The sequence below is a fragment of the Sturnira hondurensis genome, unplaced genomic scaffold (assembly GCF_014824575.4).
Source record: "Sturnira hondurensis isolate 20B ecotype Veracruz unplaced genomic scaffold, ASM1482457v3 Scaffold0021971, whole genome shotgun sequence".
NCBI lineage: Eukaryota > Metazoa > Chordata > Mammalia > Chiroptera > Phyllostomidae > Sturnira > Sturnira hondurensis.
In genome coordinates this window covers 501,986-646,164 of record NW_028094602.1, presented here as the reverse complement: position 1 = coordinate 646,164, position 144,179 = coordinate 501,986, and the positions used below count along the sequence as shown (strand labels likewise).

Sequence of the window (144,179 nt, the reverse complement as noted above, 5' to 3'; positions counted from 1 at the left end):
TCTTTCACTTTCCCACTTCTTTCCAAATTCAAAGGTAATATATGATTGTCATTATTTAAGGAATGATGAACTTGGTTTCAACACTTTTCTTTTGCCAGGCAAACTGCCAAGTAAGTAGAAAAAAATTAAAGTTGTTGTGGCTTTCCCAGGAAGAGATTTCTACTTCAGGGGTAAATACAGAATGGCATTTTTGTATTTATTTGCTCAGTGACATAGATCTTCTGGTGGAACCACTGCTGGGTGTTGGTGATGCTGTGCAGTTCAAGTGGGCTGTTTAAAGGAAACACACTCTGTGTACCACTCATGGCAAATATTCTGTGGTTCTGTTGTTCCCAATTGCCTTCTTAAACACAACAGTTTCCTCAGTCTTTTCCTTTGTGTGGTATTAATGACGACAGACTTCCCAGTATAATGACACAGGCAGTCTGATTATATTGAAAGTTTTCTGCACTAATTTGCCTTCATCCCCTTCTAAAGGGATGAACCCTGTGATGATTTTGTAAGGGAGTGTGCATATGATTCCCTCAATTTAAACTAAAAGCCAATTTCTTCACCATCATTGACAACCATTAGCTAGTCCTGTGGACTTGCAAAGCTAAGTGATCAGTGTTAACTGCTACAGTGTTGTTAAATCACCATTGTTTATTCAGACTTTGATGGGACACACTGTGGCTTCAGACCCTGTGGTGTATGGGAGTCTGCCCTTGGAGAGTTTACAATCAAGTGGGAATACCAGACAGTCAACTATAAAGTTATTTTTGTTCTCTATAGGGAAGGAAATAAATATCGAATTCTGTAATAAACCAGAGTTGTGCTTGGTTCAAACATCTATCTTGTTGTGGACTGCTCTGCCTGGTTTCAGGAATTGTAACTCGATCCCCTGTGGCTAAGGGCCAGTGAAGACCTCTGGAATGAGAGCCACAGGAGACAAAGCTTGCCTCTGGTAGAAAATGCTGCCTCAGTTTCCTCTCCTTGCCCCCAAAGCATGGTCAGAAGTCCTTGATGAGTAAAACCCCTTAGAGGAGGGGCAACCTAGGCCAGACACGACCACTTGGGAGGCCATCATGGAAGGACTTGGGGGGCTGCAACAAAGAGGGAGGAATGGACTCTCACTGCCCACCCCCACCCTCACCCCCCACCCCCGTTTTGACAAAGCCTGAGTCCCCATGTCCCCTGGGAGAAGCGCTTTCTGGCTCTAATTCCCTTAAGCCTGAATACCTGATGGGGAGGGGTGCAGCTCCTTGCCTTGCTAGAGCATGTCCTGGGGAAAAATCTGGTATCACAAAGACTTCCTGATAAACCTGAGAAATCTGCTCTGCTAAGAGTGCTTTCATTCATATGTTAAGGGTTTGAGCAGGAAACCCTAAAACTCTGTTCCTGACAGACTCTGATTCAGACTAAGCCCTCGGATTTCTTTGATCCTTGCTGCCCTGTATTCCTGTGTATTACAACCCAATAAAGCTCCTGGAGGAGGGGGCTCAACACCTTTTTCCCCTGAGAAACTGGCCTCTACTCAAGGCCTTTTCCCTCTGGGAAACTGACTACCTCTCCTCCCCAAGCAGATCACATCATGTCTCAGTTATGTTTACTCTCATCCATGGCACACAGGGAGACTTGTGAGGAAAGTCACCCCCACACTGTCTAATCTAATAAGCTCAATAACACTTTAAAGCACAAGTGAGGTAACTACATCCACAGGGAGCCAGGTTCCACCCTGAAACCTGCTGACTCCAAATGCTGCTTTTTTCCACTTCATCAAAGCAGCAGAAAAGAATGTTAATAAGTCTGTAGATTAGGACTCTGTTTATATTTAGTATAATCAGGATGTTTTACCTTTTGGGGGGAAGGTAGCATAATTTCTCTGATTTCTTCATTCATTAAAATAGCCATAAATATAAACACTTAAGTTTAAAAGATGTACACATTTAAAGGCAGGGACCCACCTTCACTTAGAATTTCCCTGTGATAGGTGATCAGAGACCATGCTCGAGTTTTTCAAGCAGTTCAGGCAACGCTCTCAGCTGTAGTCCTGGTATGACCATCAATATAAAGATCTGGGGCTCAGGCTGCTCTCCAGCTAATCCTAATATGGTTTATTTGGGAACATAAGGCCTTGCCTCATCTGCTTTGAGATAGTTTATACTGCAGGTAGTTGATGGACTCCATCTACCTCACTTGGGAGCATCTGGGCCTCAGATTGCTCCTCTACTGTTTTCTGCCTGGCACTACGGACCACCTCTTCAACCTCCTGCTAGGGGAAGCTTACGTGCCTTCTAACTAGGCTCTAGGACCCACGTTTACATATTTTGATTTCTAAGAAGTTAAACCATTTCCATTTGTGTTGCAAATGACAAAAAAATATCCAAGTCAGTTTTATCTGTCTTAAGAATGTTTGTAGCATTTCCTCAGGTCTACTAGAAACTAATTTCCTCAGTTTTGTCTACCCATAAATGCCTTTATTTCCATTTCATGGAAATGGAAATACCCCCCTTTTTGAAGGGTATTTTTGCTAGATGAGAAATCTAGTTTGATACTGTTTTTTTTTTCCTTTTAGCACTTTAAGGAATTTCCACCAACTTCTTGTTTCCATTGTTACTGATGAGACCTCAACTGTCACTCTCATTGGTTCCTCCTGTACAGAATGAACTCTTTTTTCCTTTCTTTGATTGCTTTCAAGATTTTTACTTTCTCTTGAATTTTCAGCAGTTTGGCTTTTATTTGCCTATATGTTTTTCTTTGTACTTATCCTGCTTCAGCTTCATTCAACTTTTTATATTTGTGGGCTGATATCTTACACCAGTTTTGGAAAAATTCTCAGCCATTGCCTTCTCAAATATTTCTTCTATCCATTCTCTTTCCTCTCCTTCTAGAATTCCAATTACATGTGCATTAGACTTTTTGTTGTCCTACAGGTCTCAGACTTGTAGTATTTTTCCATCTCTTCTGTTCAAATCACTGTAATCCAGTTTGGATAGACTTGTCTTTAGCTTCACTGATTCTTTATTCTGCTTCGTCCAACCTACTGTTAAACCCACTAAATGGATTCTTAGTTTATGTTTTTTTTATATGTTCACACATAACATCTGCTTTTTTACTTCAGACTATTTAACATATTTACCATAGTTCTAGGCTCTTTCAGCACCCAAGCCATCATTTTGTCTAAAGTAGCTTAGTCTAGCATACCTTAAATGTGCCCAAATGTAAGCTAATGTAAGTGGTCCAAACATGTTTTAAGGTACAGTAGACTAAGCTATGATTTTTGATAGGTTAGGTGCATTTAATGCATTTTTGAATTACAATATTTTCAACTTATGATGGGAAAACTGAGTCCTTTCCCACAATAGACACCAATAAATGGTAAGTGAAATAGAATTGATGGATAGCACTATTCCCAAATGGCTTAGCAACATGCTGATACAGAAATGCTGAAAGAAACAGCTAAAGCAAACAGAGTTGCTGCTCTGGGACGCATCCTTGGGAGAAAGGGCAAAGCTCTGCAGAAAACTGTGGTATTTTGTATAAATCTCTTTAGGCTGCATGTTTATATTACTAGTCCAAAACAATGCACCAAATGCCAACAGTGAAATACAAGTACTGTGTCTAAGATTCACAAACATGGTTAGTTGAAAATACTTTTCTCACTAAGAAGGATGAAATTGTCTCTATTAACTAGTGGACAAGGGACATTTGACAGGATATTAACTGAGGTGGTCAATGAAGACCCGCTATGAGAAGCCTGGACTTGAGTTTGAAGTTGACCATTAGGGAGAACTAGCCTCACATATCTAATGGATCCATGGGTGGAACATACCTACCTGTCTGCTGAGGTCAAGTCCAGCAAAGTAAGTCCTAGAGCAAAATAACGGTGTGTGTCTGTTCACTCCACAGACACCCCCACACCTTTACCTGCCCTAGCTCCCACCACTAGGAGCCTAGGCACGGCTTCCTGCTGGGTCCAACTGGTGGGAGGTGCCAGCTGGACGTCAGAGGGAATGGGCATCCTTTGGGGTTCCCCAGGACCAGCAGAGTCCACACCCCTCAGGCAGCCCCTCTTCCACAGTTGTAGTTACCTCCTGCCCTCTGACAGCAGGTGCTAAGAAAGGCCCATTGTACTCTCTGTCCCTTCATGCTGCCTCACCTTTGTGAGTTGTCCCCTCCTGAAATTCTCCTGGCCCCTGGAGCAGTTCCTGGTGATTCCTGCAAGAGCCTGACTAATAGGAGGTGAGTGCCCTTGGCCCCATGGTGCTCCCCGTCAGAAAGCCCCCTAGAGTTGTTACAGAAAAATGAAGTGACCAGACACTGAGGGTTCAGGAGCACGATCTTTATTACGTACACAGGCCCAGAGGAGAGTGATCTCCAAATTCTGAGCCCTGAATAAAGGGTTCTTGGGGTTTATATAGCCTGCAGGACCTTCCTGTCTACATGGCAAAGCGGATTACAGAAGGGGAAAGCGGAAGTTAGACTCTCCTACTGGGCGTTCTTAGGCTAGCGGAAAAGGGGCTTTTCTCTATCACTGTGAGCTATGACCTCTGCTCTGTCACATAAGTCAAGTTGTTCAGCAATATTCACAACATGATGGAGAGTGATTTCTTATTCCCTTGTAGCAGTGGTGCAGTTTGGGAGGAGATGGAGGGAGCCGGTCAGCCAGCCTCACAGTGCTTCTGCCACTGTTTGGCCCTGAGCAAGGGTCCCTGATCACGTCCCTAGACAATGGGGAAGTCTTTGTGTTTGAATCGCAATGTGTTTGGTCTTTAGACCACACGTGTGTTACTTGCATAAAATAATGCAATAGCAAACACTAAAATGCAAATCGTGAGTCTCAGAGACTATCTTTGCAAGCATGGATGTGCGCACACTATTCCTATCTTTGCAAGCATGGATGGGTGTGGGGACGACTTCCTCGAAAGTCCCCCCGGGTGCCACAGATGAAAGTGAATATGGCCAAGATATGGTGGTGTTTCTGCTTAGGGAGGAAGGGTGGCCATTTCCTCTGCTGGGAAAAGGCTGTGGGCTGGTGGCCAGTTTCTCAGGGGAAAAAGACCAGCAGCGGCCATTTTCTCCAAGGAGAGAAAGGCCTCAAGCCTCCTCTTCCAGGGCCTTTTATTGGATTGTAATACACAGGAATACAGGGTGGCAAGGACCAAATAGTAGATAACATTTCAAAGAAATCTGAGGGCTTAGTATGAGTTAGAGTCTGTCAGGAACAGAGTTTTAGGGTTTCCTGCTCAAACCCTTAACATATGAATGAAAGCACTCTTAGCAGAGCAGATTTCACAGATTTATCAGGAAATCTTTGTGATGCCAGATTTTTCCCCAGGACATGCTCTAGCAAGGCAAGGAGCTGAACCCCTCCCCAACAGGTATTCAGGCTTAAGGGGATTAGAGCCAGGAAGTACTTCTCCCAGGGAACATGGGGACTCAGGCTTTGTCAAAGCCAGGGGTGGGGTGGGGTGAGAGTCCATCGCTCTTTGTTGCAGCCCCCTGAGTCCTTCCATGATGGCCTCCCAAGTGATCGAGTCTGGCTTAGGTTGCCCCCCCCAGCCCCCGTGAGGGGTCTTACCCCTTATTGACTTCCGACCAAGCTTTGGGGGCAGGGAGAGGAAACTGAAGCAGCATTNTGCTCAAACCCTTAACATATGAATGAAAGCACTCTTAGCAGAGCAGATTTCACAGATTTATCAGGAAATCTTTGTGATGCCAGATTTTTCCCCAGGACATGCTCTAGCAAGGCAAGGAGCTGAACCCCTCCCCAACAGGTATTCAGGCTTAAGGGGATTAGAGCCAGGAAGTACTTCTCCCAGGGAACATGGGGACTCAGGCTTTGTCAAAGCCAAGGGTGGGGTGGGGTGAGAGTCCATCGCTCTTTGTTGCAGCCCCCTGAGTCCTTCCATGATGGCCTCCCAAGTGATCGAGTCTGGCTTAGGTTGCCCCCCCCCCCCAGCCCCCGTGAGGGGTTTTACCCCTTATTGACTTCCGACCAAGCTTTGGGGGCAGGGAGAGGAAACTGAAGCAGCATTTTCTACCAGAGACAAGCTTTGTCTCCTGCAGCTCACATTCCAAAGGTTGTCCCTCACCCTTAGCCACAAAGGGTCGAGATACAATTCCTAAAACCAGGCACAGCAGTCTGCAACAGATGGGATAGAGGAAGAGGACTGCTGCCAGACACTCTGCAGTGTCCTGTACCCCCTAATCTCACCTAATCCTCAGATAACCCTAGCAAGCAGGTACTGCTAATGTCTCCAATTTACAGCTAGAAATATGAGGACCCCTCAGAGAGGGCCAGGAGCTGCCTATGGGGTAGAAGTGTGTTGGGAACACTCCAATACTCAGTGGTTGAGCCCCATGCCTTTGTGAACCATGTCAGAACTGGTGGTCGCAGCTCTACCTCCATCACCCCAGACTGCTTTCACTACTCTGGCCTTGGCAACCATGGTTGTTGAGCCATATGTGGCTCCTCCCTGCACCTGCTCCTGCTGGTCTAGTGTCTTGGACTACCGCCATGCAAGGACAGAGAAGCCAAGTACAAAGATTACCCACCTATTCATGCTACACTCCAAAAACAAGCTCAGCATATTCCAACCCTTTCAAGTGCCATTCAGCTCTGGTGGGTTGGGGTAAGAAGTGAAAGTCCTATCTTCTCACATTGCTGGCTATCGGCAACTGGGGACTTGGTGTCATCACCTCTTTTGTGAGGAGGCAGGTTCTCTGGTCACCATAGTCCCCAGAGGGCACACTCTTTGGCGCAGGGCCTCACCGAGCACTGTGAATGAAGACCCAGGTTTGGAGGCAAAAAGAGGATTTCACACAAGGAAAATGTCAGTAATATCAAGTGCCCCTGCACCTGCACTCACAAGCCAGACTCCAGTTTGAGAAGGGTTCTGTCACTGGCCTCAGCCAGTACTGCCTCTGCAAACACAAGAGTTCTACCTCCAAAGTTGAACTTGGGTTTCTATGTTTAATTACACGCAGTTTACATTTTTTCTTTAATGGACTCTCAGGCCTAAGATTATAATTTTGGGGAGGATTAAAGCTCCCAAGATCTAGGTGCGACTGCCTTTCTGGCAGCCTTTTAGGTGGGGGTGAAAGGGAGCATTGAATTATCTCTCACTCTTCTCAAAACAAACCTCATTATCCAGGCAAAATCTTACTCACAACCATAATTTCAGAAAAAAATTTGAAAGGAAAAAATGTTAACAAGACAAAGAGGGTTTTGTCCACACTGATGTGAACACCTCTTTGCACCTATGCTGGGTATGGAGCTTCAGAAACTCTAGGGCACAACTGGTTTAAGCTCCTGTGTACCTACTTCATCATCACTCCAACCCAAACATGCCTTTACCAGAATGCATGGGCTTCCTCAACTACAGGGATGCCCATCTCTGGATGTTGGAAATCTCAAAGGGCTAAGTCCCAAAAGGAGGCTTGCTGGAAGCCCACTGCTGCTCTTCCCTATAGTCATCACACGATGGCACTACACACTCAACTCCACCGCTTCAGGGGATGACTAGGCAAGGCTTGCGCTGCCACAGGGGTTTCAGGCAAGGGCTGTCTGTGGTCTTCTTGCAGACTTAGAACAGGCAGCTGGCGGGCTATGGCATTGGGAAAGGACACAGCTCTTATTCTAGCACCACTTCACTTTTTTTCTGCTCTGTAGTCCACTTAGGAGTCAGGCAAAATTCCTTATAGATCAAGGGTCTTTAACTTGGATGCCTTTGGGGCCAGTCGCTAACATTGTCAGGAAAGCAGAGGCCCATGCAAAGGGTGCCCAGGCAAAAAGGGAGGCTCCACTCACCTCTTCCCTCTCCACTTCCCTCTATTGCCACCTGGCAATGTGAGTCCCTGGGGTACAAGACCTCCCAAACGAGGAATTCATGTTTCTATGTAAATCTCTTTCAACTACAGGCAATATATTATTATTTTCATTAATTTTATTGAGGTAGTCACCAGACTAATCATTATACTGATACAGAACAATTCCATAATTCTACAAATGTTACTTCTTGCCCATTTGAAGCCAATTAATTCCCACTAAATACTGACCCCTGGCAATAACTGCTCTGTTTCTGTCAACATAACTTTGCAAATGCAATAATGACTTACCTAGTCTTTAATGACTCATTTGTTCATTTATCATGATGCATTTGAGACTTCTTATTGTGGGTACCAGTAGTTTGTTCCTTTCAATGGCTGAGTAATATTTCATTGGACTAACAAAACACAAATTGTCCCNTGCCCATTTGAAGCCAATTAATTCCCACTAAATACTGACCCCTGGCAATAACTGCTCTGTTTCTGTCAACATAACTTTGCAAATGCAGTCATGACTTACCTAGTCTTTAATGACTCATTTGTTCATTTATCATGATGCATTTGAGACTTCTTATTGTGGGTACCAGTAGTTCGTTCCTTTCAATGGCTGAGTAATATTTCATTGGACTAACAAAACACAAATTGTCCCCAATTTGACCACTTCGAGCTATTTTTTATGGTGTTTTGATATGTCCTCATCATTCTTTGATCACTTCCTTGTTTTCTGGCAACCAAGGTGTTCTAGTTTCACACACGTGTGTGTGTCAGTAAATTCATATAACAATAAGTAACCATTTTAAAACATATGGGTTAGTGTCACTTAGTACATTCATAAGGTTGTGCAACCACCACTCCAACCAGTTCCAAAATATTCATCACCCCACATAGAAACCTGGGACCCATTAAATAATAACCCCCAACTTCCCCCCCCCAACAGTGCCTGGTAGCCTCTATTTTTATCTGTAAATTTGTCTAATTTAGAAATTTCATATAAGTGGAATCACACAATATTTATCTTTTTGCATCTGGCTTATTTTATTTATCCTAAAGTTTATAAAGTTTATCCATGTTGCAGCATACATCAGAACTTTATTTATTTATGAATAATTGGTGAATTCATCAACTTTATTGATGAATAATATTCCATTGTATGGATATTACCACACTGTTTTTATGCATTCATCTGTGTTTATCTGTGGATGGACATGTGAGTTGTTTCCATCTGTCAGCCTTTGTAAATAATGCTTCAATGAACACTGATGCATAAGTTTCTTTTTGAGTTTCCAATTTCATTTTTCAATTCTTCGGAGTATATACTTGGAAGTAGAATTACTGGATCATATGGTAATTTTATGTTTAACTTTTTGAGGAACCACCAAACTTTTCCAGAGCAACTACACCATATTACATTTCCACCAGCAGTACAAGGGTTCTGACTTTTCCATATCCTCACCAGCTCTTATTTTCTTTTATTGACGATAGCCATCCTAATGGGTATGAAATGGTACCTCATGGGTTTTGCTTTTATCCTCATATGAGGATATTCTTATTAAAAGATTTTATTTATTTATCTTCAGAGAGGAAGGAGAGAGGTAGAGAAATATCAATGTATGGTTGCCTTTCATGTGTCCCCTGCTGGGAGTTGGCCTGCAGGGAACCAGCCTGCAACCCAGGCATGTGCCCTGGCTGGGAATCGAACCGCGATCCTCTGGTTCGCAGGCCCACGCTCAATCCACTGAGCTACACCAGCCAGGGCATGAGGATATTTTTTCATTGCTTTGAGAAAGAGAAGAAGGGAGAGAAGAAAGGAGAAAGAGAAACATCAGTGTAAGAGAGAAACATTGCTTGGTTGCCTCCCATATGCACCCAGACTAAGGATTGAACACATAACCTAGATATGTACCCTGATCAGAACTCAAACCCACAACCTTTCAGTTATGGGATGACACTCCACACCAGGCAGGGCTTATTGTGGTCTTGATTTTTATTTCCAGAATGTCTAGTGACTCAAGTATTTTTTATTTGCTTATTGACCATTGTATATCTGCTTTGGTAAAACATCTATTCAAGTTCTTGTCCATTTTTAAATTGATGTTTTGTTTTTTTTATTGTTGACTTATTAAAGTTCTTTGTGGATATTAAGCCGTTATTATACATATGTTCCAAAATATTTTCTCCCATTCTTTGGGTTATATTTTAACTCTCTTGATAGTTTATTTGAAGCACAAAAGGTTTTAATTTTGATGAGGCCCAATTTATCCACTTATTCTTTGGTTTCTTTGGCTATTTATGTCACATTTTAAAAAACCTTTGCCTAATCTAAGGTCACAAAGATTTAAATCTATGTTTCCATTAAAAAATTCATAGTTTAGAAGTCTGTTTATAAGAGTTTTATATTTAGGCTTGAGATCCATTCTGAGTTAATTATTGTGTATCATGTGAAGTAATGGTCTAATTTCATTCTTTCACATATAGTTATCCACTTGTGCTAGCACTATTTGCTCAAGAAACTTCTTTTCCATTTATAAACTTATTTTATAAATGGTCTTGGCACCCTGTTAAAAATTAATTAGCTATAAATCACAGATTTATTTCTAGACTCTCAATTCTATTCCATTGGTCTCTGTCCTTATTCTGTCACCAAACTTTTTACTACTGTAATATGGAACACGTTTTAAAATTGAGAAGTATGAATCCTTCAACTATGTTTTACTATTTCAAGATTATTTTAACTACCAGGGGTCTCTGGTAGAACTCACACGTTCTGTGTGAGTTCTAGAATCAGCTTTTCCATTTCTGCACAAAACCAATGGGATTTCTATAGAGATTGTATTGAATCTGTAGAACATTTTAGGTAGTATTGCCATTTTAACTATATTAAATCTTCCAATCCTTAAAAATGATTGTTCCCTCTGCCACTTATTTAGGTATTATTATTTCTTTCAGGATAACAGAGGAAACAAACATCAGTAAAATTTTGGAAAGAAGAGCAGAAATTACCCAGCAGATCAAAAAAAAATTCTAAGATACAGGAAATGTCAAGAAACCAATCCAGCTTTACATCAGAATCATCAAAGCCTCAAAAATTACCCATATTTTGCTCTGTATAATATGTACTTTTTTGCCCAAATTTTTTAAGGAAAAATGAGGAAACACATTATACATGGGTAGCACTAATTCCATATTTATTTTAATATAAAATAATTCCATATTTATTATAAATATTTAATATAAATAATTCCATATTTATTTTAATATATTCCATATTTATTTAAATGTTTTTAATTCTTTTATTTATGCTTATGCATTAAAAGTGTAACACTAGAAAGCAATAACTGTATTCATATGCAAAATAATACCCTGGAATACAATAATCAGTTTTGTTGAACTTATGATGAGCTTGTAATGAAAGCAGTTTCGGACAATGATTCAACAAAATGAAACAAAGAGTGACATATTGTTATCCGCAGAGTAAGACAGATGATGCCAATTTTTATCCACTTGATAACGTAGGTGGCACAGACTTTATTATCATAGGATGAACAGTGCAGCATTTCTCTTTGTACACTTTAGGCAGGAGAAATTATTGGAAAATCCCTTGGAAAGTGCCAAAAGTGGTTTTTGTACACAGTAAATTTTAATGTGAAAGCTATTAAATATGCTAAAAAGTATGGCAACAGAACTGCTGAGAGAAAATTCAGACCTCTTCCCACAGGGAATGTCATCAGATTGTGGAGCAACAGGAAGAAAAGCTTCTTCAGATGCCAGGACAGAAGAAGGCAATGCCAGGGAAACCTCCATAAGAGACCAGAGGTGGAGCAGGAGGTGGTTTCTGGAGCAGCATCAAACTGGAATCTCTGTTCTGACCAAGATGATACAAGGTAAAAGGATTGCATAAGAAAATAACACCGATGATTTCTCAAGGACATCTAAATGGTGCTTTAACTTTATGAAGAGAGAAGTCTTGAGATGAGGACACAAATGAAACTTGCCCCAAAGCTTCCAGCAGCCTATGAGAATCAAGATTTGGAATTTCATACTCACGTTATCAATCTTCAAAAGACTTACAATTTTGAGCTGTCCCAAATTGCCAATATGGACAGGTCCCACTTACATCTGATGTGCCATCCAACAGAACTGTGGACATCAAAGGAGAAAGGACTATGGCTATTAAAACTAGTGGTCATGAGGAAACATATTTCACTATTGTTCTAGCCTGTTGTACAGATGGGACAAAACTGCCACTTAACGATCATCTTTAAAAGAAAAATATTTCCAAAAGAAAAGATTCCAAGTGGAGTTACTGTCCATATACATGAAAAAGGATGAATGATTGAATAAGGCATGAAAATCTGGTTTAACAAAGTCTGGTCACAAAGGCCTGGAGGATTGCTTAAAAACCAGTTTTGCTTGTTTTTGATCACTTCAAAGCCCATGTTACACAAAGTGCAAAAGCAATCTCAGCAGGCTTGAAAACCCAACTTGCTGTGGAACCTGGTGGGCTAATCAGCCAAATGCAACCTCTTGATGTGTCAGTAAACAAGCTCTTTAAGGCTCTAATAAAGAAAGAGTGGATGTTGTGGCTTCAGTAAGCTGGTAATGATGTAACACCTTATCATTACCAGGGTCCTACCAGGTAGGATCAAGAAAGCATCCATCACATAGGTTTGTAATAGGATCCTAATATCCTGGAGCAGTGTTAAGAAGAAAGTGGTTGTGAAATCATTTAAAAATGCTGCATCAGAAATTCTATGGATGGAAGTGAGGATGGTGAAATTTACCAGGATGAGAAAAGTGACTCTTCAGAAAACACTGGTAATGCAGATATTGAAGAAGGTGGTACTTCTGATGTTGACAGTGATAAAGAGTTCTTGGCCTTTCATGATTGCATAAATATCATAAATTTCTTACCAGTATATAAAAATTCTTGTACCTTGCCCTGGGTGGTGTAGCTCAGTGAATTGAGTGCGGGCCTGCAAACCAGAGGATCGCGGTTTGATTCTCAGGGCACATGCCTGGGTTGCAGGCCAGTTCCCAGCAGGGGACCCATGAGAGGCAACATACATTGATATTTCTCTCCCTCTCTCCTTCCCTTCCACTCTAAAGATAAATAAAATCTTTCAAAAAATTCTTATACCTTGTATCTGTTCTTGTGTATTGTAATTATTTGTAACATAAAATTTCTTGTATTGTAATGTATACAATGCTAAAATTCCTTAATAATAAAAAAGTATCTAAACATAAATAAGTGAAAAGTGAATTAATTAAAATGAAATATTTTTAATGTTTTCAAATTTAATTATTGTTCAAGTATAGTTTTCCGTCCCTCACTCCTATCTCAGCCCACCCCTCCATGCTCCCCACCTCCCTCCCATTTCCACCCCCCTTAGTTCTTCTCTTTGTGTCCTTTATACTAGTTTCTGTGAATCCTTTGTTTTCCCCCTGAAACCGTCTCCCCTCTCCCCTCTGGTCCCTGTCAGCCTGTTCTGAATTTCAGTGTATTTTGTCATATTTTGCTTGCTTGTTTGTTTTGTTGTTTAAGTTCCTGTTAAAGGTGAGATCATATGCTATTTGTCTTTCAAGTCCTGCCTTATTTCACTCAGCATAATGCTTTCCAGTTCCATCCATGATGTTGCAAAGGGTAGGAGCTCCTTTCGTTCTGCTGCGTAGAAATCCACTGTGTAAATCTGCCATAGCTTTTTGATCCAGTCATTTACTCATGGGCATTTAGGTTGCTTCCAACTCTTGGCTATTGTAAATTGTGCTGTTATAAACATTGGGGTGCATAGGTTATTTTGGATTGGTGTTTTAGGGTTCTTAGGATATAATCCCAGCAGTGAAATTGCTGGGCCAAAAGACAGTTCCATTTTTACTTTTCTGAGAAAATTCCATACTGTTTTCCATAGGGGTTGTACCAGTCTACAATCCCACCAACAGTGAATTAGGGTCCTTTTACCCTCACAACCTCTCCAGCACTTGTTGTTTGTTGCTTTGTTTATGATGGCCATTCTGACCAGTGTAAAGTGGTATCTGATTGTGGTTTTAATTTGCATCTCCCTGATAGCTAGCAATATTGAGCATCTTTTTGTGTGTCTCTGGATCCTCTGTATGTCCTCCCTGGAGAAGTGTCTGTTCAAGTCCTTTGCCCATTTTTTTAATTGGGTTGCTTGTTTTCTTAGAGTGGAGTCATGTAAGTTCTTTGTATATTTTGGAAATTAAACCTTTGTCTGAGGTATCATTGGCAAATATTTTTCCCAAAAAGTTGCTTCTCTTTTTATCTTAATACTGTTTTCATTAGCTGTGCAGAAGCTTTTAATGTTGATGAGATCCCATTTGTTTATTCTTTCCTTTATATTCCTTGCTCTAGAGGACATATCGGTAAAAATGTTGCTATGTGAAATATCTGAGATTTTCTTGCCAATGTTGTCCTCTAGGACTTTAATGGTGTCACAGCTTATATTTAAGTCTTTTATCCACCTTGAATTTATTTTGGTGTATGGTGTAAGTTGGTGCTCAGGTTTCATTTTTTTGCATGTAGCTGTCCAGTTCTCCGAGAACCATTTTTCGAAGAGGCTATTTTTACTCCATTTTATGTCACTGCCCCCTTTGTCAAATATTAGTTGACTTTAGAGAGTTGGGTTTAACTCTGGGTTATCTGTTCTGTTCCATTGGTCTATGTGCCTGTTTTTATGCCAGTACCAGGCTGTTTTCATTACAGTGGCCTTGTAATACAGTTTGATATCAGGTATTGTGATCCCTCTTACTTTGTTCTTCTTTCTCAAAATTGCAGCTGCTATTCGGGGTTGTTTATGGTCCCATATAAATTTTTGCACTGTTTGTTTTAAGTCTGTGAAATATGCCATTGGTACTTTGATAGGTATTGCATTGAATCTGTAAATTGCTTTGGGTAGTATGGACATTTTGATGATGTTAATTCTTCCAATCCATGAACATGGTCTATGTTTCCATTTGTTTGTGTCTTCCTTGATTTCTTTCTTCAGTGTTGTGTAGCTTTCAGCATACAGGTCTTTTACCTCCTTGGTTAGGTTTATTCCCAGATATTTTATTTTTGTTTTTCCTATATTGAATGGGATTTTTTCTTGATTTCTGCTTCTGCTGATTCATTGTTAGTATACAAAAATGCCTTTGATTTCTGGATATTGACTTTGTATCCCTCTGATTTGCCAAATTTATTTATTAGGTGAAGCAGTTTTTTGGTAGAGGCTATAGGATTTTCCATGTACACTATCATGTCATCTGCAAACAATGACAGTTTTGTTTTCTCCTTTCCAATTTGGACGCCTTTTATTTTCTTTTCTTGTCTGATCGCTCTGGCTAAAACTTCCAATACTATATTGAATAGAAGTGGTGAAAGTGGACAATCTTGTTTTGTTCCTGATCTTAGTGGAAAAGATTTTAGTTTTTGCCCATTGAGTATGATGTTGGCTGTAGGTCTCTGATATATGGCCTTTATTATATTGAGAAATGCTCTCTCTATTTCCATTTTGCTGAGTGTTTTTGTCATAAATAGGTGTTGTATCATATCAAAAGTTTTTTCCACATCTATTGATATGATCATGTGTTTTTTGTCTTTGGTTTTGTTTATGTGGTGTATTAGATTTACTGATTTGCAAATATTGAACCATCCTTGCATCCCTGGGATGAATCCCACTTGGTTGTGGTGTATGATCTTTATAACGGGTTGTTGGATGTGATTTGCCAATATTTTGTTGAGGATTTTAGCGTCTATGTTCATCAGAGATATTGGCCTGAAGTTTTCTTTCTTTGTTGTGTCTCTATCTGGTTTTGGAATTAGGATGATGCTGGCTTCATAAAAAGAGTTTGGGAGTCTTCCATCCTTTTGGATTTTGGGGAATAGTCTGTGAAGAATAGGGGTTAGCTCTTCCTTAAATGCTTTGTAGAATTTTCCTGTGAAACCATCTGGTCCAGGGCTTTTGTGTGATGGGAGTTTTTCATTATGGCTTCAATTTCATCTGCTGTTATTGGTCTGTTCAGGATTTCTACTTCTTCTTCATTGAGTTTTGGAAGATTATATTTTTCTAGAAATTTGTCCATTTCACCTAGATTTTCAAATTTCTTGGCATACAGCTCGGCATAGTAATTCCTTACAATCCCTTCTATTTCTGTGGTATCAGTTGTAATCTCTCCTCTTTCATTTCTCATTGTGTTTATTTGGGTCCTCTCTCTTCGTTTCTTTATGAGCCTACTTAAAGGTTTGTCTATTTTGTTATCTTTTCAAAAAACCAACTCCTGGATTCACTGATCCTTAGAATTGTGCTTTTATTCTCTAGGTCATTTAATTCTGTTCTGATCTTGGTTAATTCTTTCCTTCTACTTGCTCTGGGCTGTCTTTGTTGTTCCTCAAGTTCTTGCAGGCATAGGGTTAGTTTATTTGTTTGAAATGTTTCTATCCTCTTTAGGTGAGCCTGTATTGCTATGAACTTCCCTCTCAGGACTGCCTTCACTGTGTCCCATAAGTTTTGGGTTGTTGTGAGTTCATTTTCATTTGTTTCCAGAAGATTTTTATTTCTTCCCTAATTTCTGTCTTGACCCATTTGTTGTTTAATAGCATGCCATCCAGTCTCCATGATTTTGAGTGTTTGGGGTTTTTTTCCTTTGGGGTTGATCTCCAGTTTTAGTCTCTGGTGTTCAGAGAAAATGCTTGGTATGATTTCTATTTTCCTGAAGTTGTTGAGACTGGTTTTGTGTCCTATCATGTGGTCTATCTTTGAAAATGTTCCATGTGCATTTGAAAAGAATGTGTATTTAGCTTCTTTGGAATAAAGGGCTCTATATATATCAGTTAAGTCCATTTCATCTAGGGTGTTGTGTAATGCCACAATATCTTTGTTAATATTTTGTTTGGAAGATCTGTCCATTTTTGACAGTGGGATATTAAAATACCCTGCTATAACTGTATTACTGTCAATAGCTTTCTTGAAATCCTCTAAGATTTTCTGTATATATTTGGGTGCTCCTATGTTGGGTGCATATATAGTTATGATGTTATTGTCTTGTTGGAGGATTCTTCCCTTGAGTATTATGAAATGACCTTCTGGGTCTCTCTTTATGGCCCTTTTTTTTTTTGAAGTCTATTTTGTCTGATATGAGTATTGCTACCCTGGCTCTTTTTTCTTGTCCTTTTGCTTGGAAAATTTGTTTCCAGCCTTTCACTTTGAGTCTATGATGGTCTTTTGTCCTGAGGTGGCTCTCTTGTGGGCAGCATATATGTGGGTCATTCTTTCTTATCCATTCAGCTATTCTGTATCTTTTGATTGGAGCATTTAATCCATTTACGTTTAATGCTGTTATTGATAGGTACTTATTCATTGCCATTTTTTAAAATAAACTATCGAATTTTATTTTTATTTTTTAAGATTATTTATATATTTATTTACCTTTAGAGGGGAAGGAGAGAAGGAGAGAAACATCAATGTATGGTTGCCTTTTGTGTGTCCCCTGCTGGGAATTGGCCTGCATGAAACTGGCCTGCAACCCAGGCATGTGCCCTGACTGGGAATTGAACCTTGATCCTCAGGTTCACAGGCCCATGCTCAATCCACTGAGCTATGCCAGCCAGGGCTTCATTGCTATTTTTTACCTTTGTTCCTCTCAGTCTCTCTCTTTTCCTTTCTTTCCTTAAAGTAGTCCTTTTAGCATATCTTGCAGAGCTGGTTTGGTGGAGGTGTATTCTTTTAGACTTCTTTTGTCTTGGAAGCTCTATATTTGGCCTTCTATCTTGATTCAGAGCCTTGCTGGGTAAAGTAGCCTTGGTTGCAGGCCTCTGGTTCTCATTACTTGGAAAATTTCTTGCCATTCTCTTCTTGCTTGGAGCATTTCCCTTGAGAAGTCAGTAGCTAACCTTATTGGGGCTCCCTTGTAAGTTACTTCCTGTTTCTCCCTTGCTGCCTTTAAGATTCTCTCTTTATCTTAGAATTTTGCCACTTTAATGATGATGTGGTTTGAAGTGGGCCTCTTTGGGTTCCTCTTGATTGGGACTCTGTGATTCCTGGATTTGTGTGACTTTTTCTCTAATCAAATTAGGGAAAATTTTCCTCATTAGTTTTTCAAATAGGTTTTCTATCCTTTGTTCTTCTTCTCCTTCTGGTATCCCTATTATTTGGATATCATTACGTTTCATATTGTCTTGCATTTCTCTTAATCCCTCTTCATTCTTTCAGAGCCTTGTTTCCTTTTCTTCTTCTTTCTGTGAGTTTCCTTCTACTTTGTCCTCCAACTCACTGATCCGATCTTCTGCTTCATCAATTATACATTTGATACCTTCTACTGTGTTCTTCAATTTGGCAGTTGTATTCTTCATTTCCTCTTGGTCCTTGCTGATAGTTTCTATTTCCTTTTTCATGTTGATATAGTTTGAAGTGAGTTCATTGTAGCTCCCCTGTAGTTTCTGGTAGCTCATTGTGAGCTCTTTGAGCTTCCTGATAACCAGTGCTTTGAATTCAATAACTGATAGTTGACTTGCCTCCATTTCATCTAACATTCTTTCTGTGGCTTCTTCCTTTCCTTTCATTTTGGGGTTGTTTTTTGTCTTCCCATTGTTTGTGAGCCTATTCTTGTTAACCTCAGCTTCTTAAATTGATGTGTTCTGACTCCTTTGGTTTATGGTGTGAACTTATGTGGTGGAATGCCTGTGAAATTCAGTGATGCAGACTCCTTCATTCATCCTGGTGTTCTCCGCTTTCACCTACTCCTTTTTTTTTGTGATCAGTTGGAGTGGGAGGCAAAGTGGTTTATGACAGCAGGAGAGTATTCTGTGATATTTACAGTAACAGCCAGTAGAAAAAAGATAGGTGATCCTCTGGCTATGCACAGAGATAACCGTGATCTTCAACCCAACTAGCCACTTTTTAGGAAGGATGGAAGGAAGACAAGGCTCTTGTTGGGGAGGGAGGGTTTGTGATTTGAATCTAGAAAGGAGTGAGGTTGAGGGGGGCCAGATTCTGAGGTAAGGTGAGAATAAAGGATTGTGAATAGGTGTAGTATGAGAGAGAATAGAGTTAATCAGTACGGTATTATAGTTCAGGCAACAATGAAATGGGCTAAATGGGGGGGGTGCTGTGTAGTATTTACAATAGTGTGTAATAGCTATTATTTACAGTAATATTAGGGCAACAATCATATGACAGAATCTATGATATACCAAGATTAGGGAGTATTGGACCTTCAATAGTGTGCTAGATGGGCAAGGGGAAGTAAAGGACAGTATATTAGCAATACACTATGATTAAGGGGACAGGGAAAACCTGTCAAGTGATACAATATATCCAGCCAAGGAAAAGAAGACTATACAGAGACAGGGGGAATACAGAGATACTATTAAAATAAAAGATGTAAGAATAATGACAGAATAATGAAAAAAACCAAATTTGCCATAACTTGTAGTTTTTCTGTTATAGCAAAGTGAATTTTGTCTCTCTGTTTCTGCTATTGGGATGACCCCTCTTTGAGTTCAACTCTGGTCTTTTTACCTTTCTAAGTCTTTTCTCTCACTTGGCGGGGAGAGGGGTGAAAAGAAAGAAAAAGAGGAAAAAAAGAAAGAAAAAAAAGGCAGCAGATGGGAGGAAAGAGCGGTAGGTTTGGAAAGAATGGAAGAAGGAATAAAACAAGAAAGAAGAAGAGAGAGGGTAAAAGTATTGATAGATAAAAGAATAATAAAGTTAAAGAAATAAAAGATTATTTAAAAACAAACAAACAAAACCCCCCAAAAAAAAACAAACAAAAAACCCCACCTCTTGTTGGTTTCCAGCTGGTCGAACCTTTTCTTCTGGCCACACTAGCTGCAGCAGCCTGAGGGGCTATTAGTATGGCCTTCCTCCTTTCTTGGTGAACCCTCACCAGTGCCCTCCCAAGGTTCAGACTGGCGCCACTCTCCAGTGCCGTAATGAGAGCAGATTTTCTCCAGGAATCACAGTCCTGGCCTGGGGTGTGGGTGTGTGCTCCTGGCCAGGCTTTCCTGGTCTTGCAGGCTTGGGCACGAACCTTTCCCAGTGCTATGGCAGAACGCCCAGGGTGACTCTCAATTCTCCCAAGCCGGTGACCACAGACTGACTCCATGGGTTATCAGAGCTCTCTGGTTTGCTTCCTAATGCCCACTCCTCTCTCTGACACTACAGGCATACCGATCTCTCCTGGCATTTTTCAATCCGAGCCCTGCCGGGTAGGGAGGGAGCTGATGACTGGCTCTCTCCCAGGGTCCTTGCTGCCAGCCCTCTGCTCCCAGAGATCAAGGGAGACCAGCAGGGGCCCTGGCATAGCCTGGCAGAGGGCCTGCAGCCTCTGCGCTGTTCCCTCAGACCTTATTGATCTATAGTCATCTCTCCTCCTCACTGTCTGGTCATTCAGTGTCTGCTACAATTTCTGGAGTCCTACCTTCCTATATGCTGGGTCCCTGTTGGCTATCCACTGTGCTCCTCTGCAGATCAGCCCGGTTTTTCTCCTGCTTGTGTGTGGGGGGAAGCGAAATCCTTTGTCCTACTCCACTGCCATCTTTCCTCCCTCTCTAAAATGAAATATTTTTTTCCTGAAAGTTTGGGCCAAAAACGTGGGTGCACATTATACATGGCAAATACAGTATGTGATTTTTATCACTCATTCTATTACAGTGGTGCATCATTTACCAATTTGCATATATTGAACCATTCTTGCATCACAGGGGTGAATCCTGCTTGGCCATGGTACATGATCCTTTTAATGTGCTCTTGAATTTGGTTTGCCAGTATTTTTTAAAATAATTTTTGCTTCTATATGCATCACATACATTGGCCTGTAGTTTTCTTTTCTTGTAATATCCTTATTTGACTTAAGTGTTAGGGTAATACTGAGCTCATAAAATGAGTTTGGGAGTGTTCCCTCCTTTTCAATTTTTTTGGAAGCATTTGAGAAGAATTGGCATTAATTCTTTTTAAAATATTTGGTAAATTCATTAGTAAAATCATCTGGTCATGAGCTTTTTTGTGTTGGAAAGTTTTTCATTACTGATTTAATATATTTACTAGTAATTGGTTGCACAGATTTTTTATTTTGCAGTGTATCAGTTTTTTAATTAAATATTATATTATTGTTCTATTATGGTTGTCCCAATTTTTTACCCCCTTCCCCACCTCCACCCATTGCAACCCTGCTCCCCCAGTCAGTACTCGCACTGTTGTCCATGTCTGTGGGTCTTTCATTCATGTTCTTTGATTATTTGCTTCTCCTTCTATCCAGCATTATCCCCCTCCACCTTCCATTCTGGTCACTGTCAGTATGTTCCATGTTTCCACACCTGTGGCTCTATGTATGTTGTTCTTTAGATTCCTCTTATAGGTGAGATCATATGGTATCTCTCTTAAACTGACTGGCTTATATCAATTAGCATAATATTCTCCAGTTCCATCCACACTATTGCAAAAGTTAGGAGTTCCTTCTTTCTGCTGTATAGAAAGAAACAGAATTTACACCACGGAAGCATGGTGTAAATGCACCACAGTTTTTTGATCCACTCATTTACTGATGAACATTTATGCTATTCCCAGTACTAGGCTACTGTAAATAATGCTGTTATGAACATATGGGTGCATAGGTTCTTTTAAATTCATGTTTCAGGATTCTGAGGGTCTAATCCCAGCAGTGGAATCACCGTGTCAAAACAGAGTTCCATCTTTAGTTGTTTGAGGAAATTCCACAGAGCTTCCCACTGTGGCTGCACCAGTCTGCATTCCCACCAACAGTGCACTAGGGTTACCTTTTCTCCACATCCTCTCCAACACTCATTTTTTGTTGATTTGTTTATGATGGCCATTCTCATCAGTGTGAAGTGATATCTCACTGTGGTTTTAATTTGCACCTCTATGATAGCTAGTCATGCTGAGCATCTTTCCATATGTCTCTGGGACATTTGTATGTTTTCATTGGAGAAGTGTCTGTTCAAGTCTTTTGCTTATTTTTTAATTGTTTTTTTCGGGTTCCTGGAGTAGATTCATGGGAGTTCTTTATATATTTTGGAGATCAAACCCTTGTCCAAGGTATCATTGGCAAATGTTTTCCCCATACAGTTGGTTCCCTTTTCATTTTAATGCTGTTTTCTTTAGCTATGAAGGAGCTTTTTATTTTGATGAGATCCCATTTGTTTATTCTCTCCTTTGTGTCCCTTGCTGTAGGGGACATATCAGTGAACATATTGCTGCATGAAATATTTGAGATTTTCCTGCCTATGTTCTCCTCTAGGACTTTTATGGTGTCACAACTTATATTTAAGTCTTTTATCCACCTTAAATTTATTTTTGTGTATGGTATAATTTGGTGATCAAGGCTCATTTTTCTGCATGTACCTATCCAACTCTCCCAACATCATTTGTTGAGGAGGCTACTTTTACTGCATTTTATGCTTCTGCCCCTTTTCTGAATGTTAATTGACCACAGAGACTTGGGTTTACTTCTGGGCTCTCTATTCTCTTCCATTGGTCTATGTGTCTGTTCTTATACCAGGTGTACAAGGAATTCTTAGTAAGATTAACAGCTGATTTGTCATCAGAAACCATGGAGTCCAGAAAGAAGTGAGATGACATATTTAAAGTTCTGAAAGAAAAAACTCTAAACAAAGATGTCTATATCTGGCAAAATTATTGTTTAAGAATGAAGAGGGGCCATGGCTGGATAACTCAATTGGTTAGAGCATCATTCTAATACACCAAGGCTGCAGGTTCAATCCCCAGTGGGCACATGCAAAAATCAACCAATGAATGCTTAAATAAGTGGAACAAGAAATCAGTGTTTCTCTCTCTCTCTCCCCTTCTCCTTCCCCCTTTCTTTCTTTTCCCCTTGTTCTCTCTCTCTAAAATCAGTGATAAAGAGTAAAGGGAAAAATAATACATTTACAAATTAACAAAAGCTGAGGGAGTTTCTTATCAGTAGATGTACCCTACAAAATATGCTAAAGGGAGTTTTTTAGACAGAAATGAAAGGATACTAGATAATAACTCAAAGCTATAAGATGAAATAAGAACACTGGCAATGGTGACTACATAGATAAATATTAAAGTCAGTATGATTGTATTCTTGTTTATAACTCTTCTGTTTTCATATATAAGATCTAAGTCAATGGGATCACAATATATAAAGATGTAGAGTGTGACAACAATAAGAAGAAAGATGGACAAAGATATATAAAATCAGAGTGTTTGTACACAATTTTAGCTAAATTGGTATTATTCATACAAGGTTTCTATATATTTAAGGTTTTAATTGTAACCCCCCAAATAATCACTAAGGTAGTAACTAAAAAGTATACAAAAAATGACAAAAGAAGGGAATTAAAATTGTATAATACAAGAAATCAACTAAATACAAAACAAGGAATAGAAGAGTTGAGGAACAAATAACATGTAGACACAAAGAAAGCAAAGATTAAATGACAGAAGTCATTCCTTACAGTAATCACTTTAAATGTAAATGGATTAAACTCTCCAGTTAGTAAGCAGAGATTAACATAATGTACTAAAAATGATCCATCTATATACTGTCTACAAGAGAAACACATAGGATTTGAAAGGAAAAGGATGAAAGAAGATATTTCATAAAAATAGTACCATAAGGAATCTGGATAGCTATATTAGTGTTAGACAAAATAGACTCTAAGTAAAAGAGTTACAAGAAACAGTAAAGAACATTGTTAAATATTGATAAAACAATCAACCCATCAAGAAGATATAATATAAAAATACACTTAACAACAGAGACCCAAATTAACAAAATTAAAAGAAAAAAATAGATAATTCTATAATAATAGTTGGAGACTTCAATACCCTACTATGAATAATAGATAGAACCAGAAAGAGACAAGATCATTACAGAAATGAAGCATTTGAATATCACTATACACCAATTAGAGTTAACAGATATACAGAAAATTTCACCCCAAAATAGTAGAATACAAATTTTTCTCAAGTGTACATGGAATGTTTTACAGGATATATTAGGCCACAAAACTAATACATTTTAAAAGATCCAAGTCATACACAATATATTTTCTGACCACAATGGAATTAAATTAGAAATCAATGAAAGAAGGCAAGCCATACAGAGAGACCCAGAAGGTCACTTCATAATACTCAAGGGAAGAATCCACCAAGAAGACATTAACATCGTAAATATATCTGCACTCAACACAGGAGCACCCAAATATATAAAGAAAATCCTAGAGGACCTCAAGAAAGATATTGACAGCAACACAATTATAGTAGGGGATTTTAACACCCCACTGTCAAAAATGGACAGATCTTCCAAACAAAATATCAACAAAGATATAGCAGCATTAAACGACACTCTAGAAGAAATGGACCTAATTGATATATATGGAGCCATCCATCCCAAAGAAGCTAAATACACATTCTTTTCAAATGCACATGGAACATTTTCAAAGATAGATTACATGATAGGACACAAAACGAGTCTCAAAAACTTTAGGAAAATAGAAATCATACCAAGCATTTTCTCTGACCACAAGGAACTGAAACTGGAAACCAACCCCACAGGAAAAAACCCAAAACACCCAAAAGCATGGAGACTGAATGGTATGCTATTAAACAACAAATGGGTCAAGACAGAAATTAGGGAAGAAATCAAAAAGCAACTGGAAACAAATGAAAATGAACTCACAACAACTCAAAACTTATGGGACACAGTGAAGGCAGTCCTGAGAGGGAAGTTCATAGCAATACAGGCTTACCTAAAGAAGATAGAAACATTTCAAACAAACAAACTAACCCGACGCCTGCAAGAACTCAAGGAACAACAACAAAGACATCCCAGAGTAAGTAGAAGGAAGGAAATAACCAAGATCAGAACAGAATTAAATGACATAGAGACTAAAAGCACAATTCTAAGGATCAATGAATCCAGGTTTTTTGAAAAGATAAACAAAATAGACAAACCTTTAAGTAGGCTCATAAAGAAACAAAGAGAGAGGACCCAAATAAACACAATGAGAAATGAAAGAGGAGAGATTACAACTGATACCACAGAAATAGAAAGGATTGTAAGAAATTACTATGCAGAGCTGTATGCCAAGAAATTTGAAAACCTAGGTGAAATGGACACATTTCTAGAAAAATATAATCTTCCAAAACTCAATGAAGAAGAAGTAGAAATCCTGAACAGACCAATAACAGCAGATGAAATTGAAGCCATAATGAAAAACTCCCATCACACAAAAGCACTGGACCAAATGGTTTCACAGGAGAATTCTACAAAGCTTTTAAGGAAGAGCTAACCCCTATTCTTCACAGACCATTCCAAAAAATCCAAAAGGAGGGAAAACTCCCCAACTCTTTTTAAAATTTTTTTTTAAATTTATTTATCTTTAGGGGAAAGGGAAGGAGAGAAGGAGAGAAACGTAAATGTATGGTTGCCTCTCATGAGTCCCCTGCTGGGAACTGGCCTGCAACCCAGGCATGTGCCCTGACTGGGAATCAAACCGCGATCGTGTGTTTCACAGGCTTGTGCTAAATCCACTGAGCTATGTAAGAGCCAGCTTCAATAGGGACCAGCTGCAAGTAGAAATTTCAACAGGATATAGCTAGGCCCCCACCCCAGAATGTATTCAGTGTACCAGGAGAGTCAGGCATGAAGCCAGATAAGGAGAATGTGGAAGGCCAGTAGGAAAAAAAAAAAGGAAAAATATATATTCTGCCTTCCAACAAGGGGTCCCACCAATGAGTAAGGAGGCTATTGTTCAATGGCACCAATCGCTAACAGCCACATCTGCTTCTGTATATTGCTTGCTTGCTCGCAGTATTCTATAAATACCCTTTAGTCTGTAAGGCAGGCGAGACTTCCACTTTGGGCTCCCTGGAGCTACGTGACCTCGGTCACATTGGGAAGTTCGCCCCTGCGCAGGTTAAGAGTTTGGCCAATAAATAACATCTAAATGCTCTAAGTGCCTGGACATTTGGTTACTCGCTCTTCGAATGTAACATTTGGAGGCCCCAGCGAGATTCGCTTCCGAAGGGGAAGCGTCGTCCGGGAACTGAAAGGGCAGCCGGGCCCGGTAAGTGTTGGGAGGATCCTCATTTGGTTTCGGTGGTCTAGACCTTTTGAGCCTCGAGGTGAATAGGCGAGACGTTGCCGGCAGGTCACCCGAGGGATTCCCAAGGAGAGGACGCTCTCGGGAATCGGAGCTAGGCTCCCGCGACTAGGTCGCATTTGGTTTTGCGCTGCGCCGCGCTGCGAGACGTATGCCTGANACACAACACTGAAGAAAGAGATCAAGGAAGACACAAACAAATGGAAACATAGACCGTGTTCATGGATTGGAAGAATTAACATCATCAAAATGTCCATACTACCCAAAGCAATTTGCAGATTCAATGCAATACCTATTAAAGTACCAATGGCATATTTCACAGACATAGAACAAACACTTCAAAAATTTATATGGAACCATAAATGACCCGGAATAGCAGCTGCAATTTTGAGAAAGAAGAACAAAGTAGGAGGGATCACAATACCTGATATCAAACTGTATTACAAGGCCACTGTAATCAAAACAGCCTGGTACTGACTTAAAAACCGGCATGTAGACCAATGGAATAGAGCAGAGAGCCCAGAAATAAACCCAACTCTCTATAGTCAATTAATATTCAACAAAGGAGGCAATAATATAAAATGGAGTAAAGACAGCCTTTTCAACAAATGGTGTTGGGAGAACTGGACAGCTACATGCAAAGAAATGAAACTTGAGCACCAACTTACACCATACACCAAAATAAATTCAAGGTGGATAAAAGACTTAAATATAAGCCATGACACCATCAAAGTCCTAGAGGAGAACATTGGCAGGAAAATCTCAGATATTCCACGCAGCAATATTTTTAATGATATGTCCCCTAGAGCAAGGGACATAAAGGAAAGAATAAACAAATGAGATCTCATCAAACTTAAAAGCTTCTGCATGGCTAAGGAAAACAATATCAAGATAAAAAGAGAAGCAACAGCTTGGGAAAACATATTTGCCAATGATACCTCAGACAAAGGTTTAATCTCCAAAATATACAAAGAACTCACTCAACTCCACTCAAAGAAGACAAGCAACCCGATTAAAAAATGGGCAGAGGACTTGAACAGACATTTCTCCAAGGAGGACATACAGAGGATCCAGAGACACGTGAAAAGATGCTCGATATTGCTAGCTATCAGAGAGATGCAAATTAAAACCACAATCAGATACCACTTAACACCAGTCAGAATGGCCATCATAAACAAAGAAACAAACAACAAGTACTGGAGAGGTTGTGGGGAGAAGGGGACCCTAGTTCACTGTTGGTGGGATTGCAGACTGGTACAACCACTATGGAAAACAGTATGGAATTTTGTAAGAAAACTAAAAATGGACGTGCCTTTTGACCCAGCAATTCCACTATTAGGAATATATCCTAAGAACCCTGAAACACCAATCCAAAACAACCTATGCACCCCAATGTTCACAGCAGCACAATTCACGATAGCTAAGAGTTGGAAGCAACCTAGATGCCCATCAGTAAATGGCTGGATCAAAAAGCTATGGTACATTTACACAATGGAATTCTATGCTGCAGAAAGGAAGAAGGAACTCCTACCCTTTGCAACATCATGGATGGAACTGGAAAGCATTATGCTGAGTGAAACAAGCCAGCTGGTGAAAGACAAATACCATGTGATATCACCATTAACAGGAATCTAAACAACAAAACAAACAAGCAAGCAAATATGAGAAATGGCACTCAAATATGGAACAGGCTGACAGGAACCAGAGGGGAGAGGGGAGAGAATCATAGAGGAAAAGGGAATTGACTCACATCAACATCTATAAAGGACACATGGACAATAACTAAGGGTGGGGGGCGGTAATGGGAGGGAGGTGGGGATCACTGGGCGGGGTGCGGGCAGGGCTGGGAATATAAGACAGAAAACTGTACTTGAACAAGAGTTAAATAAAAAATACCATAAATAATAATGAACTCAAATGAATTAAAGACCTAACTGTAAGAGCTAAAACTATAAAACTGTTTGAAGAAACAGAAAAAGCAAAAGCATCACAATATTGGATTTGGCACTGACTTCTTGGATATCACCAAAAGCACAGGTAACAAAAAAGAAAAGTTGGACCTCATGAAAATTTAAAACTTTTGTATGTCAAAAAACACTACCTACAAAGTAAAAAGGAAACCACAGAATGGGAAAAAATATTGGCAAATCACCTATCTGATAAGAGGTTAATATCCAGAATATATAAAGAACTCCTAAAACATAGCAACATATATGAGCAAATAGACATTTATACAATTGTCTATATATTAATATATATTTGTTCAAAGAAGATACACAAATCACCAGTAGACATAGGGAAAGATGCCTGGCATCATTAATCATCTAGGAAATGCAAATCAAAACCACTATAAGGTATGCCTTTATAGTCACTAAAGTGGTTATTATAAAAACAACCCAGAAAACAAGTGTTGGTGAGGATGTGAAGAAACTGGAACCCTTGTGCACAGTTGTAAGGGATGTGAAATGCTGCAGTACTGTGGAAGAGAGTATGGTGGTTGCTTTCAAAATTAAAGACAGAATCATCATATGACCCAATTCCACTTCTGGGTATATACCCAGAATAACTGATAGCAGGGTCTCAAGGAGACATTTGTGCACCTATGCTCATGGCAGTATTATTCACCATAACTCAGTGGTGGTAGCAAAGTGTCCATGTTGAACGCACTGATAAACAAACTGTGGTCTATACACACAATGAAATATTATTCAGCATTGAAAAGGAATGGAATTCTGACACATGCCACAGCATGGATGAACCTTGAGGACATTATGTTCAGTGAAATAAGGCAGCCACAAAAAGGCAAATACTCTGATTCCACTTATATGAGGTCCCTAAAATAATTAAATTCATAGAGACAGAACATAGAAGAATGGTTATCAGAGGCTTGGGTAAGGGTGAATGGAGAGTTAGTGTTTAATGGGTAGAGAGTTTCAGTTTTGCACAATGAAGAGTTCTGGAGAGGGATGGTAGTGATATTTTCACAAAGATATCAATGTACTGAGTTGTACACTTAAAGTAGTTAAGATAATATTGTCTATGTTATGAGGATTTTGCCACACTTTTAAATTTTAAGAGAATGTTTATTGAGTTCTTTTCCATTGCTATTTATTCCCCTTATACATATACCCCTACCCCAAGCAATCCCCACACTGTTGTCTATGTCCATGAATCCTTTTTAGTTTTTCCTCAATCCCTCCACCCCCTGATCTCCCACCTCCAGCTGTCATCTGCTCTCCATTAATTAGTCCGTGTCCCCATTTTACTTGTTAGTTCAATTTGTTCATTAGATTACACACATGAGTGAAATTGTATGGTACTTGTTTCTCTCTGACTGGCTTATCTCACTTAGCACAGGTCCATCCATACTGTCTCAAAGGGTAAAATTTTCTTCCTTTTTATGGCAGAATAGTATTCCGTTGTGTATATGTTCCACAGTTCATCACTATACTCACTGAAGTGTCTATCAACTGATATACACTTTGCCTATCTGATGGACACTTGGACTGCACACATATCTTAGCAATCATAAGTAATGCTATGGTGAGCATAGGGATATTTATGTTTTTTTGAATTAGTGTTTTGGGTTCCTTTAGATATATTCCCAGAAGTGTCATCACTGGGTGGAAAGGCAGATCCATTTTTAAGTTTTTGAGGTATCTCCATACTGCTTTCCACAGTGGCTGCACCAGTCTACATTCCCACCAGCAGTGCAAAAGTGTTCCCCTGTCTCCACATATTGGCAGCACTGGTTGTTTGTTGATTTATTGATGATAGCCATTCTGACAGGTGGAGATGATATATAATTACAGTTTTAATTTGCATTTCTCTGATGATTAATGACATTGAGCATCTTTTCATATGTCTTCTGGCCATCTGTATGACCTCTTTGGAGAAGTGTCTATTCAAGCCCTATGCCCATTTTTTAGTTAGGTTGTTTGTTTTTTTGGTGTTGAGTTTTGTAAGTTCCTTATAATCTTTGGATATTAACTCCTTATTATATGTATTGGAGAATATGTTATCCCATTCTGTGGGCTTTTTATTTTATTGATGATTTCCTTTACTGTGCAAAGTCATTGTAGTTTGATGGTCTCCCATTTGTTTATTTTTTCTTTTGTTTCCCTTGCTTGGGGAGGTATATTTGATAAAATATTGCTATGAGCAATGACTGAGGCTTTGCTGCCTATGTTTTCTACTATAATTTTTATGGTTTTGGGTCTACCATTTAAGTCTTTCATCTATTTTTAATTTATTCTTGCGTGTGGCTAATAAACATATTATTTAGCTTCTATGTCTTTATGTGTTTTTCAGTGTTCCTGTGATTGATTTCTAGTTTCATAGCACAGTGGTCAGTGAAGATACTTGACATAATTTCAATCTTTTAAAATTTATTCAGACTTGTTTTGTGTGCTAACATGTGGTCTATCCTAGAAAATGGTCCATGTGCCCTTGAAAAGTATGTATATTCTGCTGCTTTGGGATGGAATGCTCTGAAGAAATCCACTAAATGAAGCAATCCATTTGATCTGGTGTGTTGTTTAAGGCTGCTGTCTCCTGGTTGATTTTTTACCTCAAGGATCTACCCATTGAAGTCAATGGGGTGTTAAAATCCTTGACTATGACTGCCTTTCTGTCCGTCTTTCCCTTTATGTCCCTTAAGAACTGCCTCACATATTTAGGTGCTCCTGTCTTGGGTGTGTAAATGTTTGCTAGGGTTATATTCTTTTGTTGGATTGTTCCCTTTATCATTATGTAGTGACCTTCTTGATCTCTTACTATAACTTTGGTTTTAAAGTCCAATTTGTTGAATATAAGTACTGCTACCCCAGCTTTTTTTCCCTTTCCATTTGCATGAAATACCTTTTTCATTCTGTTTACTTTTAGTCTGTGTGTATCTTTTGATCTGAGATGGATCTCTTGGAGGCAGCGTTTATATTGGGCTTCATTTCTTATTCAACTCCCCTATGTCTTCTGGTTGGAGCATTTAAGCCACTTACACTCAAGGTGATTATTAATAGATACATATTTTGTGCCATTTTATTCTTAGACTATTTTCCTCTGTGTTTCATCTTTCTTTTTCTTCTTAAAGTAAGCTCTTTAATATTCATTGCAGTACTGGTTTGGTGTTAACAAACTCCTTTAGCTTTTTATTGTTTGGGAAGCTCCTTATTTCTCCTTTAATTATAAATGATAGTCTTGCTGGGTAAAGTAGCCTTGGTTGTAGGTCCCCGCTTTTCATTACCTTGAATACTTCACGACCCTCCCTATCACCTGGAAATATTTCTGTTAAGAAATCAAATGACAGTCTCATTGGTGCTCCCTTGTAGGTAACTATCTGCATTTCTCTGCACTTCTAGGTTTTCCTCCTTGTCTTTAAGCCTCACGATTTTGATTACGATGTGGCTTGTTGTAGGCCTCTTTGGGTTCAACTCGTCTGGGACTCTTTGAACTTCCTGGACTTGTATGTCTTTTTTCTTTACCAGATTAGGAAAGTTTTTAGTCATTATTTCTTCAAATAGATTCTTGGTCCCATGCTTGCTCTCTTCTTCTGGTATTCCCATGAAGCAGATGTTGTTACGTTTCATGTTGTCCAAAATGTTTCTAAGCTCACCTCATTTTTTAAAGTTCTTTTCTCTTTTTGCTGCTCTGCCTAGGTCTTTTTTTGTGTGTGTGTACCTCATCCTCCGAATCACTGATTCAATCCTCTGTTATACCCATCCAACTGTTTATTACTTCCAGTGTATTATTTCTTTCAGATATTGCATTATTTATTTCTGACTGGTTCTTTTTTATGGCTTCTATGTCTATTTTTATGCTATCCTTATAATCATTACTGTAAATTCTCTGATAGATTGTCTGCCACCATTTCATCTAGGTCTTTATCTAGAGAATTCTCTTGTTTTGTCATTTGGTGGTGTCTGTTTCTTTGTCTTCCCACTTTGACTGCTTGTTTGTATTTGTTTCTATTTATTAAGTAGATTTGAAAAGACTCTAGTATAGACCTTTGTCAGAGACATTGTGTCTGACTGGCCCTGAGCAACCTGTTTGGAGCCATCAGCAATCCACAATGTGTGGCTCCCTCTGCTGGGCCTGTTTGTGTGCAGAAAGAGCCAGGCTGTGCATCGAGGCTGGCTTTTATTTTTTTAATATATTTTATTGATTATGCTATTACAGTTGTTCCATTTCCCCCCTTTATTTCCCTCCACCCTGAACAACCCCTGCCACTTGTACACACCCCTCCCACTTAATTCATGTCCATGGGTCACACATATAAGTTCTTTGGCTTCCATATTTCCCATAATATTCTTAACCTCCCCATTTGTTTTGTGCCTACCATTTATGCTACTTATTCCCTGTACCCTTTCCCCCATTCCCTCCTCCCTGCTGATAACCCTCCATATGACTGATCTCCATTTCTGTGATTCTGTTCCTGTTCTAGTTTTTTGCTTAATTTGCTTTTGTTGTTATTTATTTATTAATTTTTTAGGTTTGGTTGTTGATAGTTGCGAGTTTGTTGTCATTTTACTGTTCACAGTTTTGATCTTGTTTTTCTTAGACAGGTCCCTTTAACATTTCACATAATAAGGGCTTGGTGATGATGAACTCCTTTAACTTGACCTTATCTGGGAAACACTTTATCTGCCCCTCCATTCTAAATGATAGCTTTGCTGGATAGAGTAATCTTGGATGTAGGTTCTTGTCTTTCATGATGTCAAATACTTCTTCCCAGGCCCTTGTTGCCTGAAAGGTTACTTTTGAGAAATCAGCTGCTAATCATATTCGAGCTCCTTTGTAGGTAACTGCCTCCTTTTCTCTTGCTGCTTTTAAGATTCTCTTCTTATATTTAATTTTGGGTAATGTGATTATGATGTGTCTTGGAGTGTTCCTCCTTGGATCCAACTTCTTTGGGACTCTCTGGGCTTCTTGGACTTCCTAGACGTCTATTTCCTTTGCCAGATTGGGGAAGTTTTTCTTCATTATTTTTCAAATAAGTTTTCAGTTTCTTGCTCTTGTTGTTCTCCTTCTGGCACCCCTATAATTAAGATGTTGGAATGTTTAAAATTGTCCTGGAGGTTCCTAAGCCTCTCCTCATTTTTAAAAAATTCTTGTTTCTTCATTTTGGTCCAGTTGGATTTTTATTTCTTCTTTCTGGTCCAAACCATTCGTTTGAGTCCCGATTTCCTTCCTGTTACTGTTGGTTCCTTGTACATTTTCTTTTATTTCACTTTTCATAGCTTTCACTTCTTCCACTATTCCATACTCAACCATTTTTGTGAGCATCCTAAATACCAGTGCTTTGAACTGTGCATTTGATTGGTTGGCTGTCTCTTCATTGCTTAGTTGTATTTTTTTTCTGGAGTTACAATTTGTTCTTTCATTTGGGCCTTTTTTCTTTTTTTGTAGGTGTGGTCTCATTGTGCCTGTTATATAGTAAGGGTGGAGCCTTAGGTATTAGCCAGGGCAGGGTAACTCACATTATGGCATTGTGGTGCTGTATGTGTGGGAGGGGTCTGAAAGGGAATAATGCTGCTTTCTCAGCTCTCTGCCAGCTTTCAGACACTTCCTCTGCTACCCAAATTGGGCCCTTTTGGTGCTGATTTCTGGGTGGGTGGGTTTGTGCACATTCTAAGACCTTGTGGGTTTCTCCAATGAACTCTACTGTGAGAATGGGAGTTTCTCCTGCCATCACAACCCCCACAGGTTTTTTCAGTCAGAGATTTTGAGGCTTTATTTCACCATGCTGGAACCCTGGGTTGTGCAGTCTGTCTTGCTCCCCAGTTGTTCCTCCTGGTTTATCTTCAGCGACTGTGGACTGTCCACCCCACCAGCTGCCACCTCTCCCAGTACTTCAGCCATAGCCTTGCCATGAGTTCTTTCCATCCAGCTGCCTGTCTCCACTCTTCCTACCAATCTGGATGAATGTTCCTTCTTTAACTCCTTGGTTGTCTGACTCCCATACAGTTTAATTTTCTGTCAGTTTTGTTTGTTTTTAAATTTTGTTGTTGCCCTTCTTTTGGTTGTGCAAAGAGGCACAATGTATCTATCTATGCCTCCATCCTGGCTAGAAGTCAAAGTTCCAAGTCTGGCTTTTATCAGCACCAGGCCCCGGGGCATGACCCACTGAAGTCTCATAGAGCTCCCAGAGATTTGCCTTAGTTGTTAAACTACTCAATGTTATATCCTCAATCTATAATAAGCAGCCCAATTCAAGCTCCAAAGGTGGGGCAGAGTAATACCTATGGGCAGGGCTATTGATTCCCTTCAGGCTGATATCATTTGGAGAAGAGTTATGCCTGAAAAGTTGGCTTCTTCAGTGTGGGGAATGACCCAGCACAGGATCCTGGTGGCTGTTCCTTCAGTCCTCTCCCCAGAGCCTCCATTCCTGAATTCTCTTCAAATGTTTCTAGTTCACTCTGTCTTCCCTCTGCCAGAGCCTAGGGTAAATGGCTGCAAATGAAATTTTGTGTGTTGGCCCTTTAAAAGGCTCTCTGTGTACCCAGCCATCTCTCCCTGGTAAAGAGAAACCCTGATGATTTTCTCAGCCGGATGTTATCTTGATTACTTCTCTGGCTCCCGTGCAAAAGGCTGGGGACCCCAGCTTGGTGTTTAGACCCCAAAATTTTCAGGGGAATCCCCACTCTGGCTGCTGAAATATCCCTCCAGGACTTCAGCTGCTGCCCATGGGAGCCCAGCCAGCCCTCTTGCACATTCTCTGCACTCCCTACCAGTCTTATTGTGGTGAAGTGGTTCTTCCATCTGTCTGTGGTTATAAGACTTTTCTCCAGATAGTGTTCAGTTGGTTATTCAAGATGATTTCTCTACAATTTAGTTGTAATTCCAGATTTTTCCTGGTAGGAGGTTATTGTAGCTTCCATTTACTTCTCCATGATCTTGGATCTCCTTACCACATTTAAAAAAATGCATTTCACTGTATATAATTATACCCTAATAAAGATGTTTTAGAAAAACAACAAAGTGAAGCCTAGGACAAGATGGCTTCATTGGTGAATTCTACCAACACTTAAGAAAAATTAATACCAGTCTTTCTCAAACTCTCCCCCCAAAACAAGAACACTTCTAACTTATTCTATGAGGCCAATATTACTCTGATATCAAAGCCAGACAAAAACACTACAAGAAAAGAAAAGTACTGGTAAATATCCCTTATGAATATAAATGCAAAAACTTCAACAAAATACTAGCAAACTAAATTCAACAGCATATTAAAAACATTATATATCATGGCCAAGTAGAATTTATCCACAGAATTCAAAGGTGGTTCATAATAAGAAAATCAATCAATATAATATAAAGTAGAATAAAAGAATAAAAACACATGCTTATTTCAACTGATGCAGAAAAATCCTTTGACAAAATCTAAAACCCCATAATAATAAAACACTCAACTTCTCAACAGGATAAAGCCATATATGAAAAAACCTACAGATAGCACCATACTAAATATTGAAGAGAAAAGAAGACTTTTTCTCTACTGTCAGAAACAAGATAAAGATGCCTATTTTGCCCAGTACTATTCAACATAGTATAGGACATTCTAGAGAGAACGTTTAGACAAGAAAAATAAATAAAAAGCATTTAAATTAGAAAGAAAGAAATAAAACTAGCTCTGTAAATAGGTGGCATGATCTTACATGTAGAACACCCTAAAGAATCCACAAAATACAAAAACTGTTAGTGTTAATAAACTAATTCATCAAAATTGTAGGGCATGACAGAGAATGGCTTGAGGACATGTGACATGGTAACATGGCCATACCACCTCAGGTTCACCTCCTTTCCATTCCTTAACACCCTGAAATCTAGCATCTGTTCTTCCATAGAAACAGCTCTGCATAACAGTAAACAGTCTAAAACAGCAGTTATGTCTTAGTCCTCACCTTGTTGAACCCATTGGTAGCACTAACATTGTGGACCACCCTATGCCACCTGAGATATGGTCATCCTCTGGCTTTTGGGACACAAACACTTTGTCTTCTCTGCCAATGCCTCCATCTGGTACTCAGGCTCATCTTTCTTTACTTAATCATGAAATTCTGGAGTATCTTAACACAGCCTGATGTCCTCTTATCTTCTCTTTCTACACTCAGATGACTGTCTTTAATTACTGTTGGTATACCAAATGACACCCAAACTACTATCTTTAGACCAGACCTCACCCATCTAATTTCAGATTCAGATGTATAATTGACATTTAGATGTCTCAAAGGCATCTCAAACTCAACCTGACCAAGACTGAACACATGGTCTCTCTCCAAGGCTTTGTCCAGCCCCATCTAGAGGCAATGAAAGAAACCTAGTATCATTTTTCACTCTCTCATAGCCTCTGTGGGAGCAACTCCATCCAGCAGCATGCTCCTCCTAGCTGCAGATGAGAAATAAATGGTCCTGGACACAATCTTGCTGTTCAGGCGGGAAAGAGGGTAGCAATTCTGTCTATTGGAGAATGCCCTGAGCTCTCCTCCCAAATGGCTTTTATTGGGAAAGGTGCATGTAGGCATACACAGCATACATGCATAGCTCATCAATCAACACCAAAAGCTATAGTCATACAAAAGCAGGTACTATCTGTAGATAACAATTGAAGGAACACAGAGATCTGTCATAGGTCAGGGTCTCTTAGTCATGCTGACGCCAGAGGATCTTTAAGACATATTTCATGAGATAAGCAGTTTACTCCTTGTACCTTGAATTTAAACATCTGGTTTATATCACCAGGGCTATACAAAACTAAACAGAGCAAGCTTCAAAGGATACAATGTATTTATCAGGCCTGATTCCCATGGGAACCCTGGATGTTAGAGTCAACTCATCCTTTCCACTTACATTTTTACTTGGTTTTCCAGGGACACTTACTAGCCCCTTTCAGGGGTTGCTCTTGTGGGGCCACAGTCTTGGAAACCACAGAGAGTGGTCCCCAACAAGACTCTAATCACCAAGATGTGTTAATTTTATCTCCTAAACATCTCTCAAATTCACCTCCTTCCTTCTGTTTTCCATCAACATCTTATTACAAGGCATCACCATCTCAACTAAGTAACTGCTTGTACACCTTGATATTCAGGCTGAAATAGAGGGGAAAGATGTGTACAAGACAGATAATTGAGCTCCCCACCCAGCCCCACATGTCTGTCACTTCTTGGAGCAAAGTCACATCCTGTCAGCATCTGTTATAATGTGCCAATGTGATGCAAGGATCTTGGAAAGTCCTCATCTCTATTCCACATAGCCACCTGGCTAAGAAACAGTCTTCCTTTTAGACACATGGAATTGGAAGCTTTGCCAAAGGCCACACATCAAGTGGGGCTGAGGTGGTGTTCCTACCTCCCTATCCCTACTGTAGATCTAGTCTTTTCATAGCCCCAAGTACTGTAGGAACTCAGAGGAACTCCATCTCAGTGTGGTGAATTCTCAATGTCCTTGACCTCAGCCAGTACTGATGGCACCAGACACACACCCTTTGCTGATGTTCATTTCGAGCCATTGTCCAAGAAACTGGCAAGATGCTCTGGGGTCAGAGAAGAGTCAGGGGAAATCTAAATTTAGGCTTACAGATTTGGGCAGCCAGCTTGGAACTCTGGTTCCTGTATAGCCCACATTGTCACTTGCCACATTTTTTGTCACTTCTCTTTAAAATATAGCCAGTGCTATACTCCTGATAGCACTGGCCATTTCTACAGGCTTCTTTCTCCATTTCGCTCATGGTCTCCCTCTCTAGCTGTTTTTACTTTCTAATAGCAGGCTTGGTGCCCTGCTCAGACCCCTTTCCAGGCTGAAGACTCAGCCTAGCTGCCATGACAGATGCTGACAGCTCACTGGGCACCAGGGGAGGGATACCTTCAGCCTTACCCTCCTATGGCTTAAGACAGACTACACAGGGCATGTAAGGTCAGCCCTGTCTCAGGGTGGGAATAGCTCAGGGGCAATTTCACTGAAGAAGTCCTCTGGTATCAGTCTCTTGCTGAGACCATGTCCTCACCCCATTCTTCTCTGCCCTGTCCCATGTCCCTCACTGACCTTCTGCTGAGGGAGCTCCCTCAGCCAGCCATTTGACTAGAATCCCCATCTTAGACCTGCTTCTAGTGACCTTAATCTATCACAGATTCCATATGTTTGCGCTAGTAAGTAAAGTTTTCCAACATCAGGGCATGAAGAGGTTTTCCATTCTACTTCATTTTCTCCTCTCTTCTCCTTCTTCCACTTCCAAGGCACTGGTCCTGACCTGGGAAGGCTCTCCATCACCTGTCCAGACCATCTTTTGTGTGCAATGGAGGCAGGTGGGCCAGCAGTAACCTACCCGGTTCTTAGCCTCATGAGGCTTTCCTGGGTACCAGGAGTGTTCTGAGCACTGGACAGGCAGTACTCTTGTTGCCCCCTTTCAGACAGGACACTGATGCTCAGAGAGGCTGGGCCACTACCTTGAGGTGATGAAAGGAGACTTGACTTGGAGTGGTGAACACACAAAATACAGATGATGTGTTATAGAATTGCATACCTGAAACCTATATAATTTTATTAACCAATGTTACTGCAGTAAATTCAATAAAAATAATGAATAGAAACCACTTATCTATTAATAGAGGACTATTAAATCATAGCACAGCTGTACCCTGAAAAACTACACATCCATTAAAATGAAGAAATGCCTCTGATCTGGAACAATTTATGAAGTATATTAAGATATTTTGCCCTGGCTGGTGTAGCTCAGTGGATTGAGCACAGGCCTGCGAACCAGTGGATCGCGGTTCAATTCCCAGTCAGGGCACATGCCTGGGTTGCAGGCCAGTTCCCTGCAGGCCAACTCCCAGCAGGAGATACACGAAAGGCAACCATACATTGAAAAAAAAAAGATATTTTAACAACTACAGAAGAAGAGTGTGTCTGATATGCTACCATCTTGTGTATATTAGAAAAAGATATGTTTGAACGTATATGTTCTGTGTTTGTGCACACATGTGGTTGTATGCATGCATGTGGATGTGTGTGGGCATGCATGTATGTGTGTGGATATGTGTGCATGCATGTGTGGAACAGGCAACAATGATTGCCTTTTGGTTGAAGACCTTGGGAATTTGGGGATAGGCCTGAGGGATACATACTACTTTCTAATTTTTTAATACATGAGCCACATTTTTGGTGTATTACAATCCTTTAAAGAAAAGTAGCATGAAATAAAGCAGTCATACTCGTGGCTTACTGAAAAATCAGAGACTAGCATAATTCCTTTGGAATGTGGAATAGCAGCACTACACAGGAGGACACTGCTAAAGATGTAAGGGGTTTCCTACCTACTCCACAAAGACAGGAGCCAGAAATGCATCTTGGAGTCCCAGGGATGGTAAATAAAACTAGGGACCCTAACTAGCTTTTGGCTAGAGGAGAGATGGTCATCTCCTTGGAGATGACGAGGGCAGCCACAATAAGCAGGGTGGGCAAGAAGTCCTATGTTCTGGAAAGGGAGTGAAATGAATGGAGAATTGTGGAGTAAGGGTTAATAGGGAGCTGCCTGGGCCCTGGAGAAGGACTGGATGGTAATTCCCAGTCTCCATGGGGCATAAGTCAGTTCTGTTGTGTGCTCCTGGGGTGTCTGGGTCCTGGAAAAAGAGCACAGAGTACTTCCCAGAAAAGGGCTCCAGGCCCACTCCCTCCAGACTCACAGAGCCCAGGTGGGGTGCAGCACTGGGGTATGGTGCAGGTCTGTCTGTGAGTGGAGTTCAGCTTCCAGAAGCAGTCTCTCAGGGCTGAAGGAAGCAGAATTCTTTAGGATCCCTTGCTCTTGGAGTTGAAGCCAAATTCATCTCTATTTGGACTATAGAAGTCTCAAGGAGATTTTCTCCAATGTTTAAAACCATGTCATGTTCGATATATGCAAAATACAGTAACAGGTCTCCATAATCCAGTATAATAATGAAGAGATACACGCGACAGATCTTTACACCTGCCTGGGAGATCCTTCCCCACCTATCCCTGCTCCCCACCCCCACCGTTAGATGACCACATCTCTCTCCTCTCATTTTAAGAATAGTATCTCAAACAATACATTGGGCATTTTTTTGTGATACAGTGTTGTATCATACTACACGCAACTTTCTTTTCCACTCAATGGCAAGTTGCTAAGAGTCACACATAATTGTTGTTCACTTAAGTCATTTAATTTTCACTGTATAATAATACTCCACAGTTTTTCCTCTTTTTCCACTAAACGTTTGGTTATTTCTACTTTTTGCCATTGTGGACAATACTGCTCTGAGCATTCCTGCTCCATTCCCTGGTAATGTTGTCCCCAGAGAAGAGTTATTGACTAGAGGGTTTCTAAGCATTCACCCTTACCAGTCAGCACCACACTGTTTTCCCAAGTGGTCCCACTGCACATGGGCACAAGTAGCTTATAGAAAGAAGCTCCTTTAGGTCTACCATTGTAATGGAAAGCAGGTCCAGCTGCTACAAAAGTCAATAGTTGAGAGGCAGGTGCTGATGTAAAGGAAAGTGGTTTATTTGCAGGTGCTGGCCATCTGAAAGATGGGGGACTTATGTCTCAAAGCCCAGCTCCTGAAAGATGGGCAACTCAGGTCACAAAGCCTATCTCTACCTCTCAGTGGAGGCAGAGGTTTTTATAAGGAGGGAGAAGGGAACAAAACAAAGAGATCAAGGGAGGGGGTTGCAAGTTCTCTGCATGCAGACCAGCACAGTCACTTCCAAGAAGCCAAGTGATGGTCCAGTGTGCCTCATCCTGGTTTATTCATCATGGCTTCATGTCATCCTGGCTCCATGGTTGAAGGTCAGTAAATCTCATGGGGCTAGGAGGCCTGAAGGTAGGGGTCTGTATATTTTGAAGTTACTTCCTCTGATTCTTATACAAACATGCTGTTCATCTACAAGCTACCTATTAGTTAGCATCAGCACTTACAGAAACAATGTCAAAAGAATGATGGGGTGGGTTACAATTTACCACCAATTTTCCACTGTTACACCATCAGACTACACTTTGCCATGGTCCACTGCTTAGGAAACAAAGCAGGATAGCCTGCAGGGCTCCTCCAGCTGGTGCAGTAAAGTTGGCTGCTCTGTTGGTAGAAAAAGCTCATACTTGTTCCAGAATTCAGAGTCATAAAATGCATATTGTCTTCAGTGGTTCCACCCCTGCAAGTTTATTCTGAAGAAGAGCATGAAGGGAGTAAGGAACTACCTGTTTTGGCCTCCCTGTGTGTTGAGTGTTTCTATGTATTCAAGGTCCTCAAAGAAGAAATGGGCAATAATCTAAATGTTTGCCAACAAAGGAATAGCTTAGCAGTATTCTCTATGTGAAATTATTCCAGAAACATTAGAAACAATCATGGGGCTCATTTAGCAACATGAGGCACATGGACCAGGCATTTAAGAGCAGCTAACCATACCCTTGATTGTCCTCATGCCATGAGCACAGTTAACAAGAATCAACATATGGTTGGAGTGTCCTAAAAACAGGTGGTGAGGGGTCAACTGACCTCCTAGGAAGTGAATTGCTCACTCTCACAGACCACATGGAAGAGGGCTATGTCCTAGGGGTGAAGGAGCAATAGGAAAGAAGAAGCCTGCACCACCCCCAGTGGCTCCATGGAGTAACCTTCTCACCAGTTGTGCCTATCTTTCTCTGGACAAGACAGACCACCTTAACCTTGTCAAAGATGTCATTACTGAGCCTTTGTCACAGGCAGCCTCACCTGTATCCTAGTGAGAGAGCTATGGCATCACTGGCAAAAGCAGTGCCCTGATACCTGGGACTACTGACCTCTCAGAGTGTTTTGGTGACACAAAGTGAGCAAAATTATTCCAAGGCCAGGGCCTTGCATTTTTTCCAAGGCCATGTGGCCAGTTGCTGAAATCAGCAGATGCAATTGGCTGCAATTCTGAAACTGAATAAGGCATGAAGTAGTGTTATTTTTTTTGAAAGGTATTTTATTTTAGCACAATTTTAAACCATGGAACTATGCCTCCAAGGAAACTGCCTGAATGGCAAAGCCACAAAATAAAACTGAAAAATAAAACAAAACAAATGAAAACAAATTAACACCATAACTATAAAAATCCCTAAAAAGCAAAAAGCATTGACACTTGTCTTAAAGAAGTCTTTGTAACCCAATCCTTCTTTGTCACTTCCATATTGGGAAGGGTGCTGACCAGTACTACCCAGCTCTGAGAGACTGGAACACTGAAAAATATAAGACAATTGTCAATAGATTAAAATGTCATGTGATCCTCAGTTCACACTCTTAATCACTTTAGGAACTGGTTTTAATAGAAAAATAACAGGTCTGCAGAGGGAGCCAGATTATGAACCCACCTGGGTACCCTCATTCCTTGTCTAGCTCTTTTTGTAAGCTCCTGTCTTTCTCAGGTCATCCTATGGCCCAACCAGGACCACACCACTGGAGGGCAGGCAGTAAGTCTAATATGTGAGGAGACACATTCTGGTGCAGCCAAATGGGAAAGAAGTCAGAGAAGGGGCAGAACAGAAGAATGCCCCAAGGCTGGTGAGGTGAGAATCAAGAAGCACTTCCAGCGTGTGCAGGCCTGGGCTCATGGAAAAGGTGAGGGCTATTGTGGCTGGGGTAGAGCTGAGCATGTGATGTTGAGTGCATGCAAACTCAGACTGCACAGGAGACATCCAATGGGGAATGAGGCTGTGGAATGCCTGCCCCAAATGAGAAAGTGACAAGTACCAGCATTCAGGAGGCTTTGAAGGGATGACAGCTGATGATATCATGGCAAAAGGTAACTTCTAATTGTGATGCATCTAGGGTGTGACATCTGGATGGGGGTTTTCTTTCAGTGAACAAGACATATCAGCGGCTGTGTGGGCACCGAGTGAACTTGGCACAAAGATGTGTTATGGAAGCAAATGCCTAACAACTGAGCATGAAATGGCATGTAACAAACATGGTGTGTACATAGCTTTGGAGGGAGTATGTAGGTAACAGGAATTTGTATGAAAGATGGCAACCCCTGGGTGTGCTGACAGGACCAGTCCCTCCCTCCTTAAGCCTAGCTCAGCATGGTATGGCTGTGGTCCAGGGTGTCCCAGTAATTGTCCAGGCCCTAGGTTTTCTACATCCCTCCAGTGGGGAGAGACTTCATGAGGAGCTCAGTGACATCCTCTTCCCAGGTCCAAAAGAGTTGGCTGCTGCTGACCCACACTGAGAGAACCTATGGACATAATGAGGGGAAGCTCTGAGAGGATCATACTGAAGGACTTGGGCAGGCTCCTGAAAATGAGGGAACAAAGGACCAGCAGGAGAAGGAGAGCATCGTAAGGAGGGGAACACCATAGCAAAGACTGGGGCATGAATGTTGCTAAGAGGCCAGTCTCTGACCAGCCTGGCCACCACAGGCCACCAAGGCACTCACAGGTCCTCACCATATTGTGTGGATGTACCACAGATGGTTTGGTCTTGTTGCTGCCAAGCTGCCCTTCCTCAGTTGTGTTCTGATTCCTGTTTTTCAAAACTTCAAGCATATCCTGCCCTGTTCTTCCCAAAGTTCTGGCATTTTTATTTATCATCCAAAGACACTCAGAAGAGACATTATATATTCAACTAGTCACTAAGGAGACATTCAGTCCCTCCTAAGGGACTCCCATGGCTGGCTGTCTCCCCAAAGCTAGAAGGGTGGATTCCCGACTGTCAAGCACCCAACACACCCTGCAAAACCACCCCCCCCCAACACACATACACACGAATGGGAGGCAGCCCAAGGCCCAAGGCTCCACTGAGCTGGTTTGGGCTTTAATCTTTGGTCCAGGCAGAGTGAAGGGTTACATTTTCCTCAAGTTACTATTTTCCTCAATCCTACAATTTAACACCCTCCACATGAGGCACTCCCTCCATAGATTATTCCCCATGTAGCCCCTCACACTTGTGTGCTGCTGTGAAGGTAATCAATCTCTCTTATCTGATTTTCATAACCACCTGGCATTCTTAGGCCATCTGGTAACAGTGGAAACTGACAGACTCAGTGAGATGCCAAGATCAGACAGCCCCAGACCCCAAAGCAAACTTCGAAACTCCAAACTGTCAGAAAGTAACAAAAGACATTTATTTCAATTATTGGTATATGAGCTCCCCTGTTCATCAAAGTTCTACAAAACCTGCCAACATACTGCATCCTGGGCTCTGTGAGCACACAGAGACAACCTAGCATCTGGCCAGGGCCAAGCCAGCAAGAGGAAAGTTGGCCCTCCACTGTGATTGGCAGAGTAAAGGTAGTTTACAACTGGCTCTGTGCCATGCCCATGGATAAGGATGGCCACAGCCTGAGTCCTACAGGGAAGGGCTTCTCTCCTTGGCCAGGGCTGTCCTTAACAGGGTGGGTGAGGTGGGGGCGGGGGTTCTGGGATGGGCCACAGGCTGCCTTGAGCCAGCATTCTGCTCTGTTGCACCATGGGCAGGTTCAGGGACAGAGCTGATCAATAATAATAATAATAATAATAATAATAATAAGCCTCTTTGCAACTTAAAATGCTATCATCCAGTCCTTACCTACCCAAGGATCCTGGGGAAGCATCATCAAGCTAGAGTAGTTAGAGGAAGCAGGCATCAAGCGACGGGCTGGACAGGTGGCAAGCACATGGTTGTACAGCACCTAAGGTAGGCTGCACCCAAACCCAGCCAGGTGTGATGCCAGCCCAAATGCAGCGGCTGTGAGAGTGGGGTACCCTAGACCCATCAGAAACTCACATACATTCTCGATGCCCCCCAACCCCCAGCCCTGACCTAGGAGCCTCCACAGTGTACCAGGCCGTGCGTGGGCACTAAAGGCTAGTGCAGCCGCAGGTAGGAGGGTGTAGAGTAGTTGAAGAGCAGAAAGTCCATCCTGTAGAGATCAAAGAGGCGCCGCTGGTAGAAAGGGCTGATGTCCTGAAAGAGGCGAATGGCCTGGTCGTGCATGGTAGCTGCCTTGGCACGGGTTGGTGGTGTAGGGAAGCGCAGGTCGGGTGTGCCCACTAGGCCCAGCACAAAGGCCGCATCCTCTGCCAGGGTCTCAAACTTGCCCACAACATCGTAGCGCAGGCGACACGGGTGGCAGAGCACGTGGGCACGCTCCCAGTGCTCATTGAAAGGTTCCTCGCGGCGCGTGCGTGGGTCCAGTAGGTAGGCCAGAAACTCAGCAAAGCGCACATCATGACCACGGGCCAGTGCATCTGGGTGAGGGTGGGGCCGAAGGCGCCGCACAATGCGTGTGCCATAATGCCGCTGAAAGGCGGCGCTGTATGGCTGTGCGAACTTGTTGTGGTAGGCCGAGGCTAGGCGCTCAAAGGGCTCCCGCACGAAGAGGAAGGCCAAGTAGTTGCGCAGGCGCCGGTTGATCTCGTTGGGGCCAAAGTCGGCCAGAGACCGCAGGCGGCCTGGTGCATGCGCCTCATACGCAGGAATGGCTTGGGGGTCCTGGCCCCCGGGGCTGCTCAGTGCCAGCATCACACGCTTCCAGTTGGTGCAGGCCACCTTAGGCACATAGCAGTAGAGTAGGCCATGTGCATCATCTACCAGCACATGTCGCAGGTCCTCCGGCTGCAGCAAGCGCTGCTGGTGTGTGTGGCGGTTGCAGGCCATGCGCAGGAGACTGCGCCGCTCCCGATGCACCTCAGCCAGGGCTGAGCTTGGGCCCTGTGGACGACAGGGGTCAGGGTCAGGGCTGCTGCCCAGTGACATGTGTTAGCCGGAGCCGGGCAGTAGATAGGGATCCTAGACTGGGACCCCAGCGCCGCCACTGATCACTGTATACGATTAGGGGCCCAGGCATTTGTCCAGGACCTGGATTGGAGGGGAGTGAATCTAACTTTGCAGAGGTATGTGAAACGATGTGACTAGTCACTTGTTGGACATTCAGGTCTGAGGAGGTCCTGATAACAAATATGAAATGGTCAGAGTAAGCCTGATGAAGAGATATGACTTCTAAGTACCCACTGCTATTGCAAACTGAGTATCTACTGTTTACTAGAAGTAGTATAGTGTCTAAGAATGGTGGCTTTAATTACATATAGTGTTGAAATGCAGCTACCTGCAGGCCAATGGGATATTTTTGTTTAATACTAAAATTAGTTAATTCTATATTTATGAATCGGCATGTTCCTTTGGGCCTTGATTTCTTTATCCCACCCAGTCCTGCCCTCCTCCTGCCCACACCACCCTCAGAACAAATTCTAATGTCAATTCTTGGGCAAGAAGCCTGCCCTCTCTAAGTATGTTACTACTCTGTGAAATAATAACAGCATTCATCTTGTACTTATTGTGTACCAGGCACCTCACTATGACCTTTACAACTCCATGAATTGGGTACTGTAAGGAGGTCACTTGGGCCAGGCCTTCTGGTCCCTCCTCAGCCATACCAACATCCAGGCCAGTACCTCCAGCAATCCCTCTTCCTTTCCTCAAGTTTTTTCTGCCCTCAACAGGGTTTTCACCTCCAATAGTAACTCTCCAAACCCCCACTTCTCTCTTTGGTGGTTTCTTTAGTCTGAATTCTTAGAAGAAAGTGTTTTTAATTTCTAAAAATTGCTTTAAAAGCCTTTAGGTAATAAGACAATAAAGAATGGTGAGGATGTGGGAAAGTGGAACCTTCTTCATTGCTGGTGAGAAAGTAAAATGGTATAGATGTTGTGGAAAGCCATTTGGCAGCGCCTCACAAAAAGTAAACATATGATCCAGCAATTCCACTTCTAGGTATATCCCTCAAGTAACTGAAAACATACAGCACACAAAAGCTTATGCACAAATGTTTATAGCAGTGTTATTCATAATAGCCAACAAGTAGAAACAACCCAAATGTCCATCAACTAGTGAGTAGATAAATAATATATATGTGTCTATCCATACAATGGAATATCATTCAGTAATAAAAAGAAGTGACATTCTAAAACATGGATGAACCTTGAAAACATTATGCACACTAAGTAAAAGAAGCCAGACATAAAAGGCCACATGTATGATTCCATTTACAAAAAATATCCAGAATAGATCCATTGAGATGGAAAGTAAATTGGTAGTTGTCAGGGGCTGGGAGTGGAGAAAATGGGGAGTGACTGCTAATACGTACTGGTTTTCTTTTTAGAGTGATGAAAATGTTCTGAAATTAGATGGTGGTGATGGTTGTGCTTCTTTGTAACTATACTAAAACCACTGAATTGTACACTTCAGAAGAATGAATTCTGTGGTATGTGAGTTATATCTCAATTAAGAAAAAGCCTTCAGAATTTTTCCATTTCAGAGGATGCCAAAGCAGCCACTCTGTGACTGCTTGAGAATATCTGACATTGTTGGGTGGGGGGTGTGTGGGAGGGCCAAAAATAGACTGCACATGTGGGCATATGTGCATGTGCCTTCAAAAATATCCTGCAGACATCCAAGATACTTTAAGTGCAAAAAGTTAAAGAAAGAACAGGACTTAGCATGACACAGTTTGGTTTAGAAAAGTTAGTGAAGGAGCCCTGGCCAGGTAGCTCAGTTGGTTAGATTGTCATCCGGATATGCCACCGTAGTCGGTGTGATGCCTGGTAAGGACAAGAATGAACTGATGAATAAGTGGAAAAACAAATCAATGTTTCTCTCTCTCTCCCTTCCTTCCCTTTTCTCTAAAATTAATTAAAACATTTTTAAGGGTAGAAAGGAAAATAAAAAATCATGTTTCTGGCCCTGGCTGGTGTAGCTCAGTGGATTGAGTGTGGGCCTGTAAAGCAAAGGTCGCTGCTTTGATTCGCAGTCAGGACACATGCCTGGGTTGTGGGCCAGGTCCCCAGTAAGGGGCGTATGAGAGGCAACCACACATTGATGTTTCTTTCTCTTTCTTTTCTTCTCTCTCTAAAAATAAATACATAAATTCTTAAAAAATGCTTCAAAAAGGATGGATTGTGGGTAGTCTCTTTTAGATTTATGCTGAAATAATCACAGGGTCAACAAAGCTGGGATTTGCTTTAAAAAACAGGTAAAAGTTGAGGGGTCAGTATGAAACAAGAATGGATAAGAATTAATCATTGTTCACAGTGAGTGATGGGAATGTGGGCATTCATTGTACTATTCTCTCTACTTCTGCATATGTTTGAATTTCTCAAAATGAAAAGTTAAAATTGAGAGAACAATGACATATGTACCTGCAGGTGAGATTTTGAAAAAGTAACATAATAAGCACATGACAGAGCATTTGATGCTATCACAGGGAACTGGTCGATTCCAGGGGTAATGGGAGGCCAGTGTGGGGAGGAAAGGTGGTCTTCACTGTAGACTCTTGGGAGTGTAGAATGCCCTACAGTGCTTAATTATTTTTTCAAAAATATTACTGTGAGAATGGTTGCCAAGTTCAGATATGGCTGTAGGGGGCCTGAGGGCACTTAGAGGACTGCATTCCCACCCTGCAAAGCACTGACTCACAGGATTGGCCTCAGAAACCTGGCTCCATGTGGGTGCCAGGAGAGGACTGTAACCAGGGGTCCCACAGCCCAGCTCTGTGTTCAGCTTCCAGACAACCCAACATGTTCCTTATGGTAGGGAATGTTGGCCATCCACCTGTCAGTTTTTTTTCTTCTTTGCCAGAAAAACCTCAACTATGTTAGGCCATGTAGCCAATCTGAGGAGGAAACAGTCACACCTTTATTAAAATGATGGGTTCAGAGGTGGGCATTTGGCCTGTTTCTGGCCAAGGAGATGTAAAGGGAAGACTGCTAGATGGCTCCCAGGAAAGACTTTCCTTCAGGACAAAAAGTGAGAGCTCCTGAAGAAAGAAAACCTTTTGTTTCACCACTACCTTGCTTAGGATGTTCTCCTGTGAAGAAATGTCAGGGCCCCAGCATTCATCGTACAGTCATAAGGCAATAAGGCTGCAGCAGAAGCCAACATTCACAGGCTGTGAGTGTGCAGAGTGCTGCTGCTGTCCGTGGGAATGCTGGTCTCTGAGTATCTCAGGGAGCACACATTGACTATCCTAGTGGCTTAATGTAGTCTTAGTCGGCTTTTCTGTTGTTTTCAGCCCCATGAATACCTAGATAGTCATTGCAATCTCCTTTTTACAGGTTAGAACACTGAAGCTTATAGGTAATTAGTGGTCTACAGCTTTCTGGTATGGAAGCTCCAGTCTGGTTCCCTTGGGACTCAGAAGTCAGAGCTGTGCCTACTGGTCTAGAGCTGCATCCAGCTGCAACACCCTCATCCCTCCCAGCCCAGCTATACTCAACTGCTTGTATCCTTAGCCTGGCTCTAGTCCCTATGACTTCTGTGATATTCTCAAGGTCCTTAGCTATCCTGTGCTTCAGTTTCCTCATCTGTGACCAAGGATAACAACAGCCCCATCTTATAGGGTAGGTTAAAGGACTAAGCAATTTCACAGAACTAGAGAGCCTGGTACACAGTTAGCATTTATTGACCAGATTGTTTCATTACTATTATTTCCCCAACTGTAAGGTGTATGGTTCCAGGGCCTTGACACCCCAAGGTTACTCGGTCCTCAGGGTATGAGGGGGCTGGGCCAGCCTTATCTGTCCTTCAAAAAATCTGTGCAGCTAATAGAACCAAGGGCCTGATGACAGCATGGCCTGCCCTCAGCTTGCTGTGTGGACCAGGGCAAGCCAATTACCCTTTCTGAACAAAGGCCTACCCACCTGAAATCGAAGGATATGAAAGATGAGTTCCACTTGCCCCTTCGGCTCAGTCCATGGGAATTCAGTGAGCAGCGCTTTCCCAGACCCATTCTGATAATTCTCTCTGGCTTAAAACCCTCCATGGTTCCCTATATTCTTGCCCCCCTTGCCAGGCCACATGAGGCCACTGACCACCACTGGCTAGACTTGCACAGCTTCTTCTGTCTTTGGCTCATCTTCAGCTACTTGGGCCCTACTGTTTGCTTCTTAACTCATCCTCTGCAGGTCTCAGCTGCAATGTCCCTTTCTCAGAGAGGGTCTAAACTAGGAGAGCTATCATTGTACCTTATACTTTCCCTTTAGACACCAATAAGTCACAAGTTAGTGGAGGCAGTGATCAGTTAATGCCTTCCTCCCCTGGACTGGATTGTCAGTTGCACAAGGTCAGGAAACCAGGTTACCTGACTGCAGCCAGATCCATAGGTTCCTAAGCACAGTCTGCAGACAGTAGGTACTCAATACATGCTGCCTGAGTGGATGCCCCTGAGTGGCTGTTTGGGTGTATGTGAGCCAGGGGTGTGGCTCTTGGTGGGGTACAACTATGTGTGTATTTGGGGTAGTGTGTGGTCCTAGGGTGCCAAAACAGAAGAGAGGTTCATAGACCAGCAAGCTGCCTAGCCCATTGCCTAAGAACAGGTAAGGCAGGGGATCCTTCAGTTTCCCTGTTGCAGCTGGTACTAAACTTAATTACTTTCTACCCACTAGACTGTTAACTCCCTGAGTGCAGGCTCAGTGTCTGTTTTACTCTCTTTCATATTTGCGGTACATAGAACTGGCACAGACTGGGCCCAGTCTATTGTTGAGAGGATGATGGATGGGGTTGGGGGTGGGTGGAGATACCAGCTCTCTCAGCTTGCCCCTGAGATTTTCCCTTGTCACATCCCCAGGCATTCTAGTTTCTGAACAGAGCCTGGATTTGCAGAGGATAATTCTCTGTGCCCATGTGGGTTCTAGTCCTAGGACAGCCAGTCTATACTGGAGATCTCAGGTTCCCATGCCTGGAGGCAGAGGTGTGGGGAGGGTCCACCTACCTGGTCCAGGTCATAGAGCATCTGCAGGGGACTTCTTCTCTTCCCATCAAGCAAGCCAGAACCCAGGACCCTGTTTTCAGAATCTGTGGAGCATAAAGAGAGAGGTGTTATCACTCCAACAAACAAACTGGCTTTGGCATTGGGGTAGGGGGCTTGAGCAACTCACCTACGGCAGAGGTAATCCATTTCTGAGAATCAGTTTCCCTGTTGTTCAGCCTGCCTCAGGACTGGGTGGGGGGCAGTGGTGGAGTGTGGGAAAATACTGACAGGGCCCCTAATCTATGCTTGGTGTCACTCTTGCTCCTATGTCCTGACATCTAGAGTTGGAGAGTACCAGGTGGGAAGGGATGAGAGGAAAGGTGGTACCCAGACTACAGCACTCTGGGAAAGGCCTGCCTGTACCCAACCTTACCCTCCTCAATCTTTCATCTAATCAGATCATGGCCTGCTCCTGCCAGCCCCATGACTGAGGAGCCCTGAGGAGCTCAAGAAGCTACTAGTCTGTCCAGAGAGGGCTGGGCAGTGGTAGATGTGGCACAGCCAGACTACAGGCTCTCCTATTGACCACAATGAACTACAGCAGCTTATACTTCCCCTAGCAGTGTACATGTTTCCTTGTGGTAAATACAGCTTTACTGTCCCCAGACTGGATGCCCCTGAGGGCAGAAATAGTATCTGCCTGACTCAGTGCTGAATTCCTCAATCTTCCTAAAACTATCAAAAACACAGCTAGCTACATTTATTATTCACTCAAAATGTATTTTAAGGACTATCTTCTTAAACATATTTAATTAATATAAGTATATTCTTGGTAGTATAATCAATACAGGTGAGGAAAGATTCAAGCCTTTCTTGGTCATATTTTTCTTGAATATGATTATACTTATTAAAAACTCAAGACGTATAACATAATCTTTACAAAATCACCAAAATTGGCAAATTTTTAACCAGCTTGGCAAAGAAGAAAAAAATGAAGACTCAAATTACTAAAAACAGAAATAGAAGAAGGTATATTAGTACTAGACCTTAAAGAAATAAGAAAGGGTTATAACAGTATAATATGAACAACTGTATAAGAATACATAAAATAGAAAATTCATGTATGAAATGGAAAATTTCTAGAAAAACACAAATGCCTAAAATTGACTCAAGAAGAAATACAAAATTTTAGTATAACAAGTGCAGAGATTTAATTAGTAATTTTTAAAAGGAAGCCCTGCTGAGACTTGTAGGATGGGCAGAGAGAGACATGAAATGGTCTGATCCAACAACCACCTGTGGAAGTTCAGAATTAGGAGGGATATGTCAGCTGAAAGGCAATCAGTGAGGAACTAGAGGGTCCAAGTCCCATGCAGGAAGAACATTTTTCCACAACACATGACTATGAAAATCAGTGGGGACTCTTTCTGGGTGAGTCAGAGAGCTTCTGTAGACCCAGAAATCCTCTTAAAAGGCCCAAGCACAGACTCGCTTACTCACAAACCCTGGCCCTAAGCTCCAGTGAAGGGACAGCAGCTAGAAAAGCACCAGGGACACATAGGAAAGAACTAAACTATCTGGCTTCAGGGTGAGGGCTGCAGGGACAGGTCAGTGTTGGCAGGTGCCATTGTTACTTTGTTGAGCCCTCCTCCCACCTTCACAGCTGGCAAGTGCTGTCAGGTACTGTTATTCTTTGTTGAGACCTAACCCCACCTCCACCATCCTACAAGGGCAGGCTGGTGCAAAATCTGAATCTCCATCAATCTGCCTAACACCACTACCCAACCCTTATCATTCCCTGAGACCCTGCCAACCCAACTGGGGCATCTGCCTCTTTTAGTTGCTGTTCCCTAAAAGCCATTGGCCTTGGCCTATGCTGCAAATGTTCCTAAAATATCTTAAAGGTCCAAAAACCTGAAATAAGCAGTGGCTGTCCTTGGCATGCCCTATTTGTCTTGATACGTGGCTATAATCCTAGCACCTGTGGCAGCCAACCTCAGTTACCATAACATTTCCCAGGCATTGCTAAGCAAAATACAGGCAGCTACCATCCAGACTACCTTGTGGCTCCTACCAGGTGGCCCTGTGCTAGGTACAGGCAGTAGCTGGTCCAGGCACATGTGAGAGTCCCTATAAAAAGGGTCTAGAACCAACACGACTCGTGGCTAGATTCAGAACACACAGCACCAGCTAATTAGCTCCATAAATGATACACCCAAAGGGGAACTTGGCAAGCATCAGACCCCGTTACAGTGAATCCTGCTCCATGTGATCAGACCCCACACTACAGCTCAAGGCCAGTCCTCACAACCTATCAGCCTGAGGGGCAATGCCCCTCACTGATGTGCCAAAGAGCAATTAAGGCTTAACTACAAAAGGAGGGCACACACAGCCTACACAAGGGATACACCTGGAGCACTTAGCTCAGGTGACCAACTAGGAAAACTGAACCACTGGCCCCAACAGAAAACCCTACACATAAAATCACTCTACCAAGACCAGAAGATGTAGCAGATCTACCTAATGCATAGAAACAAACACAGGGAGGCTGCTAAAATGAGGAGACAAAGAAACATGGCTCAAATAAAAGAACAGAACAAAATTCCAGTTAAAGAGCTAAACAAAATTGGAGACAAGCAATCTATCAGATGCAGAGTCCAAAACACTGGTTATAAGGATACTAGATGCTCTCAGTGAAAACTTCTACAAAGAGATAGGAAACATAAAAATTGAGACATAAAAACATTAAAAAGAGCCAGTCAGAAATGAAGAATACAATAACTGAAATGGAGAGGGAATCAATAACAGTAGAAGGAATCAATACAAATTAGATGAAGCAGAGGGTCAAATCAGCAATTGGGAAGATAAGGTAGTAGAGAAAGACCAATCAGAACAGCAAAAAAAAAAAAAGAGTGTTTTTTTTTAATGAGGATGTTTTAAGGGACTTCTCTTACAACAAGTGTAATAATATTTCATCCTAAAGGTAGCATAAGGTGAAGATCAAGGGTTTGAAAACATATTTGAAGAAATAATACTGAAAACTTCCCTAACCTTCACCAGGTTAGGTGAAAGAAATAGATAAACAAGTCGGGGAAGCACAGAGAATCTTAAGTAGTATGAACCGAAAGAGGTTGACACCAACACACATCATAATGAAAATGCAAAAGGTTAAAGAAAGAGAGAATCTTTTTTTTTTAACAACAAGTCTTTGTGTGACATGTGCTTTGATTTATCTTAATATGACTTTTCCTGATTACTAGTAAGATTGGTTATCTTTTCATATTTTATTGCTTACTAGGGTTATCCTCCACTGTGAACTGTCTCTTAGTATCTTCTGCCTATTTTTTGTTGGGTTATTCATAATTTTTTCTTCACTGAATATATATATTTAATATAATTTTTTTATTTAATTCTTGTTCAAGTACAGGTTTCTGTCTTATATTCCCAACACTGCCCGCACCCCGCCCCATGTTCCCCGCCTCCCTCCCCTTTCTGCCTCCCACCCTTAGTTATTGTCCATGTGTCCTTTATACTTGTTCATGTGAGTCCATTCCCTTTTCCCCTATGATTCTCTCCCCTCTTCCCTCTGGACCCTGTCAGCCTGTTCCATATTTGAGTGTCATTGGTCATATTTTGCTTGCTTGTTTGGTTTGTTTAGATTCCTGTTAATGGTGAGATCATATGATATTTGTCTTTCACCACCTGGCTTATTTCGCTCAGCATAATGCTTTCCAGTTCCATCCATGATGTTGCAAAGGGTAGGAGTTCCTTCTTCCTTTCTGCAGCATAGAATTCCGTTGTGTAAATGTACCGTAGCTTTTTGATCCAGTCATTTACCGATGGGCATCTAGGTTGCTTCCAACTCTTGGCTATCGTGAATTGTGCTGCTGTGAACATCGGGGCGCATAGGTTGTTTTGGATTGGTGTTTCAGGGTTCTAAGGATATACTCCCCAGAGTGGAATTGCTGGGTCAAAAGGCACGTTCATTTTTAGTGTCCTTACAAAATTCCATACTGTTTTCCATAGTGGTTGTACCAGTCTGCAATCCCACCAGCAGTGAACTAGGGTCCCCTTTTCCCCACAACTTCTCCAGCACTTGTTGTTTGTTTCTTTGTTTATGATAGCCATTCTGACTGGTGTTAAGTGGTATCTCATTGTGGTTTTAATTTGCATCTCTCTGATAGCTAGCGATATCGAGCATCTTTTCATGTGTCTCTGGATCCTCTCTATGTCCTCCTTGGAGAAATGTCTGTTCAAGTCCTCTGCCCATTTTTTGATCGGGTTCCTTATCTTCTTTGAGTGGAATCGAGTTCTTTGTATATTTTGGAGATTAAACCCTTATCTGAGGTATCATTGGCAAATATGTTTTCCCAAGCTGTTGCTTCTCTTTTTATCTTGATATTGTTCTCCTTAGCCATGCAGAAGCTTTTAATTTTGATGAGATCCCATTTGTTGATTCTTTCCTTTATATCCCTTGCTCAAGGGGATGTGTCAGTAAAAATATTGCTGCATGGAATATCTGAGATTTTCTTGCCAATGCTCTCCTCTAGGGCTTTAATGGTTTCACAGCTTATACTTAAGTCTTTTATCCACCTTGAATTTATTTTGGTGTATGGTGTAAGTTGGTGCTCAAGTTTCATTTTTTTGCATGTAGCTGTCCACTTCTCCCACCACCATTTGCTGAAAAGGCTGTCTTTACTCCATTTTATATTATTGCCTCCTTTGTTGAATATTAATTGACTGTAGAGAGTTGGGTTTATTTCTGGGCTCTCTGCTCTATTCCATTGGTCTACGTGCCGGTTTTTAAGTCAGTATCAGGCTGTTTTGATTACAGCGGCCTTGTAATACAGTTTGATATCAGGTATTGTGATCCCTCCTACTTTGTTCTTCTTTCTCAAAATTGCAGCTGCTATTCCGGGTTGTTTATGGTTCCATATAAATTTTTGAAGTGTTTGTTCTATGTCTGTGAAATATGCCATTGGTATTTATAGGTATTGCATTGAATCTGCAAATTGCTTTGGGTAGTATGGACATTTTGATGATGCTAATTCTTCCAATCCATGAACACGGTCTATGTTTCCATTTGTTTGTGTCTTCCTTGATTTCTTTCTTCAGTGTTGTGTAGCTTTCTGCATACAGGTCTTTTACCTCCTTGGTTAGGTTTATTCCCAGATATTTTATTTTTGTTTTTCCTATATTGAATGGGATTTTTTCCTGATTTCTGCTTCTGCTGCTTCGTTGTTGGTATACAAAAATGCCTTTGATTTTGGATATTGACTTTGTATCCCTCTGTTTTGCCAAATTCCCTTATTAGGTCAAGCAGTTTTTTGGTAGAGTCTATAGGATTTTCCATGTACACTATCATGTCATCTGCAAACAATGACAGTTTTGTTTCCTCCTTTCCGATTTGGATGCCTTTTATTTCCTTTTCTTGTCTGATCGCTGCAGCTAGAACTTCTAATACTATATTGAATAGAAGTGGTGAAAGTGGGCAACCTTGTCTTGTACCTGATCTTAGTGGAAAAGCTTTTAGTTTTTGCCCATTGAGTATGATGTTGGCTGTAGGTCTTTCATATATGGCCTTTATTATATTGAGGAATGTTCCCTCTATTCCCACCTTGCTGAGTACCTTTATCATAAATGGGTGTTGTACCTTATCAAAAGCTTTTTCCGCATCTATTGATATGACCATGTGGTTTTTGTCTTTGCTTTTGTTTATTTCGTGTATTACATTTATTGATTTGCGTATATTGAACCATCCTTGCATCCCCGGGATGAATCCCACTTGGTCATGGTGTATGATCTTTTTGATGTATTGTTGGATGCGATTTGCCAATATTTTGTTGAGGATTTTAGCATCTATGTTCATCAGTGATATTGGTCTGTAATTTTCTTTCTTTGTTGTGTCTCTATCTGGCTTTGGGATTAGGGTGATGCTGGCTTCATAGAAAGAGTTGGGGAGTTTTCCCTCCTTTTGGATTTTTTGGAATAGTCTGTGAAGAATAGGGGTTAGCTCTTCCTTAAAAGCTTTGTAGAATTCTCCTGTGAAACCATCTGGCCCAGGGCTTTTGTGTGATGGGAGTTTTTTGATTACTTCTTCAATTTCATTTGCTGTTATTGGCCTGTTCAGGTTTTCTGCTTCTTTTTCATTGAGTTTTGGAAGATTATATTTTTCTAGAAATTTGTCCATTTCACCCAGGTTTTCAAATTTCTTGGCATACAGTTCCGCATAGTAATTTCTTACAATCCTTTCTATTTCTGTGGTATCAGTTGTAATCTCTCCTCTTTCATTTCTGATTGTGTTTATTTGTGTCCTCTCTCTTCTTTTCTTAATGAGCCTACTTAAAGGTTTGTCTATTTTGTTTATCTTTTCAAAAAACCAACTCCTGGATTCATTGATCTTTAGAATTGTGCTTTTAGTCTCTATGTCATTTAATTCTGCTTTGATCTTGGTTATTTCCTTCCTTCTACTTGCTCTGGGCTGTCTTTGTTGTTGTTCCTCGAGTTCTTGCAGGCGTTGGGTTAGGTTGTTTGTTTGAAATGTTTCTATCCTCTTTAGGTGAGCCTGTATCGCTATGAACTTCCCTCTCAGGACTGCCTTCACTGTGTCCCATAAATTTTGGGTTGTGGTGAGTTCATTTTCATTTGTTTCAAGGAGTTTTTTGATTTCCTCCCTAATTTCAATCTTGACCCATTCATTGTTCAATAGCCTACCATTCAGTCTCCATGATTTTGGGTGTTTTGGGTTTTTTCCTGTGGGGTTGGTTTCCAATTTCAGTCCCTTGTGATCAGAGAAGATGCTTGGTATGATTTCTATTTTCCTGAAGTTGTTGAGACTGGTTTTGTGTCCTATCATGTGATCTATCTTTGAAAATGTTCCATGTGCGTTTGAAAAGAAAGTGTATTTAGTTTCTTTGGGATGGATGGCTCTATATATATCAATTAGGTCCATTTCTTCTAGAGTGTCGTTTAATGCTGCTATATCTTTGTTGATATTTTGTTTGGAAGATCTGTCCATTTTTGACAGTGGGGTGTTAAAATCCCCTACTATAATTGTGTTGCTGTCAATATCTTTCTTGAGGTCCTCTAGGATTTTCTTTATATATTTGGGTGCTCCTGTGTTGGGTGCATATATATTTATGATGTTAATGTCTTCTTGGTGGATTCTTCCCTTGAGTATTATGAAGTGACCTTCTGGGTCTCTCTTTATAGCCTTTTTTTTGAAGTCTATTTTGTCTGATATGAGGATTGCTACCCCGGCTTTTTTTTCATGTCCATTTGCTTGGAAAATTTGTTTCCATCCTTTCACTTTCAGTCTGTGGTGGTCTTTTGTCCTCAGGTGAGTCTCTTGTAGGCAGCATATGTGTGGGTCATGCTTTCTTATCCATTCAGCTATTCTATGTCTCTTAATTGGTGCATTTAATCCATTTACGTTTAAAGTTATTATCGAAAGGTACTTATTCATTGCCATTTATGTACCTGTGTTCCTCTCTGTCTCTCTCTTTTCCTTCCTTTCCTTAAAGCAGCCCTTTTAGTAATTCTTGTAGAGCAGGTTTTGTGGAGGCGTATTCTTTTAGACTTCTTTTGTCTTGGAAGCTCTTTATTTGGCCTTCTATCTTGATTGAGAGCCTTGCTGGATAAAGCAGTCTCGGTTGTAGGCCTCTGTTTCTCATTACTTGGAATATTTCCTGCCATTCTTTTCTTGCTTGGAATGTTTCCGTTGAGAAGTCATTAGCCAACCTTATTGGGACCCCCTTGTATGTTACTTCCTTTTTCTCCCTTGCTGCCTTTAGGATTCTCTCTTTGTCCTGGAGTTTTGCCATTTTAATGATGATGTGTCTTGCAGTAGGCCTCTTTGGGTTCCACCTGCCTGGGACTCTCTGCAATTCCTGGATTCGTGTGACTTTCTCTCCCCTCATCTTAGGAAAATTTTCCGTTATTACTCTTTCAAGTAGGTTTTCTATCCCTTGTTCTTCTTCTTCCCCTTCTGGTATTCCTATTATTCGGATATTATTATGTTTCATATTGTCTTGCATTTCTCTTAGACTCTTCTCATTTTCTCTGATTCTCTTTTCCATTACCTCGTCCATCTGGGAGATTCTTTCCACCCTGTCTTCGAGCTTGCTTATGTCCTCTGCCTCATCAATCCTACTCTTCATACCTTCTACTGTGTTCTTCAGTTCAGAAATTGTATTTTTCATTTCCTCTTGGCCTCTGCTGATGGTCTCTATTTCCTTTTTCATGCTGGTATAGTTTGTGGAGAGTTCATTGTAGCTCCCCTGTAGTTTCTGGTAGCTCGTTGTAGGCTCTTTGAATTTCCTGATAACCAGTGCTTTGAATTCAATATCTGATAGTTGACTTGCCTCTATTTCATCTAACATTCTTTCTGAGACTTCCTCCTTTTCTTTCATTTGGAGATTGTTTCTTTGTCTCCCCATTGTTTGTGATGCTCTTCTTGTTGGCCTCAGCTTCGTAGATTGATCTGTTCTGGTATCCTGAGTTTATGGCGTGAACTTCTGTGGTAGGATACCTGTGGAATTCAATGGTGTAGTCTCCTGTAGGTGTCTTGATGTTCTCTGCTCCCACTACTCCTCTGGTTGGTGTCCAGCGAGTCAAGCCTTTTCTTCTGGTTTCACTAGCTGCAGAAGCCTGAGGGGCTGTTATTGTGGCTCTTCTCGCACCTTGGTACACTCAACTAGCCTTGCCAGTACCCCCCAAGATCCAGACTGGCGCCTCTCCTGCGGCCTACTGAGAGCGGATTTTTTTCCAGGCTTCCCAGCCCTGGTCTGACATGAGGGTGCGCACTCCCAGCCAGGCTTCTTGTTCTCGTAGGCTTGGGTGTGGACCTTTCCCTGTGTTGTGGCTGAATACACAGGGCAACTCACAATTCTCCCAAAGCAACAGCCACAGCCTGACTCCGTGTGTTTCCCTGTCTGCGCCAGCTGAGTAGGGGTGAAGCTGGTGACTGGCTCTCTTCCAGGCGCCCAGCCAGCAGCCAGAGACTCCCCGAGACTGTTCGCCAGCCGGTGCAGTTCCCGAGCCACAGGGATCGCCCGGGCGATTCTCAATTCCCAAGCTGAGGGTCAGTGCAGACCCTGCCCCACTGGAAAAGCACAGGCGACTGGCGGTTCCCCAAGTAGATGGCCTGCGCGGGGCCCTTTGGGGGCCAGGAAGGTGCGAGCGACCGCGGTTGATGGAGCCGGGGGCTGGGAAGGCGCGCGCGGCTGAAGCAGCAGGCGCCGGTGCTGGAGCGGTGAGAGAATCTTAAAAGCAGCAAGAGAAAGGCAGTTAGTTATCTACAGGAAGCCCCCATCAGATTGTCAGAGAAACCTTAATAGAAACTTTATAGGCCAGAAGGTTTTGTCATGAAATATTCAAAGTGAAGAAAAGCAACCTACAACCAAGATTACTCTACCCAGCAAGGCTATCCTTTAAAGTTGAAGGGGATAAAGAGCTTCCCAGAGAAGAAGAAGCTAAAGGAGTTCATTGACACTAAGCCAGTACTATAAGAAATGTTAAAGGAGCTTGTTTAAGAAGAAGAAAAAACAATAAAAATATAAATAAGAATATTATAATCACCATATTTATCAATAATTACTTAAGTAACTGTATTAAATGCTCTGATCAAAAGACATAAAGCCGAATGGATAAGAAGCCCATAAATATGCTGCACTTCAGACTGACACAAAAAGCTGATAGTAAATGGATAGAAAAAGATATTCCTTGCAAATGAAAAAAAGCTGGGGTAGCAATATTTCTATAAAACAAAGAAGACTTTGAAACAAAGGGTATAACAAGAGACAAAGAAGGAATTTCATAATGATAAATGGATAAATCTAACAAGAGAATATAATACTTGTAAACATTTACAAAACAACAAAGGAGCACCTAAATATATAAAACAAATAACTACTGACATAAATGGAGAGATCAACATAATATAGTCATAGTAGGGGCCTTTAACACTCCATTGACAGTAATAGATGAACCACACTGAAAATCAACAAGGAAACAGCAGCTTTAAATCACACATTAGTCCAAATGGATTTAATTAGAACAATACACCCAAAAGCAGCAGAATATACATTCTTTTCAAGTGCTCATGGAAAAATTTTCAGGATAGACAACATGTTAGTTCACAAAACAAGGCTCAGTACATTTAAGAAGACTGAAATCATGTTAAGCTCTTCTCCAGTCACAAGAGTATGAAGGTAGAAATCAATTACAAGGAGAAAAGCTAAAAACACACAAGCATGTGGAGGCTAAATAACACACTATTAAACAATGAATGGGTTAATGATGAGATTAAGAAAGAAATCAAACTATACCTTGAACAATGAAAGTGAAAGCAGAATGACCCCAATTCTACAACACATAGCCAAAGTGGTTCTAAGGGAAATTCATAGAATACAGGCCTACCTTACCTAAGAAACAAGAAAAATCCCAAATAAGCAATTCAGCCCTGGCTGGTGTAGCTCAGTGGATTGAGCGTGGGCCTGTGAACCACACGATCACGGTTCGATTCCCAGTCAGGGCACATGCCTGGGTTCCAGGCCAGTTCCCGGTTCCTGGTTCCCAGTTCCCAGTAGCGGACGCATGAGAGGCAACCATACATTGATATTTCTCTCCCTCTCTCCTTCCCTTCCCCTCTAAAGATAAATAAATAAAATCTTTTTTAAAAAAGCAATTCATCCTTCTACCTAAAGTAACTAGAAAAAGAACAAAGCCTAAAGTGGGTAGAAGAAAGATCTTGGAAGAAATAAATGAAATATAGTATAAAATATAAAAAATTGTTTATTTTTGAAAAGATCAACAATAACCAGACTCTTAAAGAGAAAAAGAAAGAGGGACCAAATAAATAAACCAGAAATGAAAGAGGAAAAGTGATAACCAATACCACCGAACTATGAAGGAAATACTCTGAGCAATTTTATGCCAACAGATGGGACAACCTGGAAGAAATAGATAAATTCCTAGATACATATAATCTTCCAGGAATGAATCAAGAAGAAACAGAAACACTGAACAGATGGATAACAGATGGATAATCACACTACTGATAAAATGAAATCAGTAACCAAAAAAAAAACCCTCTCAACAAACAATAGTCCTGACCAGATGTCTTCAAAAATGAATTTACTAACTATTTAAAGAAAAAGTAACATATATGCTTCCCAAACTCTTCCCAAAAAATGAAGAGGAAGGAAAACTCCCAAGCTCATTATATGAGACTAGCACTACTCTGATGGCAAAACCCAACTAAGACATTAGAGAGAGAGAGAGAGAGAGAGAGAGAATAATACATAATGTCCCTGATAAACATAGATGTAAAAATCCTCAACAATATATTAGTAAGCCAAATTCAGCAAAACATTAATAAGATCATACACCATGAAAGTAGGTTTTATTCCTGGATGCAAGATTGGTTCAACATCCATAAATCAATTTATGCAATAAACCACAAGAACAAAATGAAGAATAAAAATCATATGATCATGTCAATAGATGCAGAAAAAGTATTTGTCAAAACCCAGCATCCATATATCATAAAAGCTCTCAGCAAAATGGGACCAGAGGGAACATATAATAACATAAAAGACACATATGACAAACCCAAAGTAAACATTATATTCAATGGTATAAAGATAAAAGCATTTTCCTTAGGATCAGAAACAAGACAAGGATGTCTACTTTCACCACTTTTATTCAGAATAGTATTGGAAGTCTTAGCCATTGGAAGTCACACAAGAAAAAGAATGGAAGGGCATCCAAATTGGAAAGGAAGAAGTAAAACTTCATTACTTGTACATGACATGATAGAGTATATAGAGAATCCTAAAAATTCCACCATAAACTACTAGAACTGATAAATGAATTTAGTAAAGTAGCAGGATATAAAATACATTTCAGAAATTGGTTGCATTTGATACACCAATAATGAACTATCAGAAAGAGAAATTAAGAACACAATTCCATTTACAACTGTAACAAAAAAAATCTAGGAATAAATTTAACCAGGCCTGAACTCTGAAAACTATAGGATATTAAAGATAGAAGTTGAAGAATATATAATTAGTGGATGTAGCATGCTCATGGATAAAAAGAATTAACATCATTAAAAGGTCTATGCAATCTATAGATTCAATGCAATCCCTATGAAAACACCAATAGCACTTTTCACAGAACTAGAACAAATAATCCTAAAACTTATATGGATCCACAAAAGATCCTGAACAACAAAAGCAATCTTGGAAAGAAGAACAGTTGGAGGTCAAAAATCACACTACCTCTTATCAAAGTATACTACAGATAAAAATCACACTACATATTGAAAATCACACTACCTCATGTCAAAGTATACTACAAGGCTATAGTAATTAAAGCTATGGTACTGGCATAAAAACAGACATGTAGATCAGTGGAACAGAATAGAGTCCAGAAATAAACACTACATGGTCAATGAATCTATGACAAAGGAGGCAAGAATATACAATGGTGCAAAGATAGTGTCCTTAATAAATGGTATTGAGAAAAATAAACAGCTTTAAGCACAAAAATGAAAAGATCTCTTTCTTACCATATGCAATAATAAACTCAAAATAGATTGAAAACTTAAATGTAAGACTGGAAACCATAAAACTCCTAAAAGAAAACATAGGTGGTAAACTCTTTGACATTGCTCGTAGTAATGGTTTTTGTGATGTTTCTTTGGGCAAGGGAATTAAAAAAGTAAACAAATGAGACTACATAAAACTAAAAAGATTTTACAAGAAAAGGAAAACCATCATCAAAACTAAAACCACCCTACTGAATATAAGAGGATATTTGTCAATGAAACACCTGATAAGTAGTTAGTATCCAAAACATATAAAGAACTTATATAGCTGAACAGCAAAAAACACAATCTGATTAAAAAATTGGCAAAGGAACAAAATACACATTATACAAAGATAATATACAGATGGCCAATAGACATATGAAAGGATGCTCAATATCACTAACCACCAGAGAAATGCAAGTTAAAAGCACAATGAGATATCACCCCACATGTGTCTGAACCAACAAACAACGAGTGTTTGTGAGGATGTGGAGAAAAAGGAACCCTCATGTACTGTGGGTGGGATTGCCAACTAGTACAGCTACTATGGTAGACAATATGGAGGTTCCTCAAAACATTGAAAATAAAACTAACGTATGACCAAGCAACCTCACTTCTGCGTATTTATCTATCAAAATCCAAAACACTAATTAAAAATGTATATATATGCATCCCTATTGTTATTGCAATATTATTTACAATAGTTGAGGTGTGGTACCAAGTGTCCATCAATAGACAACTAGATAAAGAAAGTATGGTACATATATACAATGGAATATTACTCTGCCATAAAAAGAATGACATCCTAACATTGGCAACACTATGGATGAACTTAGAGGGTGTTGAGTGAAATAAGTCAGAGAGAGAAAGACAAATACCATATAATTTCACTTATATGTGGAATCTAAAACAAAACAAAACACATGAACAAACAGAACTCATAGATATAGTGAACAAATTGATTGTTGCCAGATGGGAAGAAGGTTGGGAGGGCTGAGTGAGAAATGTGAAGACATTAAGAAGTACAAATTGGCAGTTACAAAATTTTCACAGCAATGTAAAGTATAGCACCAGGAAAATAATCAATGATATTGTAGTAACTATACATAGTGCCAGGTTTATTACTAGACTTTTGGGGAGGAACATTTCATAAGTTGTATGAATGTCTAACTCCTTTGTTGTATACCTGAAAGTAATATAATATTGAGTATCAACTGTAATTGAAAAATTAAAAAATAAAAAATCCTGCAAATAAAAGCTCAGTATCAGATGGCTTCACTGATTAATTTTACTAAGTATTAAAAGAAGAATTAACACCAATATCTTCCAAACTCTTCAAAAAGAAATAATAATCAGAAGGCATGAATACACTTCCTAACTCATTATATGAGCCCTATATTACCCTGATGTCAAAATCAGACAAGATATTACGAGAAAACTACAGATCAAATTCTCTTATGAATATGGATGCAAAATCCTCAACAGAATACTAGCAAATTGAATCCAATATTTAAAGTGTTATACATGATAACCAAGTAAGATTTATTCCAGGAGTATAAGGTTGGTTCAACATACAAAGTCAAATGAAGGGAGGAGGAAGATGCTAGTCTCTTAAGTGCCCTGCAAGTCACTTTGGCTGGAAGGGAATGTGCTTTCAATAATGATGGGGAGGTACAAGGACAGTGGCTGCCTGCCTTTGTCTCCACCTCTGTGTTCAGGAGCAGCAATCAGTGATTAGAGCACATACCTATGATATTTAGAGGACTGAGTCCTTTTGGCGCATCCTGGCTCCTATGCACTGCATGTAAGCTGCTCCAGGAGCATATGCACAGCTGGATGAACTTAGAGGGTGTTGAGTGAAATAAGTCAGAGAGAGAAAGTACCATAGTACTATGGTACTATGCCATAGTACTGAGAATAAAGAAAGAAAACCACACAATCATCAATAGATGCAGAACATACATTGCACAAAATCAAATACCCTTTCAAGATGAAAACACTAAACAAACTAGGAATCAAAGGAAACTTCATTAAACTGATGAAGGCTATCTGGGGAAAAAACAATGGCTAACATATTTAACGGTGAAAGACTTGATGCTTTCTTTCCCTGTAAGATTGTTATTGAATGAACTCATGAAGGGGCCCAGATACTGTTACCAAAACAAGCCTCCTCCCCCCAGAGTCTTTCTGTACTAGGCTCATCTTGCCTGGCACCAGGTGGGAACTGTGGCTCTCAATGCCAGAGTTTGATAAAAAGGAAAGGAACTATTTATTCAAAAGTTATACAGGTTTAGAGTAATGGTGGAATGTTGCCAGTAAAATCCCAAAGTCCCTTTAAAATTCCCGCAAACACACATACAGTCCTGCCTTTCCCCTTTTGCCCAGCCAGACCAGCCAGACCAGTCAGGGCTACCATATCTCAAGAAAAGAAATAGAATTCGGTAGCTCACCTAGACTCCTGGTTACTCCCAGTAATCTGTGCTTGGCTGGGCAGGTCTCCTGCAACCCCCAGAGCCATCAGCTGTGTTGCAGCCATCTCCAGTTCTTGATCCCAAATTACATGGCGCCTCCTCATGGTCCATCAGTGACAGTCCTTTCACCCCTTTTCTTCCCGAATGGTCTTGCATTATCCTCAGTCCCTCGTTGTCTCTTGTTGTCTCTCCCCCTGGTCCTGCATTGTCTCTCTCATTGTCTCCCATTGTCTCTCATCCCACATGCCAGCCTGCCTGTAGTTTAAATCCCAGCCTGGAACCTCCTCTGTAACCCCATTTCTGTCTGCTCCCACAATCAGCTACACCTGCTTGCACTCCTGCATTTTTTTTTCAGCCTTTCTTGGCTGCCATCATTAGTCTGTGGCCCCAGCAGGTGAAGTGAACCACTCCAAGCTCTCACTGAGGCACCTCCCAGTTACATCAGGGGTCAAAGCCAGACCCATTTCCCAAGGCAGCCTGCAATTGACATGCAAAATAACTTTTTGCATATGGCTATGGAGACTAGTCTGCTGTTATTGATATCCAAAATAACTCTCAATAGCCCTCCTCATGTGTCCCATCCCCCAGCCAGACTTATGGGGGTGGGGATAGCCTATATTCCTGGACACCCGAAGTTCTGGACCCTATTACAAATTCCTCCTTTGGGGAGCCCTGGGGCATCGCAGCCTACACCCTGTCACAAGATCAGGAGCAAGAGAAGGATGCCCACTTTTACTACTATTCAACAATGTACTGGAGATGCCAGTGAGTGTAATTAGTCAAGAATAAGAAATAAAATACATCCAGGTTGGAAAGGAGGAATTAAAATTACGTCTATTCATAGATGACATGATCTTATACGTAGTGAAATCCCTAAGGAATCCACACACTATTAGAGCTATCAAGTTTATCAAGCTTATGGAATACAAAATCAATACGTAGGAGGGTGCAACCAGGGGGCCCTCAAAAGAAGAATTTGCAATGGGGTCCAGAACTCAGAGTGTCCAGGAAATATTAAAAAAATATGGGATGTCCTCACCCCCACAAGTCTGAGCTGGGGGCATGGGATATATGGAGCAGGGCCATTGATTTGTTTTGCATAGCAACAGTTTCAAAGATAACCTCTAGAATGGTCATTTAACATATCTATAATCTTTAACTGGTTTCATAGATATGTTAAATAGCTGTGGCCATGCTTTGAGCCAGGGAGAAGGGAGTGACTTCCGCCCAGTATGTAATTGGGAGGCAACTCTCCAGCCCCCATTACAGTGCCTGCATGAGAGCTTAGAGAGGACTGGTTCCACGCCAGGGGCCATACCTGCCCAAACTCACTATGGCAACCCATTAAAGCTGGGAGAGTATGGGAGTCCTTGCAGGTGTAGCCTATGGTGGGAGGGGTCAGAAATGGGGCTGCAGAGGAAGATTGGCGTGGGGATATAAAGGCAGACACAGCAGCCATTGAAGGGAGAACCACACGTTTTTGGCCAGAATGGGGACTCTTGCAGCCATGTGACAGAGAATCACCATGTAGCATTAGCAGAGAGAACCACACGGCTTTGGCCAGAGTTGGGGGACCCCCCTGCAGCTATGAGAAGAATCACCATGCAACTTTAGCAGAGAACCACCACGTGGCTTTCTATTTCTATTTCTTTTCCTGAGATACGGTATCTTGGACTGGGCAAAGAGGGCAAGAAGGACTGTGTGTGTTTGTGGGTATTTTAAGGGACTTTGGAATTTTGATGAAGACATTAAATCATTACTTTTAAGTCTGGATAACTTGAATAAATCCTTTCCTTTTTACCAGTCGCTAACATGGAGAACTATAATTCTTTGGCAAAGGGAAAGATGAACCTAGTACAGGGGGACTCCAGGAGAAGGGGGGGTCAACTAGGTAGCATTGTGGGACCCCCTTCCCTGGCGGCCAATCAGGGAAAACCCTGGGAGACCATATGTGCTGTAGCTTTACAACTACTTGTCACAGTAAAAGCCTGCCAAAACTAGCCAGGAAGGATTGGCCCTATGAGAATAGAGTCCCTCCAGCCCATGGAGTCAATCTCTGCTTGGGGCTGGCCTGCTCCCATGTTCTCCGCTATAAACTCTGAGTATTCAGTTCAAATCTTTGTCCCAATCACCAAGAACCTGGTTACCTGTGCCCACCTGTGACAAATATACAACAGTCACTTGTATTTCTTAACACTAGTAATGAACAATCCAAACATGAAATTGAAAAGTAACTACATTTAAAATAACAAAAAGAACAAAATAATAAGGAATACTGTAAAAAAGAAGCAGAAGACTTGTCACTGAAAACTATAAGACATCGCTAAAAGAAATTGAAGACCTATGAATGGAAAGATATCCTGTGTTCATAGAATGGGAGATTTAGTATTGTTAAGGTCTGAATACTCCCCAAATTGATGTATGGATTCAATGCAATTCTCATCAAAATCCCAGCTTTTTTTTTTTTTTGCAAAAATTAACAATCCTTAAATTCATGTGGAAATTCAAGGGATTCAGAACATATAAAACGATCGTGAAAATAAACAAAGTTGACTGGTTCACAATCTCAACTTCACAATTTACTACAAAACTAAGTAATCAGGATTGTATGATACTGGGATAGGAGAGACATACAGATCAATGAAATATAATTCAAATTTCAGAAACAAACCCTTACAGTTATAGTCAATTGATTTTTAATTAGGATGCCAAGACAGTTCAATAGGGAAAGAATAGTCTTTCAATAAATTATGCTGAGAAACTTGGGTATCCACATATAAAAAATGAAATTGCCATTATCCATGTGTAAAAACTAACTCAAAAATGATCATAGACCTGAATACAAGGGTTAAAACTATGAGATTCTTATAAAAACATAGATGAATATCCATGATCCTAGGGTCAGCAATGATTTCTTAGATATGACAACAAAAACTCAAGGAACAAAAGAAAAAACAGAGATGTACTAGACCACATCATGCGTTGCATAATAATGGGGATACCTTCTGAGAAATGTGTCATTAGGCGATTTCATCATTGTACAAACGTCATAGTGTACACTTAGACAAACCTAGATGGTATAGCTTACTACACACCTAGGCCATATGGTGCACCCCATTGCTCCTAGGCTACAATCCTGTATGGCATGTTACTGTACCAAACAACACGATCAAATCAAGGGCAAGAGAAATGATGCAATCAAGAAACACAGTAAACATGAGATGTAAGAGGCTGCTGCTGATGTAACACAGCATATTGTTTTATAGCAAACATATTTTATAAGTAAGAAAAAAGTATACTCTAAAATGACAATTAAAATTGTATTATAGTAAATACATTAACCACTAACATGGTTGTTTATTATCATTATCAAATATTATATACTGTATATAATTTTCTGTGCTATGCTTTTACACAGCCAGCAGCAAAGTAAGTTTCTGTAACCTAGAATTGCCATAAACACATGAACAATGCATGTGCTCTGAAGTTATGACAGCTACAATGTCAGTAGGCTACAGGAATTTTTCAGCTCCATTGTAATTTTATGAGACCACCATAGTCATGTGGGTCGACTGTATATCCACATGAAAAACTTTTATGCCTTGGAGGACACCATCAAGAAGGTGAAAAGACAACCCACCAACTAAGAGAAAATATTTTCAAATCATATATCTGGTAAGGGACTAGTATCCAGAATATCTAAAGACAACCTACAACTGAAGAATAAAAGGCATAACAACATTTTTAAAATAAACAAAGAATGTACAATTTTTAAAATAGAGAAATAGACATTGCTCCAAAGAATACAAATTGCTAACAGAACATGAAAAGATGCTCAACATCACTAGTCATTAGGGAAATGCAAATCAAAACTTTGATGAGATATATCTTCTTACGTACTAGGATGGGTGTAATAAAAAAGACAGACATAAAGTCTGTCTTTTTAGAAAGGATGTGGAGGAACTGGAACACTCATACATTGATAGTGGGACTGTAAAAGGGAGCAGCTGCAATGAAACATAGTTTGGCAGTTCCTTAAGAGCAAAGCATACAGGGTTATGGAAAATGGTGGAGTAGGAAGCACAAGGGATCTGTCTCTCAACCTAGACAAGAATAATACTGGCAGAATCTATATGATGCAACTGTTTTTGGAATTCTGGAATCCTCTGAAAGCTTGCTTTCAGGGGAGGAGTTTGTAATGGCAGTTAATTTCAGCTCACAGCACAGTGGCAGCTACCCATTTGCCATCCCCAGCCACATGACAGGCAGCTGTGCATATGCTCCTGGAGCAGCTTACATGTAGTGCATAGGAGCCAGGATGTGCCAAAAGGACTCAGTCCTCTAAATATCAGAGGTATGTGCTCTAATCACTGATTGCTGCTCCTGAACACAGAGGTGAAGACAAAGGCAGGCAGCCACTGTCCTTGTACCTCCCCCTCATTATTGAAAGCACATTCCCTTCCAGCCAAAGTGACTTGCAGGGCACTTAAGAGACTAGCATCTTCCTCCTCCCTTCATTTTTCTCTTTTGTCCTTTTGGGAGCCAGACATTAAACAGTATAATATTAAAAAGAACTGCATATGTGGAGAAAATTAGAAAGTGACCTGGATATCTGGGAAAGCTTGGAAAAATAGCAAGAAGACCTTAAATTTATACTTCAGGCTGATCTCAGGCCCAGAGACTGCCTACAACAATTGCTGAGAAGGGAGAAGATTCGGCCTTCCACAGTCACCACATTGTCAGGTTCAAATGTCCAGTGTTCAACAGAATGTAATAAGGTATACAAAGAAAAAAAACATATGGCCCACTCAAATGGAAAAAAATGTTCACAAAAACTTTCCCTGAAAAAGATATGATGGTAGATATGGTAGACAAAACTTTAAAACAACTTTCCAACAACAACGGCATACACATTTTCTCAAATGAACATGGGTCATTTTCCAGAATAGACAGTATGTTATTAAAAAGTAAGCCTCAATAGATTTTAAAAGTTAGGTATGCTATACATTATCTTCTCTGACTACATGGGTGATAAAATTAGAAATCAATAACAAAAGGAAAATTGTAAAATTCACAAATTTGTGTAAATGAAATAATATATTTTTAACAAGTGGATCTAAGAAGAAGACACAAGGGAAATAAAAAATAATTAGAGAAAAATGAAAACAACATACTGAAACTTATGAAACACAGAAAAAGCTGTACTAAGGGGGAAATTTATAAATATTTGCAATTAAAAATAAAACAAGAAAGATCTCAAATCAATAATCTAACTTTACTAATTAAGGAACCACAAAAAGTAGAAGGAAAATCCAAAGTGAACAGAGGATGGAAATAAAAAAGAATAGAGAAGAGACAAATAAAACAGATAATAAAAAATAAAGAAAATTACCCCTTCCACCATATGAAGACATAGTGAGAAGGTGCTGGCTCTGAACCAGGAAGAGGGACCTCACCAAAACATAGTCAGGATAGCCCTTTGATCTTGAACTTCTCAATCTACAGAACTGTTTATTGATGTCTCTGGGGAGCCCCTGGCTCAGATCTTCCAGACTCCACCCTACCTCTCCTCATTAGCTTTCCTGAGTTCACAAATGTCCACCAAGCTTTGGGATCTGTAGAAAATAAAGGATGAGACCCAGCATGACCATGCCAGCCAATTGGACCTCTCCTCAGAAATCCCTGGCCCTGGCTACAGAGGAGCATGGCACCTTGTGTGAGGAGGCAGTGATGCTGGTGGGCTCCCCAAGTTAAACCTATGGTGAAAGCAATTTGTATTAATAGAAGGCATCTCCATGGAAACAAATAAAAGCAAAGGTTAATAGTTGGAGCAGACTATAATCCTGGTTTCTGAATTCTGAAGGTAGGCAATCCAGATTTCCAGATGTCTATCTCAAATTATCTTCAGATAATTTGGGAGTAAAGACAGAGTCTGATAGATTCTTCTTGTTTGCCATTTAATGTCTGGCTATTTCAGCAATAGGCACATAGATAGTCCATAGATGAGCTGTTGTGATTTTTCTGAAGTTTATTATCACATTGTCTTACTTTAGCTTGCTTCACCTGGAGGAAAAGGCAGTTTTAGTCCTCAATGATTTTAAATCAATGGATGGAAAAATGAAAATGTTAGTTTGGAAGGCTGCTGCACGATATTTAAAAAAACTAGAAAATTTCAGGATCCAGTCCAATTTATAGGTAGAAAATATTTAAAAAGCAAAATACAATGAACAGTAGTTAGAGTCTAATTAAAAACACAATAGATAATGAACAGCATTCAGAATTTAATATCCACAAGTGGGTACTAGAGTTTCTATTGAAACAATTTTTTTCTCTAAAATCAATTTCATTTTTGCCAAATTAAGACAAGTGTATTTGCAAAATAAGCCTAGCTTCAATTAAACTTGACCTTGTTATTTGTGTAAGTTCAACAAGAATATTAATTAACCATGTAGGCTCTTTATAAATCTACTTTGCTAGGGAGTTTTTATAAGGAACTTTCAGAATGAACTGAAAAAGACCTCTTAAGGCCAGAAAAGCCAAGGTGAGAACTTGCCATCAGACATTGCCTGCCATGCCTATAGGTTTTCAAGGTCCTCAACATATTCTGAGCATCTTTCTTTGCATCTCAAGGAAGAAACCTTTATTTCTTACCTGGAATAAACACCATGAACCATGTAAGGAAGGTACCAGGCTGTTTTCCCAAGAGGCTTTTATTGGCTTCCAAAATCAATCGTAATTCCTTAAAGCTGTCTGGTCATATTTGAGTCTATTAATGTCTTAAGCATGACGTTCCAGCCAAAACCAGAAATTCCATGTCTGGGAATTTATCTGAAAAAACCCCTGACACTCTAATTTGAGTATATATATGCACCCTCTGTTCATGGCAGCATTATTTACAATAGCCAAGACTTGGAAGCAGCCCAAATGTCTATCACTTGATGTATGAATAAAACAGCTACATTACATTTACACAATGGAGTACTACTTGGGGTAAAAAAAGAACATTTTATCCTTTGACAGCATGGGTGGACCTGGAGAATGTTATGCTAAGTAAAATAAGCCAGTCAGGGAAAGACAAATACCATATGATTTCACTCTATGTGTAATCTAGGGAACAAACTGAACCAACAAGCAAAGTAGAGACAGACTCTTAGCAGGCTGACAGCTCCAGGAGAATAGTGGAGAGAGGAATTGAGCAAAAACCAAAAAACACCTCAAGGACTTGGACAACAGTGTGGTGATTACTGGGGGAGGTGGGTGGGTGGAGGTGGAAGAGGTTATGGGGGCATAAAAGGTTATGGGGGGGTAATGGAAAAGATACAATAAAAAATAAGTAAAATAAAAGTGAACCTTAAAAATAAAGAAATTAATGAAACTAAATGTTGGCTGTTCAGAAAGGTTATTAAAATTGACAAACATTTAGCTAGAGAGACTCAGAATAAAAGAAGGTTTTAATTACTAAAATCATGAAGTACAGATGTTACAACTGACTCTACAAAACAAAAATAATTAAAAAAGAGTATTGTAAACAATTGTATATCAATACACTGGATAATCTAGATGAAACTGACAAATTTCTAGAAACATAAAATATACCAAGACCAAATCACAAAGAAATAAGAACACATAAATAAACCTATAACTAGTAAGGAGATTGAATCAGTAATAAAAAGGAAAAAAATCTCCTGATAAATAAAAGCCCTGGACTTGATGGCTTCAGTGGTGAATTCTATCAAACATTTAAACAAGAACTAATACTAGTCCCTTTCAAACTTTTTTAAAAATTAAAGAGAGGAACACTTCCTTAACTCATTTGATGAGGCCAGTATAACCCTAATTTTAAAAGCCAAACAAAGACACTATAAGAAAAGAAAACCAGAAACCAAATTTCCTTATGAATACTGGAGTAAAAATCCTCCACAAAATAATATAAAACCAAATTCAGCAGCCTATTAAAAAGATTATGTGTCATAACTGAAGCCTTCTGGTCAAGATGTCAGATTAGGTAAACACTACTTGCCTCCTTCCACAACCACATCAAAATCACAACTAAACTACAGAACTGCTTGAAATCTAGCTGGACAGAAGTCCAATAACTAAGAATATACAGAAGCCACATCGAGAGGGGCACAGACACAGGTGGGCTTGTCCCTTACCCATGTGCTGCAGTTAAAAATCAGGAGGGATATCTCAGCTGTGGAGATTCCTCTTGAGGAGCAAGGTGTCCCAGCCTGACTCCAGGCTCCCCAGATCAGGGTTCCAGTGCTGGGAAGTCCCCATAACTTCTGGCTGTGAAAATCAGTGGAGATTGTGGCTGGAGTCCAGGTGTTCTTCTTAAAGGGCTGATATGTGGACTTACTGGCTCACAGACTCACTTCCTCTGAGCTCCAGTGCTGGAGCAGCAGCCTGAAGGGCTCCAAGAACATACAAACAAGAAATGAATTGTCTTTCTTCAGGGCAAGTGCTGGAGAGGGAACTTTCTCCCAGAAAGAAGGGCTGGCAGAAGTCATCATGCCTTTACTGAGCCCTCCCTCTGCAGGTGTAGGCCTCTACCACATCATCAACCTGGATGGCACTGTTCACCCCACCCTGGTGATTACCTGAAACCACACCTCATTCAACTTTCTAGCCCACCCAAACTGCTTTTATTGGCTTTTCCACATAAGCAGCCTATATTGGCTCATGCCACAGATATTCCAAAAATGTCTCAAATGTTCACAACTGCAAAAAAAACCCAGCAACTGGCATCCGCACACCCCATACCTCTTGCTAAGGAGCCCCAAGCCTCGCACTAGCAGAGCCAGCTTCAGCTTACAGCATAGCCTTTCCCAGATAGCTCCAAGACCAGCACAAGTGCAACCATTTCCAGATCTAAGCTGACCTTGGCATGCATCTCTCAACAGGCCCCAGCACCAACACACCCAGTAGCCAGCTTCAGATCAAACAAGAGTACCACCCAACCACCTCACAACTGACATACTCAAAGGGCATACTCAGCAGGTACCCGAGGCCCACCAAAGTGAATCTTGTTCTATAGGGTCAGCTCTTACACAACAGCTCTTCTACTGTAGTCACAACCAATCTTCACAACCTATCATCCTAAGGGGCAGTTCCTCCCACTGAAGTGCAAACAGCAATCAGGCTAAACTATAACAGGAGGGCACAAACAGCTCACAAAAAAAAAACCACACCTGGAACATCTGGCCCAGGTTACCAGGAAACTGCACCACTGGGCCCCACAGGAAGACCTATACATAAGGCCACTCTACCAAGTCTGGGAGATGTAGCAGCTCTACTTAATAAATAGAAACAGACACAGGGAGGCTGCCAAAATGAGGAGACAAAGAAACATGGCCCAAATGAAAGAACAGAATCAAACTCCAGAAAAAGAGCTAAACAAAATGGAAGCAAGCAAACTACTAGATGCAGAATTCAAAACACTGGTTATAAGGATACTAAATGCTCTCAGTGAGAACTTCTACAAAAAGATAGGAAACATAAAAATGGAGATTGAAAACATTAAAAAAGTCAGAAATGAAAAAATATAATAACTGAAATGAAGAATACATTAGGGGAATTAACAGTAGATTAGATGAAACAGAGGGTAAAATCAGCAATCTGAAAGATAAGGTAGCAAAGAACAGCAAAAACAAAAAAGAATCCCCCCAAATGAGGATGAGACAAGTGTACCAACATTTACATCATAGGTGTAGCAGAAGGAGAAGAGATCAAGGTACTGAAAACCTATTTGAAAAAATAATGACAGAAAATTTCCCTAACTTGGTAAAGTACACAGACATACAAGCTCCAAAAGTGCAGAGATGAACCCAAACTAGATGAACCCAAAGAGGCTGACACGAAGACACATCATAATTAAAATGCCAGAGGTTAAGGGAAAAGATAAAAATCTTAAAAGTAACTGGAGAAAAGCAGTTAGTTACCACAAGAGAGCTCCCAGAAGACAGCCAGTTGATTTGGCAATAGAAACTTTGCAGGCCAGAAGGAATTGGCACAAAATATTCAAAGTGACAAAAAGCAAGGACCTACAACCAAGATTACTCTACCCCACACAGTTATCATTTAGAATCAAGTATAAATGGATTAAATGCTCTAATCAAAAGGTATACAGTGGCTGAATGGATGAGAAAACAAGACTCATATATATGCTGCCTACAAAAGACCTACTTCAGATCAAAATATACACAGACTGAAATGGAAACAAGCATAAGCTGGGGTAGCAATACTTATATTGGACAAAATAGACTTTAAAACAAAGGCTATTACAAGAGACAAGGAAGGACCCAGCAATGCCATTTCTGAGTATTTAGCTGAGGAAATCCAAAACACTAAATTGAAAAGATATATGCATCCATATTTTCTTTTCTTTTTTTATTATTGTTCATATTTTTAATATTTTATATATGAAATTTTATATAGACAATCCCACTTTACTAAACTTTCTGTTAACTTTATTTCATTTTAAACTTTTTAAAAATATATTTTATTGACTACGCTATTATAGTTGTCCCATTTTTCCCCTTTATTCCTCTCTGCCCTGCATACCTGCTCCCACCCACATTCCCCTCTTTCAGTTCATGTCCATGGGTCCTACATAGAAGTTCTTTGGCTTTTACATTTCCTATACTATTCTTAACCTCCCCTTGTCTATTTTCTACCTACCATTTATGCTACTTATTCTCTGTACATTTTCCCCTTCTCTCCTCCTCCCACTCCCCTGTTGATAACCCTCCATGTAATTTCCATTTCTCTGATTCTGTTCCTGTTCTGGTTGTTTGCTTAGTTTATTTGTTTTTTGTTTGTTTTAGGTTTGGTTGTTAATAACAGTGAGTTTGCTGTCATTTTACTGTACATATTTTTATCTTCTTTTTCTTAGTTAAGTCCCTTTAAAGTTTCATAGAATAAGGGCTGAGTGATGATGAACTCCTTTTACGTGACCTTATCTGAGAAGCACTTTACCTGCCCTTCCATTCTAAATGATAGCTTTTCTGGATAGAATAATCTTGCTTGTAAACCCTTGCCTTTTAGGACTTCCAATACTTCTTTTCAGCTCCTTGTTGCCTGCAAGGTTTCCTTTGAGAAATCAGCTGCTAGTCTCATGGAAACTCCTTTGTAGGTAACTCTTTCCTTTCCCCTTGCTGCTTTTAAGATTCTCTCCTTATCTTTACTCTTGGGTAATATAATTCTGATGTGCCTTGGTGTGTTCCTCCTTGGATCCAGCTTCTTTGGGACTCTCTGAGCTTCCTGGACTTCCTGAAAGTCTATTTTCTTTGCCAGATTGGAGAAATTCTCTTTCATTATATTTTCAAATAAGTTTTCAGTTTCTTGCTCTTCCTCTTCTCCTGGAACCCCTATGATTCAGATCTTAGAACATTTAAAGATGTCCTAAAGGTTCTAAGCCTGTGCTCATTTTTCTGAATTCTTGTTTCTTCATTCTGTTCTGGTTGAATGCTTCTAGCCCTGGCTGGTGTAGCTCACTGGATTGAGTGCAGGCCTGCGAACCAAGGGATCGCAGTTCGATTCCCAGGCACGGCACATGCCTAGGTTGCAGGCCAGTTCCCAGCAGGGGATGTACAGAATGTTTCTTTCTTCTTTCTACTTCAAATTGTTGATTTGAGTCCCAGTTTCCTCCCCATCACTATTGGTTCCCTGTATATTTTGCTTTATTTAACTTTGGGTAGCCTTCATTTGTTCCTTCATTTTGCAATTGAGCTCAATCAGTTCTGTGAGCATCCTGAGTTCCAGTGTTTTGAACTGTGCATTTGATAGGTTGCCTTTCTTGATCACTTTGTTGTAATATTTTCGGAGCTTTGATCTTTCTTTGATTTGGGCCATTTTTTTTCTCAGTGCACCTGTTACATATAAGGGGCAGAGCCTTAGGTGTTCACCAGGGTGGAACAGCCCAAGTCTGCTGTGTTGTGATGCTGTATGTGGGGGAGGGTTCCAAGAGGGAACAGTGCTGCTTGCTCTGCTCTCTGCCGGTTTTCAGTCACTTCCCCCACTACCCACAAGCAAATTGGGCCCTTCTGGTGCCACAATTCCCAGGTGGGTGGGTTTGTGTATGTTCTAGGACCCTGTGGGTCTCTCCAGTGAACTCTCCTGTGAGGCTGGGAGTTTCTACTGCCACCTCAACCTCCACAGGTGTTTCTGGTCAGAGGCTTGGAGGCTTCATTCCCTCATACTGGAACCCTGGGTTGTGAGGCCTATCTTGCTCCCCAGTTGTTCCTCCTGATTTATATACACTCAAATGTGGGACCGCCTTATCTGCCAGCCACTACCTGCCCCGGTCCTCCAGCCACTGCCTTGCTGCATGCCCTCTCCCATGGCTGCCTGTCTCCACCCCTCCAACTAGTCTGGATGAATGTTTCTTTTTTAACTCCTTGGTTGTCGGACTTCCATACAGTTTGATTTTCTGTCAGTTCTGGGTTTTTTTTGTTTTTAAATTTGTTGTTGTCCTTCTTTTGGTTGTGTGAGGAAGCACAATGTGTCTACCTATGTTTCCATCTTGGCTGAAAGTCTGCATCCATATTTTCATTGTGACATTATTTATAATAGCCAAGATATGGAAGCAACATAAGTGACCATCAAAAGATGAATGGATAAAGAAATGGTGCATATATACAATGAAATGTGACTCAATAAAATCATGTCATCTGCAACAACATAGATGGACCTAGAGGACAGTGTCCTGAATAAAATAAGTCAAAGAAAAATACCGGATGAGTTCCTTTCTATGTGGAATCTAAAAAACAAACAAACAAGCAGAACAGAAACAGACTCATAAATACAGAGAACATTTTGACAGTTGCCAGCTGGGAGGTGTGAGGATGGGTGAAAAAGGTACAGGGATTAAGTATGAATTAGTTGTTACAAATAGTTATGGAGAATTTAGCCAATAATATTATAATAACTAGTGAGTACTAATTTGTTGGGGTGATCACTTCATAAGTTATATAAATATCTAATCACTATGTGGAATACTTAAAAGTAATATAATGACCCAGCAATCCTTGTTCTGGGTATCTACCCAAAAAACTCAAAACATTTATTTGGGAAGATACACGCATCACTATGTTCATTGCAGCATTATTCACAGTGGCCAAGACATGAAGTCAACCAAAGTGTCCTTTGATAGAGGACAGGATAAAGAAGATATGGTACATATATACTATGGAATATTACTCAGCCACGAGGAAAGATGAAATGCTTCCATTTGCAACAACATGGATGGACCTTGAAAATATTATGCTAAGTGAAATAAGGCAGTCAGAAAAAGTTAATAACCATATTATTTCATGTAAAACTGTATGATTTATGTGTGGGACATAAACTGAAACTCAGACACAAACAGATGACAGTATGGTGGTTACCAGAGGGAAAATAAAAATATTGATCACAAAAAAGAATATACCCCAAGAACATTTCATGTGAATGTAGTTTAAAAATATTTTTAAATATTTTATTTATCAATTTTTAGAGAGAGGGAAAGAGAAAGAAGAGAGAAAAATCAGTTGGTTGCCTCTCTCTTGCACTCCAGCTGGGGCCTGGGCCTGCAAACCTGTCCTGTGCCCTGAACAGGAATCAAACTGGCAACCTCTCACTTCGCAGGATGATGCTCAACTAACTGGCCCATGTCTGTCAGGGTTAAAAATTTAAATATACTCAATGGCTATCTTAAAATATTCTTGACTTCATAAGAATATTAAATATTCAATGAAGGAAGACACAAACAAATGGAAGCATGTACCATATTCATGGATTGGAAAAATTAACATCTTCAAAATGTCCTACTACCCAAGGCAACTTATAGATTCAACACAATCCTTATTAAAGTACCAATGACATATTTTACAGATATATAATAAACATTTCAGAAATTTATATGGAACCATAAATGACCCCAAATAGCTGGTGCAATTTGGAGAAAGAAGAATAAAGTAGGAGGGATCACAATACCTGATACCAAACTTTTTTACAAGGCCACTGTAATCAAAACAGCCTGGGACTGGTGTAAGAAGAGACACATAGACCAATGGAACAGAACAGAGAACCCAGAAATAGACCCAAATATCTACGGTCAATTAATATTTGACAAAGGGGGAAGAAGCATAAAATGGAGTAAAAATAGCCTCTTCAACAAATGGTGTTGGGAGAGCTGGACAGCTACATGCAAAAAAAATGAAACTCAATCACTAACTTACATGATACACAAAAACAAACTCAAGGTGGATAAAAGACTTAAATATAAGTCATGACACCACAAAAGTCCTAGAAGAAAACATTGATAGGAAAATCTGAGACATCCCATGCAGCAACATCTTCACTGATATATCCCCTAAAGCAAAGGACATAAAGGAAAGAATAAACAAATGGGACCTCATTAAATTAAAAAGCTTCTGCATAGCTAAAGAAAGCAGCATTAAATTGAAAAGAGAACCAACTATATGGGAAAATATATTTGCCAATGATACCTCAGACAAGGGTTTAATCTCCAAAATATAAAAAGAACTCACATGACTCCACTCCAGAAAGACAAAAAACACAATTAAAAAATGAACAAAAGACTGAACAAAATGAGCAGAGACTTTTCCAAGGAGGGCATACAGAGGGCCCAGAGATGTATGAAAAGATGTTCAGCATCACTAGCCATCAGAGAGATGCAAATTAAAACCACAATGAGATACCACTTCATACCAGTCAGAATGGCCATCATAAATCAACAAACAATAAGTGTTGGAGAGGGTGTGGAGAAAGGGAACCCTAGTGTACTGTTGGTGGGAATATAGACTGGTGTAGCCACTGTGGAAAACAGTATGGAATTTCCTCAGAAAACTAAAAATGGAACTACCTTTTGACCCAGCAATTCCACTGCTGGGATTATATCCTAAGAGCCCTGAAACACAAATCCAAAAGAACCTATGCACCCCAATGTTCATAGAAGCACAATTTATAATAGCCAAGTGCTGGAAGCAACCTAAGTGCCCATCAGTAAATGAGAAGATTAAAAAACTACGGTATATTTACACAACAGAATACTACGCAGCAGAAAGAAGGAAGGATCTCCTATCCTTTGCAACATCATGGATGGAACTGGAGAGCATTATGCTAAGTGAATATATGCTAGGTGGTGAGGGACAAATACCATATGATATCACCATTAACAGGAATCTAAACAACAAAACAAACAAGCAAGCAAAATATAACCAGAGGCATTGAAATTAAGAACAATCTGGCAGTAACTAGAGGGGACGGAGCAGGAGACAGTGGGGCGAAAGGTTTTTAGGAACTACTGTAAAGGACACATGGACAAAACCAAGGAGGAGGGTGGAAGCAAGGGAGGGAGGTAAGTTTGTCCCGGGTGAGGGGGAGTTGCAGGGAAAAATGGAGACAACTGTAATTGAACAACAATAAGATAACAAAAAGGAAAAAAAGAATGTTAAATTTTCATAAGAATAGTATCTTCAATAATTTGGGAACATATGAGAAAGAATGTATTCATAAGCAGGATGAATGCTTGCATGACCCTTGGTTTCAACAAAATGAAGTGTTTAAAATGCTAAAAAGAATATAGTCATTGAAAAAATTAAGAGTTTTCCTTATGATAAGCTTTTGGTGAAAAAATAAACTTGGATAATTTGATAAACTGATCTGTTCACAAACTGACCATGAGCACTGGTTCTCAAACTTCAGCATGCATGGGACCTATTACAACATAGGTTGCGGGGCCCCATGCCAAGTTTCTAGTCCAATAAGTCTGAAGCAGGGCCTAAGAATCTGTATTTCTATAGTTCCCAGGTGATGCTTCTGCTACTGCTAGGGAGCTGGGGTGCACAATGAGAACCAGTGCACTACAACAGTGCCTGGTGGATAGAACCATGCCTTGACAGAGGGTGTGCTCCATAGAGAGAGATTGGTTGAATGAATGCATAACAGCCAGACTGGATTTGCCCTGGCCTCTAGACCCTTTGTGTGCATCTGAAGCCCACTGTCTAGGGCCTCCATCACACTTCTGATGGCCCCAGGCCTTCTGCCATGCCAGTGTCCCCAGGGCATGAGGAAGAGATGAGGCCCTCAGGGCCTTGCCTGTGTCTTGGGGTTCATAAGTGGTCCCAGGACTTGAAACTGTCTGTAAACCCAGGCCAAGGACCTGTGGCAGTTGGATATGTCCCCAGAATGCCACTGTCATCAGAAAATGAGCTGTCAAGACAGGGTAGAATATTGACTAGTCCCTCAAAGTAAGGGAGGCTAGGGGCTAGTGGGTCTCACCACCACTACTGGCCTAAGTGACAGCAGCTGCTAGAAGCTGCTGATACCAAAGTGACACAGCACTTCTCACAGGCCTGAGTGGAGCAGAGAAACTTTCCCACCATTTTGCAGATGGCAAACTGGAGTCTCCAAGAGGTGTTACCTCTGGCATGAGGTCACCCAGTGACAAGCTGAAGATTGAGGAAGGGCTGGTGGCCCATGGGTTGTGGGAGGATGAACTCCAAATGACAGAAAGGAAACCGAGGCCTTCTCTACTCCAGGACCCCATAACTCAGAGCCTTCCCAAAACACCAGCCAGTGGGTAAGGCCTGTCATTTCCTGGGCAGACCACAGCCTGCAGGAGAGTGGGTCCTATATAAGACCCCAGAGGCCAGTGGGTAGAGGGAAGGAGGAAGCAGAAACCAGAGGGAGACCCAGAATAGCTTTGGCCAGTAATTATAGGGCCAAGGCAAACCCACTCAGCTCCACCACACAGATCAGAGGAATCCAGGTTCACCAGGACGGGCAGGCTGGCCATAGAGAGGGACAGATGGGTCTAGGAGATCAGAGGGAAATGCCTCGAAGATCACAGGGTCCAGACCCCTATTCTGGAATACTAGATGCTGGGGTTCTAGGGTAGGGACTGGCCCCAAACAGGGCCACCCTAAGGCTTCCCCTAATCTCTACTGCCATGACCCAAGCTTCACCTGGCCTTGGCCTCTTTCTCTTCCTTTCAGCCCTTCCATTGGGCTTCAGGTCCCAGGCCCCCCACGCAAGGCACTGTGGAGCAGACACGCCAGGGAGAGCCAGGTGGGCAGGCCCAGTCTCATGGTCAGGGAGAGGCCTGGGCCTAAGATGAAGAACTTGGCCATCCCAGAGCCACCACAGACGAAAACACATGGGGCTTCTGCTTTGAAAAAGAACACAAAAATAATAAGAGGCTATGGAGAGAGGGAGAGAGAGAGTAGGGAGAAGGCAATAGGAGGGGGAGAAAGAGAGGTTGGGTGCCAAAGACACAGATAGAGACCAAGACAGAGAGAGGGCTAAACACAATGACAGGAACAGAGCCTGGGAGAAAAAGAAACAGAATCAGAAAGATAACAGCCATAAAACAGAATGATTTTGAAATAGCTCAGACAAACTAGCATTGGAGAATGAGCTTCCAGTAGTCTGGGAGAGCCAGGGGCCCATGCCCATGGGGTCTAGGCCATTGATACCATTCGGCCCAGACTTGCAGATAGGATCTGGTCCCAGCCCAGTGAGCCAGCATGAAGATCAATCCAACACTGTACGTTGCCCATTGCATTTGGGCTAGAAGCTCCTAGGATTGCGCAGCAGTTGGCAAAGGAGGCCAGGCTTTGGCCTGGTTAGGGTAGCTAGGCCCACAAAATTCCAGGTGGGTACCATGCCCTGTACTCTGATTTGTGCACCTTGATGCTTTCTCCCATTTGGTAGAAACTCTTATTATCCTAATCTAACAGATGGGGAAACTGAGGATCAGAGAGGCAAAGAAACATACCTGAGGACTTCCAGCAAGTAAGGGCCAGAAACAGGACTTTACCCCAGGCCACAGCATATATGCACCCTTAATGCAAGCCATGCCCTCCTGACTCTCAAGCACCCAGTCTACCCTGCACAAAACCCATCCTCACAGCACTCACAGGCTGGTGGGTGAAATGCTACACAGAAGACAAATTGTCCTGGCATGCTCACCCCCAAGGGAAAGCTCAGTTTCTCCTTGGACGGGGTGGGTTGGGGTGCAAATTGTTGAATGGGGATTTGAAGCTTCACCATTTTGGGGGAACAATGGTGATCCTCAGTCTGGTAAGCAAAGATTACAACATATTGTTTCTGGTTAATAAGTTCTAGCTGGGCTAGTGTTGCAAGATCAGATAGGCAGGAGACGGAGGCATTGCTGCTGGAGTCTGCCCTAACCCATTCAGTTCCTCTGGTAAGCTAGGCCTTCTGGGGTGACCTATGTGCCCCTGGGTCATGGACGTTCACTCTGGTGATCAGGCTGAGCAAGAAACATGTTGACAAACCCTTCATAAATAAAATGCAACTCTGCCTATTTTTGGTGGCAGGGAAAGAAATAGAGCCCTGTAGAGTGGAAAGCACAAGGGTTTAGGATTTAGCCTAGGAATTTTCCTGGTCCCACACTTCCTAGCTAAGTGACCTTGAGCAAAGCAGTTCATTTCATCTGGTCTAAGTTTTATCCTCTACAAATTAAACTATCAATCCCCTCTCTGGTGAGCCATCCATCTTGCCAGCCTGCCTTTTCTCACAGTAATCTCTGAAGGCCTGGAGCTGTGGACACTCAGACAGTACCTGGAAATGGACAGCAGGATAATGAGCATCTATTGATTGGGCTTCCAGCAGCCTCTCCCCCTTCATTTGTTAGCCTACCTATCTCCCTCCAGGAGCAAACCCACTTATATTCAGTCCGTGTGGTTCTGATAGGCTGCCCTTTTTCCATACCTGCTGGAATGGGTATATGACCAGGCCTGACCATTCAGAGCATTCTTTTCCTTTCTGTCACAGCAATTAACTCAGCAGTGGGCATCATGTGACTCAATCGAAGCCAAAGAGACAAATCTTCAGGACTTTAGCTAGAATTGTTGGTAAGAGCTCTCTTTTTGGCTGTGGGAGCTAGGAGCAAAACCACTAAAGAAAAGTCAAACTTACAGCTGGAGACATGATTTGAGATCCTGGATCCAGCCATGCCTGAAGATAGCCACATCTGGCTTAAATTGGTCTGAGTTGGGTTGTCCTCTGTGGGACACAGTCCTCTGGGTGGCTCCCAGTCTTGCATTCCTCTCTTGCCTGTGAGGAACCAGAGACCAGAACTGGGGAAGGAGTCAGGGTATGCAGAGTTGGGCACTGGGGGAGCCCGAAGCAAGGCACTGAGAGACAGTCTATGGGCTGGGTCCCTGCAGATGTCTCAGTGAAATGCTCAGGCCTCTGGCTGCCCCCGAAATGGCCCCTGACCTCTGCAGTGAGGGGCTGCTGCTGAGTCCTCAGGGGGCCCTGCTTGGTTCCAAGCCGATGTCAATCCTCACTCACCCTCCTCAGCTCTGGCACCTTGGCTCCCAATACTCATTGGGCACTTCTACATTTACTCTCCATAGGACCAAAATACTGGTATTTCATTATAAACATTAGAAGCCTATAGGGCCACAATGCTGTACAACTGTGGGGATGCTGTGACCATCATCAACTCTGTGCCTGGCCTGTAGTTGTCTATAAGTACTGTGTCTCCAGGTGCTGTGGTGCCAATATGATTAGGAGCATGGAGAGGGAAGGGGAAAGAGATTGGAAGAGGGTCAGGGTCCCCTCCTGTTAACACCCATCACCCTTGAACTTCAGACAAGAAGTTCTGGACTATAAGAGAACAGGCATGGCCTGGAGGAAGGAGAGGGCAGCAATCCAGCCTGGAAGCAAGGTGGTAGGCTCCCCTGGGAACAAGTCCTTTTCTCCCTCTCGAACTCCTGCCACACCCTTATTCTACAATTCCAACCTTAAGGTTCCCTGGAAGTGGACAGAGGCCCAGCTAGGCTCAAGAGAAACAACCATTCCAACATCAGGAAAGATACTCAAGCCCTGAAAAGCTAGGAAGGGGGTGGAAGGTCAGAACAGGGTGAGGTGGGGGTGGCAGGAGGCTGCAGCATCCCCACAAGACCCTGTGGACTAGTTAGCTGGTGGGGGATCTAATGTACCAGCACAGTGGCTTGGTGATGGATGATGGAGACTGGAGATGTGGGTTTTAATATGAAAAACATAAGATCTGTGAGGGCAGGGATATTACAAAATGGTGTTTCCAGCCCTAGACAGAGTCCTAGCACCAGGAGGTGCCCAGCAAATATGTGGTCAACAATGTCACACGCAGCACAGTTGCAAAGAGTAGGAGACTGTGCAGCCAGCATGTTAGCCATCCACACCCATCCCTTCATTTCTCCAGCCTGTTCCTCTGTTAAATGGGTTAAAGCACAGATGACAAATATAAGGCCCCTAGGCCAAATCCAGTCCTCAACCCAATTTTATCCTGTCACCCTCCACCCTGCACCTTGTTTCTATCTGGCAGCAGCACTGAGCCCTGGCTTAACTGTTAAGAAGTAGTTACATTTATACAGCCCTAAAATTACATTCAGCCTTTTGAAGGCAACTTCGAGGCTGATGTGGCCCCTGGTGAAAATGACCTTGACACCCCTGGATGGGAAGATCTGAGGAGGTGACACCAGTGAAGTCTCAGCACATGGGGAGTCTTGACTGGCTGCCTCAGTTTCTCCAACCAGACCATGAAATAGATGCAAAGGAACCTCAAGTCTTTGTCAGTGTGAACTTCAGGGCGGAGCAGGGCACTTCAGGGAGCAACTCCAGTCGCCCAGAGGGACGACCATAGGGACGCAGAAGCTTCCAGCTCTCTCTCAGAGTGCCAGGTTGACCCAGCGGGGGCTCCCAGCGATAAGGGGATGGGACAAGGTAAAGGAAACTGCTTTCCTCGTTGGGCACTCCCCCACCCACTGACCCGGGTCCCCAAGCACAGGCCGCGTTGGGATACCAACTCCCAAAGATACCATGTGGGGAGCTGGGCACAGGTGGACTATGTAGAGCATTTCTGAGCCCACCCATCCCTATCCCATCCCTATCCTGTAGCTCGGGAGCAAACTACAGGTGCTTCTGCCTCGTCGAGGGGTCTGGCCACGGGTGGGGAGCCCCTCACCCCCCATCTGGCACTCACCCGGCAGCAGTGCTCGGGTCGCGGCACCCAGAAGCAGAAGTGCAGCGCTCAGACTCGCCGCCACCAGCACCAACCGCCTCCAGCGGCGCCTGCCCATCCTGTGCTAGCGCCGTGCTACAGTCCCGGTGTCCGGCCGAGCGGCGATGCCAGCCCAAGACCCGCCCTGCCCTCCTGGCGGCGCAAACCAAAGGGGCGGTGCAAGGGGCTGGACAAGGCGTCGCGCGAGGGTCTCGGGGGCCACGCAGACGTGGCACTACTCTCTGGGGATTGGAGAGGTGGGCGAGAGCGGGTGGCGGGCTTTGTCCAGTCTCCACACCCGCTCCTGCCGCCCAGGATCAAACGGGACAGCCGTCCATGTTGCGAAGAATGGAGTCTAGGTGGAGAGAGCTCTGTCGCCCCCTCTTTTTGCTGTACTGGCGAGGATCTGTAAAGGACTATCCAGGAAGCCCTCATCCTCAGGATCGGACCTAAGAGTGTCCTTTCCTCCCCCGTAAGGCCACTGTGTAGCCTTGTTTTCCACAGGTGGCTCCAGGTCTTGCCTGGATTCTGACTCGTGCAGGTCCTAGCCAGACTTCAGAAGAAGAGGTGAAGGTCTCAGTTTCTGTTTCCCATGGGCAACAGGACCGTTGTGCCTCACCTGGTCATTCACAACTGCCCCAGACTCCAGTGAACACTCAGAATTTGCCGAAGACTCCAGTGTGTGAGAGGATAAGAGTAAAGTCCAGCCCTGGAAAGATAAACCCATCCAGCTAGACTTGTGGGGTGAGGAGACCAGGACTGACCCCAGGGTCTTGCTGCCCAGAAGGCAGGCTAGCAGGGGATGGGAGGGTGCAGCTGGTGCTAGGTGCACAGATGTGTGGGTGAGCACTTGAGCCAACACTTAGCCCTGTGAATGTATGGGAGAGACTGCTGCAGTAAACTCCAGTTTTTAAACAGCTCGAAAAATCTGGTAACTCCAAACCCTGCTGGTGCCTGTGTAAGATCAGGAAAATAGCTTAACCTCTTTGTGCCCCAGTTCCCTGGACAATGGAATAGTACTAGGGCACACCTCATGGTGTTGTGAGGACTAAATGAGATATAGGACATTTGGAACACATCTGACACTCAGTAAGTGCCATCTGAGTACTTGATCTGAGTGATACTTTTATAGTTACTGCCTATTTCTGGTAAGTTACAGTGGTGATGTAAAATTCCTTCCTGTTTTCTTTATATAAGTTTTAAAGGTCTATTTAAGGAAGCACATCAAGTAAATAGTAGGGTTTTTTTTGTTGTTGTTCTTTTTGGATTTTTTTCCTTTGGCTTAAAGATATGGCACCAAACAGTGATGATAGGTCTTAAATAGCAGAGGGATGGGAAACCCAGATCTCAAACAAATCCAGAAGGTCCTTATTATGGCTTTCCAGGGAACTTGGACAGAGAGCCTTGGGGAGCTGCTAACTCACCCCTGGACTAGCCCTCAGTGAAGGCTGCTGCTACTCTGATCCCAGGACCCAGGAATTCCATGTCATCCACACCCTCAGCATGCCCCAAATCTAATCTATACCTGCATTCCTGAGCCTCCCCCTAGACGAGCATTCTCTGTAGGATGGAGTCCGTGCCTCTGGGGTGCTTAGGGCAGTCTCGGCTTCCTGGACTGCCACCTGGTGGCTAAAGTTGAGAACAACATCTCAACCCATCCTTGTCCAGAAAAATCCTTGGAGGGCCATGGTGGAACCTTAGTGTTGAGTCCTGGGGTAGGAGGGTGAATATGCCCCACCAGAAGCCCAGGGCCTAAGTAGCTTGCCTAGAAAGAGCCCTCTGCAGCCTCTGCCCTCTCACAGAGGTTCGTATGCATTCATTCATTCAACAGATATTGAATACCCCCCCTGTTCTTAGGCTTCAGTGTTGAGAACAAGGCAGATACATTCTGAGTATATCTGCCTTGTTCTATAGATGGGAGAGGGCATAGAAAATAAGAATAGTATATAAAATTATGACAGGTGGTAAATGGTACTGCGAAGGAGATAAAAGCTGGATAAAGAAATGGGAAGTGTCTATGTTACACACACTAGGCTTCAGGGAGGTGACATTGAGCAGAAATGTGAATCAGGTGAGGAGGACCATTAGATGTAGGAGGAGGGAGGGGGAGCTTCCCAGGCGGAGTAATGGCCCTTGTGGGGGCCCTGAGGCAGGGATTCATTGCTGTTGCTAAGTAAAAAACTGCCTTAAAATTTAGCAGCTAAAAAAACCATTTTACATTTTCCTCACAATTTCGTGGGTCAAATTTGGTGAGGGAATTGGGGAAGTGGATTTGTTGGGTGCTTTTCAGTAGGGGTCTCATCCTGCTGCATCTGAAGGGTGGGACTGGGCTGGCCTGCACTGGCTTTCCCTGAGGGTACCCTTTCATGCTGGAGCTCAGTGGTCGGTGGATCTGAGTAGCCTGGAGTCCTGGGTACCTGGGGTTAGCTTGAAGTGCCTGCCTGCCTTCCTTTGCTCCTTAATAGTTTTAAGATTTATTTATTTGGTTTATCCAAGGCTCCAACTTTAAAAACACCAGATTTTTTTAATTGAAGTTATATGCACATAACAAAATTAATTATTTTGAAATGTACTGTTCCATGTTATTTAGCACATTGACAGTGTTGGAAATGCTAAGGAGTTTTACAGTGAAAATCTCCTTCCCTCCCCATCTCTCTCCAGTTCTTGTGTGTTGCTCAGAGGTAAACATATATACATTTTTCTTTCTTGTGTATTCTGTACAACATACATTACTCTGCTCCTTGCTCTTTTGATGGTGGCAACAATTAGGAAATAACAATACTTTACTCTTTTCTGGTGCTTATTCTGTGCCAGACACTATTCTAAGACCTTCACATGTATTATCTCATTTAATTCTCAGATGCATCTGATGAGATAGGAACTGTTATTGCTTTCAGTTTATAAATGAGGAAACCAAAGCAGAGAGGCTAAGTAACTTCCCTAAGGACACGGAAGCTAGTGAGTGGTATAGCCAGGGTTTGAATCTAACAATCAGCTATAGTTACCATCTGTGAGATCCTCATTCTTTTAAATAGTATGTGCAATTACTTTAAAAATTAAACTCTTCATGTCCCAATACCAGGACATTGGCATTGATACATTCCACTCACCTTATTCAATACAAAGCCTAATTTTTTTAATTGTTTGCAAACATTTAAAGTCAGGAGATTTCACACAAACTGTTAGAACTTTGGCTTCTCTTGAAGAAGCTTCGTATGAAGAAGCTTCCCCAGAAACAAGTCCTGAGGGGAGGTTTAAGTACAGCTAGTTTTTTTTTTTTTTAAGATTTTATTTATTTATTTATCTTTAGAGGGGAGGGAGAGAGGGAGAGAAACATCAATGTATGGCTGCCTTTTGTGCATCCCCTGCTGGGAGTTGGCCTGCAGGGAACTGGACTACAACCGAGGCATATGCCCTGACTGGGAATCGAACTGCGATCCTCTGGTTCGCAGGCCCATGCTCAATCCACTGAGCTACACCAGCCAAGGCTAAGTACTGCTAGTTTTTTGATGCTTGTCTAGTCAGGTAGTAGGTTGTGGGGCCAGGAGAGCAAAGTCACCAGCTAAGGGTGTGGTACTGGGAGTGGGAGGACTCAGCCCAGTTCTACTGGGAGACTGGAGACAGTACAGAACATTTCCCCAGACTTATTACCCACTCACCTACACACCCTGGGGAAAGCCAAGGGACCTGGGATATTTATCCACAAACCTCCATTTCCCCTGTCACTGGCTACCGGCTACTCCCAGGGCAGCTGGGGAAAAGCTGTCACTTCTCTAGCCCTTCCAGCCCACCTCTGAACTGGATGAGCAGGCCCTAAGCCAACAGAAGCATCCCTCCAACAGAAAGATGCAAGTGCCAGCCACTGACAGCCAAGATGTATACAGTGCATGCCACGAGGGGTGGGTAGAGAGCAGCCAAGAACTGGTGGGGACATCAACTGGGCCTGGTACAGGAAGGTGCTCTGTCAACCCTGTTTGAAAGACAGAGTGAATGAATGAATGCTGGGAAGTAAACAAGAGTGCATTTCTGCTTGCTTGCCCTTCAATGCAGCCTCTCTGCTGGTGAGGACCCCGACAACCACAGGCCCACTGTGCCAGCCAGAGCAGGAGTAACCTAGAGAAGGTCTACAGCCAGGCCTCTCAGACCCAAGGGTTGAAATCCTAGCTCTACTCATTACTACCTGTGTGGCCTCGGGAAAGTCCTATCACCTCTGTAGACCTCAGTTTCCACATTCATAAAATGGGGCAGTAAAACCCACAGGACATGAGAGGACAAAGTGAACTGGTTCATGTGGTGTGCTCAGAAGTGTGTGAGCACTTGGAAGGTGTTAGCTGATCTTTTCACCTTCTGGGGCAGGTCCTGCACTGGGAGCTTACATAACCGATTTGTACCTCCTGCAGCTTGGGTGGTTAATTACCACCCATTTGTGTAGATTGGGACTAGTCCCAAGGTCACAGGACTGGTCTGGAGCTGAGCTAGGTTCCCATCCAAGGGCGCTGCTTCCCAGAACCACTGGGATTCAAGTTCAGTGACTTCCTGGCTATATGAGTGGGACTAGGCCTTACTTTCCTGTCCATAGCACAGCACTAAGGAGGAGCACTTTCTTTCAGAGTCATTAATGGAATTGGGGAGGAGAGCCATCTGCAGAGCTTTGGGAAGGGATGAGACAGCATGCACTGTAATGAAAGCCAAGGAGGATACACCTGCTGCTGGGTGGGCTACTGCCAGGTTTGTCACCCTCCCCCTCCACACACACTCTGGAGGCAGGGAGAAGGAATATAAGAGGCACTGCCTGCTTTCTACACCTATTCCTCCCTCTGTGCCACATTCAGTATCATATGGCTCCCCATCATCAAGACACAAACCCCAGCATATCCTAAAAGTCATATCCTAAACTCACAACCCACCCAAGGCCCACTAATAGGGCAAATGAAACTCCACCTAGCCATCTCCCCTGTATTAAGCCTGCCTCTCCCTAGAACACTGCCCGCCCCCGGCCCCCGCCACCACTGGCTCTAGTCAGCCTAGCAGCCAGTGAGTGACTCTGTGACCTACACATGACTTCAGGTCCTGGGCCCAATGAGGGGCTGGAGGAGGTGGCTAGGGCTGGAGGTTCCCTCCCAGCTAGACCTTGACTGCCTGGTCTCTCCCTGACCTCTTCACTAAACCAACCTCCACCTCAGTCTCAGACAGACATGTCTAGCCTCCAGGCGCTATGCTCCGGCCTGCCCCTGTGGCCCCTCCCAGAGAACCAGGGCCGCTGGGCTGGGGTACCCCATGCCCCAGTCAGGACCCCTGGCCTCAGCCCTGCAGAGGAGCAGGTAAGAAGCTGAGCCCTATTCTTGCTGGGACCCTTTGTCCTCTGGATGGTTCTTGGTGGGTATTCCCTACTTCCTCTCTCTGCAAGAGCTGAGGCCCAAAGTCTCTAGGAGCTTCCAGTGGGGTGGGGGAACCCATGTGTGTCAGACTCCATGACATCCCATATCCCTCACTCTCTACCCAATGACTGCCCTTGGGTGTGGGATTATGGTCTCCATTTATAAGGACGCTGAGGCTCAAGGTCACCCCGCCTGTAGAAAGTGGTGGTGCCATGACTGCTTCCAGTCGGAGGACTGGGGCCAGTGTGAAGTGCCCCAAACATGCAGCAGCAAAACATGTACCTTCCTGACCCAGACACGCACATAACTTTGAAATTCTACCCTAGAGTAGGTAAGCTCTTGTTTTTGCTTATGGGGAAGTTACTGGTGAGAGTTGGTTGGGAGGCCAGGCACCCACCCCTACTTGATCTCCCACAGTCCCTCCAGCCAGAACCTCCAGCAATCGGACTGTCTGGGAATCCCACTTGTCTTCTCTGTAAGCTGGGGAAGAACATAATTAAGCCACAGGGTAATAAAGGAGACCAGATGAAACAAAGTACAAGGTTATGTAAATAGTTTCCCCTACATCCTCTTTACTTAAAATTACTCAGGAATTTCAGGAAGTGTAGAGGGAAAGTAGAAAATATTAAGCACAGAGATTAAGAGAGAAATCCCACCACCCCACCCTGAGTAAAGACTGCTACCCTTAGGGAGACTGTCCCCTCCACTTTCTGCTAAGTGCCTCCCACAAAGGGTAAACAGGGCACTGGGAGGCACTGGGGAATGGTGGGAGCAGGGGCTGGTGGGAACTAGAGGCGGGAAGCTGCAGGTGGGGCTGAGAGGAGCAGGCCTTGGTGAAGGATTGGGGCAGGGAACTCTGCCTCTCCCACCCCCACATCTGTCATCGTCATCGCTTGGTCTATCTGGCCCAGCTCAGCCTTGTCAAAACAAAGGTTCATGTTTTCTCCCACTCAGCTGCTTCCCTGCTGGCCGCCAGTGCCTCAACCTTTGACCAAGAGGGCCTGAGCACTTCACCACCTGCACATCTCTGATAACACCCTTACGGTTTTATGCTGGTAGTCAGCTTCCATGGTGTCTTGTGCTGGAAGGAGGGCACCTGGGAGTTTGAGGAGCAGGGGCCACCTCAGATTTGCCTGTGTTTGTTGCCATCTGCTTGGGGGTCACGAACCTTAAGCTCTAGCTCTTGAGTAGGGGTGACTTGCGGGTCTGGGGAGTTTGAGTTTCTGAAGGGGCTAAATCTGTCTGGATGCCAGGGTCAGCCAGCCTTCAGCTGGTGCCTGTGAAATATTAAGAAATATACGTGCATTTATATCTGCCTCCCTATCCCCTTCCTGCTAATGTTTGGTTTTAGATCCCAGTTCCTGACAAGAGCTCCTAAATCAGTTGTAATTTACTGCATGATAGGAGTTAAGAGCATCTTTTATTCTAAGGATGCCACTCTAGGTGGGCTCCTGGATGAGAGCTGGTGACCAGAAAGACCAAGCCACAATTAGCAAAGTTTGAGACTTTCAGTCTTACCCAACATGGTCTAGAGAGAGGAGAGGGGCTGGAGAATGAATTAATAATTAATCATACCTCTGTGTTGAAGCCTCAATAAAAATCCCTTACCTGGTGGATGGGGGTGGAGGCGGAGTTGAAAAGGGCACAGAAGCTCTGCAACCTTTCCTCAGACCTTACCCTCTGCATCTTTTTGTCTGGGTTTTCACCTGCATCCTTTATCATATTCTTTTTCTTAAGATAACAAACCAGTAAGCATAGTGTTCCCCTGAGTTCTGTGACCACCCTAACAAATTATCAAACCCCTGAAGGGGGCCTTGGGGATCCGATTTATGGTTGGTTGTCACCTTGGCATCTGAAGTATGTGTAGGAGGGGGCAGTCATGTGGGCTTGAGCCCTTAACCTGTGGGGTCTGTGATGACTCCAGATAGACTGTGTCAGAATTGAGTTGAACTGTAGGACACCCAGCTGGTGTCAGAGACTTGGTGTGTGTGTGGGAAAACCCTGCACATCTGGCCACAGAAGGTTCTGTGTGAGAACAGTTTCTCTTGTAGAGGAAAATGTGAGAGTGTTCTCCCAGAAAGTTTCCAGGCCCAGTAACAGCTTCATCAGCAGCTCACTTTATACTTTTCCTTTGGCTTGTTTTCTATATTTTTATTGAAATATGTCTCTTTGACTTTTGATATTAACTTTAAAGGTAATTTTATGATAGGAGATAAGTAAATTAAATATAAAAGAGTAAGTTTCCCACTTCATCTCCCCAAGTCACAGTTTGACTTTTTTCCCTTAGTGTATCCTTTCAGACACATTTCACATATGGGCCCTTAAAATATAAGTAGAAACATTTTATACATGTTAGAGGCTTTTTGAGATTGTTCATTGTTGATGCATTTAAAGTTGCCCCACTCTTTAAACTGTTTCATAACTTTATTTCCTTTGGATGAAATAAAGTGTGTTTCATTCTTTGCTCTTCTGTAAGTACATTTCTCTGTTTAAATATAGAGAATGCTCTATGTATAACATCTTAGCCACTCTATTCTCAATATGAGCACAGGACAACTACAGTGCTGAGGAAAATTCAGTCACATACGGCAACCAGTTCCTCTGTTAGAAATGTCTTCAGCATCCTCCCATCTGCCATACGCAATTTCTCTTACTGACCTTTTCTCTGAACTCTGCCCTACCTAAAGGGGCTCTGCTGGGCATCAGATAGCAGATCTGAAGGCTTCCCACATGTGTCTGGGTTCCCATCACTACTAACACACTATGCTGAGCTTCTTGAGTGTGGGGCTCTTTGGGGCTCATTTCTGGTTCTTCAATAACACTAGAAGTTGTTTGTTGAATGTGTGAACAAGAGTATATGCTAAGTACCCAAACCAACATCTTACAGGAGTTCAGCAGACAGAAGAAACATAGCTGGGCTTCTGGGAGGTGGTGGTCTTAGCAACATAGGCAAGGTTCTTAGACTGGAAAATCTGAGAAGGTCTCTTAGAGATAATGGGAGAAAGTGAGTGAAGATGCAGACTGGCATTTCCAGAGTATTTTAGGGGTAGATGTGGCCCTATGTAAATCTGAACTAGATGCAGAGAGAGCCAGGCCCAGCCTCATTATAGAGGATCCTGAATGCCAAGAGTAGTGTGGACTTTACCAGGTGAGTAATGAGGATACCATGAAGGTTTCTGGGCACTCTCCCAGAGAGTGTGGAGGTTTCTGCAGAGTTCCTAGAGGGGCAGGTAGGCTGTAGGAAACAATTGGCAGCACAAAGAGCCATGAGTGTGGGAGATGATCATTCTGATAGCTAAGACTCACAAGGCATGTATGTATGCCAAACACTGTTTTAGGCATGTCAGTTCAGTTAGTCCCCAAGATAGCACTATGAGGTGTGTGCTATCCTCACACTGATTTTGGAGAGAGGGATTGGAAGCTCAGAGAGGGGGTGTGTGCATATGCTGTGTAGCAGATACTCTGGTGCAGACTGAAGCCCAGAGAGGAGGAGTGCAGAAGCAGCAGCCCCTGGAGGGGCTCCATTCCTCCAGCTAGAAGAGCTTGAGCCACAGTTTGGATCCAGGAAGTCTGGCTCCAGTTTGGGTCAGAGCTGACTGAGAGCCCAAAGGATGCTGGGTTAGAGGGGTGCAGGGATGCGGGTAACTCAAACAAAGCTGAACCAACTGGATAATGGCTATCATTTTGGCAGAATTGGTGAGTCAAAAACTTCCAAGCAGGTGAGGTTTGCCTCACAGGATCACTGCTAGGTTAGAATGAAAGAAAGTAAGATCGAGGTCAAATCTCTCTCTCTCTCTCTCTCTCTCTCACACACACACACACATACACACATACCCTGTTCTGGGAGCTTAACAGAGTCACAGGCTGGTATCCTTATAGGTTATCAGCTGTTACGCAGGAAAGGTTTGGTCTTGGCAGAAGTAATATTACTTCCAAGACAGGATTCTGTCTCTGCCTTCTTAGTTTCCTAGGGCTGTTGTAACCAATCAACACAAGCATAGTGGCTTAAGACAACACAAATCTATTATCTTATAATTCTGGGTGTCAGAAATCTGAAATGGGTTTCACTGGGCTAAAAGCAAGAAATATTAGTGCAAATGCACTAATATTAAAATAATATTCATTCTTTTGCTGTCTTATTGAGTATCACAACACTCATTTTGGGGGCACAAATAATGACATAGATTGTCCCAGTTTACGTTTATGTGTTTAAAAAGTTCAAAACATACTCTTAATAGCATTTACACATGTTATAAAATATCAAGTTTAAAAAATAAACGCAGCAGGGCCATGTTCATCTGGAGGCTCCTGTGGGAATTCGCTTCCTTGCTCCAGCTTCTAGAACATCCAGACCATCTGGACTTCTGCACTTCACTGCCTCTTCCTCCATCCTCACAGCCAGCAGCACAGCAATTCAATTCTGTATTTCTGCCTCTGTCCCTCTAGTTTCTTCTTATAATAACTATTATGATTACATGGGGGCCACTGGATAATGCAGGATGCTTTCCCATCTCAAAAGCATTAATTTAATTTTACTTGTAAAGTCTCATTTGCCATGTAATGTTCACACATGTTCACATGTTCACAGGTTCCAGGGGCTAGGGTGTAGACATCTTTGGGGTCCATCATTCTGCTTACCACACCATCAGGTGCCCAGAATCCTCCAATCCAATGGCTGAACACAGGACCTTTTATGAATTAGTCCTCTGTCCCTAAGAGTAAAAGCCACCGACCTTATTAGACAAGCTGGGGAGTGCAGGGATATCTAGAATATTCTGTCCAATTTATATGTTGAATACATCTGGTTTTACTAATAAGAACCCATTTGTCCCACATATTACATATTAATGGGCCCCAATCTCACCAGTGGAAATCCATCTCTGACATTCTATATGCTGCATAGCATGCCCTCTGGTGTAGACTGAGATGGGGAGAGCTGAAGAACTTGTGGTAGCCTGGGATGATTAGTCTACCAGCTGACCATGCAGAGTGTGAATTCCCAAGCAGGATTCTCTCTGGCTCTCCACTGTGACACTTGATATTAAACTGAAGACCTGCAAACAAGGAAGGTGCAAAGGTAGACATGAGCAGGAAGCAAGAAATACTCCCCAGGTCCTGGCTTTGCGTTTTTAAGGACAGGTGGGTAGAGGCCTGGCACTGTGTGCCAGGTAGTGCACATTATCTCTTCAAATCCTTTCAACTATGCAGCCGAGTAGGCCATGCTGACAGACAAGGAAACTGGGACAGGGGTGACCTATCCAAGTCCACACAGGCAGTAGTTAGTAAGGCAAGGACTAGCCCTGGCTGGTGTAGCTCAGTGGACTGAGCGCGGTCCTGCGAACCACATGATTGCGGCTCGATTCCCAGTCAGGGCACATGCCTGGGTTGCAGGCCAGTTCCCAGCAGGGGACTCACGAGAGGCAACCATGCATTGATATTTCTCTCCTTCTCTCCTTCCCTTCCCCTCTAAAGATAAATAAATAAATAATATTTTTTAAAAAGGCAAGGACTAGACTCAGCTGTGCCTACTGTTCTGTGCTCCTAAGGAAGAGGCTGACTCCATCACTCCACTTGCTGAGCCTTTTCCCGCACTGAGGTTCCCAGGATCCATAGGAACCTGAGCCATCACCCAGGCCAGTTCAGGCCTGCCTGTTGCAGGACTGTGGGAAACTCACACAACCTGTCTGAACACCATTTTCTCATCTTAATGCTGAGAGCTGCCCCCCATCAGAAACTTGGAGCATCAAATCCAGGCCAACAAACAGAGCTGCTGCTTTTTTATTTTTTCACTATAAAATAACTATCACATGTCTATTATGTACCTACAGACATAGGGAATAAAGTTATTGAACAAAAATGGAATAGAAGATAACTTTCCTAAACTAAGTATAAACATGAATTGCAGATAAAAAGATATAGTTTATCCTTGAAAGAAAAAGACAACTTGATATGGAATAGTTGACATTAAGTCATATCCAGACAAAATCACATAATAATGAAACAGTCAATGGTGATAAAATGGGAATCTCATACAAGGAAAAAATAGGCAAACAGCTTTTGTGCTGCATTTAGGATTCAGGAAATTGCTGGAATTCCCTTTACATTTATGGCAAAATGAACACTTCATTTTGGAGCAGATTGAATTTTGTACAGGCTTTAGATATGTTTTACAGAATGGTTGAGTCACTTCTATCAACTGACACAATTTAAAAATTGTTAATTTTGACAGGAACATTTGTTGTGTTTTTGAGTTATGTGATTATTTGAACAAAATTTTGCAAAAGCATTTGGGAGTTAAACCTGCCGTCTTCATCTTGCACCTTGGTAAAATATCATGTTTAGCCCAAGTAACAAAGCCTACATTTCTGTGAAAACAGTGAATACAGTGGTTTCAGGCTGCAGCTGCCACCTCTTAGCAGGCTATAAAATCAACCAAGGGGGTTGCAACCAATATTCATTAGAAAATTAAATAAAAGAAATTAGGATAGAATATATTAGGTCCCTTGTAATAAGGTTAAGTCTTGTGTGGTATATGTGTGTGTGGTATGTGTGTGCGTGTGTAATTTATATTTCTTTGGAAACTTTTTTCTTAATGCCCACTTTCTCTGGCAAGCTCTGATTAGAAACCAGTAAAAAGCAAAATCAAACAAAAAAGCAACCTTTGTGCCAAAGTGTAAAACTCACAGAAAGTAGCCCAAATGCCACACGCACAGGTGGAAGAACGGGCCCTGACCTTGAACAGTAATCACTGCCCTAACTTCTCACAGTGTATCTTAACCACACCTGCTGTTGAACTTTGTGTCCAAGGATAAGTTATGCAGTACACTTTTTTGTGTGTCTTCGAGGGTAGGAGAGTCATCCTGGCTGCTGAATTGTTTCATTCTCCTTGCTGTTCTGCTGTGGTCCCTAGGGTGGGGTCCCCAGACCAGCAGCAGCAGCAGCAGCATCTGGAAACAACTTGTCAGAAATGCAGAGACTTTGGGAGTGGGCCCAGCACTCTGAGCGATTGTGACACCTGCTGGCCTTGAGAGACTCCTGTGGGGGCACATTCTTAGCCACTGTTCTGGAGAAACTCATATTTCTGATCATTTTTTTCCAGGAGGGAAGGGATTATGTGCTTTTATTCCATGTGAAAATTAAATGAGGGAATGGCTCTGCAAACCCTTTCAAGGTTCTGAAACAACCTGAACTGGCATTTTCTCCCTTGCCTGTTCTGGCCCTCTGCTCCCTCCTGAATTGTCCCTCTCTTTCTCTCCCTCCTTCCGCACCTTTCCTAAGGCTCCAGTGATACTCCTACCATTCACTCCCCAGGGTATGTCTTAGCCCACTGTGTTTGACCTCTGGGCACATTGAACATACTGTCCTTTCTTTCCTAGGCCTCTGCCCTTGGCCTGCAGGGCATCTGTGCTCCTGGCTGAGTTCCCAGCTCGTGGTCTTCCTGGTGGTACTACTGCCCCCACCCAAATGCTGGTGTCCTCAATGCCCATTCCTAGGCCCTTTTTTCTTCTCTTGTCACCTCCTGCCTTCCAGTGTCAGTCACCTGTCTTCTTCGAGTCCATACCAACTCTTCCCTCAATAAACATGCTTTCAATGAATGAGTGAATAAATTTACCACAAGCAGCTCTTCATCTTCCATCATCCCCAAGGTGGTTTGTTCTCCATGGCCATTGGATGAATGAATGGCTTCAATATCCACCCAGACACCAGGCTGTCACCCTAGCAACCTCCCCCACTTTGCCTGCCTCTACCCTTAGGCTCCAGTCTGAGTGTCAGAAGAAAGAGAGCTATGAAAGGTTCTTCCAGGACTCTGGCCCTTTTTGATCTTAAAAAGACAGATTATAAGCAAGGAAACAAACAAATCACAATGGCTGATGGCAAAAAGTTCCAGAAGGAAACAAAGGCGGGAAGAGAGGCTGAATCAAGAAAGAAATGTCAGGCAGGCCTCTGAGTGGGGCATCTGGGCTGAAACTAGAATGAAGGGAGGGGCCCTCCAAGAGAAGGCAGATTAGGGAAGGGGGTTTAGGTAAAGGGAGGATACATGCAAAGGTTCTGAGGTAGGACCAGGGACATCAGGGATGTATGGAGAATGATAGGGTTGGGGGAGTGTGGGAGTTTGGGCTGCTTTCCCTAATTAGATAAGGAGCTGTTAGAAGGTTCGTCCTGTCTCTGGCTTTAGGCTCTATGCTGGGCCTCCCACATCTGGCTGTATATGAGTCCCAGGGCTGCAAGTGTAGTCTGAGGTTACTTGACAAGCTGATAGAGAGTGTTTCTCTGCGCTTGTACAAAGGTTCTATGAGCTCCTGACAGGTCTATTCTCACTCCGCTGGATTCTGCATCTCCCACTGTAGCCACAAGCCTCAGGGCAGGACCCACTGTGGTCCTTGCCTAGAGTCAAGCAGCCTGGTCTCCAGTGAGCAAGTCTTCTTGGGAAAGCTACATGTAGGTGGTGACGTTGTTGATGGACCCAGGGTGAAAACAAGGCAGTCTCTGGGTGGGACCATAGGTTTTTAAATGAAGCAGGGGCAAATCCATGTAGGGGAAAATGGCCCATTATGAAAGCCACAAGATGCCTGGTTCTGAGCTCCCACCCCTGGTACACCTCACCACTCTCCTTCTGCAGCTGGCACTGAGGAATGCCCTACGCTACTTCCCCCTGGACGTGCAGGAGCTTCTAGCCCCTGAGTTTGCCCAAGAGCTGCGGCTGTATGGACACATCTACATGTATCGGTTCTGCCCCCACATTGAAATGAGGTGAGTGCTGGCGGGCAGGTGTGGCTTCAAAGGGGCCCAGAGTGGGAAGAGAGGGATGTAGGAGGGACCATGATGGAGGTCAGGAACTCCAGAGTCAGCAGAGAAGGGGAAATTAAGGCTGTCCACACTATGGACAGGAGGCCCATGGATGTGGCATACTGAGTCGTTGTCCCTCACACAGAGAGAGGAGGTGGCAGTGTTATCATCTGTGGAAGTCTGCAGCCTAGAGGTGGCTGAAGCCCCCAAGACTGGCCAGAGATGAAGTAATTCTTATTAAATAGGCCCCTCTGGCTCACTGTCCTGGGGTGTGGGTCCTGTGCAATTCTGAATCCAAACTGTATGCAAAATCCTTTTTAAGCACCATGTTTTTTTGTGTGTGTCTTGCCAAAGGGCAAGGAGAGCTTTAAAGGGTGCTCTGCCAGTGTTTTCAAATAGCCCAGGCTTCCCATCAAAGCTCACAAGATGAATTGTGATTGTCACTGAAAGCCTTGTGAAGCTATGAATGGCTGGGCCTCACCCCACATTGCGCAGTCAGCAGTTCTGGAGTGGGGTGGAAGGATCTGCCTGTCACAGTTCCCAGATGTTGCTGCCCCACCCAGGTATCACACTGTGTACCTTTGTTCTTGGATATGCCAAAAGCCCAGACTTCTCTGGGACCATCACAAGGAATGGCCTGAACCCCACAAAGCAGGAATCATATCTCCTCATTCCTTTTGGGGCCTGCTGCTTGGCACTTGCTCTAGAATTGGTGCCTAGGAAGGAAACAAACAAATCACAGCATCTGATGGCAAAAAGTTCCATAAGGAAACAAAAGTGGGAAGAGAAGCTGAGTCAAGAAGGAATGTCAGGCAGGCCTCTGAGGGGTCATCTGGACTGAAACTAGAATGAAGGGAGGGACCCTCCAAGAGAAGGCAGATTAAGAAAGGGGGGTTAGACAAAGACAAAATAAAGAAGGAAAAAATAAATGGCACCCAGAGTAGAGGCTTCTGGAAAGTAGACATCAGCATTGTTTCAAAGTCAACATTCTCTCAGTGGGAGCCTGCTGAGAAGAAAGGAAGGCTGGCCTGGAATGGAGTGGTGGCTGAACTGCCCACACCTGAAAGGGTGGAGGGCGCAAAGCATAAGGTGAGCACCAGAGCCAGTTGGCTTTGGTTCCTGCTGAGAGCTCCCAGTGACTTCTGCAGCAGAATGTTGGGTCTCACTGTTCACACCTGCGTGCCCTCCCATCATCATACCTAATGGCTGGACTCCCCTTGCAGGGCCTACCCAATGAAGCAGTACCCTTGTCGGACAAAAGCCGCAGCAGCCATCATGCACATGATCATGAACAACCTGGATCCTGCCGTGGCCCAGGTAATAGCTAGGAAGCACAGGTGCCAGGACTGTCCAATAGAATTGTAACGTGAGACATCCATATAATGCATTTAAGCTTTTTTTTAGAAATAATGATAGATTCCTAGTAACTATAGCACAGCACCAACATCAGGACATCAACACTGGTGTAGTAGAAACACATGTAATTTTAAGTTTTCCAATAGCCACATGAAAAAGTAAAAAAGAAAAGATTTAATACTACATTTTGTTTATCCTGATATATCTGAAATATCATCATTGTAACATGTAATCAGTAAAAAAATTATTGAGCTATTTCACAATTTTTTCCACTAAGTCTAAATCTTGAGTGAGTTTTACACTTAGAGCATGTCAGACAAGCCATGACTCAAGTGCTCAGTACCCATGTGTGGATGACCCAGGTGTGACCACACATGCCTGTAACAGACAGGCCTCCTTGAGAGCCAGTCTGTACATCAGACCTTATATTTGAGACAAGATAGGCTTTTCAAGGTGAATATCTAAGTATTATACTTGAGGGTGACATGGTCCTAGAATTTGACCACCCTGCATAGTGGTGAGAGCTTCCTAGACGCTGGCCCTGGACCCAAAACCTGATCACAAATGTACCCATAGCATTGACCCCAGGCTGAGTTTCCAAAGTGACTCTGGACCCAGCTCTATCCCTCACCCCAAGCTGAGCCCTTTTCCTAGTCACAGGTGGGCCACACCCTCTGGCTTCTCCCATTGCCCCCACCACTCCTTCATAAAGGCCCATTGTCCACCTTGCCCCATACAGCCCAGTGCAGGGGTGGGTGCCCTCCCTCCCCAGGTTGCTGTCTCAGATGACACTTTGTCTTCTTCAGTTTCCCCAGGAGCTTGTGACCTACGGCGGAAATGGACAAGTGTTCAGCAACTGGGCTCAGGTACACTAAACTATGAGGCCTGGCTCCATGCCCAGGCCCTACCCACGACCATGTCCTCTGGCCTAGAGGGAGGTTATAAACCCAGGGCTTGGGACCCAGGTCTCTGTCTGCCTGATGCCTGAGATTACAGCACTGGAAACAATTTGAGGATGTGGAAGGTCTTCAGGGCAGGAGTGGCCTAACTTGAGTCACCAGGAACCACTAGAGTATAATGGAGGCCTGGAGGGATGGGCCACTGGGCAGGACTTCTGAGGCCTGGGGAGCTCTTGGAGTCTGGGGGTGCCTTGGGGCCCACTGTGGGTCCCCCACTTACAGGGTCTTCCATGTTTTGCTCTCCCCTGCAGTTCTGGCTGACAATGTCCTACTTGTCACAGATGACAGAGGAGCAGACGCTGGTCATGTACAGTGGACACCCTATGGGCCTCTTCCCAAGCAGCCCTGAAGCCCCAAGGCTGGTTATTACCAATGGGATGGTGGGTCCTGGGGCAGCTGGGCATAGTGATGGCCCAGGGACAGCGGGGAAAACCAGTTGCCCCTAATACCTGCTTACCTATTGTTTCCAAGGGCACTATGCTGCCCTTAGCCCTTGGGTCTTGTCCATCTTTTCCAGGTCATTCCCAACTACTCTTCTAGAACCCAGTATGAGAAGCTCTTTGCCATGGGGGTTACAATGTAAGTCTGTATTTCAGTTTAAATTATATCTTTCCAGTAAATATCATATATTTATTATAAAACAATGTAGCAAAATTAAGTAGAATTTTGAAAAATATAATCACTGTGCTATACCAATTCGATATTTACATATTCCCTAGCAGTTTTTATGAATATGCCTACAATTTTATATACTTATAAGCAAATGGACATACAATTTGAATCCTGCTTTTATCTCACATTTTATTATGAACAGTTTCAAACATACAGGAAATTGAAAGAATCAACAATAAACATAAAAAATTCTGTGATTAATATACTATTGAACTCACTTTATCTGTGTCTTTCTGTCTGTCCCTCTATCTATCCATCTGTCCAATTGGGTTCTGATGCATTTCAAAGTAAGCTGTAAATATTATGGTCTGGAATTCGATATTTGTTTATAGGTTTTTCTTTTGAAGTGAAATTTACACATAATGAAATGCACAGATCTTACATGTACCATTCAATGAGTTCTAACAAATGCCTGCATATAAGCAACTCAAACCCCATAAAGATGCAGAGTACTGCCATTTGATTTGTTATAAAATTAATGCATGATCTGGGCTGAAAACTTCCCTCAAACATTATAAAAGTAGCTACAGTGGAAAGGAAATCCCTCTCTCACCCTAGATCCCCAATTTACAGTTTCCCTTGTGTCCTTTCAAAGAAATTTCTTATGTGAATAGCTAAAACAAATATAGATAATTAGATCAATATGATACCTCTGTACTTGCCTTCCTCCTTTGACGATATAGCTTGGACATTGTTCCATTTCAGGAAACATGAGTCTAACTTATTCCTGTTTTACCTGCAGTATTCAATTGTACCATAATTCATTTAGCCAGCTTACCTCCTGATTTGGGTTGTTTGCAGTTTTACAGTGAATGCCCTGATCTGTACATCTTTGTGGATCTCTGGGAGTGATAATAACCATGTAAAATATAATCACATCATAGTATTGGGAGCCCATAAATCAGTCCTCAGACTAGTGCTTTATAATATAATAGTTGCCACAGTTTGTCGTTCTAGGATTTACAGGTTTAATCCTCTACATAATCCTCTGAAATAGGTACTCTTATTACTCCATTTTGTGGAGGAAAAAACTGAGGATTAGAAACCAAATTACTTTTTTTTGTCAGTCATTAGTAGTCACAGTTGATCTTATTATTACTATGAGCCTTGAAGACCTCTGCTGTACCGGTGGAAGCACCAAGGGTCAGAAGGATGGGGTCCACTCCTGGTTCCTCTGCCTCTTGTGACCTCCAGCAAGTCACTATGCTTCTGTTTCATAGATACAGAATGGAAGTTTAAAGAGGGTGAAGCTACAGAGTCAGTCAGACCTGGTCTGGCTGCCCCTGAAAGTTGACCCTGGATGCTGTAGGCAGTTACCTAAAGAAAAGATGCAGATCACATAAAAAAAAACAAAAAACATGAGAACTACTAACTAAAGTAAAGCCCTTTTCACTGTTGGGATGACAAAAATAAAACTACAGATAATACCCAGTGCTGGGGAGGACGTGAGAAAACAGGCAATCACAAATTGGAAGCTGGAGGTAGCTGGGTGGGCTATATCTAGTGACTGGGATAAAGAAACTTTTACCCCACACTTTTACTTACGATAGTTATCTTGGGAGTAACGTGCAGCAGGTCACAAACACAAAGGATTGAGCCAGCTCTGCTATGTGTCATAGTATAACCTTGGAAACTTGAATTGTATCTGTAAAGAGGGAATACTAATGATTGTGAGAGTTAATTAAATGATAAAGGTGACACCCTTAGCATGTGGCACAAAGGAAACCCTTGGGCACTCTGCTTGAATGGATGCAGGCCCACCAGGGAACACACCCATGCTGGGGGTTGAGGTGGGTTCTAATGGTTTCACCTGTTTCCCTGGATGGGTATTTATCATATCAGCACTATTCTGTTATGTTTTATAATATTCATATGACCTTTCAAGTTAAGGGAATTGCATCCTCATGTTTTGGAAGAGGAAATACAGGTGCTTAGTGGTCCAGTGCCTTGCCTAAATTATGGAATATGCTTGATATTTAAATACAGATCTTTGAGAATCAGGATCCACTTCTGATCCAGAAGACAGAAGGGTAAATTCCTGGGCAACAGGAATCCAATAGAAAAGAGATATGAACTTAAAATTTATAAGGGAGAAAAGTAAGTGGTAGTCTCCCTTGAGACTCTCCTTACCTCAAGAAGAGTACAATTAAGGCAATAACAAAATGTTGTCATTCTCCTATTACATTGCCAGCAATTCAAATATTTGATAATTATCAAGGAATGCAAACAGGCATGCTCATGCATTGCTGGGGACAGTCACTTAGGAGTCTGACAGTATTCGTTAATATTTTAAATGTGTGCACGTGATGACCCAGCACTCCTGCTTCCTGGTTTCTACCCTGGGACGCAGATCAGATGTGGCTCACTGCAACATTGTTCTTGTAGCAAATTTGGAGCCATCCTGATGATGGATGGGGAGAGAACATTCTGTGGCTTCTGATACTACATACTTGGAGCCACCAAAGGAGTGAGCAGGATCTGTGAGTGCTGATGTGGAAAGAATCTCACAAGCCTTGCGTTTGGAGAAAAAAACAAGCTATAGAAACAACACCTACCAAATGAGGCCATTTATGTAACTAATACTGATAATAATAACTCCTTATGGAAAACAGTGCTCTAAATGGGTTTGCTGAAGTCTAACTTACACACAGTACAGTGTACAAGTCTGGAGTGTGCATAGTTATGTCAGCACCTCTTGCTGGAGAACAAGCCCAACCCCTGCCTCCCACAGCTCCCAGCCTTCCTTGCAGCAGGTAAAGTCCCAAGATGAAGGTCACTAAATGAATGGAATCCTGCAGAATGTACTCTTTCATGGAAGGCTTCAATGCCCATGGAAGGCCCATCACACATAGGAGGAATATATTCTTTCTTTTTTCTGTGTAGAGTTCCATTGTGTTCATATACTGCAATTCATTCCTCCTGGTGATGGGCATTTCAGGGTTTGGCCACTGCAAATCAAATTGCTATGAACAATGGTGTGCATGTCTTTACATGGGCATAGGCATGGAAAGTGGAAGTGCTGGGTCACATTAAACTTTTGTCAATGTGGCTAAATATTCTCCAGTGTGATTTTACCAATAATACTAACAGTTTTTAAGAGAATGAAATCTGTTATAAGAGATCTCAGAGGCCAGAGGGTACCAAAATGGGGGACTGTAAGCTTTTCTAAAATATTTTCTTTCGTTTTTTTAAGAAGAATGTATTAATGCATTTGGAAGTAATTAAAAATGAATTTTAAGCCATCAAAAGTCGGGGGCTGGCACTGGGCTCACCCTTTGCTTGCTTTCTCTGTGGTCAGGTACGGCCAGATGACAGCAGGCAGTTACTGCTATATCGGTCCCCAGGGAATCATCCATGGCACAGTGGTAAGAGGCAGGGGTCATGCCTAGCCTCAGGGGATGGGAGGTGGACATGAATGAAGTGGACAGTGAACTTCCAACTCCTCTCCCTGCAGCTCACCTTGTTGAATGCTGGTCGTCGGTACCTGGGTGTCAATGACCTGGCTGGGAAAGTCTTTGTCACCTCTGGACTGGGCGGAATGAGTGGGGCTCAGGCCAAAGCCTCAGTCATTGTGGGATGCATTGGTGTTATAGCAGAGGTGAGCACACAAGGAGCACTGGGTCCTCATCCCTCCCCACCTCCCTCCTTCTTCATTTGAGAGCTACTCACTCTCACAACACTCTCATCTCTGGCCCCTTCCTTGTCCCCTCCACAAAGCCTTCCAGGGTAGGTTCCCAGGGCAGTATACCCCTCCTGCCTTCAAAGTGCTCATCATTTTCAATGGTCAATGCCTGTTGAAGCTATCCCATGAAACTGACTTTCTGTGGGTTAAGCTTCCATTAGCTTAGTGGAAATGTGGAATATAGCTAGGAGATAATAAATGGTTATGAATAAGTTAACATAGATACCCCTAACTCAGACAGTTCACAGGAAGGAGTAGGAAGCAGATGCGCTGCCCATCAGTAGAGGGGAGTGCAGCAGCTTTTTCTCAGTGGCCATCACAGCTTTCTTTGGTAGTGCCAAGGACAGGCAGGGAAACAGGAAGAGAAGGTGAGTGACTCTAAGAAAAGCCTTGGTGATACACGCCAGTGTGATTTACACTTAGTTGATACTAAACCTGAAACATACATAGCTGTACTTATTAGGAGCCCATTTGACTACAGATAACAGGAGACTGAGATATGGCAGTTCACATAGATAGGATTTTATTTTTCTCATATAACCAACAGTGTTGGCATTGGTTCAGCAGCTCAGAGCCAATACCTCTAGATTCTTTTGGGCTTCCCTTGTGGGTACAAAATGGCTGCCACAGCCCTAGACAACCCATCTATAGTCAAGGAAGGAAGAAAAGAGAAAGAACAGTGTCAACTATGGCTGACTCTATATCAGCAAAAATAATAATAATGATAATAATAATACCTCAAAATTCTGGTCAGTATTGGATCAGATGGATAGTCTTATCCACCAGGGAGCTGGAGACAGTGGAAAGGATATTTGTTAGTTTGGACATGGCTCATCTCCTGGGGCTGAGCACATTGTTACTCTAAACACAACCTAACTTCCGTTGATTTAAAAAAAGGAGAAAGAATAAATATTGGAAGGCATCTGCCCTGACAAGAGTGATCTTGTCCATCAAGTTTGTGCATATTAAGGCACTGGACTTAATACTATATTTTATTTCTCTCCTTTCATATAATAGTATTAAATCTTTACACTCTTGTTAATACTGGTTCATTTGCTGTTGATAGTGAGATTGTAGGGGAGGGTAATCCATCATTTTATGGATGTGGGTTTGTTTCCTGGGCTTTGTGGTTTTGTTCTGGCTGCACCTGCAAAACAGCATAAGATGTGGTGGACAGAGTGACCCTCAGTCAACCAGGTGGAGGGAAGGACCCACCAAAGAAGGACAATCAAAACTCAATGACATCCAGAGAGTTAACATAAACATCATAAAGGGCATCCCAAGAGCATCAAGTTCAGGAGATCAAGGAGACTGCACCTTGATCTCACAGGCTTCCTACCATAGAAGTTCACACTGCAAACTCAGGGAGTCAAAGTGGATCAAATTAAGTAGCAGAAGCAATCAAGAAGAGTCTCACAAATAATGGGAAGAAAAGGAAACAGCCCCCAATTGAAAGGAAAGGAGGAATCTTCAGAAAGAGTGCTAAATTAAATAGAGCCAAGTCAGCTATCAGATAATGAGTTCAAAACAATGGATGTAAGAAAGCTCATGAGCTCAGTGGGAATTACCAAAAACTACAGGGAAACTATGAGGAACTTACTGCAAACTATATCATCAAGAAAAAGGATGCAGAAACTTTCAACAAGAGCCAAGAGGAAATGAAAAACATAATCTCTGAATTGAAGACCACAGTGCAGGGAATCAAAATCAGTCTAGATGAAGCAAAAGACTGAATCAGCAAGCTGCAGGACAAGGTAGAAAAAAGAAATATCAAGAAAAGGAAAAAAGACTCAAAAAGAAAAAAGAGGAGTTACAGTAACTGCAGAACAACATAAAATGGAATAATATCCATATAATAGGGATACCAGAAGGAAAAGAAGAGGAGTAAGTGATAGAAAACCTTTGAAAAAGTAATGATGGAAAACTTCTCTAATGTGATGAGAGAAGAAGACACACAAATCCAGCAAGCACAGAGCATCCAAATCAAGAGGAACACAAAGAGGCCCACTGCAAGACACATCATAATTAAAATGGCAAAATTTAAAGACAAAGAGAGAATATTTTTTAATTTAATTTTATTTTTTAATTTATTTAATTCTTACTCAAGTACAGTTTTCTGTTTTATATTCCCTGCCCTGCCCTCCCCAGTGCTCCCCACCTCCCTCCCATTTCTGCCCCCCACCTTAATTATTGTCCATGTGTCCTTTATACTTATTCATGTGAGTCCATCCCCTTTTCCCCTATGATTCTCTTCCCTCTCCTCTCTGGACCCTGTCAGCCTGTTCCGTATTTAAGTGTCATTGGTCATATTTGGCTTGCTCGTTTGTTTTGTTGTTTAGATTCCTGTTAAAGGTGAGATCATATGGTATTTGTCTTTTACCGCCTGGCTTATTTCGCTCAACATAATGCTCTCCAGTACCATCCATGATGTTTCAAAGGGTAGGAGTTCCTTCTTCCTTTCTGCAGCATAGAATTCCATTGTGTAAATGTACCATAGCTTTTTGATCCAGTCATTTACCGATGGGCATCTAGGTTGCTTCCAACTCTTGGCTATCGTGAATTGTGCTGCTGTGAACATCGGGGTGCATAGGTTCTTTTGGATTGATGTTTCAAGGTTCTTAGGATATACTCCTAATAGTGGAATTGCTGGGTCAAAAGGCACGTTCATTTTTAGTTTTCTTAGAAAGTTCCATACGGTTTTCTATAGTGGTTGTACCAGTCTGCAATCCCGCCAACAGTGAACTAGGTTCCCCTTCTCCCCACAACCTCTCCAGCACTTGTTGTTTGTTTCTTTGTTTATGATGGCCATTCTGACTGGTGTAAAGTGGTATCCCATTGTGGGATTTTAATTTGCATTTAATTTGCATCTCTCTGATAGCTAGTGATATTGAGCATCTTTTCATGTGTCTCTGGATCCTCTGTATGTCCTCCTTGGAGAAATGTCTGTTCAACTCCTTTGCCCATTTTTTAATTGGGTTGCTCGTCTTCTTTGAGTGGAGTCGAGTGAGTTCTTTGTATATTTTGGAGATTAAACCTTTAAAGACAAAGAGAGAATCTTAAAGGCAGCAAGGGAGAAACACACAAAACGGCTTCTAGCTGACTTCTCAACAGAAGCACTACAAGCCAAAAGGGAATGGCAAGAAATATTCCAACTAATGAAAAGCAAAGGTTTACAACCAGGTCTACTCTACCCAGCATGGCTCTCAATTAAAATGAAAGGCAAAATAAGGAGTTTCCCAGACAAAAGAAGGCTGAAAGAATACACCTCCACCAAAGCAGCACTGTAAGATATGCAAAAGGGACTACTTTAAGAAGAAAAACATTGAGAGAGAGAGGAAGACAGGTACAAAAGGGGTAAAGTGGCAATGAATGGGTACCTATCAATAATAACCTTAAATGTTAAATGGATTAAATGGTCTAATCAAAATACACAGGGTAGCAAAATGGATAAGAAAACATGGCCAGCACATATGCTGCCTACAAGAGACGCACCTCAGAACAAAAGGCCTACACAATCTGAAACTGAAGGGTTAGGAAAAAATGTTCCAAGCAAATGAATGAAAAAAAAAAAAACTGGGCTAGCAATATTTATATCTGACAAAATAAACTTCAAAACAAAGGTCATAAAAAGAGACCCAGAAGGACACTTCATAATACTCCAGGCAAGAATCCATAAAGAAGACATAAACATTATAAACATATATGCACCCAACATAGGAGCACCCAAATATTTAAGGAAAATCTTGGAGAATTTCAAGCAAGATATAGACAGCAGCACACTTATACTAGGGGGTTTTAACACCCTACTGTCAAAAATGGATAGATCTTCCAAACAAAATGTCAACAGGATATTGCATCATTGAACAATGCCCCAGATCAAATGGACTGAACGGATATATATAGAACCTTTCATCCTAAAGAAGCAAAATACACATTCTTTTAAATGTACGTGGACATTTTCAAAGATAGATCACATTATAGCACACGAAACAAGTCTCAACAAATTCAAGAAAATTTTCATCATACCGAGCATTTTCTCCAACAACAAAGGACTGAAACTGGGAACGAAACTCAAGGGAAAAACTCAAAAACACTCAAACTCAAGGAGATTGAATAGCATTCTATTAAACAATGAATTGGTCAAGAATGAGATCAAGGAAGAAATCAGAACCTTTCTGGAAACAAATGAAAATAAACTCACAACAACCCAAAACGTATGGGACACAGCAAAGGCAGTCCTGAGAGGGAAGTTCATAGCTATACAGGCCTACCTAAAAAAAATAGAAATGTTTCAAATAAACAACCTAACCCTATGCCTACAAAGAACAACAACAAAGACAGCCCAGAACAAATAGAAGGGAGAAAATAACCAAGATCAGAGCTGAATTAAAGGACATAGAGACTAAAAGAAAAACTCAAAAGATCAGTAAATCCAGGAGCCCATTCTTTGAAAAGATAAACAAAATCAACAAGCCTTTAAGTGCACTCATCAAGAAAAAAAGAGACAGAACCCCCCAAAACAAAATCAGAAATGAAAGAGGAGAGATTACAACTGATACCACAGAAATAAGATTGTAAGAAGTTACTATGAAGAACTATATGCCAAGATGTTTGAAAACCTGGGTAAAATGGACAAATTTCTAGAAAAATAGAATTTCCCAAAACTCAATGGAGAAGAAGCAGAAAGCCCGAACAGACCAATTACAAATGGTGAAAACAAAGCAGTAATCAAAAAACTCCCAGCACACAAAAGCCCTGTACTGGAAGATTTCACAGGAGAATTTTATAAAACATTTAAGGAAGCACTAACCCCTATCCTTCACAGACTGCTCCAAAAAATCCAAGAAGATGGAAGACTCCTAAACTCTTTTTATGAAGCCAACATCATCCTAATTCCAAAACCACATAGAGATACAACAAAGAAAGAAAACTGCAGGCCAATATCACTGATGGACATAGACACTAAAATCCTCAACAAAAATTGGTAAACTGCATCCAGCAATACATTAAACATATCATACACTATGATTAAGTGGAATTCATCCCATGGATGCAAGGATAGCACAATATTTGCAAATCAATAAATGTAATGTATCACATAAACAACAGGAAAGACAAAAGTCACATGATCATATCAATACATGCAGAAAAAGCATCTGATAAGGTATAGCATTTATACTTAAAACACTCAGCAAAGTGGGAATAGAGGGAACATTTCTCAACATAATGAAGGTCATATATAAGAAATGGAGAGCCAACATCATACTCAATGGGCAAAAATTAAAAGCTTTCCCGCTAAGATCAGGAACAAGACAAGGATGTTCACTTTCACCACTTCTATTCAACATAGTATTGGAAGTCCTAGCAACAGTGATCAGACAAGAAAAATAAATAAAAGGCATCCAAAATGGAAAAGAGGAAGTAAAACTGTCATTGTCTGCAGAAGACATGATAGTGTACATGGGAAACACTATAAACTCTACCAAAAAACTATTTGACCTAATACGTGAATTTGGCAATATAGCAGGACACAAAATCAATATTCAGAAATTGAAGGCATTTTTACACACCAACAACAAAATACCAGAATCTGAAATTGGAGGAAAAACCTATTTGATATAACAACAAGAAAAATAAGTACCTAGGGATAAACCCAACCAAGTAGGTGAAAAGAACTGTACTCAGAAAACTACACAACACTGAAGAAAGAAATTAAGGAAGACACAAACAAATAGAAGCATATACCAATCCTTCATGGATTGGAAAGATTTACATTATCAAAATGTCTATACTACCCAAAGCAATTTATAGATTCAAGGCAATTCCTACTAAAATACCAATGACATATTTCACAGATATGAAACAAACATTTCAAAAAATGGCATAAGAACACAAACATAGAACAATGGAACAGAATAGAAAGCCCAAAAATAAACACAAGTCTCTATGGTCAATTAATATTCAAGAAAGGGGACAGAAGCATAAAATGGAGTAAAAATAGCCTCGTCAGCAAGTGTTATTGGGAGATCTAAACAATTATATCCAAATAAATGAAACTCAACTACCAACTAACACCATACACAAAAATAAACTCAAGATGGATAAAACACTTAAATATAAGTTGTGATACCATAAAAGTCCTAGAGGAGAGCATAGTCAGGAAAATCTCAAATATTCCACACAGCAATATTTTCACTCATATGTTTCCTAGAACAAGGGACATAAAGGAAAGAATAAACAAATGGAACTTCATCAAAATAAAAAGCTTCTGCACAGCTAAAAAAATCAGCAAAATGAAAAGGGAACCAATTGTATGGGAAAATATATTTACCAATGTACCTCAGACAAGCGTTTCATCTCCAGAATATATAAAGGACTCACAAGACTCCAAGAAGACAAACAACCCAATTAAAAAATGGGTAAAGGACCTGGAGAGACACTTCTCCAGGGAGGATGTACAGAGTGCCCAGAGACATATGAAAGGATGCTCAGCATCACTAGCCAGCAGAGAGATGCAAATTAAAACCACAGTGCAATATCACTTCACACCAGTGAGAATGGCCATCATAAATAATTCAACAAACAAAAAGTACTGGTGAGGTTGTGGGGGAAAGGGACCCCTAGTACACTATTGGTGGGAATGCAGACTGGTGCAGCCACTGTGGAAAACAGTATGGAATTTCTTCAGAAAACTAAAAACGGAACTGCCTTTTGATGTGGCAATTCCACTGCTGGGATTATACCCTGAGAATCCTCAAACACCAATTCAAAAGAACCTGTGCACCCCACTGTTCATAGCAGACAATTTACAATAGCCAAGTGCTGGAAGTAGCCTAGGAGCTCCTACCCTTCACAACAGCATGGATGGAACTGAAGAGCATAATGTAAGTGAAACAAGCCAGGTGGTAAAAGACAAATACCATATGATCTCACCATAAGAGGAAACTAATCAACAAAACAAGCAAGCAAAATATAACCAGAGACAATTAAAATACATAACAGAATGATGGTAACCAGAGGGGAGTGGGGGAGAAATAAGGGGGAAAAATAGAAGGGTCATCAAGGAACATGTATAAAGGACACATGGACAAAGCCAAAGAGGGGGTAAGGATTGAAGGTGTGAGGTAAGGATGGGTGGAGCAGAGGGGGGTCGTGGGGGGGACACTAAAATACTATGGTTAATGCCACTAAAAAAAAGAAAAAGAAAATAAAAGTGGGTGATTTATATCAGAGTATGGCACCTACCTAGTGGAGACAAACCCTGGGATGATTTGTGACTGGGTGGCTTATGTTTCTTGGTCACAGGTGGATAAAGCAGCCCTCATGAAACGCCACCAGCAAGGTTGGCTGATGGAAATGACCGACAACTTGGACCACTGCATTGAAAGACTCAGGTACAACATCTGACAAGTGAGTGTTGAAAGTGGGGAGACCATAGAAGGGGACCCAGAGTCTGGGTTCCTCAGAATAGGCCTGCCAACACCTGACACCTGGCCACAAATGGCCACCACACCTCATTAACACTCATAGACAGTATAGCAGGGAGGGTCTTGTAGTATCTACTACTTGCTGATGTGTAGGAAACCCCTGGGTTTGCATAATTTGGTGGTCAGACACTTGGTTCTAATAGACTTTCAATTATCCTCTTACTTTCCCCTCAACACTGAGCCATAGCTTTTTTTAAAAAAAAGATTTTATTTATTTTTAGAGAGGGGAAGGGAAGGAGAAAGAGAGGGAGAGAAACGTTAGTATGAGAGATAAACACTGAGTGGTTGCTTCTCATACATACCCCAACTGGGGACTGAACCCACAATCCAGACATGTGCCCTGACTGGGGATCAAACCAGCAACCTTTTGCTTTGTGGGACAATGCCCAATCAACTGAGCCACACCAGTCAGGGCTATTCAGCCATATTTTTGCAAACAATGTGTCTGTGTTTCTCACTATTGTGACCTCAGTGCTCATCCCAGTGCCTTGCACATAGTAGGTGCTCACTGAATCTATTGGGGAAACACGAACCTTTGAATGATGCTTTCCCTCAGGGCGACTCCACCAGGTTCAATATAAGTTCATCTTCCTCTTCATTGTAGTTGCATGTGTGATATCAGGGGTAGCTTTACCCCTTCCACTTGATGTCTTCTGAGGTACTTTATTTGGAATGGGGTTGGGGGGACAGACTGCCAGAGGGCTTTTGCTCAAATGCCATTTTGGAAGCATCCTCTCAACTGATTTGCTTTGTAGTACTGAGTGTGTGGGGAGGATGCATCACCACAGCGGCTCTCCGTCCCAACTACAATATTCTAATCAATGCGGGCTTATATGAAAATGTTTAAGTACACACAGATTTTGAGAAACATTCCTGTTCTGAAGATGGGATATTATTTGACATAGATCTTTCTAAAATACTACTTTGACTACATTGCACCCCTGTGTAAAACTCTCAGATAACTAACTCTCCATTAATTACAGGAAAAATTCCAAAATCTAATGTGCCACTAAAGGCTCTTGCCTGATTTGACTGCTGTCCCTGTTAATGCTGGCTAGCATCCTGAACACATGCACTTGTCCACTCTGACACACACACATACCCATTTACACATACTTACAACATACACACTCAGACATACACACTCACACACTTCCAACCACTCTGATATTCTTGCCATATCTAAATATACCTCTTCCATTTGCCTTCTTTTTCTTTCCACTTTCACAAAGTTTGGGCCAGCTTAATTCCTTAACTTCTACTGCCATTCACACATACACACAATCATTTCACATCAGTTTAACAAACCGCCTTAAGCAGCCTGCCTCACCACGTTTCTGCTCCCTGAGCTGCAGAAGACACAGGTGGGAATGGAGTTATTCTTGGGGGACTCAAGGTACCTGTTCCTGCCCTTAGGCTGTAATGCAGTCCTCCTTCCCCAGCATCCCTCACTGTTCTGCGACCAAGTGTCCTTTTCCTGTTTTGTTATCCTGGTGTGCCTGAGAGAGGAGCATGTCTGGCCCCTGCTGGCATCTCTCTGCTAAGTGAGGACTTCAGTTGATCTGCATCTTTGAGTGGGTGCCACACTGCCCCACGTATTGATGCTTTTTGATACCTTTCATATCTGTGAGAGGCTTTATATATTCAAGTTTTCTGTTCTCCAGAATATTTTCTTTTTTTTGTACTTTTATTTCTCCAATGTGGAATCGACTTTAGTGACTTTTATGATTTGAGGATCACCTTGAGTGAGTTTTAGGATGATCCTTATTAGAGTTCTAATAGCAATAGCCCCAATTCTAAGTATTGCCTCACGAAGCGTCACCATTGTCACCTCAACTCTCCTATCTAGGGTATTCAAGTCTGCCATTTCCCTATGGTCTGGGTCCTCAAAGGACACACCTCATAGGTCACTGAATCTCAGGCCCTATACTTGCACATGATACTTTTGGTGGCCTCTTGGGTCTTCCACATTCTAGCCATCTATGTGTCCCCTGGGTGTTGGCCAGTGTGGACAGCTGTGGACAGCTGTGGACAGGTGTGATGGAGCCATTTGTTCTGTTCTTTTGTCCTCTAGGGAAGCAAAGGAAAAAAAGGAGGTGCTCAGTCTTGGTTACCATGGCAATGTGGTGGATCTTTGGTAAGTATAGGGATGGGAGTCAGTAGCCTTGGGGACCCCAGATGAACCTTTCCCCCCACGCAAATTCCTAGTGGTGGCCAGGTGCTCCTGGAATGCAGTTTCAAGTGGTGACCTGAGGCTCTGCTTCCAGGTTTCATGACCTGTATCTTGGCTTGAGTTCATAGCAGCCTTCCTGCAGTTGTTCTCTGAGGGGAGATGGGTATGGGGAGGGATGTGTGATTAGCCTCAGTGTCTGGCTACTGGACATGTGGGCTGGGAAATGTGCTACAATCCCCTCCAAGATAGGCCCTAAAGTCAGGCCCCAGATGCTTCCTGCCCCTGCCCTGGGCAGCTGCTGCTCTGCACTGACTAGACCACATCTTCTCCAGGGAACGCCTGGTCCATGAATTGGACATGACAGGGGAGCTCTTGGTGGACCTGGGGTCAGACCAGACATCCTGCCACAACCCATTTAATGGTGGCTATTATCCTGTGCAACTTGGCTTTGCCGAGGCCCAGAGCCTCATGGCCTCCGATCCTGCCACATTCAAGAGCCTGGTCCACGAAAGGTGATGCAGGTCCCAGGGTTGTTTGGGGTGTGAGGCAGGAGCACAGGGTAGGAGGGCTATACACTGGAAGGAGCTTTGGACTGAGCACCTGTGGCCTCTGCCTGGTTCTCCAGTGACCAGCTGTGTGGCATTGGCTAGGACCCTTAACCTCTCCAAGTTTTTGTCTTCTCTGTCAGATTGAATGGAAGTCAGCAGAGATGGCTGACCTCCATGGGGTGAGGCTGGGGATGACAGTGATGGGGCAGAGAGGCCCCATTTCAGAGTCTTACCAGTGGCTGGAACTGAAAACTGATTGCTGGCCCATTGCAGCATGAGGAGGCAAGTCTCAGCCATCAACCGACTGGCCGAGGAGAACTTCTTCTTCTGGGACTATGGCAATGCTTTCCTCTTGGAAGCCCAGAGAGCAGGTGAGAGAAGGGTGGCTTGCTGAGGGGCCTATCCTTCCTGGGCTGGCAGCAGGCACACTCCCCCTAGCGAGGGCTATCCTGGTAGGGACCTGGGGCAGGCAGGGACCAGGGCATGTAGGTTTCACTGTGCCCCTGCCTCGCCTTCTGGAAGCTAGTCCTGCCAGTTTGACCTCTCTGGTCTCAGTTTCTCCATTTGCCTTAAAAATATAAAGCACCATAAAGAGAGCGGGCACAATACTTATGTACAAGCTCCATTGCAAAAAATTCAGCTTTACTTTTTCTGTGGAGGAAACTTTTTTCTGTAAAATAGGTTTCATAGATTGTAAAGTTCAGAAGATATAAAAGATATTCAGTGGAATATCTCTGACCCCAGCCCCATCTCTGGCACCAACTCTCCCCCTGCCTCAGAGTCTGCAGGCTCTCAGGTGCCTGTCTGGATATGCCTGCAGCAGACACAGGCATGTGTACATGCTGCCCTGCCCCATACCAAGAGTGTATGGGCTCCAGCCTGCACTTGCTTTCTCTTCCTTTACCTGAAAAGACACCTGGTGATGATTCACCATCTGGACACCTGGTGATGATCCACCATCTGGACAGAGCACTTCCACAGTCTTTCCCTGTGCTGTGTCTAAATTGTCATCTGGATGGTGGTGTACATCCTCACCTTGGGTGGAACCTGCCAGCTTGCAGCCACTCCAGGTGAAACTGTGCAGATGCTCTGTCCACAGGAGCTGATGTGGAAAAGAAAGGTGCCGAAAGGACAGAGTTCCGCTACCCCTCGTACGTCCAGCACATTATGGGGTAAGTGATGAGTTCCTTTCCAGCGTCTGGATCCTGGACATTCAGGTCAGAAAAGCCCTTCCTCTGACCACTGCTGAAGGCCACAGAGTGGGGACCATACCAGGTCATGGGATTCCACAACAAAATGCTGGTAGAGAGAAACCAAAATCATGAGAGACCCTGTACAGAGCTTTAATGACAGGGCAAGGAGGCTTCAGGGGCCTGGAGCTGAGGTTACTTCCTGGGGAACTCCTCAGTCTTCAATACCCATAACCCTAAATGCTGTCCATCCTATAGCCATTGCTGTGGGCCCAAGTGAGTGGCTGATGGTTTGATCCATGGAGGCCAAGACCTGCTTTTTCCTGTAGCCCCTGTACCTGCCTGGCTGTGCCAGGCAGGTCTGGGGAGGCGAGTGGCCCAGGACAAGTAGGGAGGAGTGGAATGTACCCAGAGGGAGACTGGCTGAGGTTAGAGGCTTGAAGACTAAGGCCAGGAATTTGAGCTCAAGCAATACAAGGCAGGGGAGGGAAGGTCTCAGGATGTTTTTAGAAGAGTTCCTTCCCCTAGTGTGGCAAGATGGGACCAGAGAGGGAAGGAGGCAAGAAGGCAAACATCTCCTTCTCAGGTTCACTGTGGATGGGGGCAGAGCCAGAGTGGGCTGGGCCACTGGCCCCTCTAAGGAGGGAAGCAGGAGGGGAGAGGGCTGGATTAGTGTGGGAGCCCCGGGAAGGAATAGGCTGCTGCCTCTTCGTGCATGGAGTTCACATAGGAAGGTCACTGTACCTAAGGCAAATTTGGCCAAGTTCCCACATTTACTATTTCTCCCAACTATTTAGTTTTGATTGTTGGGTTGTCCATAACAACAGCTTAAGACATTTCTCTTGTCTCTGTCCCAGCTCCCTGCCCCTGCAGCTCTGAAAGGGGAGGAAGGGAGGGAACAAATGAGGACTGAGGGGTAAGGAGGGGGTGGAGGAAAGAGAAGTTGGAGGGTGGAGAAAAAGGAAGGGGGAAATCAGGGGTTGGGGGGAAGGAGAGGGAGGATACTGAGAACTGAAGGGGATTCCGGTGGAGGAGGAAGGAGGGCACTGAAGGGAGGGGGCAGAAGAGGAAGAAGGTGAAGGAGGAGGGAGAGGACTTAGTAACTGAAGGGGAGCGAAAAAGAGCAGGTGGTGGTTGCTGAGATGATGGAAGGGGACTAGAGGAGGTAGGGCCTCTGACTGAAACTTCCTGTCCAATTAGTGACTTAGGGGCTTCCAACAACAATTCTGGACATTGGATCATGGTCCAGCCAGTGGGTACAGCCAGCTTGAGAAGGTGACTAGGCACTTTTTTCTGGTAGGGATATATTCTCCCAGGGATTCGGGCCTTTCCGCTGGGTATGCACATCTGGGGACCCTCAGGACCTGGCAATCACTGATCAGCTGGCCACATCTGTGCTGGAGGAGGCCATTGGTGGAGGTAAGGCTGCCAGGTTGGAGACACTCAAGAGTCGGTGGCCCCCCAAATGTCCAATAACAAGCCTGTCTGCCTGGTAGTAGAGGGCAGCCCTTTCCCCACCCATTCTCTTCATTTCCTGCCTGGCCTTTGTGGGTAAATGGGTACCTTGCCTCCAGTTTGTGCCTGTTGACAGTGCTTCTGATTCTTTGTAGCTGTGTTCTGTGCTCCTTCGGAGCCTCTGGCTTCCCATATCTACCAAGCACATTCTGCATATTTCATGTCAGAGCCTCTCCAGTCAATCTATGTTTTTTTCTGATATAGAGCCTTGATTCTGCCTTTTCATGTGGATGGGGGACTTCTTGTGTAGCAAATTTAATGTGTCATTTATGATCTGAAGAAGAGAAGAAAAGGCAGTTATTTTATGAAACTTACTCAGCTGTCAGAGTTCCTACCCTCAATTCTCTACAGCTTTGCTACAGGTACAGAGATGGCCTTCTCTCCAGATGGTTTCCTGTGTGAGTGGTTCAGCGTTTGCTGCTTGTTTCAAATCCCCAGGGGCCATTTTCACCCTCCTTCTATATTCAGGTTCAAGGGGATGGATAGAACCTGGGTTACAGATATCCAGGGTTGGAACCAGGCTAAGGGTGGGTGGGGCCACCTATGTGGGAGGAGCCAGGCAGGGGGAGGCCTCAAGAGGAAAAAAGGAGAAGCAGGAGCCTTCTCCCGGAAATCTTGTCAGAGGCCTCATGAGGCCTCTTGGTGTTAGAACAACTGCACAGCCCTCAGTAGGTGGCTGATGGGTGTTCAACAACCAGCCCTGCAGGAAGAAGCCCTATCTGTTGATAGCCAAGATCTGAATATTCTCAGGGGTGCTTATTTCAAGTGGGGCTCCAATTGGAATAGTAGCAATATTTCCACTAGGCAGATAACCTTGAGACCATAGATCCTCCTAAATGGTAGTAAATTAAGTAGTAATAACTCATGAGAATTATCATAATTTTAATAATCTTTATTTTTCTTCATTTTTAAGAAATTTTAAACATTTTATTTACCTTTAGAGGGGAAGGAAAGGAGAGAAGGAGAGAGGGAGAGGGAGAGAAATATCAATGTATGATTGCCTCTCGTGAGTCCCCTGTTGGGAACTGGCCTGCAGCCCAGGCATGTGCCCTGACTGGGAATCAGACTGCGATCCTTTGGTTCGCAGGCCTGTGCTCAATCCACTGAGCTACACCAGCCAGGGCTATTTTTAAATTTTTTAAGTTAATTTATTATTTATTATTATTTTTCTCTTTTTAATGGTCTTTTTTAAAGTGTGAATTCATTTAATTGAAATTTAATGGTGTTTATGTTAACCACTGGCTCACACAATTCCTGAAGATTTAACTGTCTGCTCTCACGAGCTAATAGGAATGGCACCTGAGCTCCAGGGCTACCACCCTCCTCTGCATACCGTTCATAGTTTAGCCAACTGGACTATCTTACTTGGAAGGCAAACTTCTTCTCACCTCAGGGCCTTTGCACTTGCTGTTGCCTCTGCCTAGAGTGCTGTTTCCTCAAATCTTTACATACAATAGCTGGTTCCTCCTTAGCATTTAGGACATAGCTTGACCATTACCTCCCCAGAGAGAACTTTGGCCCTCCTGACCAACCAATCTAGTGACTACACTACCTCACCACACTCTTATTTTCTTCATAGTCAGCAGCAATCTGTTCCCTGTGCCTGGCATGGCACTCAATCGATATTTATTGAGGGAATGAGTATATCAGACAGGGGCCTGCACACTTATGTGCATTAATTCACATGACTATTGACATTGCTGGTTCCAAAAATCAGATGGCCTATTATAGTGCTGAGGAGAGAGTCTCCTTGACCCCAAGTCTGGGCTCCAGTGATGGGTGAAGAACAGGTGCCTCTGCTGAGCAGTCTGAGAGAGGGAGGGTCCGTACCTCACCTCAGGTCAGGAGTTCCTGGTGCCAGTGACATCCCTCCCCTTCTCTCCCTGCAGTGAATCCAGCTGTGAGGCTACAATATGAGGACAACATTCACTGGATCCGGGAGGCTGCCAAGCACCAGCTGGTGAGGGCTTAGCTTGGTAGGGGGTAGGGGTGGGCCATGAGACTGCCTGCCTGGCCAGGAGATGAGAGATCCAAGAGGGTGCCAACATACACCATGAGACTGAGTAAGTGGCAGACCCACTAGAGTCAGCAGCTACCTCATTCCTTGGGGCTGCTGGGTAGAGAAATTGGAGGCCCTTCAAAAGGTGGCCTGGGACAGTGACTAAGACCAGTCAAATCACTCTTCACCCAGTTACTCTACAAAGAGTTCTCTTGAGAGGCAGCCCTTGAAGGGCCCAAGAGGCAGGCCTCCTGGTTTCTCAAGTGTGTCACTTAGGTGAGTGGCTCAGCCCCTCTGAACCTTGTGTCTCATCCATACCGTGGAGATGCTGGTGATGATAAGTGCACTTGGCTGTGGTGGAGTGCTTGGAGCGGGCCCTCTATGGTAGTCAGTGCATGAGTCATCAACAGGGCCAGATTTGCACTGGCTTCATTTATGTGACTGTGATTGTGTTCCAGTGAGTGTGAAAATGAGTGTGATGTGGGGTAGGAACTGTTTTATACTGATGGATCAGAAAGGTATCTCTGAGGAGCTGCCTTGTGATCTAAATGCTGGGAGTCGGAGAATGAGGGAGCAGCCATGTGATAGGCAGTGGGGCAGAGAGACCAGCCAATGCACAAGCCCTGATGTGGAGAGCAGGTTTTGTGTACCAAGGACAAAATAAAAAGTGGATATTTTGTTCACATGCTTTTGGCCATAGCCCCCAGTGGCCAGACACTTACACCACATCTAACTAATGGGTCCTTGGCCTCCGGGTTATATGACCAGGAGGAGCACTGCTCCCTTTCCAGTGCTTCTGTGGTCCAATGACGTCCATGTAAATTGCTGTCTCCTTGACCAGTGGTTTGTATGCATGTTTTGGTGACAAAACCCCTGGTGCTGAGAGGAATCTCTGTGACCAGCCAGTCTGAGATGTCCAAGGCTATTGGCTGTTTGTATTTGTATTTTTACAGTACAGTTTCCCCCATAAGGATTTAAGGCAACTGGTATTATTAAGGTAAGGCCGTTGGATAGAAAGTCAGGAGAGAGAAAGAAGCTAATCATCTGCAAGCAAAACAGTCAAGACTGAGCTCTGCATTTTAGGCTCATGGGCAAGTGCAAGATTAACCCATCACTGGCCCCTCCAACCTTTCACCCCATTCCTGGGGTGAAAGGTTAGCCAAACAGCTGAGGGAAACATTTGCATCCTCTTTGAAGAATACAGGGTTTCTCAGCCTCAGCATTACAGATATCTGGTTTCAGATGTTTTTTTTTTTTCAATTCTGGTAAAATATGCATTAACATAAATTTTACCATTTCAGCCATTTTTAAGGTACAACTCAGTGGCATTATGTACATTCACATTGTTGTGCCATCATCACCACCATCATCATCTCCAGGACTTTTTTTATCACCCCAAACAAACTTTGTGCCTATTAAAGAACAGTTCTCCATTCCCCTCTCTCCACAGGTGCTGCATCCTTGTAGTTGAGTGTGTAGGTACTCAGCCATGCCACCTACAGGCTGGATGACCAGGGCAGGTTGCTTACCTCTCTGGGTCTCAGTTTCCTCATCTGTAAAATAAAACCTACAATTAGGACAATAGTGTGTTCCTCATAAAAGTCACAAATGACTGCCTGTGTAAAGTTCTTCGAGTTGTGCCAGGCACAATAAAAAACTGCATTAGATAGTGTTAATATTATTACTGGAAAGACTTGAATAGGGTACTGCTCATAATAGGTAACATCCCTGGAGATGGATGGGTCAGGGTTTCAGAAGCAGATTGCAGGTGGACACATGAGGAGTTGATGTGGCCACTCTGTGGGTAGGTGTGCAGGCTTGCCTCAGGCCCACCAATTTAGGGCTACCACATACCTTTTGGGTCCTTCAGGACCTTCCTGGAGGCAACCATCTGGCTGCTGGTGGGACATATCATCCAAGTGTCTCCTATGTACCATCAGGTCACTGAGGTGTCTCCTTTTATCTTTCTCTCCATAGGTGGTGGGCTCCCAGGCACGGATCCTGTACTCAGACCAAAAAGGCCGTGTGGCCATTTCTGTGGCCTTTAACCAAGCCATTGCCCATGGAAAGATCAAGGTGACATTTCCCATGCTGTTGGTGGGGGCCTCCCTTTGGCTCCTTCTTGTCAGCACCAGCACAATTCCAAGGTTCTATCACCTGTGTATGTGTCAACTGATGGTCAATAGCTGGGGCCAGGGAGAGATGAGGGTCTGCTGTCAACCCAGGCTCTGCCACTGGTCCCTCTGTGACTTTGGGCAAGTCAAGTGCCTTCTCTGAGCCTCAGTTTCCCTCCTGTTAAAAGAGAATCATATTTTTAAAAAATATTTTACTTATTTTTTTTTTAGAGAAGGGAGGGAGGGAGAAAGAGAGGGAGAGAAATGTATGGTTGTCTCTTGCACGCCTCCCACCAGGAACCTGGCCCACAACCCAGGCATGTGCTCTAGACCAGGAATTGAACCAGCGACTCTCTGCTTCACAGTCTGGCAGTCGATGCACTGAGTAACACCAGCCAGGGCAAAAAAAGGCAATATTAACCTCAAAGCATCGATGTGAGGATTAAATGAGTTAGTTTCCACTTGAGTATTTTATTTTATTTTATTTTTACATTTTTATTTTTATTTAATTCTTCTTCAAGTACAGTTTTCTGTCTTATATTCCCAGCTCTGCCCCCCAGTGCTCCCCACCACTCTCCCATTTCCACCCCCCACCTTATTTATTGTCCAAGGGTCCTTTATACTTATTCATGTGAGTCCCTTCCCTTTTCCCCTATGATTCTTTCCCCTCTCTCCTCTGGACCCTGTCAGCCTGTTCCATATTTGAGTGTCATTGGTCATATTTAGCTTGCTTGTTTGTTTTGTTGTTTAGATTCCTGTTAATGGTGATATCATATGGTATTTGTCTTTCACCACCTGGCTTATTTTGCTCAACATAATGCTCTCCAGTACCATCCATGATGTTTCAAAGGGTAGGAGTTCCTTCTTCCTTTCTGCAGCATAGAATTCCATTGTGTAAATGTACCATAGCTTTTTGATCCAGTCATTTACCGATGGGCATCTAGGTTGCTTCCAACTCTTGGCTATCGTGAATTGTGCTGCTGTGAACATCGGGGTGCATAGGTTCTTTTGGATTGGTGTTTCAGGGTTCTAAGGATATACTCCCCAGAGTGGAACTGCTGGGTCAAAAGGCACGTTCATTTTTAGTTTTCTTAGAAAGTTCCATACCGTTTTCCATAGTGGTTGTACCAGTCTGCAATCCCACCAACAGTGAACTAGGGTCCCCTTCACCCCACAACCTCTCCAGCACTTGTTGTTTGTTTCTCTGTTTATGATAGCCATTCTGACTGGTGTAAAGTGGTATCCCATTGTGGTTTTAATTTGCATCTCTCTGATAGCTAGTGATATTGAGCATCTTTTCATGTGTCTCTGGATCCTCTGTATGTCCTCCTTGGAGAAATGTCTGTTCAACTCCTTTGCCCATTTTTTAATTGGGTTGCTCATCTTCTTTGAGTGGAGTCGAGTGAGTTCTTTGTATATTTTGGAGATTAAACCTTTGTCTGAGGCATCATTGGCAAATATGTTTTCCTAAGCTGTTGCTTCTCTTTTTATCTTGATACTGTTTCCCTTAGCCATGCAGAAGCTTTTAATTTTTGATGAGATCCCATTTGTTTATTCTTTCCCTTTATGTCCCTTGCTCTAGGGGACATATCAGTAAAAATATTGCTGCGTGGAATATCTGAGATTTTCCTGCCAATGTTCTCCTCTAGGGCTTTCATGGTTTCACAGCTTATATTTAAGTCTTTTACCACCTTGAATTTATTTTGGTGTTTGGTGTAAGTTGGTGCTCGTTTCATTTTTTTGCTTGTTGCTGTCCAGTTCTCCCAACACCATTTGTTGAAGAGGCTATCTTTACTCCATTTTATATTACTGCCCCCTTTGTCAAATATTAATTGACTGTAGAGATTTGGGTTTATTTCTAGGCTCTCTGTTCTATTCCATTGGTCTATGTGCCTGTTTTTATGCCAGCACCAGGCTGTTTTCATTACAGTGGCCTTGTAATACAGTTTGATATCAGGTATTGTGATCCCTCCTACTTTGTTCTTCTTTCTCAAAATTGCAGCAGCTATTCGGGGTCTTTTCTGGTTCCATATAAATTTTTGAAGTGTTTGTTCTATGTCTGTGAAATATGCCATTGGTACTTTAATAGGTATTGCATTGAATCTGTAAATTGCTTTGGGTAGTATGGACATTTTGATGATGTTAATTCTTCCAATCCATGAACACGGTATATGTTTCCATTTGTTTGTGTCTTCCTTGATTTCTTTCTTCAGTGTTGTGTAGTTTTCTGCATACAGGTCTTTTACCTCCTTGGTTAGGTTTATTCCCAGATATTTTATTTTTGTTTTTGCTATATCGAATGGGATTTTTTTTCTTGATTTCTTCTTCTGCTGTTTCATTGTTGATATACAAAAATGCCTTTGATTTCTGGATATTGACTTTGTATCCTGCTGTTTGCCAAATTCATTTATTAGTTCAAGCAGCATTTTGTTAGAGGCTATAGGATTTTCCATGTACACTATCATGTCATCTGCAAACAATGACAGTTTTGTTTCCTCCTTTCCGATTTGGATGCCTTTTATTTCCTTTTCTTGTCTGATCGCTGTGGCTAGAACTTCTAATACTATATTGAATAGAAGTGGTGAAAGTGGGCAACCTTGTCTTCTTCCTGATCTTAGTGGAAAAGCTTTTAGTTTTTGCCCATTGAGTATGATGTTGGTTGTAGGTCTTTAATATATGGCCTTTATTATATTGAGGAATGCTCCCTCTATTCCCATTTTTCTGAGTACCTTTATCATAAATGGGTGTTGTACCTTATCAAAGCTTTTTCCACATCTATTGATATGATCATGTGGTTTTTGTCTTTGCTTTTGTTTATGTGATGTATTACATTTACTGATTTACAAATATTGAACCATCCTTGCATCCCTGGGATGAATCCCACTTGGTTGTGGTGTATGATCTTTTTGATGTATTGTTGGATGCGATTTGCCAATATTTTGTTGAGGATTTTAGCATCTATGTTCATCAGTGATATTGGCCTGTAGTTTTCTTTCTTTGTTGTGTCTCTATCTGGCTTTGGAATTAGGGTGATGCTTGCTTCATAAAAAGAGTTGGGGAGTTTTCCCTCCTTTTGGATTTTTTGGAATAGTCTGTGAAGAATAGGGGTTAGTTCTTCCTTAAAAGCTTTGTAGAATTCTCCTGTAAAACCATCTGGTCCAGGGCTTTTGTGTGATGGGAGTTTTTTGATTACTGCTTCAACTTCATTTGCTATTATTGGTCTATTCAGGCTTTCTGCTTCTTCTTCACTGAGCTTTGGGAGATTATATTTTTCTAGAAATTTGTCCATTTCACCTAGGTTTTCAAATTTTGGAATACAGTTCTGCATAGTAATTTCTTACAATCCCTTCTATTTCTGTGGTATCAGTTGTAATCTCTCCTCTTTCATTTCTCATTGTGTTTATTTGGGTCCTCTCTCTTCTTTTCTTAATGAGCCTACTTAAAGGCTTGTCTATTTTGTTTATCTTTTCAAAAAACCAGCTCCTGGATTCACTGATCCTTAGAATTTTGCTTTTAGTCTCTATGTCATTTAGTTCTGCTCTGATCTTGGTTATTTCCTTCCTTGTACTTGCTCTGGGCTGTCTTTGTTGTTGTTCCTTGAGTTCTTGCAGGTGTCGGGTTAGGTTGTTTGTTTGAAATGTTTCTGTCTTCTTTAGGTAAGCCTGTATTGCTATGAACTTCCCTCTCAGGACTGCCTTCACTGTGTCCCATAAGTTTTGGGTTGTTGTGAGTTCGTTTTCATTTGTTTCCAGAAGCTTTTTGATTTCTTCCCTAATTTCAATCTTGATCCATTCATTGTTTAATAGCATACCATTCAGTGTCTATGCTTTTGGGTGTTTTGGTTTTTTTCCTGTCCACCTGAGTATTTTATATATCTTTGTTGAATTATCTTTTTAAAATCATAATAAACTTATTTACCTCTGAATCAGTCCTGCGAACTTTGAAGGACCTGGAGCCCTGGACACACTTGTTCAGAGGGGCCTCTCACTCTGTTTTGTAGGCTCACGTGCAGAGTTCTTTTGACAGCCCTTTATTTAAAAGCACCAGAAATATTAATGATCAGAAATGAAAAGGAAATCGAAATAGATGCAAGTGAAGTTTGTCCCTGTGGATGGTTCTGAGTAGCGCTAGTAGCAAGGCCAGCAGCCCCGACCTTTCTCAGGGAGCACCATCAGAGGGTACCACTCTTTGACACTTCTCAAAAGCCCATGTTCTCATGGGGAAGGCTGGCATAGCTTGGCCAAATGTGTCCCTCTGGGCACACTCACACCCAGACTGGGGTCAGAAATCAGCACTGAGAACTGGGTGTTTTAATCCTCCTGCACTTTCTCCCTCCCTCCCTCCTTTTTTTATTCATCAATTGATTGAACATTTCCTCTGTGCCTGGCTTGTTCTAAGCACTGAGGGCAATGTAGGAAAGAACAAGATAGTCAGGGTCTCTGCCTTAACCTATTTACTATTAAAGAGAAACTAACAATATATTTTAACTAAGTGTATAAATTCAGGGAGAGTTTTAGATAGTGATGAGTACTGTTGAAGAAAATGAGTTGAGGTGACAAGGTAGGGATAAAGGGATAGGGTGAGCAGTGACTTTAGATGGTGGAGCCAGTACAGGCCTTTCTGAGTTGCTGGCATAGAACTGCGGCCTGACTATCCAGAAGGTGCCAGAATACCTGGGGAAGGTGATTCCAGGGCAGGTGGAGAGGTGGAAGCAGACTTGGTCTGTTCAAGAAAAGAAGAAAAGGTCTTCTTGATTCAGAGCAGTGGGGCGCTACCCTTCTGGCAGGCTACCTCCTCCCACATGGGGAGTCCATGAACTTCTGTTCCCACTGAGGAGGACTGGAAAAACTGGCACCCAGTAGTGTCACAGACTTAGGGGCCAGGCTGCCTGAGGGAAGAATCCAGACTCTAGTATGCCATGTGTGTCTTTAAATTCCAGCCTACCCATTTACCAGCTCTGTGACATTGGGCAAGTTACTTAGCCTCTCTGGGCCTCAATCTTCCTTTCTATAAAATGGGCATGATAACAGTCATGCCTACCTGGATAGGGTAGTTGAGATGAGTCAGTGAATTAACACATGCATAGTATATGTGGGTTTCTGGGAACATAAAATAGAAAGGGTCAAAATAAGCAGAATCTATTAGTAGCTGCAGGAAGACATTAAAAACATCTATGTTTTCTCTTGTTAAAGGTCTGTTTTTTCAGTGGGGTGTATCTGATGAGCTTCTGGTGGGGCCTGATCCAAGCTGACATCTCATATCCTTGCACACTGCAGGAACCAGTAGTCCTGAGCCGAGACCACCATGATGTGAGTGGCACAGACAGCCCCTTTAGGGAGACCTCCAACATTTATGATGGATCTGCCTTCTGTGCAGGTGAGAAAAGGAAAAAATCTTTAAAAAAATTTTAATGTTGGATTTGGATTTTGTTTAAAAATCAGTTGATTCATTTAGCTAGTCATGATGTTACAAAAAATGTGCAAGCATTTGAGAGGTATAACAAAGAGTGACCAACCCAGGACAGAGAGAGGGGGTTCTGAGACATGGACCTCTGGTTTTAAAATTGGACCAGTGTTAGGCAAACTAGGACAGTTGGATACCCTAGATGTGGGTGTACTTCTGGCTCCATCAATTGCTGGATGATCTTTTGCAAGGTACTTAAAGTCTCTGAACCTGAATGTCCTCATCTGTAAAATGGAAATAACAATAGTACCTATTTTAAAGGTTTGTTGTGAAGAATAAAATGAATGTATACACATATGGCATTACATCAAGGTCCCATGGCCAGTGGTCAATGAAAGTTAGCTTCTGCTGCTTTCATCACGGATACTGCTTGTACAACTGCTATAATTATCATCAACACACAGGCAGATGAGTTATATTCCTGGGGTAACTTTCTTATTCCTGGCTCCTTCCATTATGCACAGGTTCCCAAGGGAGGTAGGCAGACACTCAGGAACACCATCCTTTTTTCAAGGAATTGGTCCATTTCATCAAATTTATCAAATTTATTGTACAGAGTTGTATTCCTTATTGGCTTTGTACGGTTTGTGAGGTCAGTTGTGATGTCCTCCCTGTCACTCCTCAATTGGTCATTTGTGTCTTCTCTTTTATTGATCAGTTGGCTAGAAGCTTATCAATTTTATTGATTTTTCTCAAAGAACTTTCAGTTTATTTGATTTTCCTTTAATTGCTTCTCTGCTTTCAAATGTATTGATTTATGCTCTAATCTTTAGTATGTATGCCCTTCTTTCTGCTTGATTTGAGTTTAACTTGCTCTACTTTCTGCAAGGTAGAAGCTGGGGTTACTGATTTGATCTCTTTCTTTTCTAATATAAGTATTTAATGCCATAAATTCATCTCTAAACATTGCTGTAGCTACATCCTATAAATTTTTATATGATATATTTTCATTTTCACCCAGTTCAAAATATTTTAAAATTTGCTTTGGAATTTCTTCTTTGATACATGAGTTGTTTAGAAGTATGTCATTTAATTTTCAAGTTTGGGGGGATTTTTCTGTTACTAACTTCTGATTTAATTTCATTATGGTCTAACAACTTACTATGTATTATGTCTGTTCTTTTAAATTTGTTAAGGATTTTATGGTCCAAATGTTGTCTCTCTTGGAGCACTTGACAACATGTATCCTGCTGCTATGTGGTGGATTGTTCTTAAAATGACAGTTAGGTCAGGTTGATTGGTAATGCTGTTCAGGTCACTTATCTTCACTGACTTTCTGCCTATTCTATAAATTACTGAGGGAGGAGTGGTGAAGTTTTCAAATCTATTGTGGATTCATCTATTTCTTCTTTCAGTTCTTTATTATTTTGCTTCATATTTTAAAGCTATGTTGTGGGGTGTACATTCATTTAGGATTATTATATCTTTTTGGAGAATTGACCTCTTTATCATTATGTAATATCCCCTTTTATTTTTTTATAATATTCCTGGTTCTGAAATTCTCTGATGTTAATACAGTTTATGTTTGTATCCTAGGGTCACTATAATAAATCACCACAACCTTAATGGATAAAATAATCCAAAAGTACTCTTCCACACTTCTGACTTCAAAAGTCTAAAGTCAATTTTAATAGGCCAAAGTCAAGGTTTTAGCCAGACCATGATGTTGTGGGATACTATAGAGGGGAATCTGTTTCTTGGCCTTTTCCAGCTTCTAGAACTACATTTCTTGGATTTCTTGGCTCATGGCACTTGGCATCCCAGCAGCAAGAAAAAAGCATTGTTAGGATTCTCCTTGATCTTCTCTGTGAGCACCCAGTGGAATTTTTAGAGTAAGAGCCTGCCAGAGAGTACAAACCCCCTTATATTCATCCATGTCCCATGAGCCTCATAGTTACAGGACTCATGCTTATCCTTCAGCACTTTGTTAAACAGTCATAAGGTGACCAGTTTGGGCTCTGTTTCTCTGTGCAAATGCTTATCTCTCCCCATATTTCAAATTTGTTAGTTGCTCTGGTACCACAGTTATATGATCGGGTCAGATAAATAGTTAATTTGCAATTTGACCCTGTCCTGTCCATTCTTTTGTTTGTTTGAAGGGTGGAGATGATATTCTTTGTCTTTCTACATTTCTAAGCTAAAAACACTACCACCTGTCTTTTAATTCTATTTTATTTCTACCTCTGGGTTGCTTTGTCTGGCATTCAGTGTCAGAGAGCATAACTATAGGGAGGGATAATTGTAGGTGAGTGGGCATTCTTCAACTTCTTTGTTTTTTGCTTAGCTTTGTAAGTATAAATTATTGCTGTTTCTAGAGTCATCTGTCTGTAGTTCCCTATCTGTCCTTCAGGCCTGAATGGCTCTGTCTCATCCAGTGGGACATCCACTGGTTGGAGCATGGCCTTGCCCTGGCCCACATCATTCAGGGAATGACAGGTTGTGGCTTTTGTTTCCACAGACATGGCCGTGCAGAACTTCGTGGGTGATGCCTTTCGAGGAGCCACCTGGGTCGCTCTTCACAATGGTGGGGGCGTGGGCTGGTAAGAAAGTTTTGGAAAACAGGGTGGTGAGGGTGCAGGTTCCTGTGGAAGGCACAGGAATTCCCTTGAGGGTCCTGGGCCCTGCCTCCCCCAAGCTTCCTTTTCTGAGGACTTTGCTATGAAGTTTTCCTCCTATAAGGTGGACGTTGGAGTGACAGAACACTGAGGGGGATGGGTGGCAAAGTGTCTTGAACAAACCATTCTTCCTTTGGGGGTCTTACCTTTCACATAGAACACAAAGGCTGTAAGAACCATGACTGCCCCTTTTATGTCAGTTTTCACTTTGCATTCACAGATATTTCCTCAGAAATCCTCACAGTACTGTCTTTTTATTTCACCCACGATTCCCAGGGCAGATAGACAAGGAGGCAGGAGACCTGGGTTCTTGGCTCCCCTGGGTTGCTAGCTGAGGGCTCTTCCCTGGCCAGTTCTGTTTCTAGTCTACACCATTAGGAAATCTGTAGTTTCTGGGAGGGCCTTATTTTGGCTGAAGATATCCACTATAATTGTACTTCCAACATGAGCAGGTTTTCTCACACCACACAGCAATTTTCTCCAACACCTGTAATTCAACTCAATTCTGACACTAACTACCTGAAGATAGCCTCAGATCCCACAGGTTGTGGACTCAGTCCTACAAGACTGTTCTTACCCCACTTCAAATTGCAAGCCCAGGTTGTTGCCTGCTTCTGACTGATCCTCTACAGATTGGAATGTCCCAAGACATCCTCCTTGAGTTCTATTAATTTGCTAGAATGGCTCACAGAACTCAGGAGACCTGTTTACTAACCATATTACTGATTTATCGCAAAAGAGATTTAAGGATACAAATCAACAGTCTGATGAAAAGATACATTGGACTGAGGTCCCAACAAAGGAGTTTCTATCTTTATGAAATTTGGGGCCCACACAGTGGCACAGGGAAGCATTCTGTTTCTCCAACCTGGAAGCTGTCTGAACCCCAATATTTTTGGAGGCATCATTATATAGGTGTGATTGATTAGATCAATGGCCATTGGTGATCAATTCAACCCCCAGCCCATTCCCCGCTCCCTGGAAGTTTGTGGGTGGGACTGAAAGTTCCTACCTTCTGCCCTGGCTGCTGTAGCTCAGTGGATTGAGCACAGGCCTGAGAATCAAAGGACTGCAGTTCGATTCCCAATCAGGGCACATGCCTGGGTTGCAGGCCAGTTCCCAGCAGGGATGCATGAGAGGCAACCATGAGTTGGTATTTCTCTCCTTCTCTCCTTCCCTTACCCTCTAAAAGTAAAATAAATAAAATGTTAAAAAAAAGAAAGTTCCCACCTTCTATTCTCACTTGATTTTTCTGGCAACCAACCCCCATTGTTATGTGGGTTCTACAAGTAACCTCATTAATGTAACAAAAGACATCTTTATCGTTCTCCACCCTTAGGAATTCCAAGGGTTTTAGTTCTGTGCCAAAAATGGGATGAAGACCAAATATGTATTTCTTATTATAAAGTACAATTTCACAGACTTCCACCAAGATGGAGACGTAGGTGGAAACACTGTGCCTTCTCCCACAACCAAGTTTGAATACAACAAAGGTTTAGTAAACAAAGATGCAGCCAAGGAACAGAAAATTGAACTATTCGGAAGTCCGACAACAACGAACTGTTCAACCGGACTGGTAAGAGGGGCAGAGCCAGCAGTAGAGCAGGGACGGGCAGGAAAGATCCCCCTACCCCAGGTGCCCAGGCATCCGGGGTAGCATCAGGCGGACCCAGTGAGGGCCCAGGGTGGCGGGCTGGCCGCGGTCACTTTTGCGCGCAGATAAACCAGCAGAGGAGTGAGCAGTGAGAGGGACTGAGAAGGCCCCAGTGGTGGACCCAGCAAGGACACAAGGCAGCAGGCTGACCAGGGTCACACATTTGCTCACAGTGGGATGGACCATGTGGCCAGGTGGTGGGAGGCAGCAGAGGGGACCACCATTGCTTTCCTTTTACCCCGCCCCCACATACAGCATCACAACCCAGCAACTGAGTTGCCCCGCCCTGGCGAACACCTAGGGCTCCGCTCCTCATACGTAACAGGCACGAACAGTCCAAAATATGGCTCAAGAAGAACTCAAAGCCCCAGAGCTGATAACTCTAAGCGAAAAAGAAATAGCCAACCTCTCAGATGCACAGTTCAAAATACTCGTGATCAGGATGCTCACAGAACTGGTTGATTATAGTCACAAATTAGAGNGAGGGACTGAGAAGGCCCCAGTGGTGGACCCAGCAAGGACGCAAGGCAGCAGGCTGACCAGGGTCACACATTTGCTCACAGTGGGATGGACCATGTGGCCAGGCGGTGGGAGGCAGCAGAGGGGACCGCCATTGCTTTCCTTTTACCCCGCCCCCACATACAGCATCACAACCCAGCAACTGAGTTGCCCCGCCCTGGTGAACACCTAGGGCTCTGCTCCTCATACGTAACAGGCACGAACAGTCCAAAATATGGCTCAAGAAGAACTCAAAGCCCCAGAGCTGATAACTCTAAGCGAAAAAGAAATAGCCAACCTCTCAGATGCACAGTTCAAAATACTCGTGATCAGGATGCTCACAGAACTGGTTGATTATAGTCACAAATTAGAGGAACATACGAAGGCTAAACTAATTGAAAGGAAGGGGAATGCACAGAAAACCAATAGTGATGGAAAGGAAACTGGGACTCAAATCAAGGGGGTGGACCAGAAGGAAGGAAGAAATGACCAAACAGAAAAAAGTGAAGTTACAAGAATTCAAAAAAATGAGGAGAGGCTTAGGAAACTCCAGGACATCTTTAAACATTCCAACATCCAAATTATAGGGGTACCAGAAGGGGAAAAGAAACACCACGAGTGGAAAACTTATTTGAACAAATAATAAAGGAGAACTTCCCCAGTCTGGCAAAGGGAATAGACTTCCAGGAAATCCAGGAAGCTCAGAGAGTCCCAAAGAAGTTGGATCCAAGGAGGAACACACCAAGGCACATCATAATTACATTAGCCGAGATTAAAATGAAGAAGAGAATTCTAGAAGCAGCAAGAGATAAGGGGACAGTCACCTACAAAGGAGTACCCATCAGACTGTCAGCGGATTTCTCAAAAGAGACCTTCCAGGCAAGAAGGGGCTGGAAAGAAGTATTCCAAGTCATGAAATTCAAAGACCTACAGCCAAGATTGCTCTATCCAGCAAAGCTTTCATTTAGAATGGAAGGGCAGATAAAGCACTTCTCAGATAAGATCAAATTCAAGGAGTTTATCATCATCAAGCCCTTATTATATGAAATGTTAAAGGGAGTTATATAAGAAAAGAAGATAATAAAAATATGAACAGTGAAAGCACAGCAAATTCACAGTTATTAACAACCACACCTAAAACAAAAGTTGTCCAAGAGGACAGCTAGATCAGGAGTGGAACCATAGAGATGAAGAAGACATGGAGGGTTAGCAACAGGGGAGTGGGAGGAGGAGAAGTGGGGAGAAGGTACAGAAAATAAGTAGCATAGATGGTAGGTAAAGAATAGATAGTGGGAGGGCAAGAATAGTGGGGGAAATATAGAATCTAAAGAACTTGAGACACGTGGTCATAAACTAAAGGGGGGGATGGTGGGGGAGGGGGTGTGCAGGGTGGAGGGGAATGAGGGGTTGAATAGAACAACCGTAATGGTATAATCAATAAAATATATTTAAAAAAGAAGGGAGAAATTATAAGGGGCTGAAGCAGTGGCTGATGGGCATGTTTTATCAGCACCTGGGCAATCTGTGCTTATTTAGTGTACAGTGGACCCTCAGACAACACAGGAGTTAGGCAGATTGACCGCCAGGCAGTTAAAAATTCACACATAACTTTCAACTTCCTGAAAACTTAATGACTAATATCCGAGTTGAGTGGAAGCCTTAAGATAACATAAATGGTTACAGACGTGAATTTTGCATGTTGTGAGTATTGTATATTGTATTCTTACAACAAAGGAAGCTAGAAAAAAGAAAATGGTCTAAGAAATCATGAGGAAGATAAAATACATTTACAGTACCATATGTATTTATTGAAAAAAAATCCACATGTAAGTGGACCCACACAGTTCAAATCTGTGTTGCTCAGAGGTCAACTGTACATGGAAAAATATATGAAGTTTATTCACCCTCTATGTTTCTAAAATTGTTACTTAATAAAATAGTAAAAAGAGCAAAAAAAAGTACAATTTCACATCTGCTGTTAAGAATAAAAATAACTTATACTTCTTGCACGTGGACACTGTGGCAAGCATTTTCTAGACTATTTGATTTTAGAAGAAAAACACATTATACAGATGAGAAAACTGAGGCACCAATAAGTTAAGATGCTGTAGGAACTGCATTTGCACAGGGTCTGCCTCTATGGAGTCACGTGGGGAAGTTCCCAGGACAAGCTCTTCCTGGCTATCTGGAGCAGCAGGGGGGAATGGCAGCTTCAGAAAGGAAGACAGCTCCCTGGGCCTGGCTATCTCAGAACTGACCTCTGAGACTGTTTTGGCCAGCCAGATCAAGACTGGCCTTACCCTCCAGAGCCAAGTGTTTCAGCACTTGAGCTTCTCAGGGCATTATGATGGGCCAGCTTGGATAGAATTTCGAGCTGCAGCTCAATCAGGTGGCTCTAATGAATGGAAAATGTAACCGGAATGCATGCCCTTTCTGACACAAAGGATGGAGAACACCAGGGCACAAGAAGAGTGCCTAGTTATTGGGTTCCTGGCCTTTTGGCACTGGACTTACTGAGAAGGTTCTGAAGGTGAAGAGAAACGTTGAACAGGGAGTAACTTGCCCAAGGCCACAGAACTAATGGTAGAGCTGGGATCTGGACCCAGATCTGTTGCCTCCCAGGATCCACTCATCATTGCCAATGGGACAACAGAGGGCAAGAAAGGACAGAGCATATCAGCTGAGAGTCGACAATATGAGGGCCTAAGAGCAGTGGACAACTGGACCAGAATTCCGGCAGAACATTGCTTACCCTTACCCCTTGTACTCTGGACTCTCAGGACAGGGAGTATAAATTCCCAAGTTTCTCCCACCTACAAGGCTGTCCCAAGGCTCTGTGGACAGAAATGCAGGCTGGTAAGATATGGGCATCAACACCTTGTATCCTGGCTGCTTTTGAGGGCTCTTTTGGGAACACCTCAGATTCATGTTGGAATTCATTAGGCTTACACATTCATAATTTATTAAAGATTTTATTTATTTATCTTTAGAGGGGAAGGGAAGGAGAGAGGGAGAGAAATATCATTGTATGGTTGCCTCTTTTCGTCCCCTCCTGGGAACTGGCTTGCAATCCAGGTATGTGCCCTGACTGGAAATCAAACTGCGATCCTTTGTTTCACAGGTCTGCGCTCAACGCACTGAGCTACACCAGCCAGGGCACACGTTCATAATTTAATCTGTCAGATACTCCTGCAAATCTTTCTGTGAAAATCAGCCAGAAAATCTGTCCCACCACCATTCCTATTCTAGGAGGAAATCACTTCTAACTCCAGCTTTATTTTTCTTCTTTGTTGTATGGAAATTCATGTTTCTAAATTATAAGCTTGTTTTGCTATTGCTTGATTTGCTTTTAGTTTTGTGAATTGTTTATTTGCTCCTCGTTTTTATATTTTATTTTTCCAGATGATCAATATCATCTTTGTGTCATTTTCTGCTCCCTTTCTTGCCTCTGTCTCCTCAAATTCTCTGTTTCTCGGTGTCTGTCTATTTTCTATTTAGCTACCCTTGCTGTCCGTCTGCTCTTTTAGGTAGGACTGGTTGGTTTTCCTGCGCTTGTAGGGAGGGTGCAGTCAGTTCTTGGAGCTGGGTGGGAAGGACAAGCCTCACTGTTGGGTGTTGAGACTTCTCCTCAGCCCTTGTGCTGTATGTTCATTCTGCTGTCCCAAGGCACTCTGAGCAGTCAGGGCATTGAGGGCTCCCGCCATCTGTGCACATAAACCTTCTTCACCTTTCCCACCCCCAGTGCAGCAGGAAGCGGCTTTGTTTGTACAGTTTTGTTGTGAAATTAAGAGCATGAACTCTGAAGCTGATTTGTCTACACAACTTAAACTGTTAAGCTTTGTTTCTCATCCACAAAATGGTCATAATAATAGCAACTGCTTTGCAGGTTAGTGGTGAAGATTAAATTAGTCAATAATAGCTAAGGTTTATGTAGTGCATAATATGTTCAAGGTCTTCTAAGATTGTGTGCTAGCTCATTTAATCACCACAATAGACCCATCTAAAAATAAATACTACCCAGCAGAGATAAGTATCTTTGCTCAGGTGTCATAGCAAGTTGGGGTCACAGGAGGCCTGGCACAAATGCATGTGTCAATCTACCACAGATCTCTCTGTAAATGAGCCAGAAGAAGACCCGGCACATGGTGTACCTCCCATAAATGTAAATCTCTGTCATGTGCATGCTATTTGTAATCTCAGGTTCAAAAAAGTGGGAGTTTCAAACTTTGATAGCTGCTACCAAATTTCCTGTTTGGCCCTGGCTGGTGTGGCTCAGTGGATTGAGTGCCTGCCTTTGAACCAAAGAGTCACTGGTTCAATTTCTAGTCAGGGCACATGCCTCGGTTGTGGGCCAGTTCCCCAGTAAAGGGTATGTAGGAAGCAACCACACATTGATATTTCTCTCCCTCTCTTTCTCTTTCCCTTCCCCTCTCTCTGAAAATAAATAAGTAAAATCTTTCTTTAAAAAATTCCCATTTGCATAACCTCATCAACACTAAATGTGATCACTCACTGGATATTAACATGGGAATTACCAGCCTGGAAGGGAAGAAGTGAAAAATTCTTGTTTTGTTTGAATTGGCTGCTCTGAGGTGTTTTTTTTAAATACTCACCCAAGAATACGTTTTGATTTTTTTTAGAGAGAGAGAAAGAGAGGAGGAGAGAGAGAGAGAAAGACAGACAGACAGACAGACATCAATGTGAGAAACATCGATCTGTTGCCTCCTGTATGTGCCCTCTCCCAGAGATCAGCCCCAAACCTTTTGGCATACATGACAGTGCTCCAAACAATTGAGCCATCTAGCTAGTGCTGCTCTGAGGTTTTTGTTTTTGAATTGTGTGGTTTTTCTTATCAATTTCCAGTCATTCTTAATCTATTTTGGATATAAGATTGATATATTGGGCTCCTGTCACTTGTCTTTGAACTTTATTTAAAACATCTGTGCTGACTGGGTTCTCCAGGAGACAGATTCTGAGAGGGGGTTGGGAGGGTGCAAAAGGGTTATTGCGGAGGACCACCTGGGATAGGAAGAGTTGGGAAAGGTGGATATGAGATAGGATGATTGGGCAGGGGAGCCCTCCATTCCCACACAGACCTGATAGTCTTGATGCTGGCAGGGAGTTCTAGAGCCCAGATAGCCACTGTAGGAGCCACTTTGGGAAGAAGTGGGCAGGCCCCATTTCATGGTATCGCTCAGTCTCTGCCCCAAGTAGGACCCTAAGGAGTTATTGTTCAGGGTTGTGAGTGAACTACCTTCCCCCACAGCTGGGCTTTCTGGAAGGGATACCTGGGCTGGCTGTTTCCTCACAGGGGAGTTTTACATCTTTATCCAGTGGATTTTCTATTCTGGCCATCCATATTTTTAAATGTCACTTTAAAAATCCTCCCCCAACTCCTGACTTTATAAAAATTCTCCTAAACTTTCTTTATTCATCTTGCAAATTAAAAATATTTCCTTCCTTAGTAACACCTGGATTTTGTTTTCCTTTGTGTCTGATGTATGGTTCAACTTTTATGTTTTTCTCAAAGGGTTGGTTATCCAAACACTGTCTGTGAGTAACCCCAAATGCTGCAATGGTAGCAAGTCTTTAGCACCCCATTTTCCTGGGCTTAGTATGGTCAGGGCTCCTCTGTAGGTCAGGTTTTCAGAAGATGCCTGAAGCTGAGCAGCTTTGGTCTCTGACCATCTCAGCTTCCAGATCCCCAAATGAAAGCTGTAGTTCTAAACTCAAAAAGACCACTATGATTGAGAGTTCTCATTTGGTGAGTTTTACTGCCTTCTGCTTTCTTCTCTGATAACCATCATTGGCCTCCGACAGGTGAACAGTCATGACCTTAAATCTAATCAGAGCATCCCACCCTAGATGCTGGTGGAAGACATGCTGGGAACCTCCTCAAAGGCAGAGGATTGGCCAGGTGCAGGCTGGCATCAACACCAGGCTTGAGGGTCAGGCAGGGGCAGCTTTAGTGTCCAGAGTGGGAGCACTGGTGGCTCCTGGGACAGAGGGCTCCTCATCTTCTTAGTGGGAACTGATTGAAATTATAATATAGGGTCCAGGTTGGGCAGATAATGTAAGACCTGACAGTCTAGACTTGACTAGGATCTGGGACTAGAGAAACTAGATGTACCTTCTGAGTGTGGGAAGGAAAAAGAGCAAATTCACTGGCACTGGGTACCAAAAAGCAGCTGTCTGTTATGGTCCCATGTGTCCATGTTTGGCAGTAGAGCCCTAGAAGTTATTGGCAAGATCCAGTTTTTTTTCCTGAGTGTGTACCTGAAGGGAACATATGGAGTATAGCGATGTGAGATGAGGAACTTTGGCTGTGTTCACCAGCCATTGGTAATGACATCAAAGGTATGAATGGGAGTCCAGGGATGCCAGAAAGAACAGGGACCTCACAACTGAAGGAGAAAGCAGCAGGGCAAATATGTGGACAGTGGAATAGTATTAACATACTCAAGTGAGATTCAAGTGACATCTATTAAGAAACAAATGAACACAAGAAAATATCATGCCTATGAGAGAAGGTGGTCAAAACAAAACTCAGAGAAATGCATTAATTAGAAAACAGGAAATGCTGAAAATAAGGAACTCAACTTTCAAGTCAAGTAATCAGGACCCCAAAATATACCTAAAGCAAATAGAAATAAAAAAATAAGGAAGGAGCATAAAGAGAAAATCAGGAAGAATGACAATTGAATTGAGTGATACAAGAGGAAGCATACATACCCCGAAGGAAGCAGAGGAAAAGGAGGTCATGTCACATTTAGGAGGCCAGACTTCAAGCAAGATGTGACACATGATTGGGTCCTGAAGGTAGGCTCAGGGCCATGCGGTAAATCACAGAGGCATGAATATGTGGCACAGAACTGTGAAGCTCCTGCACCTGAGGACACAGACTCCAACCCCATGGGGCCAAATACAAAACACCCTCAAATAACACTTCCAGAACATTAAAAAACTCACATGCATTTCTTCCTGTTTTGTGAGGGTCAGGACCCAGAAGTGACCTGGAAACTCTTACCTCTTGCAGGGGTGAGGTGATGAATGGTGGGTTTGGTCTTGTGCTAGATGGGACCCAGGAGGCTGAGAAGAAAGCCAAAATGATGCTCAGCTGGGATGTCTCCAATGGAGTAAGTCACCCTAAATCTCTCCCCTGCCTTCCTTCTCTTTCTTTTGGTGATTCTGCCCTTTCCAAATGGAGACCTGAGACAGACTTCTACCCCTTTTACTCCAGAATTTGTCAGGAGCACATTCTGCCATTCCTGCTTATTCATGGCTCTCCTAATCAGCTGCCCGCATCTTTCTGGGCCCATTACCAGAGGCTACTTTGGATCTCCCAGCCTCTGGTGTTACCCTCCATTCCAGTCTCTATCCACACAGGGGGGCCCTGGCATCTGAACCTGCCCTTCCAGTGAGAGCAATCCCACTGCTGGTAGGAGAGGCCTCCTTATAAAGCCTTGTATTTCCACCATCTCTGAGGTGGGTCAGAGAGTGTAGAACTTATACAACCCAGGTTGGGCTCTCAGAGTGTGTGTGTGTGTGTGTGTGTGGTGGGGGGTACATCCTCTCCAGGACCACGTCACAGGGAAGTGGGAATAAATGGAAAGTCAGGTGGTAATGGGGAAGGGTATGTGCAGCTGTGAGTGAAACAAAGAAGTGAGCACAAGAGCCCAGACAGTTTGACATTGGATGGCTTAAAGAGTAAATGTAACAATGGAAGTGAAGGGGCTCTTGGAGGTCTGACTCCCTGAGAGCGCCCAGCAGAGAAGAGTCTTCATTCTGAAGGTAGTGAAGCAGTGAGAAAATGGATTGGAGGAGGCATGGGAGGAGTATGGGAGAAGGGAGTTGGCAAGAACAGCAGCAGGGAGGAGGGGGAGGTGCCATGATGGTCATCCAAGGAACCTTGGTAATGGAGATGGAGAGAAGGAAGTGAATGGAGAGAGATTTTAAGGCAGATCTGAGGTGGATGTCCATTCTATGAGGCCAGAGAGGAAGGGCACTGAGGATGATTTCTGTCTGCCTGGCCTGTGCCCCAGCATGGTGTGGGAGGCTGGGCAGAAGGATGGCCAATTTCTGATCAGCGAGGCAGGTAAATGGTAATTGGGCCAAGAGAGGAGGAGGCCTGAGCATTAAATGGGGCTTGGATAGACTGACCCCACCAATAGCAGAGGGTCTCCTAGCGGGTATGAGCCCAGCCCCAGTGTGTCTAGAATGCCTTGTTGGTAACCTGATGATGTTGGCACCAGGTGCTGCACAGCTCTCTTTGCACCCCACTGACAGGTGGCCCGCCGCTGTTGGTCCGGGAACCAGAAGGCCTATGAGACTATCTGTGAGACGATGAAGGAGAACAAGGGCTTGGTAGTGACACTCCCATATGAGGTGGCAGACGAGCATGTGCTTCAGCAGGCCTTGTGCCCCACCAACTGATACTGGGACCTGCTCCCTTTTTTGTAAACATACAGGGTCATGCAGGAAATCAGGGAGACACTGTCCCAGAAGTAGCCCCCCCTTGATGGCACCACACTTGCTGACCCCTCACATTAGGATACCTCTCACAACCTTGTTATGCAAAGAAGAGCAGCTTCAACCACATATATTATTCTCCTTACTTTCTGGCCTTAGCTTAGCCCTCAGCTGGACCCATGACAAACTTAATAATGGCTCATCCTAAACAAAGAGTTAGAAAAGAGATTCGGGGGCCAGTCTACCTGAATTCTGAGTCCTTAATCACTCAGTATTATTTGTCTCCTCCCCAGTGGTCATCTTACAAAACCCCAGTTTTGTCTGCGCAGCAATATACTCAGTAAAAGTAGTTGATTTCTCAGCTATTAACAGTGCAATTAACAGTGACCACAGACCAAGTTCCAGCCCATGAGATAAGGTGGAAATCTGCTGGGTGGGACTTTTGGGAAAGCAGTTGTTTTTCTAATAAAAATGTACAGATGTGACTGGATTGCTTTGTGCCTTTGCCCCTTCTTCCTGCTAGAACCACAGGCCTGATGCTGGAAGTACAGCAACCATGCTGTGACCATAAGGCCCAAAGAGGCATAGGAGGGGTACACATGAAAGGTACAAGTACCTGGGCTCTTGGCAGTACATGGAGCTGCCATTCCATCATCATCCTGCTTGTCTCCAGATTCCTTGGTCCTCATGTGTTAAAGCCATCCCAGCAGGGCTTCTGTTCCACACAGCAGGAAGAGCTTCTAATCATCATAGTATCTGTGAACAAGACTCCATGGAAAGTACCATTGTACATATAGCTGCATGAATATTCCCTGTTTCTAGGGAGAAACCAAGAAAATATGTTCAATTTTAAGACCAGGCCCTCCTTTTCCCACTCAGCATCTTCCCTTATTAAGGATAGGTAAAGCTGAGGAAAATGGCAGAAGAGTGAGT

At 42.5% G+C, this 144,179-nt stretch overlaps 2 protein-coding genes across 4 annotated transcripts; one reads left to right on the top strand and one right to left on the bottom strand.

Moving 5' to 3' along the window:
• Positions 1-42,184: 42,184 nt before the first annotated feature.
• CHST13 (carbohydrate sulfotransferase 13) lies at positions 42,185-86,786 on the bottom strand. Of its 3 annotated transcripts, XM_037034046.1 has the most exons (4): positions 86,670-86,753; positions 69,309-69,384; positions 50,621-50,703; positions 42,185-45,570 (listed from the first exon to the last, which is right to left on the bottom strand). In XM_037034046.1, the coding sequence occupies exons 3-4, from the start codon at positions 50,639-50,641 to the stop codon at positions 44,725-44,727; spliced, it is 867 nt and encodes a 288-aa protein (XP_036889941.1). In that variant the 5' UTR covers positions 50,642-50,703; positions 69,309-69,384; positions 86,670-86,753; the 3' UTR covers positions 42,185-44,724. The 3 variants fall into 3 exon arrangements, with proteins under 3 accessions (XP_036889941.1, XP_036889940.1, XP_036889939.1); XM_037034045.1 differs by lacking the exon at positions 69,309-69,384 and having other exon boundaries at positions 86,670-86,786; XM_037034044.1 differs by lacking the exons at positions 69,309-69,384; positions 86,670-86,753 and adding an exon at positions 84,617-85,380.
• A 5,036-nt stretch (positions 86,787-91,822) lies between these two features.
• On the top strand, positions 91,823-143,210 carry UROC1 (urocanate hydratase 1). Its single transcript, XM_037034051.1, has 20 exons — positions 91,823-92,008; positions 100,686-100,816; positions 102,076-102,169; positions 103,015-103,074; positions 103,419-103,547; positions 103,685-103,746; positions 107,138-107,204; positions 107,294-107,437; positions 114,827-114,915; positions 117,083-117,145; positions 117,514-117,693; positions 118,003-118,100; positions 118,829-118,901; positions 120,220-120,338; positions 122,324-122,394; positions 124,411-124,509; positions 129,824-129,923; positions 132,469-132,550; positions 141,814-141,913; positions 143,064-143,210. Exons 1-20 carry the CDS (start codon positions 91,883-91,885, stop codon positions 143,208-143,210), a joined length of 2,034 nt encoding a protein of 677 aa, XP_036889946.1. The 5' UTR covers positions 91,823-91,882.
• The last annotated feature ends 969 nt before the right edge of the window (positions 143,211-144,179 follow it).

Coding starts and splice junctions, on each gene's coding strand:
- CHST13 (XM_037034044.1), bottom strand. CDS start 84,743: ATGCAAGACTGGGAGCCACCCAGAGGACTGTGTCCCACAGAGGACAAC. Junction 50,704..84,616: donor CTCAAATCATGTCTCCAGCT/GTAAGTTTGACT, acceptor TATGCTCCACAG/ATTCTGAAAACAGGGTCCTG. Junction 45,571..50,620: donor TGCTCTATGACCTGGACCAG/GTAGGTGGACCC, acceptor TGTCGTCCACAG/GGCCCAAGCTCAGCCCTGGC.
- UROC1 (XM_037034051.1), top strand. CDS start 91,883: ATGTCTAGCCTCCAGGCGCTATGCTCCGGCCTGCCCCTGTGGCCCCTC. Junction 103,075..103,418: donor TGTTCAGCAACTGGGCTCAG/GTACACTAAACT, acceptor TCTCCCCTGCAG/TTCTGGCTGACAATGTCCTA. Junction 118,902..120,219: donor TACGTCCAGCACATTATGGG/GTAAGTGATGAG, acceptor TTTTTCTGGTAG/GGATATATTCTCCCAGGGAT.